The 144,179-nt window shown below is 44.7% G+C and overlaps 1 protein-coding gene across 2 annotated transcripts; it reads right to left on the minus strand.

Moving 5' to 3' along the window:
- Positions 1 to 7,958: 7,958 nt before the first annotated feature.
- Positions 7,959 to 120,323, minus strand: EMCN (endomucin). Of its 2 annotated transcripts, XM_006264504.4 has the most exons (9): positions 120,134 to 120,322; positions 66,180 to 66,224; positions 59,108 to 59,551; positions 46,619 to 46,675; positions 43,675 to 43,770; positions 41,180 to 41,204; positions 40,693 to 40,751; positions 15,390 to 15,461; positions 7,959 to 9,965 (listed from the first exon to the last, which is right to left on the minus strand). In XM_006264504.4, the coding sequence occupies exons 1-8, from the start codon at positions 120,216 to 120,218 to the stop codon at positions 15,436 to 15,438; spliced, it is 837 nt and encodes a 278-aa protein (XP_006264566.1). In that variant the 5' UTR covers positions 120,219 to 120,322; the 3' UTR covers positions 7,959 to 9,965; positions 15,390 to 15,435. The 2 variants fall into 2 exon arrangements, with proteins under 2 accessions (XP_006264566.1, XP_019343601.1); XM_019488056.2 differs by lacking the exons at positions 7,959 to 9,965; positions 15,390 to 15,461 and adding an exon at positions 29,086 to 36,398 and having other exon boundaries at positions 120,134 to 120,323.
- Positions 120,324 to 144,179: the final 23,856 nt, after the last annotated feature.

Below are 144,179 nucleotides of genomic sequence, written 5' to 3' on the forward strand. Positions count from 1 at the left end.
GGAGGTGGAGCCTCAAGGAATATGCCCATAAAGGACATTTGTCTGAAAGGTGGGAGAACACATAATTTTGGAGCCTCTTTTGTTTTTATTCTCTTTATGGTAATCAAGTCATAGCAGGTGAGTGAAGAAGGGACCACACTCTCCCCTCCCCCAAAGGGCTACAGTGGTGTATTGGCTAGGAATCTGCCAATAAAACCCAAGGCTGAGATCAAAAGATATTATGCAACCAACTATGGCAACCCACCCAGAGCTACTAGGTCAGATGCTGCAGGCCATAAACCAGGTCTTAGAAATTCAACAACAACAAGTATGTTGGCAGCAAGAGTGGATGCAGCACAACTTGTCTTATTTTAAGATGCCTAAAATGACCCAAGATGATGCCACTGAAGCTTATATTGAGGCTTTTGAAAGAACAGCAATGCAGGTAAGACTGAATTGCACCTATTGGGCCACTCAGCTGGGAGCCCTGCTGATTGGCAAAGCTCAAGCAGCTTATAGAGCATTATCGAAGGAAGACACCCAGGGTTATGGGAAAGTGAAGTCAGCCATTTTGTATCATTTAGAAATTACCCCAGAGCATTATTACCATTAATTTTGAGGCAGAAAGAATAAGGAAGATCGCCAGCCTCATATATTAATGCAGCTATTGAGGGATTTAATGAACAAATGGCTCCAGCCTTCATTATTTGATAAGAGGGTCTAGCTGATCAAACTCTCTTGGAACAATTCCTGAGTGATTTAGAAGAGGACCTGCAGTGTTGGGTCAGGTTACATCTACTGCAAAACTATGAGGAGGACCCAAGAATTGTAGAAGCCTTAGCGGTTTCAGAAGACAAGTATAACTGAGAGAACGCCTTCCAGCCCTAAGGGTAATAATATGTGAGAAGAAGATAAAAGACAGGGACTGAACAAAAGTGGACCTAGTGACATACCCTGTTACAGGTATGGGAAAGGAGGACATGTATTGAGAGACTGTCCCAATATTGGAGGAGATAGGTGGAGACATAAATGACTGGTGCCTCCCACAACTTGGGGGGGCACCATGGCAGCAAGCGGCAAGCAGGGACCACCTGCAGCCACTGTCCACACTCTCAGTGACAGCAAGTGATGAGCGGGGACCACCCGCAGCCATTGTTCACACTGTCGGCAGTGGCAAGCAGGGACTGCCCACAGCTGTCAGTGGCCATATCAGCAGCAAAGAGGTGTGGGGGCAGTAACCGCCTGCAGAAGCTGGTGGCAGCTGCAGCAGCGGCCAATTTTTTGGGGGGTCACATGCTTCCCTGTACCCCCTCTATGCATCACCTATGGGTGGAGAGCTAACAACATACTTTACATGCCTCATGAGAACCAAAGGGCCACAGAAAAATTTGGGGCATGGACTGTAGTTATGGACATGGGGGAGAGAATATGGGATGGAGCTACCCAGTCATAACAATATGGGTAGGAGGCTGACCACTAAAGGCATTGCTGGACTCAGGATGCTCACAATCGCTGATCCAAGTAGACCTGATGCCACAACAAGAACTCTGTACAGCCACACCAGTAAAAATGATGTGTATTCATTGACAGGCAATACAATACAAGAGAAGTTTCATCCCCATAAAAATCATGGAATTCCAAGGAAAACTCAGGGTAGGGGTAGCACAAAAGCTGGCCTGCAAAATGATAATAGGAAGGGATTGGCCACACCTATATAAAGTCCTGGACAGGGTTAAAGAAGCTGAAGTGGGATACAGGCAGATACAAAATGAAGAGGGCTGGCTGGGAGTCAGAGGAGGAGGCAAGCTACACAGAGGATGAGCAGATTGAATTAGAAGACATCGTTACTGCAGCCAAATTTAGAGAGGCCCAAGAAGGAGATGAAGAATTACAGGCAATTCAGGATAAAGTATCGCCACAAGCGGAGACATCCAGAGCAGTCAGGGAGCAAGACTGCTGCTATGAGGTAAGGAAGGATTTGTTCTACCAGGTAAAGGGAGAAACAGGGTCTCGGTTTAAAATGTCCCGATAAGTGGTACCTAAAATGTTTAGGCATATCAAATGGCACTTAGCTCATACTATGCCTACAGGGGGACATTTAGGTTGTGATAAAACCATTGCTAGAATTACCCGCTGGGTTTTTTAGGCCTAAGGTACATGAAGATATAGCCCACATGGGGGTGGTGTGCTCAGAGTGCCAAAAGGCCCAGTTACAACCTATGCCAATTATTGATGTACCTTTCAGGTGGTACTCGATGTAATAGGGCAGGAGCAGGTAATTATTTTGGGTGGAGGGCCACTTAACAAGTTTTGGTGAGCTGTCAGGGGCCACATAGGTAGCCCCACCCCTTGACAGTTGCCCTGCCCCCAGTAGCCACATTGGGACTGGAAGTCCTGCCCCCTAACCCTTGACCTTTGCCACCAGAAGTCCCTCCCCTTGCCGCCCCCCCCAATACTCCTTTTGGGAGGGGGGGGTTGCCATCTTAGAACCAGAAAAAAACCAAATCATACACTAGAAGTCAAGCACCTACCATAATATATTTTAATTTTATTACAAAAAAAAATTGTCATGACTTGTGATTGTGTACTGTATATAGAAGGGATTGCATAAGAATGCAAAAATAAAGTGTCACACTTCTATATTGTTTGTGTGTATGTGTGTGGTGGGGTGTGGAAGAGTGTGGGGGTTTGCGAGAGGGTGTGGCTGTATAGGAGGGCATAGGGTATGTTGGAGTGTATGTATATATCGATGGGGCTTGTAAGGAGGTCAGGGCACTCATGCCCAGCGCAGGCGAAGCTCTGGCCAGTGCTGCATGCGGGGAGGGAGCAGAGCCTGCCCTATTGCCGGGGCCCCACACTATGCACCTGCAGCTCCAGCACTCACAGTGGGAGAAGCCCTGCACTGGAGCCTGCTGCCTCCCCTGCTCCCTGCTGTGCAGGTTCCCACACCCTGCCAGAGTGAAGGGAACTCTGCCCCCTGCTTCCCCACAGAGTCCAGTGCAGGGCTTCCCCACTGTGAGTGCAGAGCTGCAGGCACATGGGGTGGAGTCCCCGTGATAGAGGTGGTCAGCGCTGCTCTGGGGGTGAGGAGTGCACCCATGCTCAGCCTGCCTGGCCACTTCTATTGCAGGGACTCCACACTGCACACCTGCAGCTCTGCACTAGCAGCAGGGAAGCCCTGTGGACTCCACGGGGAAGCAGGGGGTGGGGTTCCCTCCACTCCAACAGAGTGCAAGGACCTGCACAGCAGGGAGCAGGGGAGGCAGCAGGCTCCAATGTGGGGCTTCCTCCACTGCAAGTGCTGGAGCTGGAGGCATGCGGCACAGAGCCCCAGTGATAGGGCTTCACTCCCTCCCCCTGTGCAGCGCTACCTGGAGCCACACACCACTGGGTGCCTGTGCTGGGTATGAGCACCCTGACCTCCCCGCCTTCTCCTGCTGCTGGCAGCTGAGGATGCACGCCATGGGGGGAATGTGTGTAGCGGCCCTACACCCCCCACCTTCACCCACACCCTTCCCATCTGAGTTCCGCGCTCCCACTGCCCTTCTGGCCACAGGCTCCATGCTGCACTCATGCTGCTGCCCAGCTGCAAATACACCGCCCCCCCCCGCCCCTCCACCACCCCTGCGGCTTCCCTACCTGCTGCCCCAAATGAGCAAGTTTCGACTGCAGGAGGAGCCCCACCTGGCTACAAACTGCATCCAGTTCCACTCCACCCACGTTTTCAGTTTGTCCAGATCTGGTTGGGTCCACATCCTGTCCCCTAGCATGACTGCTTTTCCCCATAAGTTAGTATCATCCAGAAACTTGGCCAATGTGCTCTCCGCATACTCATCTAAATCACTGATAAAAATGTTGAACAGCATGGGGCCAAGAACTGAACCCTGTGGTACACCACCAGCCACCTCCCTCCAAGACAATACAGACCCATCCACTAACACACTCTGGGTTCAACCCCTTAGCCAGTTTCCAGCTTACGTAACTCTGGACTCTGGCAGGTCACCATCCCCCAGTTTTTTTTATAAGAGTGTCACGGGAGACCATATCAAAGGACTTTTTAAAATCCAAGTATATGACATCAACCATGTTTCCCACATCAAGGCAGTTCATTACTTGATCATAGAGGAGACAAGGTTGGTCAGGCATGACCTGCTTACAAGAAAACCATGTTGACTATCCCTCAGGATCATGCCTTCTGCCAGTCTCTCACAAATGGACTTCTTGATAATTTTTTCCAAAATTGATAATTTTTACCTAGTATCTGTCACAACCCAAAGCTGTGATTTTTTGTTTGTGTGTGCTTCGGCACTGCTAAATTATGTTCCCGCTAAATTGCAGCTTCCTTGCACGGTGGAGTTCTCTGCTGCAGAAGAGAGCCCCGGTGCAATGGAGAATTTCCCGCCAATTTGTAGCTTTCTTTGCAGGGTGCATTTCTCTGCTGCAGAGGAGAAATGCTCGTTGCAAAGAGTTCCTGCCATTCGTATTATAATTCGAGCCCCATTATTGGCTAGTTTTAAAATATGCACGTGGCGGCTAGTGATTGGCTTGCTAGCCGTATAAAGAGCTTGAGTGGTTTCCGCCCAAGTTGGAGGACTCCACGAACACCAGGAGGAGGAGACTTCGCGCTGTGTAAAGATCTCTAAGCGCTGTGGATCCTTATGGACCCAATGCATTTCAAGCAGGCAACAGAGGTCTGATCAGCCTCTAGCCTCTCCCTGTCACCGAGCGCAATCCTGACGTATCCTTCTTCCCTGCACGCAAAAAGGATCCACGGAGCCTAGCAAACTTCGTGTGAGTGTATTCAGAGCTCTTTGTTTTGAGTACTTTCTTCGGTTGGCACGACGGGCTCGCGGTTTAGAGCCTCCAACCGGATGGGCTAGAAGAGTGTTCACAGGAAGGAACTGTAGTCCGCCTCTCTTCTTTTCTATCTGCAACTGTAACTCAAGCAAGTTTTCCTGCCTGCACCACGACCATCTTCAGTGTAAGTAAATAATCTTTAAATCAACCATTACGCCTCTGTGACTAATTCTAGCCCGTGCGTGCCTTGCCGCCGCACAGTCCTTTCCAGCCCCGCGTACCCGGGCTGCTGGCCACAGCCCGCGTACGCAAAGACAGGCCCAGCTCACCCCCGGCCCGCACAGTATCGAGGTCAAACTGACAAGTCCTATAGTTTCCCAGATCTTCTTCTTCCACCTTCTTAAAGAGTGGCACCACATTGGCCCTTTTCCCAGCTTCTGGGACCTTTCCTGAGCAGCATGAGTCTTCATATATCTTCACCAATGGTCCCACAATGACTCCAGCCAACTCCCTCAGCACTCTCAGGTGTAGTCCATCTGGTCCTGCTGACTCGAAGACATTCAGCCACTCTAAGTGCTCCCTCACCAGTTCAACTGTGACCTTTGGTTGGCAGTGGTTCCCGCCCCCTCATCCCCTCCCCCCACATACATCCTGTATCCAACCAGGCAGGCAATCACCATTTGTATGCCAGGAACACTGATATATTCATTCACGTGTTCAGCTTTCTCCTGACTGTCTGTTATCAGCTGTCTGGTCCCATTCTGCAAGGGCCCCACATTTCCCTTGGTCTTCCTCCTGCTCCCTATATACCTAAAGAAAGACTTCCTATTGTCCTTGATTTCAGTCACCAACCTGATCTCAGTCGCCTTTCTTGCCTTCTTTATCCTTTCCTTACACATACAGGCTATACTTGTGTATTCCTTCTTGGTGGCTACCTCTTGTTTCCACTGTCCACAAGCCTCCTTTTTCTTTTATAATCACTCCTTGACTCCTCTGGTAAGCAAAGAGGGCTTCCTGGCCCCTTTACCGCCTTTCCTGCAGACAGGAATGGACCTTTTCTGCACTCTGAGGATTGTTCCTTTGAGGGACCACCATCCTTCCTGAACTCCCTTCCCCTCCAGTCCCTCTTCCCAAGGGTCTCTCCCACTATTTTCCTATGCTCATTGAAGTCAGCTTTCCTGAAATTAAGCACCTCTGCCCTACTGGCTGACTTCCCTGCCCTATGACAGATAGTGAAGTCTAACAACTCAAGATCACTGTCTCCCAGATTACCCTCAATCCTCAGATTTCCCACCAGGTCATCCCCTTCGGCTAGAACCAAATCCAACAAAGCCTTCCCCCGGTCAACCCATTCACCTCCTGTTCTACATAAAGTTCTTCCACACAGGTCAAAAACCTATATGATTGGTCAGATCTGGTTAAGTGCTTGTCCCAGCAGATGTCAGGGTAATTGAAGTCACCCATGACAACCATGTACCTTGAATGTGCAGCCATCAGTTCTCTGGAAAATTCCAGATCCAGCTCCTCCTCCTGGCGTGGTGGTCTGTAATAGATGCCTACCATCAAGTCCCCTTCTCTTCAAACTTAGATCTTCAACACAGTTTAAAAAACATCCAAGATCCTCAACACCTCCCCACCCTCCATCATATTTGAAGCATAGGCCTCATGCTAGTAGAAAGAAACTAAAAATATGATTTAATGCTAGGCATTATACTTAGCATATTAATAGTATTAAGTCCAAGCAGGCCTGATATGAAACAGATTTCTCCAGAAGCCCAAGTTGGCTCAGAGTGAACTGAGTGCTGCCTAATACAGAAATAGAGAATTCTTTTCACCTGACAAATCTGACTTCTTAGCACTTTTGTAATATGAACTCACAATACAACTCAGAATTTGCTAATCAGGAATTATTCATCAGCCAACAACTTCTTGAACAAGTGCACATTCATTAGCTTGGTTGTGCTCAGATTGATGAAAAAGTGGGCTTCTGTTCATGTTGTCGTACAGAAAGAATGCAGACTGAAATACAGAAAGAATGCAGGCTGAAATTATACTGTTGGTCTAGAGGCTTGCTTACACTGGACATCTTAGGAAAATTAATCATCTTAACTTTTAAAATTGATTAATTCAATTTATTAAACCCCATTGTGGGAACTGTAACAAAACAACTTTCATTCAGTTTAGCTTACTTCTCTTTTAAAGTAAATTAAACTAACCAGAATTAAGGGTACTTTAATTCTTAATTACGGTGCTCAGGTGGCAGTTTAACACAGTTTAACTAACCCACTTTAAATTTACACCTTCAGTTAATTTGGATTCATTTCCCTGAGTGACCTTATGTAGATAAATCATAGATCTTAGAGGACCAGATTGTTTTGTTTTGTTTCATTTCTCTTAGCCATGCTTGTAACTGAAAGCCTTTTGCAGACCTGTATCAAACTAGGCCCACTGAATCTGATAAGTGCGACACATATCAATTGATTTTGCATTTCTTCCGCATTCAGCTATCACCTGAACGGTTTGTATATTTAACCGCAGTTCAATTTTCAGCCAAGCCAAGCACCTCTGTCCCTCCCTGGTGGGTACTTTGTTTTCTAGTTAAACCAAAAAAAAATCCTTTTCTGGCTTAACAAAAATCTAAAACCTTCTAATCTCTTCACTTGGGTCACTCTTCTCAACACTAGTAGCCTCTGCTAGTCTTTAGGTTTGGCAGATAAATTCATACCCTAGCTCTTCTATAAAATGTGTAGTCCTTGAAAATTAAGCAGTTGTCAGATCCAATCACTTTTCTTCTCTCACCAAAAATGTTTTCTTGGCACCACAAACACTTACTCTGTGGAGAAACTAACCCAGCCTCCTTCAGATAGGTTGCTTATCTTCTATCAGGACTAAGAGTTAGAGCAATTTTTGCTCCTCTCCCATTGTCTCCTCTGGTGAAAAGGAGAACTTTATATAATCCTGGTTTTGCCTTTCTGCAAGGCCCCAAACTCCCTGGTGTCCTCAGAAGTTGCAAAACCCAGAATGCCTTGCTATAGAAATAGAATAATGTTTGGAAACAGGCTTGACTGTAACAGAGCATGCTGACCTCTTTAGTGTGCAAGATGAACGCAGGATCAGGGCCAATGTATATATTTGGTGCAGATTACACACTGTATTTACAGAAAGTGAGAAACAGGAAAGGATTTTATACAAGATCAAAATTTTATTAGAAGATTAACATTATCTTGATACTTCGTGACATTTTCTGAATATACCTTTCATAAACACAGATATTCATTTACTATGCTCATGTTTCTTTTAAACTGGCCTGTCAAGAGGGTGCAGTGTGCTACAAAAAACTTATTATATATGACAAGCATAGATTCCTTTGTCAGCAGGATTCATCAATCAAGCTGAAGTGGGTATACTTTATTGTATAAACTCTTAAGCTGTGCATATTAAATGGCCTCACCTTTTGAAAGCCCAGGCCTCCTCTGTTCAACCAATCTGGCCAGAGCCAATCATGATCCAACACAAAGAATGCTTTATCTAAGTATAAAAGTTCAGCTACAGCCTGCAGCATACTCACTAGGCCCCACTTTTCACATTGCTTCATCAGAAAGTTTTCCTAAAATAGGGCATTGACCCATCAAAATGAAAATGAGCCATGATAATACCTAGCACTCAAAGAGCACTTTTCATCTCCAAAATACTGAACAAACACAAACTAATGAATCTTTCAGCACCCTTGTGAGACTGGTAGATAAGTGTTACCACCTCCTCTTTAGAGAGAGGCGAAGCGGAAAGAGAAGTTAAGTCCCTTTGCCAAAGACACCGAGGTAGTAGATCGGAAACAGGATTAGAATTCAATAATTTCTGTGTTTAGACAATTAACTGTCTCGTATTCCTATTTCAACAACAATGGGATGTCTATGTATACTACGAATCAGTAGTTAAAATGGCACAGATTGATCAAAAGACTGCAATTCCTAAATGTTTTAATTTTTAGAAAAGCTGCACATATACAGATAGCAGCACTTTTCAAATGTTTAATGTGTACTTTAAGACTCGCACAATAATGAATCATTACATTTTTAGTACTGATAAATAATGAACAGGACTCTCATGAAATACGCAAGATTTGGGAAACAAGGCCCAGCCACACTGTTGTTATCCCTTTGATAAATGCAGTGGGTAGTATCATAAGCAGCTTTTGGATCTTCACTATGTACTGCAGATTAATATAAGGAGACATGTTAAGAATACTTATAATGAAGTGACTACCTAAGGAGCACCTAAACATAAACTATTATATTGTTTGTGGTCATTTTGCATTTTAAACACCATATGCAGCAATATACAGTAGAGATTTCCAATGTAGAACATAATTAGAAATTTTCTCCCTTCATAGAAAAAAACCCAAAATGACTGTCACTTAGGGATTATCTCAAAAAGTCTCATCCTGCAAACATCTGCAACCAAGTGAAGTGCTTGTTGTTATGAGAAGTCCCAAAAAATTCAATGGAATTATTTGCAGTTAAAATTTTGTTTTGGTAGTGTCTAAAGCAGGGGTAGGCAACCCCCAGCATGGCTGCAAAAGCTTGGCATGCAAAAGCAATTTGCTTGGCATGCATGCCTTGGGATAGATGTCAGGGAAGGGACTGGGGCTGTGCTGCCACAACAAGGATGGGGCCCCTCATGGCTCCCCCGCTGTCCGCTCCTCGCACGCCAACATCTTGCAAATCAAGGTTGTGGGTTTTTTTGGCACTCTGCCCAAAAATGTTGCCAACCCTGGTCTAAAGGACCAGGCTCCAAGTTTGCAATCTGTTACATATGATTTAAGAAAATTATTTACTGAAAGTTCAAAAAAATACAGTAACATTTTTCTTCCTGTCCCAAAAGAAAACATTTCTATGTACAAGGCATCATTATTAGTCACTTCTCATTTATACATGATTCTTTTCATTATCACTTTTTTCCTGTTTAATATAAGTAGAAATAATAAATATATATGGTACACCAGTTATGAGACCATTAAAAAAAACACAAGTCTTTCCAAAAGAAAACAAGAAACATTTTAAAGCACAGAAATTAAGAGCTAGCCAAAAAAACAAAGAACATAATTGTCCTTCCTGTCTTAGAAGCTGCAGTTGGTCCATTTGCTTCCAGTGGGAACTGCAACTTATGCAGTAAACCAGATAGCTTCAGACCTGAAATGACAGCAAAACCTCAAGATTATCATCCCAATTAAGTCCGTTTTGTGTCAACTACTTGGAAGAGAAACAAAATTGATTCTATTGTGTCAAAATGAAATGCACAATATTCAAATTATAGGGCAAGTATTTATTTTCAGTTGCTGTTAGCTTTAGGGGTTCTGAATGTTTTCTCTCCAAGAGTGGTATCGATAAATGCCACAATTTATAAGCAAGGTGTAGATAACCCATCAAGTTCTTCACATCTCTGAACAGGTATATTCACGAAACAAAACTTGACTTATTTCTGTAATTAGGGGCAAATTGGTAGAATTTAGCTAAGTAATAGGCTGCATCCCAGGCTCTGCAGAAGAGTTAAATCTTCCCATCTCCTCTTACAAAGACTGAACTTATGAGTTTACTTTTTGCTTTTTAAAGAAATGTTAGAATGAAGAACTGGGACTAATTTTACTCTAGTTTGTCCAATGTGTGGAAAAGTTACAATGCTGTGGGGGCCAAACTTTTTGGTAGGTGTGCTACAAGATAAACCTTGCACCCCACTCTCCAAGTGCCACTCTGATCCCCATCTTCTTCTCCTTCCCAAACCATTGCTCTGCTTTCTGCCCCCTGCCTTACCTACCATTCTGCTTCTTGTCCCCTTCTTCATCTGCTAGGAATCACACACAGGGGCTGTTGATGCCACTTGTGGCATGTGTGCCACAGGTTGACCACCCCTGTCATAATGCATGGTAAAAATGTGAAGTGACTCCATTACGAGGGACTTCTTCACTCATAAAATACAGTGGGAGCTTTGTCCCTTTAATACAAGCAGGTTTAGGCCTTATGTACATTCTTCACCATGTAATTCAGAAATATACAGTACTTAAGTCTCAAGTACACTCAACTCCCTTTGGCTTCAAGAGGAATGGAGTGCCCACTCCTTGTCTTTCCACCCCAGAGGAACATTCATAAATGTGTTCCTAGAAATAGTGTGCTATCCTTCACATATATGTGTGTGTGTGGACTATATATATGTGTATTTATATATAAATAATGGCTATTTCTTAGGTAAGAAAACCTTTGCAATTAGTTTGATCTGAGTAGATTTCATGTAAATCTACCCAGTCTTCCTATTTTTACTTTAAAGGGCATTTACTGTAGTTTTTTTCTGCTTGCTATCCAGATCTCCGTGCTGGCTTTGGTATCCTTCCTTAGTAGTCTCTGAATGCTGTATTCTCTAGAATTTTATATCGCATATGAGAAAAGTATTTATAAAATGTGTTTGTGCATCTATACTGATCATTCCCATTTGCCCTTATGTTCTTCAGCATTCTGCCTATTAGTCAGCTGCTGACCTGAACCCCAGAAATGACAGCATTTCACTGCTGCTGTAGGTCTCTGAATCCTAATCCTGCAATCAGTTTGAGAGATGTATGATTTGGAGCTCTAATGGACCATTCACATGGGCACAGTGGGACAATTAGGCTCAGGATTTCTCAAGCACCTTGTGGTGAAAGGTGCAGTGCCAATGTAAAATATGTTTGTTCTACATATACATTAATTATAGAAAGAAAAGGTTACCATTTTTTTCTATGTGGAACTACTAATCAAGTACCATGTTTAGTACAAATGCTTTATAAATCCTCTGAAAAATATTAACGTTCCTTTTACCAAATAATTAATATATCACTCCTGTGAAAATCAATTCACAGAAACCATGCTTCTTTCCAGCGATATAGACTTGCCGGCCATTGTTGCCTCCAGTAAAAGCATTAGCACTTCTATTTAAGGCAGTCTAACATTAAATGGCATGGTGCATTTCGGGAGTGCCTAACTTGTGGCAAGACTGCCAAAAGTAGCACAGGAGGCCTCTGTGTGTGGCATATGACAGACCTGGGGGGGACAGGCAGTTCAGCAGCAGGAAGCAGAAGACAGAAGAGGATGAGTGTGGCAGTTGGGGAGTTTGTAGAGCTAATCTGTGGCATGCCTGCCAAAAAGATCAGCTCCCACTGGTGCATTTACTAAGAAAATGACTTGAACCATCAATATTTCCCTCCAGAACAACCAACAGCTTTCTGTTGCATGTCTTTGCTACTTCCCTCCATCCCCAAATCCCTAAAATTGACATGTCTCCTTCCCACTTAAAAGTGCTAGTTTGAATTCCTCAAGTATCTTTATGACTAACAACACAACCATGCTGTTCTGCTCTTGGCTGGCACCTGACTTTTACACAGGCATGCCCCCTCCCACATGGAATTTCAAATCCACTGACGGACAGTTAGCAACACTAAGAGCAGCACTAATTTTCATGGATATGGTATTGTAAGTTATGCCACACAGGGTGAAACATGTTGGGCAGAGCAGCTAAGCAATGACAATTCTCATTTTCCAGCTGACTGTGCATGCAGAGCATAGTGCATACATTGTGCTAGTGGGAGGGGAGGGGCTACATAATGGTGAGCACTAGACAGCTGCCTTTCCCACTGTGTGACCCCATTAGAAACCACTAACACTGGACCTGCATGGTTTTCTTCCTTCAAGGCCCCTGTTATCAAAGGATTTCCCAGAAGGCAAAAATAAGTCTAATTTGTATTCTAATCTTTTTTTCCCCCTTTGAGACAGCTGTTTACATGGGTCTGTGCCTTAATAAGCAAGTAGGGATACACACAGTTACAAAGAAACAGATACCCTAAATGCCTCCTTTTTCAAAAATTAAGGTTAATAAATTGAGCTGTAATGACTAAATTGGCACCTTCTTGTAACAGGGAGCCAGACGTCCCCTGTTACTTTAAAAGGAGTGCTGCAGGCAGCTGAGCTGGACCCCAGCAGGGAAAGGAAACTGGTCCATCAGATCCAGGGTGGATACCCCTATGGGTGATTGGAAAGTCACCTGACAGGAAGGGGCAGGATTTAGGAGACACATAAAGCCAGTGCCTGAGATCAAGCAGTCAGTCTGGCCCTGTAGGCAGCAGGAAGAGGAGCTCCTGAGCAGAATGTCTGCAGGAGAGTGACTGGCTGATACCTGAGCTGCCCTGGGGACTGCAAATAAGAAGCTTATAGCTTGCAGGGGAATATGACCTAGTGTGGGGGTGGTTTGTTGTAGTCACTGGGCCTGTATTTTGGTGTAAGGTTTAAAACAGTGGACTGAGAGTGGCTATAAGGGGTGAATGAGGAGGCCACAGTGGGGTGCCAGAAGCACAGTGGTGCTTTAAGCCCTGCTAGGGGCTGGGGCTCAGGATGCAGAGCAGGCCTAAACCAAAGGGTGTTAAAATCTAGAGAAAGGCTGAAGTCTTACCTGGGCAGAAGGCAACTGGGGCCAGAGGCCCAGTGCCCAAGACCCAATGCAGTGGGCCTAGACTAAAAGGAGTCCAGCTAGAGGAACGAGGCAGAAGCTAGGACAGCCAAGGCCCTGACAAGGGTGTGGGGGCCTGAGGAGGTCTGACATTGTATTGGGACAAGGTGCCAACTGGAGCAATTCACTGTTAACATGTGCAAGGCATGCCTATGACTGTAGGAGTGGAGAAGGGCACAAATAGCCCTTAAGGCAACAGGTGCCCTGGGGCACAGATGGGCCAGGAGGGCCACTTAGCACTTAAGGGTCAAGGTTGGGATCAGCGGGGTCAGAGACGGACCTGCTGGTCAAAAGGCAGGTGAGGGCTCTCTCTGGGACCCAAAGGCAACCTCCTGTTTTGCAAATCAACAAATTTACATCAAGGCATTGCAGGCAAATGAAAAGACAAGATACCCAGGGAACTGGATGGGGCAAGAGTTGTGTGGCCAGTAGAGGGCACCACAGCTGCCCCTAGGGGGCACGATCCTGTTGGACTTCTGAAGAGGGATTCTTAGTAGGATAAACATGTCCCTTACAGGTCCCCTCTGCAGTTTGAATGTGCATGCTGAGAAAGGAGACTCTATGGGAAATAATTTCATACTTGAAATCACATACTTGGAAAGCTGATGCACAGGTTATCCAGCTGGACATAAAAATAAACCAAAACATCCCCAATGCCAAAAGCTTACTGTGAAAAGAGGAGCTGAGGTGCAGGGACAGATTCAAGGGGACTGTGGCAACATGGTTGCCACCTCTTTACCCCCGCCCTCCCCTTCAGCTGTGTGGCCATGCACAGTGAGCTCTCTGAGCTCGCCAGCTGACCATTGCAAGGTTTGGGCTGAAGCTCCTGTTTTCACAGAGCTCCAGAGCCCAGACAGTGGTTGCCCTTCTCCCTTCCTCCCCACTAAATTCAGCAGCAGGAAAAAAGAAGGGATGAGCAGTAGAAGCAGCATTCGGACCCTGGGCTCCAGAGCCAAGGGAAAACAGAAGCTAAGCACCACTGCTACTCACCTCCTCTTTCACTCTGCTGCTGAATTCAGCAGCAGAGTAGGGGAGGATGAGGAAGGGAGCAGGGAAATGGTGGCTCCCCTGTAATTCAAACCCTGGAAACAGATTTTTAAAACATTACTGCTTGAAACGCCTTCAGACTCCAAAGAAAACGCAGAACTTATTTTTCAAATGATGACTTTGACTTTGATAGGTTTTCTAAGGATTCCTGCTCTCTGATATTTAAAATTTGGGGCAACATTTCCAAATGTTTCACATCTGTAATCAAGCACTTTATGTAAGTCACATTCTGGACACCTAAGGAAAGTGGCCTGACTAACAGAGATCTGGAGCATAAATAAGTTCCTGTGAAGCCAGTGGGAATTAAAGGTGCTTAGTACCACTATATCCATCCAGTCCTCTTGTTTATGAATTGTAAAATTATTTAGTTTTGGCCAGAGCCAACCTTAGGGAAAATGGTGCTTTGGGCAAACTTGTATTTTAGCACCCCTCTCCCTATGTCCACCCCAAATCAGTGGTGCTTCTACAAGCAGAGGCAGGTAGGCAGGGCCAGCAAGGAGGCAGAACTGTATGCTGTGCCAGCAGGCAGGTGGTCTGCAACTGAAGGTGGGGCCACCATGGGGGGCAGGCTGGGCTGGGCACTTCTTCTACCTGGGGCAGAGATTGGCTGGAGTGGGGCATGTCGAGAGTCCTGCTGTGAGCACAGGCTGCTCAATTGTATGTGCATGTGGTGCCCCACTGATCATGGTGCCCTAGGCAGTCACCCATGTTGTCCACCCCACTAAGTCTGGCTCTGGTTTTAGCTCACTAAACTAAAGCCCTACTGAACAGGAAATATTTAGCCGAAGCTAGAAAATGCACACTTTAGTTCTGATCATGTCAGATAGCAATTACTTCTTCCATGCTCACTGACTTCAGTAGCCTTAGCTCCTTTGTGGTTCTAGCAGCTGAGTTTCTTTAAGCAAGATGGCCTCAAGGTTCTTACCAGCTTAGATCCTTTTTTCTGTTTATGGTCCTTCTCTTCATTTTTTTCTTTTTCTTTTTTTGTTATAGCTAAATAGAACCATACTAATTACACATATTAATTAAAACAGCAAACATACATATTTATTGCCCAGGTGTGAAGAAGATTCATCATGTTGTTGGGTGTTATTCTTCCCGAGAGGACTGCTGTCCTAAGAAACAGAAGATACATTTTGATCAATTAGGCATAGAAACAGAATGAGAAATGAGTTCAGGAAGAATACATCAGAGCCTGCCCTGCAAAACTAGCCTAGTCTCCTTATCAGAGCTACATTACAGGCAAAATTTTCCATTAAACTCTACACAGTGAACCTTTGCTGCCCTCTCTATATTCTATGGGATGTAAGTATGTGCATAAGTGCTTTATTAAATAGGGATGAATTTAAGTAGTACTGACAGGTTTTTCACAACAGGAGCCTCTATGCTGAAAAATCCCTTACATGTCTGTTTCCGGGGTACACTGTTCCCAGTGCTACTTACCATTAAAATCACTAGGAGTTCTTTACATGTAGGCAAAACAGAATATTTAGGTCATGAGTTTTCCTGTGGAGTTGTAAAGGGAATCATCCTCTTAGATTGGATTGGCCCGTGTAACCAGAAACTGGTTTTGTGAAACCTACATGCCTCCAGAGAACAGCAGATTACATCTCTGTTCACTTCTCTGAAAGAAGTTTTTCACCAATACACACAAGAGGATAATTTAGAAGGTATACTACAGCCTGCTAAAAAAGGAATATTGTCTATCAGGAATCACTGTTGTATAATTATAAGAGCACAAGCCCAATGCAAATTAGTTAATTCACTTATTTGCTGTTCATTTTGAAAATTCTGTAGTAATCTGATTTTTTTTAATGAATAACCAATGCTTTTGAGGTGAGTTACATGGGCAGCAGTATTTGGCCTCTAATGAAGTGCAAACTTCAGAGGCTAGCATAAAACTTGGTATCATCTGGGATTCTAGTGCAACTGCTAGAAAAATCCAAAAGTAACTTAAAAAACAGGGCCGTCGGGGGGGGGGGGGGGGAGGGCCGAATCAGGGCGACCGCCCTGGGCCCTGTGCTTTGGGGAGCCTCGTGGAGCTGGGCGGAGTGGCCATGGTGACTCTGTGCTACCGCTGCTGGCTTCGTGTCCCGCTGCTTACTTCCCTGCCCCCCCAATGGCAGCAGTGACTTCTTTGCATCCAGGGCGCATGGGATCAGGGCAGGGGCGGGGCCCCACATGAGCTGATTTGCTCCAGACCCCGCACACTGCTCAGGTCAGCTCTGTTAAAAAATGTTGAATTTATTTTCACTTCAAAATATTCAAAATTTATGGAGAACAATACTATCAAATACATTATTGAAAAATATACTGAAGTAGCTGCTAGCAAATTTTCATTTACTGAAGCCATCAATTTTCAGTGCACAACAAAAATGTCAGCAATCATTTTAATAATTCATTATACACATTTTGATAGAAAAATATTGGGAAAGAAGGCATAGAAAGAAAGCTGTGTTCTGTGCACAGAAAAATTAGTTTAAACAGTATTTCCGTGGAGGAGGGGGTTAGTTTTGAAATAAGGAGCAAATATTTCAAATATAACTCCAGTTGTTATACAGTTTTGTCTCAACCAACTCCATAGACTTGCAAAGACTCAGTGCCAGATTAACACGTAGGCAAACTAGGCACATGCCTAGGGTCCTGAATTGCAGGGAGGCTCAATCCTTCCCCTCTGTGGCAGCAGTGCAAATGGCCCTTTCCACCCCCCTTCCCTTCCCTTCCCCTCTGCCAGCCTTGCTGCCACAATACCTGCTTCCTAGCAGCGGCTCCAAGCCCCGCTCCCCACTGGCAGCAGTGCTGGGGTGGGGAGGGGGGACTCAACTGGCCCTAAGCTCATGAGTTTGTTTGTCTGGGACCCACTAAAGGGTTAATCTGACCCTCCAAAGACTTTCTGGTTTCGTTATTGGGTTTCTTTGTTTTCTTTTTGGCCTACATATTTTAACCTTTCTTCAATTTCAGATACCTGTTCTATATTAAAAATATTGAGGGGAGGGAAGGGGCTGCTGCACTAATGATGGTGCAGGGAAATAACAGAATTGCTTTGGGGAAGAAAAGGTGAAAAATCTGTAAAAAACATTACCAGGTATTTTGGTTGTAAATGTTCAATATGTTCTGACCAGCTTTAGTGTCAAAGGAATCCTGTGTTCCTGCCACCTACTAGGTAGATATTAGTAAAAGAATCTCACTGCTCCCCATTGAAATATGACAGTTGTAAGGGTCTGCATCAAAGCCACTGAAGTTAGTCGATTGATTCCTTTTAAATGCACTGGCCTTTATACCAGGACCTAAAATGATACATATGTTTCTGGATGCATGAAATATTGCTTGCTACAGAAAGCTGGCTATGCTGTCCTGTATCTACCAACAGCTGTAGTGTGATAGTAGCAAGGAACTTTGTCTAGTTGCTTTATTACAGATACAGTGACTGCCAGCCTGCATTCTTTCCTCCCTTGATGGCACAGAGATTAAGGTAGGTGCTACACCTCTCACTGGTATATACACTCTCTCACTATAGAGAGAAAGTTCTGTGTGATGTGTGTGAAGCCCATGAAAGTGTTCATTGGCTTTCATATATTGCTGGATATCCTCCTTGTAAGTGTAGCCCAGGTAACTCGGGTATATACTCCCCTTCTCCAATTGAGGGGAACTGTTAGCTGGCAGGTGTGCTGTGGGGAACTGCAGACCGCTCAGTTCCCCTCCGTCCCTATAGAACCAGGCCAGGACAGTCAGGGGACTTAACTATATACACATTTATTTACATTAACTTATCACAAGGAAAAGAAACATGAATATAAACATATGTACTATATATAAGATAACTAAACAAATAACATAAACAATAACCTCTGGGTAAATGCCATAAAACCTTATACCAGTGCTCTAGATACAGGTAAGTCACAGGTAAGTATCTGACCTGAAACAGATAAACCCCAAAATAAACATAGATAGCTAACAGATAAACTATAGATAAGTATGGGTGAACAGTAAATAAGCCACAAATACATACAAATAAACAACAGGTGAAATAATAGCAACAGGGGGTCCCAGCAGAGCCCTAGGACTCGACTCATCTACTCATTTACAAACATGAGTTCACAAAATATAAGGCATGACATCACACCACTTATGGCGCAAAAACCCCAAAGATAAATGTAATCCCGAGGGGAAACCCCAATGCCCTTGGGCTTTTCCCAAGCCCTACAAGGAAGCTGGTAACTTTAGGGGGGCCCTCCCAGTGGGACCTCCACTTTCAGGAGCCCTTATTTAACCGGGGGGACTCCCCCTCCCCTGAAGGAATCCTTTTCCCGTGCAACTCACAGCTCCCAGGCCTGGAGGGTGGCCCTCATTCTCTGTGCCAAGCTGCTCTCTCACCTGCGGTGGGCTTCGCAGGGGTTGCTGTCTCCTGGAACAGGGCTCCGCTATGCAGGGCTTCTGGATCTCTGGACTCAGCCTTTTGCTATGGGTCAGAGGCCTGGGCTGCCTCATGCAGCACCAGGCTCGGTCTGCTCCCAGACCTTCTGTGCAGCACCTCCTGCACCAATCTCCCAGTCTCATTCTGGGGGTTGTGGACCTGAGCCACTCAAGTGCTCCAAAGGTCCTACTCCATGCACTGGTCTGTGCACCGTGTCTCTGACTGCACGCCAGAGGTTGCAGACCTGCGTCACCTCACGCAGCTCCCAGGGACTGGATGCCATGCTGTACACTGAGAGCCTAGCTGCTGGAGCGGTCCACCATTCCCCACTGATGGAAGTCTTCAGGGGCTCTTCCTGGGCTACTGCTTTGCCCTGCTGAGCAGCTCTTCTCAGCTCTTCTAAGCCCCACTGTTATCTCTTCTCTGTCCTGGATGTGTTCCCTCGTGCTGGGCACACAGGTCCTTTTATACGCTGCAGGGCTCCGCCCCTGAAGTCTTCTGGACCTGAGTGTTGCAGTCTTCAATCAGGTCCGAGGGGGGAACTCCTCTCCCCCTTCCCTCAGGAAAGGGGCATGACAACTCCTCTTGCTGCCTCCTGATTGGTGGATGGACTCCACCAATCAAAACAGCAAGATTTCAAGCCTGGGACTCAACCCAAGCTCCAAAAGACAGGCCTGCTACATAAGGGTAGTGCTTCCATGGGTAATTGAAGAAGACACAACACAATCTCATACAAAGATATCTGCACTAACTGTGGAATCAAATGCAGTCAGTCTGGCTGCATTTGGATGGCACTCCAGCTTGCTAATGAAGTTGAATAAGTCTCAGCATTTCACCATACAGACATCCCCAGTTATTTTTTATTGGTTGACTATGCACCAGGGGGGACAAGGCTGAACTCCTCAATGAGTTCTTTGCCTCAGTGTTCCTAAGAGAGGGGCAGGACAAGGCTCTCACTGGGATTGTAGAGAGGCAGCAGCAAGACACCAGACTGCCATGCGTAGACCCTGAGATGGTGCAGAGTCACTTGGAGGAGCTGGATGCCTTTAAGTCGGCAGGCCCAGATGAGCTCCATCCGAGGGTACTGAAGGCACAGGCTGATGTCATTGCACAGCCACTGGCAATGAGTTGGCAGTGTGACGAAGCCATCAGAAAAGCTAATGGCACTTTATCGTGCATCAGCAGATGCATGACGAACAGAACCAAGGAGGTGATACTTCCCCTCTATCGGGCGCTGGTCAGACCACAGTTGGAATACTGCGTGCAGTTTTGGGTGCCGCACTTCAAGAGGGATGTGGATAACCTGGAGAGGGTCCAGAGAAGGGCCACTCGTATGGTTAAGGGCTTGCAGGCCAAGCCCTATGAGGAGAGACTGGGGCACCTGGACCTTTTCAGCCTCCGCAAGAGAAGGTTGAGAGGCGACCTTGTGGCTACCTATAAATTTATCACGCAGGCACAGAAGGGAATTGGTGAGGTTTTATTCACCAAGGCACCCCGGGGGTTACAAGAAATAATGGCCACAAGCTAGCAGAGAGCAGATTTAGACTAGACATTAGGAAGAACTTCTTCACAGTTCGAGTGGCCAAAGTCTGGAATGGGCTCCCAAGGGAGGTGGTGCTGTCCCCTACCCTGGGGGTCTTCAAGAGGAGGTTGGATATGCATCTAGCTGGAGTCATCTAGACCCAGCACTCTTTCCTGCTTATGCAGGGGGTCGGACTCGATGATCTATTGAGGTTCCTTCCAACCCTAGCATCTATGAATCTATGAATCTATGGTAATATTATAGTGCTTGGAGGGAAGATGCGTGAGTACAACTCCAGAATAACCATATTTACTCCTGTTCCACCTTTGTTCATGTATTCAGATTAAATATTTTAACACACACAATATTAGAAAGCCTATAATTATAACTACAAATCAACAATTTAGTGATGAGGATAAAACAGCTGCATTTTAGGAAGAGGAACACAATAAGAAACAAAAGTAAATATATTCTTTCAGAAATAAGACCGGGTTATGCCCTGAAAAATCTATAGAGAGTTTTTGCAAATGTCTAGAGCATTTCTAGATTTAAATGGGATACTGAAAAGCAAAAGAAGAATGGTATTACACTTAGTCACTGGATCAAAGGTATTTTTTCCGTTGACACCTAATACTTTATGACACCAGAAAAAAAGATGAAAGTAATTTGAACATTCTTATTTAAAGTCTTAAAATATTTTTATTAAATTAAAAATGTCTTAGCTTCAAGCTATAGTTTCCAAGACAATAAAAAAACACCTGGGTCAAAACCTGTTAGGTTTTATAGCAAGTCTAATGGCTTGGCTTCTGTATGCATGCTGAGTATTTTGTTAGAACAGCTGAGATTTCAATTGAGTTGTGGGGTTATTTAGCACTGAGCTGTGTAGCACATTACTTAGTCCAATCCACTGGGGATAGTTGTCTTGGCCAAAAGCTCTGGATATTGTGAATCATTTTGAAAGTGCTGCATACAAAATGCAAAAATATGACTGTTTGCAACTAGTCTAGATAGACTATATGAGTACCTTGAGGACTGTGCTTGAAATAAAAGATATATTTATATACAAACTATCAGAAACAAAATAGGCAGCCAGCAAAATCAGTGAAACATTGGCTTTTGCTTCTTTTTCCTGATTTGGGACTGTTCAGAGAGCATACTTTAAAGAAATTCCAGTGTCAGCACACTAGCATATGAAACAAATTAAAGTAGCATCTAGGAACACAGAGTCATCTGACTCTCTCAGTATATAGCTCCTAGCACAATGGGACCCCAGTCTCAGTTGGAACATATAGATACTACTGTAATAATAACAAAAAACTCAGTTTTAAGCTGTGGAAAATTCATTTCATACATGTCAACTTTGTAAAAATCATTGACTGAAGTATGAAAAGGGAAGCAAGCATTGCCAAATTGTAGTTGATGTAGCTAAGCAAGTTTTGTCAACTGTGCAGGTACACATGTGATGAGACCCCACTTTACCTGTGTTCATGACTAGGGACACCTCTGAAGTTGGAGGGGGAATTGTGATCTCATATAGATTGGCAGAGGGCAGTGAGAAGCCAACTGCACTTAAAACACACTGTTACAAAAACTGAAAGAAGCAATGCAAAGTTTGAGAAAGAGGCTTTTGGCATTTGGGTATAAAATTACACAGAACTGACATTAGAAATGTTTCTTGATAACTTACTGTGAACCCCTACTTCATCTTAAGAGCTTTTACTGTTACCCTTATCTTCCCTGCCTCGCTCCCTTGTATTGTTTGACAGAATCACTTGTAGAAGTTTTTCTCGACATCAAAACAAGTGCTACATCAACTTACATAAAGGGGACTGGAGCATGACTGGGGTTTTTACTGTAATACAAATACATTGCTGTAATACAAATAAAACAACAACAATAATACAATTAGGATAAGATGCAACAGTACCTACTATAGCTGCAACACTGATCTTTGCTATGGTTAATGTGCTGTTATAGCACTGATTAAAAATTATTTCCCCAGCAGTTCAGATACTCTATTAAAGTATTATAAGGAAACTAGATCATAATCTGATTACTTTCCTTCAACAGAGTGGGAATAGAGGAAAGGGCCACACCTACGTGAGACATTTACTGAGGAGTTACTAGTTCCGCAGTAAATGTCTCAGCATCTACACGTGCAGGGCCATTAGGCTGGAGTAAACTAATTAACTCCACATCAAAGTTTTTTACTTTGCACCTAGAGGGTCGCACCTAGAGGGTCGCACCCAGAGAGTCATGGTGGATGGGTCGGTCTCGACCTGGAAGGGTGTGGGCAGTGGGGTCCCGCAGGGCTCGGTCCTTGGACCGATACTCTTTAATGTCTTCATCAGTGACTTGGACGAGGGAGTCAAATGTACTCTGTCCAAGTTTGCAGATGACACAAAGCTATGGGGAGATGTGGACACGCCGGAGGGCAGGGAACAGCTGCAAGCAGATCTGGACAGGTTGGACAAGTGGGCAGAAAACAACAGAATGCAGTTCAACAAGGAGAAATGCAAAGTGCTGCACCTAGGGAGGAAGAATGTCCAGCACACCTACAGCCTAGGGAATGACCTGCTGGGTGGCATGGAAGTGGAAATGGATCTTGGAGTCCTAGTGGACTCCAAGATGAACATGAGTCGGCAGTATGACGAAGCCATCAGAAAAGCCAATGGCACTTTATCATGCATCAGCAGATGCATGACGAATAGGTCCAGGGAGGTGATACTTCCCCTCTATCGGGCGCTGGTCAGACCGCAGTTGGAGTACTGCATGCAATTTTGGGTGCCGCAATTCAAGAGGGATGTGGATAACCTGGAGAGAGTCCAGAGAAGGGCCACTCGTATGGTTAAGGGCTTGCAGACCAAGCCCCACGAGGAGAGACTAGAGAAACTGGACCTTTTCAGCCTCTGCAAGAGAAGGTTGAGAGGCGACCTTGTGGCTGCCTATAAGTTCATCACGGGGGCACAGAAGGGAATTGGTGAGTATTTATTCACCAAGGCGCCCCCGGGGGTTACAAGAAACAATGGCCACAAGCTAGCAGAGAGCAGATTTAGATTGGACATTAGGAAGAACTTCTTTACAGTTCGAGTGACCAGGGTCTGGAACGGGCTCCCAAGGGAGGTGGTGCTCTCCCCTACCCTGGGGGTCTTCAAGAGGAGGTTAGATGAGCATCTAGCTGGGGTCATCTAGACCCAGCACTCTTTCCTGCTTATGCAGGGGGTCGGACTTGATGATCTATTGAGGTCCCTTCCGACCCTAACATCTATGAATCTAACATCTATGAATCTATGTGTAGACACTGATGCAGCTGGTAGGGCACAAGGGTACCCTTGTGCCCCAGCCAGCCCCTTCACAGCACATTGAGCTGTGGTGGGGGGGAGCAGTCCTGGGCCCCATTCCCCTCACCCCCCAGGGCCCTGCTAGCAGGGGCTGCTCAGACCTGACTCAACGTGTTGCAGTCCTGGGCGCACCTTCAAATGGTACACCTGAGAGCAATAAATTTTGGACCACACTAATTGTACATGTAGATGCACCCAGGGAAGAGGAAAATGTTATGCTATTGTGATAGTAAACTGTTCTTGCTCTATTCCTATTATTGGTTAGAAGTACCTGGAAAATGGGGATCAGATACCAGGCAAGAACATATTCCAAGGACCCTGTTGGATCCAGGTAAAGACATAGTTAGGGAATTTGTAATCTTTCCAGTAATAGCAACACAGATAAAATTATGGGTATTGTTACTGAAATACTAGCTTGTACAAAAACAAGGGGCTCCTGCTATTATATCTGTATTCCATTTTCTATTTCTAAGGGCGTATGAGGTCATCTAGTTATTATTCCACTGCAGAGTCTATTGCTAGCAAACCAGATACACATCACTATTATTTCAGTATAAAAAATATCATATTTACTCACATACCACACACAACTTTCTCTCCAAAATCAGACACCCTTCCCCCCACCCCATGCCCCAAAATCAGGATGTGTGTCTAGAAGGCTGATTTTTTTCTTACTGGAATAGAAGAATGGAAACAGTCAGACACTGTTGCAAGATAACTTGGCTGTTGTGCTTCTCCCTCTGCCAGCTTCAGGAAGGGAGGGAGCAGAGTTCACCATTCAGTGTCAGAGCTAATGTTAACCCTGCCACAGCCACAGCCACAGCCGACAGTATTTGTCCATGCCTGGGAAAATCTTTTGTATCCATTCTGCTTTCCCAAAACAAGGTGTGTGTCTTGTTTCAGGACATGTGGTATGTGAAAAGATACAGTATATTTCTTATTCGGAAAGAAATACAAAAGGTTATTTTCTTAAATGCAAAGCTGCCCTGCTACCAGCCTCTGAATGGTTGTCTCCATAATTATAAAATAAATAAGGAAGTAGTTTTAAAAATACCTGAGAATAGATTTATGCTAAACTGAAAATGTAGCCACAGCAAAATATGTGAGGGAAAACATTGGTCAGCAATCTAGGCATAGCTGATGGTGTCCCATTTAGCTGATAACATTTTCAGTAAGCCCCAGGCAATATAAGACAGGCTATAGTAGAGGTCTCACTGCACAGCAACAGAATCATGGCAGAAGTGGTTTCTCAGTTGCCTTGAACCTGGTGCTAAACTCCTGTACCTACTGGGCCTAACCAAGGAATAATTCTCTCTCAGTATCAGCAGGATGAAGTTACATAGTCCATAGTGTCATAAAGGGCTCAATGAAATGGGAAGATAAGGATTGTCCCCTGTTCAACAAACAACAAAGGAAGGATGATAAATTGGGTGATTCCCCTGGCAGGAGGATATCTTGGGCTGCAGTTCAGAGCATCAAGGTAAATTAAGATATAAACATCAACCCACAGTGCTGTAGCTCTTAGCAGGCTCAAGAGCTGAACCCCTTGGCTGTGGTAGCCTCTGTTTTAAAAACTCTTGGAAAGACACATAGGGTAAAAAAAACCCACTTTAATTAAAAATGGAACCACCAAGACAGATGGGGAAAAGTATATTCTTTATTTCATGGTTGTGCCCATAGACCTCAGTCAAAATTGTATGTTGGAAATTGCACAAATATCAAATAAAAAGCAGTCAATATTTGAAAGAGCTGGCAGGGTATTTATTTTACAATTTCTATGAAGAATGAAACAACAACAGGGGTAATGCAAGAGAAAATGAGAGAAAAGAAAAAAGAAAGGGTACAGAGAAAGGAAAAGAAAAATAAGGGTGCTGGCTTCTTCTCCTTTGCAGATAAACATCTTTTTCTGAAGCCATCTGGAAGGTAAATAAGGTACTAAGATATAAGCTCACAATAACAGAAGCAAAGGTATTTTACATAGTCAAAGTCACTCCATAAAGTAACTAGGAGTGCCAGTCCTTACCACTTCCTGGCATACAGAATACCAGTGAACTATTCCTTGCTGTCCTCCACTGGATACTGCTCAAGAGAAAGAAGGAAGAGAAGGAATTTTTTCTTAGTGAGGGGACTCACAAGGAAGAACTAAGAGGCAAAGGGCCTCATTAGGGAGAACTAACTTCTTTACCTGTCCCTGGATCCCTCCCTCTTAATCCTAAAAGTAGCAAAAGAAAAGAAAGAGGATGAAACTGTTAGTGTATAAGAACAATGGAACCATGCCCCACATCCAAATTCCCTTTGGCTGCAGCAAAGGCTCCAACGGCTGAGCCCTCAGTGGGTGAACAGCCATTTAGAAATTAAAAATGACAACACAAAGGTTCTTTACCTCCTTAGGCACCATTATCCAGGTGGGCTTACTGCAGCAGAAGCCAGGGCTCCCACCCCTTGATTATCTAGGAGGGACAATTATGGCCATCATCTGCCAGTTCCAGCAGCAGAATGAGAGTGTAGCATCTCAAGACACGTGTGGTTAAATATGCTGGAGAGAACAAAATTCTTAAACAAAATATTGGCTCTTGTTTTCAGGAGACTCAAGAAGTCAAGATCAAGGCATAAACTAATAACCTGAAAACAGAAAATGATAGGATATTATCCTATCAGGCCCAAAACACACCTGTACAAATACCCATTCTGGAGATCTGGGACAGGTACTCTGGCAAAGTTGCTGCAAAGCCCCCATATTTCACTGTCTGAGAGAAATTGTATTGAACAAAAACAAAGGAGTCTTCAACCTTCACTGATGAATTGAGTGGTTGGATACAATGTGCAGTATTGTTCATTACAGAGAGCAAAGTTGTGCGTTGTGAATCTCAGAGGTTATGACAGAAAAGGAATGACAAATTCACACACACAGCATTGGAAACAGATGGATGGCAGTAACTCCCAGGCACAAGCTCAGGTCTATTTGAAAGTCACTCAGCTCATGGTGCCAGAATGATCTACTTTATCATGTATAATAGAACTCCAGAATGGGTATGTCATCTTACCTATGCATGAGGAATGTCATGAGAACCTGTTAGAAAGGAAACAATAGGAACCACAGCTGAAATCTGACCTGTTAACAAAGAGCAGCACATGAAGTTTCTCAAGTATACATAGCCCTGGAGCATTCTGAATGATGGCTATGTCCCCTTGATTTGGAACTCGTTCATATTTTGCATTGTGATCTGTATGTTGAAAGGAGAAATGGCCCCTTTCTTCAACAGTGTTACCTCCTAGAAAATTATTGGACATCTTCCAGGAATGTGAAGCAAGGGCTAGCTGAATAAAATCACCATTCATAAACATCCAATCTGCTCCATTTCCACTGCTGTTGTGTTTACCTTCTTAAGGAAAAGCACAGCAGACAAAGAGCAGAGGAACAAAGCACATGGTGACCAGAGTATCCCAGAAAGGTCAGTGAATCTAGTGGTCTCTCTAGAATCTAGTAGTCATCTCTAGACCACAATCAGGTTGGGCATCATAACAAATAGTCAGCCACCTGCTTGGTACAATTTCCTGATTATGTTCAATAAAATACTAAAACTTTCATTTGTGACATTAGTGCAAGTGTTTGGAATTTCCCCTGTTAGCATCTACAGGACTCTCAGCATTCCACATAACTGGCTAACAACAGATCCACATCAGTTTTGGCACAATTTTTTATTCCTTTCCAGCAAATTTACTGAGGGCCAGTGACTATCTTTACTTTCCCCATAACCAAGATCCTATGTCTTCCTACTCTATTCTCTCTAAAAAACAAATTGTTTTGCAAGAAACTATACAGTGGGTACATCTACATGAGATGTTTACTGCGGAGCTGCCTAATTAGCTCCACAGGAAAGTCACAGCATTTACATTTATGGCCTTATTAGGCCATAGTAAACTAATAACTCCACTGCTGAGCCATGCTGGAGCAGCCCCAGGCTGGCAGGTTGACCCCTGCCCCCACAGGTCTCCTGTCAGCTGGGGCTGCTCCGACCTGGTTCAATGTGCTGTAGTCCCAGGCACACATGTAAACACAGCACCTGGGAGCAATAAATTCTGGCATGATGTGCACTAGAGTTATTGCATCACATTAATTTCATGTGTAGGCGTGCCCTGTATGTGTCAAATTACATTCAGATGTTTGAATTATTCTTGGCAACTTTACAAAATCATATTTGTTGCCTCACTTAAATAGCATAGTGGTATGGTATCGATATCAAGTACCTTTGCTAAAGTCTGCTTGATGCAGAGCAGCTTCTCCAATCCTGTTTCCAAAGTAAGGAATTATCTGTCATTATCTAGGCATCTATACATTTATAGCACAAGCATTCATATTAATGGGATATATTCCATCTGTTGTCCATCTGTGATTCTTTCTTTCAGTTCATTTTCACAGAGGTTGATACCAACATAGGCTTGAGACCATGACGTATGCCAAGTTTCAAGGAGATAGGTGCAGGGGTTTCTGGGAAACTGCACCTCAAAGTCTTGAAAGCAAAACTCATGTCATGTGTGTGTTAAGCCACAGTGGGATGAAAAACTGCAGGGGTGGTAGCTCTGGCTGAGGCCACCTATGTCCTTGAAACTTGGTAGGCTTTGTGGCCTCAGCCAGAGCTATCACCCCTGCAGTTTTCACCCCACTGTGGCTTAACATACACACATGACATGAGTTTTGCTTTCAAGACTTTGAGGTGCAGTTTCCCAGAAATCCCTATGCCTATCACCTTGAAACATGGCATGTGTCATGCTCTCAGCAGAGGCTACCATCCCTGTAAGTTTCATCTGAATCAACCAAAAGACAACAACATTATAGATATGTCATTGATTCCCCATTATACTCTATGGCCGAATCTCCAAATCAGCTCCGAATCTTCTGAAGCAATTCAGCTGAATCAAATTGGAAAAACCATTCGGATCTCCGAATTGAATCTCTGGTATCTGAATCAGCCAAATCTGAATTGAATAGTTCCCTATTCGCACAGGCCTAGGACTGACCTCTTAGTTAGCATGCAAAATTCTGCTTTATCATCCATTTTCTGGAAATTTGCAACTGTGGTGAATGTCCAATCACAAAGCAAGAAAACATCAAAAGAGCTAATATGCTTATGGCTGGCTCTTCTGATGCCGTATAGAGTATGAAATGATTTCTTATTCCTAGAAAGCATAACCCTGAATATGCCAATGTAGCCAGGATGAAGGGGCTGAATTAATCTGTGTACATTTGTATGCCACAGGCAAGGCTTTCCAAATTATTCACTATATCCAGGGTTAGTGTCCAAGACAAATATTCTCATAGACTGCACTCAGGAACATGATTTTTTTCACATCAGCTGCTCTAACACACTACTAAAAACTCACATGTGAAAGCCAAACCTTTTAGATTTTTTACAAATACAACCCAAGCTAGAAGGCAGGAGAAACTCAAGATTACAGCCAACTCAGTCAAAAAAAAAGAGAACATTTTATTTAGTTTTCCTGGTGTCACAAGCTCTATTAGCACAGCAAACATTTTTGGTACATCTTGAATTAAACATAAGTCTTTCTTCCAATTCTTCAGTATTACTTGCAGATATTCTTGTAACAAAATTAGTTCAATTTTATCAAAGTATAATTTTGTTGCATTGATGGAAGAAGCCAGTCTTTTTTTGTTCTGTTCTCAATTATCAGAGTTTAGGAACAAATTTGGGCTTGACAGACAATTTACACAACCTCATGGAATACAATGAGACTTCCAGGGTTGCATGCCAGAGCAGAGTCTTTCTTTGCATGCTTATTTTGCTTTTCTAAAATATCATAATTTGTTCATCATCAAGCTGCTGCATTTGGAATAATATTAAGAAGTCGAAAAATGCCAACAGTGTTATGAAGAAGGCTTAATTCAAATGCATTATCAAGGTTGAGAGGTTCTTTTGTTTGTTTTTTTTAGTGTATAATGATACAATGATCACAAAGCAAGGAATATTCACAATTTTATGTCTAAATTTTGCAGCCAGCTGATTTGCCTCAAGTGTAGGATTGTGCAAATCCAATAGAGTTCCATTAAATGCACAGAGAGGACATTCAGAGTTGATGTGATTCAAAGCTCAGAGGTGATGTGATTCACAGTCTCAGTTCAGTGAGATAGTTCAGCCCCATAAATGTACCAGAAATCCACATCTGCCATGTCCTGTCTTCATTCAGTTTAGAGAAGACCAAAAATGTCTAGGGAGATCAAAGTTAGCTGGTCTAATGGTGGGATTTGTAATACTAATTTCTGTATTAAGGGGTGAATTGAGCCATTGCTGCATCCAGGTATCTTGGAGATTAATGAGTCTTGCTCAAGTTGAATTGGTGTTCTTCAAGCAGGATGTCTAGATTTTAAGCTCAGATGCGGTAGAAGTTTAAGAGATCTTCATGTATAGGCAGCTGCGGGTTATTTTTTTTTCTCCATAATTTAGATAAGGCATTTTTTCTTTTTAATGGGAGAGGATATGTGTGTGAGAGGGAAGAAGAGAGTGAGCAAAGTGACTGGCGTCCCCTGCTTACCTCTGCAGGAGTGGCTCCTGGAAGTGGCAAGTGGAGATCACTGCAGCATTTCTAGAGCAACCTGACCCTCCATCTTGGCAGGGAACACGTCAGCAAAAGTGCTTCCAGCCCTGGTGAGGGACCTGGAGAGGAGGCCTGTAGCATGCTATGGAGGCAGATGCTGAAGCAGTCCCCTGACAGGGAGCAGCAGGCCACCAGAGCAGAGCCAGGAGACCAGGCAGAGCAGCACAATGTTCGGAGGAACACTGGTTCCCTAAAACAACCTCCAGCAGATGTCAGAGCAGATGTGGGCAACTCCAGTGAGACAGGTGGCGGAGAGACAACCATAAGGTAAGAGGAAACCAAGGAGGAGGCAGATTGGGTGAGAGGCCTGAGTGTGGGATGCATTTCACCTAGAAGCCCTGTCCATCTCAGGGGTGAGAGACCGACTTAGGGGAAGCATACCCCAGGAATGAAGCCTGCAGACCAAGAGAGTCTGAAGGCAAAAGAGGGGCTGTGGCCAGTTTGTCAGGTCCCATGATGATGGGACATTAGATTTAAGGCCAGTAAACCTGTAGAATGCTTTGGGCAACAGGGTTTGGCCAAATAAGCTGGACTGCCTTTAAAGGTCTCTGTTAGGAGGGGTTTACCTCTAAAGAGGTGGGGCAGAACAGCAGCGGATGCTGCCACTTTTTTGGTTTTGATTTCTGGGTTTGTTGAACTGAGTTACACACACTATTAGTACTAAGGAGGTTGGCAGAGCAGCTACGAACCTTCTAGAGCTGTATAGAGAAGACAAGGGCTGGAGTGAAGGTCAGTTGGGTTGCAGGCTGCTACCAGGGGCCACTACGAAGACCCACACCAGCAGATAACATCATTGAGTCTGGGCATTGCCCATCTTCATCAAAGACTGGAGGTGTTTAGGGTAAGGTAAAGGAGAAATCTGGAGCCCCACAAAGAGGCCAGGGTGCTGGACCAGGAAGGTTGCCTGCAGGGAACTGCCTCTCAAAAACTATAACACCAAAGTCGTGGCAGAAAAAGAAACTAAAACCAGGCAGCCCAGGTGATATAGCCCAAGTGCCACCCTGCCACCCCACAAGTAGGCCAACAGCCCCCTGGGAAGGGCCTTAAGCCATACAATACATACAGGTGACACAGTATGTTACTAAGAATAGGAAGCCATTGAAGAGGGGTGGATCGGATTGTATCTGTAATGATTTGCAAGGCTCCCTGCACCCCCATCACCCTGCCACATCACTGCAAACCCTCCCCCCAGGTGCTGTCATGATTTCATGTGCCTCCATGTCCCAGCCTTCCCACATCCTGCTGTGGCATCCCGGCACCCATGCCCAAGCAGGGAGACCCAGGAGGTGTGGTGTGTCTTGCTGGTTGCCCTGCTCGACTCACCAGATACTGCAGGATATAATGCATGCCCATTTAAACCTGATGTGGCAGTGGCTCACCATGGTGTGTGCCCTAATGTCCACAAGCCACCAGCCAACTGTTCCACTCATGCCCACCCACCAGAACCTGTGCCTACCAAGCATCCAGGACTGGGCCACTGACATTCACACAGCTGACAAGGATGAGGCTATCGGGGATACCATGGATGCCAGGGTGTTCTGGCATCACCTCCAATAGTTACCATGTGTGTCCTCCACAAGATCTGTAAGATCCCAGGGGGAGGTCTTCCACAAAGCCTGGACCAAGGACCCATGCAATACAAGCACATGCATCACCTGGATGGAGGAGAGGTTGAGTCTCCCTGCTGATGACGGGGCAGAAGGCTGTCCAGATCTACAAAGCCCTGGTTGACTACCTCCTCACCCATGTAGACCGGGAGTCCTCCCCAGATTAGTAGGGCCAGAGGACTTCGGGCCTTTGTACACACAACAAAATTGGCCTTTAAAGTGGCTTAATTGCCCTTTTGCACCACTTTAATGGCATTGCTATTTACAACCTCAGCGGTGTATTTTGCTTTAAATTACTTTGTTATGTAGCAAGGTAAAATTCATCCAGGGTATTTTAGTTTGCTACATAACAAAGTACAATGGTGTACAGGGCACTGGAGTCAATGTGCTCAGGGAAGCTCAGGCTTGGTGGGCTTCCAGCACCCCATGCACCATCCCTGCTGCCTTCTCCCACCACCAGCACACCCAGCCACCCTCCTGCCACCTTGCCACTCTGCCTCAGGGCAAGCCAGCTGTTCCTGCATGGTCCCAGGCAGTGGGAATGGTGCACAGGGTGCTGGAGATTACCTGCCTCTCCTGCAGCGGGGAGGGGGGCGAGTTACCATCTGGCCAAGTGGTCTCTAAGCTGCGGGGGGCCCTGATACTTCCCTCCCAGGTGGCAGCACCCCCAGGCAGCACCTGCCTGCTGGCACCCAGCCCAGGCAGTCCCAGGGGGCACCGCCACCGTGGAGGGAAGCACTGGGCCCTGCGCAACTCAGGGGCTATAAAAACAGGCAGAAGCTCCTGCAGGCAGACTTGACTGAAGGAAAATAAAAAGTGGCAATGAACCTGATCTTTTTTTTTCTTCCTGCCGGAGCCTGCCTGCCTACCTGAGCTGCGCAGGGACCCAGTGCTTCCCTCTGCAGCTGCAGTGATCCCTAGGCAGCTCCTGGGTGGGCTGCTAGTAGGTGGGAGCTTCCCAGGGGGCAATACAGTTGCGTAGGAAAGCACCAGGCCCCCGCGTAGCTCAGGCAGGCTCTGGGAGGAAAAAAAAAGATCAAGCTCCTTGCCAGTTTTTTTTGCTTCCGTCAAGCCTGCCTGCACAAGCTGCCACTGGGTCACACAGTTCCTGAGCTGCAGAGGGCCCAGTGCTTTCCTCCATGATAGCGGTGCCCCAAGACTGCCTGGGCCAGGTGCCAGCAGGTGGGTGCCACCTGGGGGGGTACTGCCACCACGGGGGGAAGCACCAGGGTCTCCTGAAGTTCAGGAACCTCTCAGCCCGCTGGCAGCTCACCTTGCCCAGCCCACCACAGGAGAGGCAGGTAGGCTCTAAGGATCAGACCCCCCTAACCCTTGTGTACACGCGATGGGGGTTTAGTTTAGTTTAGTGCTCCCTACATTGACATGGTAGAAACAGTGGGTTTTAAAAAACCCACCATTTCAATTTAGGGAGAACTAAACTGAACTAAAGCCCCATCATGTGTACAAGCACCTTTTGAGTGCCCATGCCCTAATACCAGGCCATGAGTCTCCTGCCCTGGGTTCCTCTGGTCCTGCATCCTGGGCAGCACTGCCCACAATCCAGGCTGCCTGGACACCATTTTCCTTCTTCTCCCCCACTTCTCCCCCACTCCACCTAGGGGCAGACACTAGGGTGCAGAAGAATGCAGTGCAAGTAAGAGATTTGCCTCAGTTTAAAAAAATGATGTGGCTGCCAACTTTTTTTTAATAAAGAAAACTTGTTGAGAATTGTCTGTCTCAGCTTGGACCCAACTAACACAAACCAACAAACATTTGGAGGGGGTGGGGAGGGCATTGAGAAAGGAGAGAAAGAATCTTGAAGGTGCAGTTAGGATGGGGAGTGGGGAAAGGGATGGCGTCATGGGGAATGCTGCAGGGGCTGAACTCAACAAACACAAAACTTTGGAGGGCAGGCATGGGGTAGGGGGATTTGACCAGGCACCCTACTTTCCGTGGTCAGGAATAAAAACCAGGGACCTCTGTAGGAGCTGGACAGGTTTGTGATCCCAGACTCACTGTCTGTCTGAGAGAATTGCAGGGTGGAAGACAGCTGCTGGGCCTGGAGGGGAAGGGATGGGCAGGGAGGCATTGCCACAGCAGGCACCATGGACTCCTAGCTGTCCAATAGGGGACCCCCAACCCCTTGGCCTGTGTCCCTGGGGCCCAATCTCCCCCTTCAAGGACCCTAGACCTGCAACCCTTGCCTATGTCTGGGGCTCCTGAGTCCCAGGGCTGCCTATCCCTGCCACAGCTGTGCTGCTCCCTTGCAGTAGGACCCAGGCCAGGAGTGGAACCACAGGGAGTGAAAGAGCTCCCTGCTGGGCCCCTGGCTGGTGGGTGGACAAGCTGGGGCTGGTGGGCTCTGTTGCACCTGGCCCATCAGGCTGGTGGGCCATGCCCCCTGCCCCATTCCAAGTGCCCATGTAGCCTTTCAGGACTGGCCTAGAATCACTGGGGGGGGGGGAGGGGGGAGCTGCGCATATGAGATGATCACCAGCAGAGGGGAGTACTGAGTTGGGCCCAGAAGGCAGGCATTGTCCCTGACAGCTTTGGCATTGGGTCTTTGACAGCCCAGTTCCGCTCCCCTCATCCATTGCTGCTCCCTGATGTGGACCCCACCAGACACTTTCCTGCCTCCTCAGACCATGGGTCAGTGACTCCCACATGCCACATCCCTTTGCCCCCCAGAATCTCCTAGTCAGGGCATGGTGGGGAGCATTTCCCCTCACCCACCACTGAGGGGTCCCTCCCATGGGACCCCTGTTTCTGTTGCCCCAGGGAAGAGTCCCTGGAGTAGGGCTCACCATGCAATGAGGGGTTGGGCAGCAGCCTCTCTTACCACTCCTGCCTGGGATGGTTATTGGCTCTCCACAGGAGGTGGTGCTAGTGCAATTCAGGGATGTCATAGGTGGACCCCAAATGATCTATGACCCTGTGCATAAACTCCTTATCCTGGTGCTGTGACTCTCTCAGCTCTGCAGTGACATGGGTTGTTTCATCCAAATAGCGGGTGGCTATCTGGAGCCCCTGTGCATGTGCCTCAGCAGCCTGGTCCTGTGCCTCAACAGCACATCCCTGCTCCTCTGCTGCCCAGGTATAAGCATCCCCCACTGCCTGCCCATTTCCCCCATCCATATCTTGAGTCATTCCTCATGCTGGTCCTGCAGCTCATGGCTCCAGGAGTACATGGCGTGTACCCTGGGCTCAAGAGGCTATGAACAAGAGGTAGGGGTTGAGAGTTGTCCTGAGTGGTGTCTGCACTGTAAGAATCAAAACCAGCTGGCACCCAATTGACTTTACCCACAGATCAGATCAAAGGGGAGGGGGAAAGTGCTGGAGTGCCACTTTCCAGCCTCTCCAAGTACACAACTTGGGAGTCACCCTGGCAGCAAGAGCAGAGTGTAAGGTGGCCACTGACATAGGCAACGCATGGGGGAGGGCATGGGGAGGCACGTGGCCCCCCTGAGATTGGCCGCCACCATCCCCGGCTACTGCGGGCGGTTGTTGCTCGCCACCTGCACCCCCCCACCCTTGCCACCAACACTGCCACCAGCGCCTGTGGGTGGTCCCCGCTTGCCACTCACCACTCGCCACCCCCCTCCCCCACCAGCTGACACAGCCACTGGCATCTGTGGGTGGTCCCCGTTTGCCTCTCACCACCCCCACCCCTCACTGCCAACACTGCTGCTGGCATCTGCGAGCAGTCCCTGCTCGCCACTCACTGCTGACACTGCTGCCTACAAATGGTGCCCCCCATGTCAGGAGGCACCAGTTGTTCATGGCCATTGATGCACCCCCAAAATACAGGGCAGCCTCTTGATGATGTTGGACCACACAGCCAACTAGGAATGAGGGGTGGGGCCAGTGGGCCCCTTGGTGAATCAGCAGCAATGGGCAGGGCCACCACCTTCCTCCCTCCCTGGATGGCTCTGAACCCCTCTCCTCCTGGCTGCACACCACCCTACCTCTAGGTACAGCCAATAGAATCACATGGACAAATGACTAACATGTATTTCCACCAATGAACTGAAAAACAGGACTTTTTGCTGTCTGTTCCTCATCTATAAATGGACAGGGGACAAAGGGTTTAAACACAGGATAGTTCAGTGTAAAATAGGACCAATGGCCACCCTAGCAGAGCAGCTGAGATAATGGTTCACATGCAGGACTCCTGTAGTCACATCTGTCCCTGTCTTGGACTGCGAAGGAGGACTGGAGGTTTTTTTGCTAGAGGGACTTATTCTCATTCCTGCTGTACTACATCTGCAGTGGTTTTCATACATAGCTGCATGTTATCTCCTGTCCCTGACCTCAGGGTGCCCTCTGCCAACCAGGCCTGTGGAGATGCCAATGGGGGTAGGGCAGCATACACCTGCAGTTGTAGCTACAGTTTACTTTGCTTGCAGAGCTCAATTAACATTTTCAGCGCCTTTAAAAATCTGCTTGAAGGGACAAAAAGGGGAAGGGGGAAAGGGAGGGGGAGGGGAGGGTGGTTCCGCATGACTGTTTGTGGCAGCTGCAGTGAGGCTCACTTCTCTCTGGAGGTCAGCTTGGCCCTGAAAGATAGGGCAGGGATGTGTTAGTGAGGCAGATTTATGTTTCCATAGAATGAGACATGGGCTGATAAGTGCCCCAGGCCAGGGGGAGGAAGGGAAATTGGTGCCTTAGCTGATCTTCAGGACCGTAGGGAGAAAGTTGGGGGTGGGGAAGTGAGGGGATGAAGTCACTGCTCCACTCATTTTTGAAGGACAGAAACCTTGGCAGTGTTCGCTCAAAGTCTGAGAGGTCAAGTTCCAGGGTGATGGGGGCTCCTAAGAGATAGAGGTCACATGCCCAGACTCTAGGTCCTGGGTCCCATTGTCCATGGCATTGGAGCTTTTCTCTCTATCCTGCATCTCACACTCCATGCTTTTGGCCATGGGTGAGAAGATATCCTGGGAGCATGCTTCCAGCAGCAGGTACACCTCAGCTCCTACATCCTGCGATCAGCATTCCCTCTAAGCTGTGTGGCATGCGTGGCCATACAGGCACACCTAGCAGCGCTGCATGAGCATGCCTGCACAGCCATGCAGACCATACAGCTTAGAGGCAATGCTGCCTGTGATGATGCAGGGACCAGCACAATGTACCAGACTCCTTTGGGGCCAGCTTCAGAAGCTCTTGCTCTTTCCCTGCTCTTGCCTGGCAACCTGCTCCTGATCACCCAGTTGCCCCAGTGCTGGGGCTTCCCTGTGCCTCCTCCTCCACTGGAGGGGTCTTGTTGGCAACTCCTCCGGGCCCCTGGTGATGCTATAGGTTGGCAGGGTGTTGACAGCTCTGTCCTTGGCAAGCAAAGAGGAAAGCTCCTTGTAAAAGGGCATTGTTCACCCCTGGACCTCTTGTTGGCATCAAGCATATGGTGATACTGACTCATCACCTTGGTCTTGGTGCAGCACTCTGCCTAGTCCCTGTTGTAGCCCTGTGCCTACATCTACTGGATGATGCAATTGAAGACATCTCTGTTGCAATGCCCTTCTGTATCTAGTGCTGAATTTCTTCCTTGCCCCAGATGGTGATAAAATCTCTCATCTCCCTGTACTCCCAGTCATGTGCCCCAGTTTCACTGGTGGCACAGGATGGGGTGGGGTTATCCATGGTACTGCCCATGGGGATTTGGGATCCATGGGTGGGTGAGGGTCTGGGTGCAAAGGGGTGGAAGGAAGGCTGGAAGGGTGGCAGGAAGCCTGGAACAATGGATGGCTAGAAGATGATTCTGACAAAGCCCTTCACCCCTTTAAGCTGCAGACCTAAAAAGCCTTCCAAAAGGCCAGGTGGTCATGAGCTGGGTTGCCTCTGTGCAGTCCCAGTCCTGAACTTCTGGCCCCTGACACCTCAATGCACTAGAAGTGAGCCACCCTCACCAGGTCCTCCCCAGCCAGGTCCTACTCAGCAGGGGGATGGGGGAGGCATGCCAGGCTCCACTTGGCAGGGTGCCTGGCCCTGGAGCTGCCTGGGAGGGAGTGCCAGTGCAAAGGCCAGGCTTCTGTGGGGCTGTGCCCATGCATGGAGGGGGTTTCCTGGGCTCCTAGTCATGTCCATGGGGTGACTCATGATGGGATACGGGGGCAGGGCCTGGGGACATGGGTACCCTGATGCCAGGGCTGGTGCATGGACACACACCCCTCCCCCTCCCCAGCCTGGCTCCACCTCACAACTGGCTGGAGGGAGGCCTTGAGGCTGGGAACTTAGGCTTCACTGACTCTTGTCAGTGACAGCTCAGGGGCAGGGACAGCAGACAAGAAGAGCAGACAAGTTCTGGCTGAGGTTAGAGCACCGCCCTGTCGGGAGGAGGGGTGAGTGGGGTGCCACAAAGCCCCATGGGATGCTGGCGGAATGCAACCTACTGTGACTTGCGATGGGATCTGGCACAGACTGCTCAATAAGCACTCTAACCTAAAGCACTTTCATCTGATACCACATCCATCCAGTGCTAATCCACCATTTTTAACATTCTCTACATGCTGTGACCATCTGTTCAGTTACAGTTGTAAACTGCTTTCTGTGTGCTTATCATGTGACAAGTGTAACATCTGTACCTAGCCAAAAAAGCATTATCATTGGCTAAACATACATCTGAAGATAGCCACTTAAACAGGCTAATCTTTAAACAGTTGAGCCAACACATAAGACCAGTCAGGGGCATGAAGTATGCTAGTAAGTCTTTTCCCCTATTGAGACCTAACCCTTTTTATAGTTTTTGTGCACACCACAATAATAGTAACATCTAATCAACAGAAGTAAAAAGAACCCATTTCAAAGCTGTTTTTGAAAACAACACAGGTTATATTATAGTTTCCTTCTTAATTGAATTGCTTTTTCTTGTAAATAGCAAAAAATAGAAACACATGTAATAGTTTATACTGCTCCAGGAAAATTCTAAGTTTAAAGAAAAAAAGTGACAACATTTCAATTTGTCTTAGATTTACTAAAGGTTTTTTGTACTACATCTAAAAGTTGTGACTTTAAATTGTCACTAACACAACAGAAGTGTTGGGGTTCCTAGGAACTCCAAGTTTCTCAAAAAATGTTACTTCCCTAAATAGAATTAGACATTATTTTTTTCAGGTTGCCAAATACAAATACTTGAATAAGACACCTTTTCTTTAACCACCACCATTGGTTACTTGGAATTGAGGAACTTTGTTCCACATTTGGCCGCCTATAAGTTCATCACGGGGGCACAGAAGGGAATTGGTGAGTATTTATTCACCAAGGCGCCCCCGGGGGTTACAAGAAATAACGGCCACAAGCTAGCAGAGAGCAGATTTAGATTGGACATTAGGAATAACTTCTTTACAGTTCGAGTGGCCAGGGTCTGGAACGGGCTCCCAAGGGAGGTGGTGCTCTCCCCTACCCTGGGGGTCTTCAAGAGGAGGTTAGATAACCATCTAGCTGGGGTCATCTAGACCCAGCACTCTTTCCTGCTTATGCAGGGGGTCAGACTCGATGATCTATTGAGGTCCCTTCCGACCCTAACATCTATGAATCTATGAATCTATGAATTTGACATCTTACTAGTTAAAGGGGTGGGCAATTATTTGGGCCCGCAGGTCACAAGGAATTTTGTTGAGGTGTTGTGGGCCGGGTCAGCAACCCAGCTCCACCCTCCCCAACAGCTCACCGAATTCCCTATATAGCATGGGGCTGTGGGCAGGCTGGGGATGGTGTTCAGAAGGAGCAGGTGAGGCCAGGATCACAGCGTGGGATCACAGGGTGGTGAGAGTGCAGGGCCAGGGCCAGGGCCCAGAGCAGAGCTGCAACCTGCTGCCCACACACCCCTGTGATGGGCGCAGGCTCTCTGGGCAGGGCCAAGCAGGGAGTAGATTGTGGTTCACATCCACCTAGCTAAGCGTCCTGTCCATGCAGGTCCCAGCCAATGTCCAAGGAAACAGTGGGACAGTGACACTGTCCTGATCTCACTGACAGTGACACTGTCCCAATCTCCTTAGGGCAGTGACAGTAAGGGCCCAGACCAGGGCAGAGTCCCATTTCTGCAGGCAGAGACATTCACTGAGCGCATCATGGCTCTGCCTCAGTTTTGCGCTGTCACTGCCCCAAGATCCCAGGGTTTCCTGCTCCCGCCCACCCATCCTGCTCCCCACCAGCCTGCGGCCCCATGCTACCTGCTCAACCAAGCAGCCTGCCTGAGTGGGTCCCAACCTCAGCAATGGGTGCAGGGCAAACAGGCCAGGGTGCCCAGGCAGCAGGGCTGGGTAAGGCAGCAGTGGCAGCCAGGAGGAGTTGCCCCCACTGCTGGCCTGCCAGGAAAATGGAGTCTGGCAGCCATACCGCCCCAGCCCCACTGTGCGCCTGGGCATGCGTCATGGCCCAGGCTGTCCTGGGCTGGACATGACTGGGGGACCTGCTGTGGGCTGAGCAAAATTGCTTCATGAGCCAGATCCAGCCTGCAGGCCATATTTTGCCCACAACTGTTCTAGCAGGAGGGATATATTGCATCCATACTGATGTATCTATTGAGATTGGAAAGTGGCTATTATAATAAGCAAATAAAAAGTGTTCTGAATGTGCTCCTAGCACACAAGGAAATGAACAGTGGTGATTTTTTTTTAGTTTTTTATAGATTTGTGCTACAAAGGCAGGTTTTATTTTCTTAGACAAATGCAATTTCTGCTTCTAGTTTTCATTAAAGACAGAGTTTACATTTACTTGGGGTCACTGACTGCTTCTAAGGCTGCTTTATTCAATGCAATGAATCTGAATTGGCCTAGCACTTTATTAAATTTGATGTAAAATATCTTCCTCTGTGGCCTCTATCATTGATAAAGAAAGTGAAAGCAGGGAATCACTTACCAGTCTCAGAAGCTGTCTTCACAGAAAGAAGTTTGACACCCTCTTTATCTGATGGGGCTCTGTTTTAGTTGGAAGAAGATAAGCAAACAATTACTTTTGGATACAGGGGAGAAAAGACAACAGACAGAAAAAAGTGGAGCTGTACAACTACCCCTTGAGACTTAGCTCATAGGGGATAACAAATGGAGTAGGAGTTTAATCTCCAGTCTAGTGGAAAGGGAGCCAACACAGAGAAAACTGGGAACTGGTGTACTTCAGGCCATTCTGCAGCAGCAAGTGAGGGTTAGCACTGCCGGTCTCCGTATGTATGAGAAATGCGAGCTGCCTTGTTCTCAATCACATATTTTCCTTTTGGGTATTTTTAAATATGTTAATGGGCTTTTTATATTTAAGTAGAGAAAAGCAGAGAGAAGCACATTCAAAAATTGCTGCATTCCTGTGTCCTGTGACTAGGCTGACAGGAATGCAATGACATGGTCTAACTTACTGTTCGGTTCCATTCTCTTGCCTCTCTGGAGAAGAAAAAAAAAAGACCAAGTTTATGTTTTTGTGACTGTATAGAGTTTGACTAAATAAAAAGTTCAAGCTCAGCCAATACTAGCATAAGCCTAATTGGCAATTTCATAGTACTGCAGCAAATACACTAATAATATTTTTATTAACAGGAATGTTAATTTTTACTCATATAACTCCTTTCACTGACAGAACGATCTCACCACAGTTTTCTGGTGTCTGGTTACTCTCTGTCCTTCATGTTAAAGTTGGTCCTCTTTGCCTGGAATAATTAACTACTTTTGGGCTAGGCAAAGAGCATGAAATCAATAGCCTGTGAGAGGAAGGGAGATGTGGGTTCCAGGTCCTTCTCTAATAGCTGTTTAAGTATTTTACTTTAGGTTGGCAGTGAAACAGGGCATTGAAAAAGTTATAGGTCTCTCCTTCTCCCAAGTGAGTGCAATAAGTAGTGAGCTCTAGATTCACACAAATGCACTCTTTCAACAAATATTTAATTTTGCCAAGCAAAGAGGAAAAGCATCAATAGGAGTGACTGCAAACAGCCTGTCCCAAATTCCCTATCACTTAAGTCACTCGATGAATGAGTTTTAGTTAAAGCGCCCCTGCTGCCATTTTAAAGTGTGGGGGTGCTGATACATGAGACGCAGAAGCTGGCTGGAGTGTGGTAATTACCATGCTCCAGCAGTCTCGATTAATTATGTTTGCTATGACCCACTGTAACTACAATGCATCGAAGCAGCCTCATGCCTCATGTATAGGCACCCGATTTAGGGGTGAATTCTGGGAGAATGTAGGTTTAATCTTCTCAGGCAAGGGAGGGAATTGAATCTAGGTCTCCTCATTTTTGAGAAATGTTCTAGCCAATTAAATTACTGGATAAAGAGCTAGTAACATCTCCACTTGTATAGATGTATTTGGTGTGGAGTCTGTTCTGCCAAGTAGCCTTTACGTGCAAGTCCCTGGTCTCTCCTGAATACACTTTACCCACCCACTCCTCCATTCATGCTCCAGACCTGGAAATAAGCTGGTGAAAAAGCTCTGGAGCATCCCTCTGCAGCCACTTTTAGACCTTGGCCTTCAGCATGCTTGGGAATGCACACTGTTGATGACCCCAAAGTATTTTCACTGGAATATTTATTTCTATGCTTGGAGCATGCATACGAGAGCATATGTAGAGTGTGGGATGTGCTCAAGAACAGTTCAGCTAGGATGCGAGCAGTGTTCATGAGCCCTGAGAATGCCTACCAGATCCAGCCCTGATGCTGAGACAGGCAGTGGAAAGAAAGCCTAGTGAATAAGACATGAGCTGGATGCTGAGCTGCTCTTGCATACTTGTCAGAGGTACTTTAATTTGGAAACTTTTGCCTGTGTTAAAAACTATCAGCTGGCCAAAACTATATTTTGGCCAGCTGAAGCTAAACAAATACTTCAGGAGAACTCATAGATATTCACTGATTTTTTTTAATGAATTTGATTTGACTCAGTTCACATTCATAGAGGGAAAAAGCAAGGAAATTTTCTCTATCTAAATTTTGACTCTTAAGCTTGGAGCATTTAGTAATTTCCCAGGCAAGTATCAGAATTTCCTTTCTATATTTTTTTCAGTTTGCATTGCCATTTGCTAAATTTAATACAATTTCATTTTACCTAGGCTATTTACCTTGGCCTGAACCTTGAAGACCTTTTTGTAAGCTCCAAGCCCCAGGAATCACATAACTAAATCCCTGTACAGAACTCTCAGTTCATGCCCATTTACAAGAAGATAGAGACTATATTTGGCTTCAAATTCAAGTACCCATCTCAATGGTACCTTGCTTTTGCCTCTAACTCACTAAGTTGGCCCTTTGCTGTATTTGGCAAAATTAATGCAGTAGAGTTGCTTCCCCATTCAACATGTTCCTCTTCAACATCTTATATAGAATGATTTATCAAAACCACTGCTTATTTATATAAATATTCTTTGTCCAGAGATTTTTTTTATCCATTTATATACTTTATGTGTACAGAGAAAGATATAATTATTTGTTCTATTTCTCCTAAAAGAAAACATTGATTTTCTCCCCTGTATTTTGAACAGAGCTGATTTTGTTTAGCAGCAAATTCAACTTATTTTGCATCCTGCTGAGCCAAGCAGTTCCTCTCAGTACACAAGATTCATTGATAGAGTCAGCACAGCTGTTCATCAGGTAACCACAGCATAAGGGGGAGCATTAAACTCCGTATGTTGTTGTGCTCTACAAGCATAATCAATATAACTGTTTCCTTCCTTACCCATATCATACACTAGTCTTGATAAAGAAGTGTTTTGTTTTGTTTTGGGTTTTTTTGTTACTAAAAATTAGAAGGATTAGCTATCAGATTGCAATTAAATGTGTATGGCAGGTCAAATTAAAAAAAACAGCAATATTTCTCCAATATGTTATAATGTATTGAAGACAGTTTGCATAAAGAAAACTGTTGAACAAATACCTGGGGTTGTCTTCCGGCACATTTTGCACAAGGCCACCAGAATGAATACAGACAATGTTATTACTATTAAGGCAATCACAACTGGCAAAATAACATCTGCAAAAGATGGATAAAATTATTTTACTGACTACATTCCACTTGTAGAACTTTAAAATATATTAATATAAAGTAAATTAATGATGTACCCCAGCCCCTCCCACAGCAGCAGCAAGAGCTGTTCATTTCTCTTCTGTATATGTTGTTCCTCATATATCCACTAGGTGGCAGGCTTGCAGCTTTTTGAAAACAAGGCTGTAGGCCGCAAGGCCTTCCCTCCCCCATCCCTAGTCATTCTGGAGCCTCTGTCTTCAATGTCAGTTGCAACTATGCGGAGAGTGTATTTCTGCACACTCTTCCTTAGGACATTGTTATAATTTTTCCCTGCATTGGAATATTCAGCTTGTAACCTGTAATCACGATTAGGTCACCCCAAATGGTAATAGCCCCATATAATTTGTCATCACCAATGTTCCAGGAGCTTGTTTGGGTTTTTTTAAGTCACATACAATAAAACAAGATGAATTTGGAATGTAGTGGCTAAAGTGATTATTTCTCCTTTATCATGACAAACACCGAAAGACATGTAGAAATTGCTATCTGGTAACATTTTTTCTCTGTACGTACAACCAGGGATGTAGAACACAAGCTTTCTTTAAAAATGAGGGCATTTCTCTCCTTTTATTATTTCCCACCATCTGCCATTTCCTGACAGGTGTTTCCCAGCCAAGAAGAAAGGACGTGTAAAAAGAAGTTATGTAATAGTGATGCTTTTTTGGAAAATGTACATGACAGCCCCTGTTTTTCTCAGGTATAATTGTTCATAGCTTCATTCTGTCAGGCTCATATTTAACAGGCTGTAACCCAATGACCTAGAGAAGAATGCTCCCAAGTCTTCCTGCAATATGGGAGACTTAGGTTTGATTCCAAACCAGGCTCCAGCACTCCTTGAGCTGGCAGGAGCTGGCAGAGCTGAAGAGGCAGAGTACTGCAGCATTCAACAGCCACCTTTTCACTCTGATTAAATGGCGGTATTGCCAAGATACTGGGAGAGTGGGCTTGTTCCTTGCTTACTGTGCTGAAGGAGTAATAGATTCAGACTCTAGGGCAGAACAGTGGGAGATCATTTGCGTCACTCACCAGCAGTCTTTCTGCTTTCAGCTAGAAGCACTAATATTAGTGTCTGTTATATTACCTGGATCCAATGGAAGGGCTGACCTGGATTGAAAGACAGGAGCTGCTAAGAATAGCCTAGGAAGGAGGATGATATGGGCAAGTGACATCTTCATGGCTCCCCCAAGGATGCAGCTCTTTCCAAAAAGTTTGTTGAAGCACTTAAAAAATGTATGTATTGGTACTGAAGTATTGGTATTCAAATTTAGAGCAGTGGTTCCTAAACTAGAGGTTGCAATGCCAAGTGGGATCTGAGGCACCATAGAAATTCAATGGTAAATAGTCAGGTTTGCACTGGGAGTGGGGTAGCAACCCTGGAAGACTGGGAGTTTCTGTCTTAGAGAGACACTTAGGTTGTGTGTAGCTACACAAATACTCTGGTCTTAGAAATCAGAGCTGCAGTAATACTGCCCCACTAGATGCATGTGTTATACTATATAGTAAGTAAGGGCCTATAAATAGCATTCAGTTGCCAACTGTTTGGAGATACCCTGACCCCTTTGCCTGGAATGATTCTTTTAGGGTTAACTTAAAGGTTTGTGAAAACAGAATGATTGAAGGTCCCTCTACATGTGCAGGTAAAGGCACAATGGCACCTAATATGTGATGCACGCATGTATGGCAAGAGTGCAATTGTGGGATCACGCAATAGATCCCATTGCACCTTATTGCCAGTGCCGGGGGAGCCTGGGATTGTGATCCTGGGCTTCTCCTGCACCAGTTCCCTCAGCTGAGCCCCACAGCCAGTGGGACTTGCAGCAGGGCAACATTCCCTGTGCTGTCCCTGCTGTGAGACCTACAGCTGGCATCAGCCGCAGGACTTGCAACAGGGGCAGCGCTGCGAATGCCGCTACCACTGTGAGCCTCTTCGGCCGTAGGGCTTCCAGTGGGCAGAAGGCTGCTGCTGCTGCTGCTGCTGTGAGCCCTGCAGGTGATGAGGCTCACAGTGGTGGCATTGTTCTTCCCACTGTTGGTGCTGTGAGCCCTACAGCTAAAGAGACTGCCCACTCTGTGAGCCCCACAGCCAGTGAGGCTCAGTGGCACAGCAGTGTTCTCTGGGCTGCAAGCCCTGTGGCTGGCAAGGCTCCCAGCAGGGCCAGTGCAGGGAATTCTGCCACCACTGCCAGCCTATCAGCTGTGGCGCTGGTAGTGCGTGGTGCACCCCTGTGACTAGGAGCCTCTCTGTTGATGAGCTCCCAGCCAGAGGGGAGCAGTGGGACACATGTTCAATTAATTGCATGATTAGAACAACCTACAAAGTTACTACACATTTTTTGTGGAATAACTGTGTAGCTTACTGCTTGTTTTATCACACCGGTAACTGGTTGAACATATAGCTGGGTCACAACTGAAGGCAAGATAAACTGGTTAATCATGCCTTAAGTGTAACATGTACAGGGGGCCTGAGTCATACAGTTCCCCCTTGTCTTCACTCCATGGGGTAGCCAAGTTCAGGCTTTTCACTTGCATTACTTCACCCTCAGTCCTTGGGAATAATTGTACAGCTCCAAGGTAAGAGCAGTGTCGGCTTGATGTTCATTAAGCCCTGTTTCTCTTTGAGAAAAGCCTTATAACAAAGACAGTTAAATTAGTTTTGTAATAGGGTCCATGGTCCCGTAAGGATTGAGATAAGGCTGCCAATTTCATTTTTGACAGAACCCCAATCACTCGTGCAGTACCACGCGGCTCTGCTGCAAATTCTAAAGATGCAGCATGAAGGAACATATTTACTCACTAGAAAAAGGGGAGCTGTCCACTATCTTGTCCTTGCCTCCAGAGTGGCCAGAACTTTCTGGAAAAGAAAAGAGTAGTGTTTTATGGTCAATGTTTTGTTATCATTTTCTCTTCACCTACCCTTGTTGGATTTTTATACAACCAGTCCTGAAGAGAAGCACAATTCTCTCTATCTTCCTCAACATGGGTGCTCAGAAGAACAGAGAAAATACCTTTCGAGTTGACAGATTGCTTCAGTGACTTTGAGCCTGGAGGAGAAGTCTTCCATGACGGTGGGTTTTAGCTGAAGGGATTCTGCAGTGGGCTAGGAGAAAATACTCATCAGGGACAAGGTATGTGCACCCTCACAGTGATTATGTGGCACCGTACCTTGGCACAATCTGCTCACAAACACACTAAAAGTGCATACAATACACAGTCTCATTCAGGAAGTTCAATGTTACATATATTTCCAACAAGGCCAAAAAAAAAAAAGAAATCAAAAAAAGGTGGGTGAAACTTAAACACACATTTGAAAGAAGTCTGACTAAGGGATCTACAAGCAGAAGCTAATAATAAATGAAAGAACACAATGAGCTAAAATGTTAGTAGTCTAACTGCTTTCTTGAGTCAGGTGTTTCAGTGGGAGTTGGATGCTTTCTCTGCTGCAGTTATAGAGAAGAGAAATGGTTGGTTAGTATAATCAACAGTAGGTGTTCTCTGGGGATTTTCCAGAGTCTGTAGTATAAGGCACTGTTTTCTACCTTCAGGCACTAATCTGAATTCGAGTCAGGTATCAACTACCAAACAAGTTTATTACTGCACTGCAGAAAGGTTATAGAAAAGCAAAATCACTGAACTTAAGAGAAGGCAAATGTCTATGCTTCTCTGCTTGCCATTCTCATCATACACAAATTAACAAAAAAAGGTTTGAGCCCTACATGCAATAGCACATGAGCTATCGTGCACCTAGAGTTGCACATACAATTACTGTAGCTGGGTGTGCAAACTAGGCAACTGCCCAAGTACTATGGGGTACTAGTTACTAGTTACCCCATAGAAAATCCCCATGGGGTACTAGTTACCCCACAGAAAATCTAGAGTAAATGAGTGGGTTACATAGGCTCATACAATTGTGTTCATAGCTCTAGTCAGTTTTTCTCATGTAGCACATGCTTACTGCAGAAACTGTTACCAAATCCATCACCACTTAATGGTTATCTGTGTGCTCTGAACACTGGTGTACCTTACATTGCATGTACATTACAGAGTTAACCTGCTGCATGTCTCCACCCTGAGGTGCCTAACAATAATATGGTCATAATAGAAAAGTGTAAGCATTTATATAATTCATCTATGACATGAAAAATAGCTCCCACACAGCAAAATACAGGGAGGAGAGCATGTTAAAGATACATAGTGGGATATAACAGGGGTCACATATATATTTTTCACTTATGTTACAGATAGCAACCCTGTTGGTGCATACGTGCTGTCCCCAAGTACTTGCAATCTAACCAGGCTAGGATTAGTTGGAGAGGCAAGGAAATTAAGTATTATTAGCCGTATGTTACATATGGGAACTAAGGCACAGAAAGAGCTTAAGTTGTTTTTATAAGGTGGCTTCAGAGCTAGGAACAGAATAAAAAGCTCCTGAATCCTTAGTCTAATGCCGTAGCCTCAAGGCTGTCATCTATGAATGGCATAGATTTCTTGTAACAAATTGAAAATCTGGTCTATCTAGGTTTTAGAGCTTGGGCTCATCTGATGAGAGCTTCAGGTTTTCATAACAAACTATTCTGTTCAACTATAAAATAATACCTTGCCTACAACTGCAAAAGGAGTGAGAGGGGCAGGATCCCATCTGAGTGGTCACTGACCCTCAGAATACAGGTCATCTGCTTGGTGAGGGTTAGGGCCATTGGGCCCCTTGGCCAATCAGCAGCAAGTGGCAGGACCACCACAAAAAGGCCACCCTCTCTCCCTCCCTCCCTCCAGGGCTGGTGTGGAACCCTGCTTCTCCTGGCTGTGTACCACCTTATCTCTAGGCACAGCCAATAGAATTGTGAGGACAAATGGTTGACATGTATTTCCACCAATGAACTGAAAAACAGAACTTTTTTCAATCTGTTCCTCATTCAGTAATGAACAAGGGACAAAGGGTTTAAACACAGGATGGTCCAGTATAAAACAGGACCATGGTCACCTTAATCCTGTGGCTTGTTTTTCCAAAGGCTTTCTGGATATCATAGGTTTGCTGCAGTTTCCATACAAATAGATTCTCAGAACTGTTTAACATCCAGTGTGAACAGGGTGTCAGTGCACTAGACTAAGAGTCATAAGACTTGGGTTTTAGGCCTGGCTATTACTGATTAACCCTGTGACCTTAGCAAGCTCTTTTAGCTCTCTGTTTCTTTTCCTGACCTGCCTTTGGCTTGCCTTAGCCCATAACATGTTTGGATGGGGATTGTTTTTTAATGTATAGTGCCCAGCATAGTGGGGCCCTGTTCTCAAAAAGGGCATCAACTAATATAATACAGGCGATGGCAGTAGTCCAAGGCCATTATGTCTGCAAAATCAGAAGGTTTCTTCAAAGTACAAATTAGCTTTTCCATGGTGTCTATCTGTGATGTGATTATAATGTATGGCTAGAGTCTGCTATCTTAGACACTTTATGATGGTTAATTCTAATAATTTTCATAATTCAATGCTATTGCTTCAGATTCTCCAAAGGAATACTAGCAAACCATTCATTACCTACCTCTACTACTATAGTACGAATTAAGCAAGCAAACAAAATGTACAAGATCAACTGAAACTGGGTACTGATCTACTATAGCAACAGAAACAAAAAAGAAAGGCTTGCAGCATTAAATACCAGTCCGCCTCATCCCAAGTGTGAATTTGGAAGATGCACAAGTTACAGAGAATAATCTATGCAGTATCACTGTTCATATTGAACTCTACTTGGACAGATTAAAAAAAAAGGCTGCAATATTTTACAGAAGCCTATCAGAAAAAGAAAGCAAATCTAAGGTGCAATCTATACTGGTATTGTTATTCAGAAAGAAAGAAGAAAATCCAGAATCCAAAAAAAAAAAAAACTCTGAGAAGAATGGAGCCAGTACCTATCAGTGTACAGCTGGCATTTAGTAAGTGTCTTACAAACATAAATGCCTAATTGAGAGAGGTAAAGGACACATCTTCAAGTGTCACAAAGCCTTTTAGAGATGAATCTTCATTAATTACTTTAGTGCTCTTAGCTAGCAGTTTGCAAAGCAGCAGGAGTCATAGGCATTGTTAATGAGGAAGAAATGGACCTCATATCACATAATGCATAATGTTTATTGGCCCACTACTGTCAGCTGCAGTGTCCACTTCAGCAATTTTCAGTGCCATACAGTAATTCTTGCTATTGTCAGCAAGCTGCTACCCTAATGTCTTGATTAGAATTTGTTTGGAAATTAAGAAGTTTGTAGTAGTGCTGAAGTGATGATGTTGCCATGATGATCCAAGAGATATGCAAGAGGCAAGAATTTTTCTGGGTGATAGCTTTTATTGAACAACCATATGGTTGGTATAGACATAGGCAAGCTTTCAGTTATCACAGTACCCTTATTCAGGCCTCACAAAGTTTGTGAATGTTTCAGATGGGGAATCTAGCCACAAACAACAGTTTTTATGATGTTATATTAAGCCTGACTTACACAAGTAATATACAAGTTACAAAGAGTTGGGCATATAAGTTTGTGAGTAGGTGCATTGAGATGGGGGCTATGCAACTTCAGCTATTTTCATCTGCTGTGGACCTCACTGCCAGCACCCTTGCTTTTGTGGCCTACATACCTGATCACAGAAAATAGGGCTAGATTTATAGCTAGTGCAGGGCATGATTTCTGCTAAATGGGTGCCAACCAGGATCATGTAGCTTGTCTCCAAAGCTTGCATAGAGTTTTCCACTTCTTTCCTGTGTGCAATTCAATGTGTTACATTTGATCTATGGAAGTCCTTCACAGTTTAGGACCTGGCTTTCTGAGCATCTGTTTTTCCATGTATGCGCTGCCATAGCAATGGAATGCAGCTAGCATGTTATGAATGAAGTAAGATGTTTTGGGGCTCAAAAGCAATGGCCAACTCATTTTAACATGCATAGTAGGGCTGCATGAAGCTTTGGTAACCGATTCAATTTGGAGAAGATTTGGCCCGATTCGGCGACAGAATCTCCAAATCTGCATCAAATCGGGAAACCAACTAATAGGTCCGAATCGAATTGGAAGCCTCCAAATTGATTTAGAAAAGACTGTTGTGGTGGGCAGAGCGGGAAGGGAAGGGGCATGGGGGGGAGGGATTGGTTCTGGGACTGGGACAAGCTGCCCAGCCAGGGCAGGGGGACATGGGACTGGGGTAGTGGGGTGGGGAGACGCAGGATGCGGGTGCAGCAGCACTTGGAGTGGGCGCGATGCTCTGCTGCTGCTTGCCCAGCTGGCACGGGTGGCGATGCAGACGTGGCTCATTCTGGGCAGAAGGGGGCAAGCAGCAGCAGGGCATAGCCCACCGCTTGCTCAGCCGGGGTGGGCTGGGGGGCAGGATGTGGGCACAGCAGCGATGGGAGCAGGGGCTATGCCCTGCTGCTGCTTGCCCCCTTCTATCCAGAGTGAGCCTTGCCTTCTTTGTGCCCCCATTCCCACCCTGGCTGGACAAGCGGCAGCAGGGCATAGCTCCTGCTCTGAGAGCTGCTGAGCCCACATCCCGCCCCCTCCCACCCCGCTCCCTGAGTCCGGGCTAGACAGCTTGTCCCAACCCCAATACTTCTCTCCCCCACCCCCTTTCCCTCCCCCCTCTGCCCACCACAACAGATTTACCAGCTGGAGGCAGCTGTGTCCAGCACAGTAAGGACTGCTGCCTGTTTAGTCTATGGCCAAATCTCCGAAATGGTGCCGAATCTTCAGATCCGCTTCAGCCAAATCGAATCAGGACAGTAATTTGAATCTCCTAATTGAATCACTGTCCTTCTGAATCAACTAAATCCGAATCCAAAGTGAATACTTGCTGCTTTGCACAAGCCTAATGCAGAGCACTTTTCCTCCAGCTGTTACTTAGTAAATACCATTATCTGGGCGCTGCTATGCCCTTATGGTTCCGTATTATATTTGTTGGGTAAGATGTAAAAATCACTAAAGCAACCATACTCGTTTTAGGAATCTCATCCTATGTGGTAGTAATAATATGCAGAACCAATAGTACCTGTAGGAGGGAATATTATCAGCATTATACAGTCTGCAACATATTCAATATATGATCTGGCCAGAATAATTATATATTAACCTGATGCAAAGGGTCAGCACATGACAGCAGCAAAAATGCAGCAAGAGTGCCAAAATGACTTTATGTGCCTTTAGGAGTCCAGTCTGCTCAGGTGCTTTTATAGCCCCTGATGTAAATTAGAGCTTTCTAGAGCTGCTGTAAGTTATAGAAACTTTTCCTCAGCAGTCCTTGGTTTGCCTCACAGCCCAGACTGTATGCCATGTGCTCATATTCTAATTCCCCCTCTTAATAATTCCCCCAAATAAAAGAAGAAAATATTCACCACTTCCACCTTGGCAGGAAAGATAGTAGGTGGACCTTTTACTGTATCCAATATTTTCTGTTTCTGTCAGACAGCTGGAGAAAGAGCTCTATACATGTTAAAATGAGTTGGCTATTGCCTTTGAACCTAAAAACATTTCCACCCATTCCCAATTCTCCCTCCACCTCTCAACTCCTTGTCAGATCCTTTCCTTCTTCCTGTCCCAGATCTCCTTTCTGGTCTCTACTACCAGTCTCCTTGAGTGGGAGTACTCTACTCCCAGTCTTTTTGGTGCATGCCCAATTAGGATAGAATCCTTTCAATTTTAGTTGCAAAGCTCTAGTAAACTTACTGAGCGTGCATGAAGTGTTTTTTCAAGGTCTTATAATTTGCCCTATTTTAGTAAATTTCCACAGAGATGACACAACTTCTTCTACTATGTTTCTACCAAACTTCAACTGTGTCTAGATAGAAAACGTACCAAGTCTGGGAGCAGCACTTTCAAACACATCATGGTGCTCCCTGTGTACTAGCTGCCTAACTGGAAGCCATGTAGCCAAATTTGTGCTGTGCAAGGGATAAACTAATTAGCACATGACCTTCAGGCCCCACTTCCAAAACATGGGGACACTAGTGCTTTCTGAAGAAAAGATATCCCCTAACAGCAAAAAGCTGTATTTTACCCAAGCTTTTTTCATAGAAACTAAGGAACCATTTGAAGTAAGCAGTAACCAATATGTAAAATGTCAGTCCAATCATGTAAAGTTTGGTAGAGTTGATGGCCCTGAAGTGGAAAATTTTGGGCACTATTAATAATAGGCCCACCTATAACATGCAGTTCCGCTCTGGTCACTTCAGATGTAGAGAAAACAGTGAAGTCCATTTCAGAGCTCATAAACTATTTAACATGATACTACCTAATTCCTAAAGACTATAGTAACCTACCTTATCCAGAAACTGCAAAAAACCTTCTAAGCCATCACCATTAATAAAGCTGAACAGAGCTGAAAATATCTTTTCCATACATAGTTTCACCTGGATTCTGTCAAGACTTGAAAGAACGAGAGATTAAAAAAATGTTTCTCTTTCTGTCTGTCCTTTCTTCTAGTCAAGCAGCTTTTATGTAAGCATGTTCTGGATAAGGATCATCACTGGCACATAAATGCAATTGTGCTTATCTGAGCAATGCAGTCTCTGTTTTCAGTTATTTTCTAAATTATGAGGCATCATCCTCTGTTTGATGGTATAGTTCTACGCTTCGAGAAAGAAAAAGACAAGAAGGAGGCAGCAGCTCACTGCTAACAAAGTACTGTAATTGTTCTATCTATTCCTGGGTCAGCACACCCTCTAGGGCTATAAATCAAAAAGGCAGATGTTCTGTATAAAGTATCTGGAAAGATTATCTGATTCACCATTGAAAGGTGAGGTGTACAAAATTTGCTAAACTAAATCTTTGTTGGAAGTTGTGACAGGGGGCCATCCCAAGGCTGGTCACAAAACGTCAGCCCGCCCACCTGACTCATCTGCCATGCCTTTGTTAATATAAAATAGTTGTTTCTAGGCAGGAGGCTGCCCATTTAATGCCCTGATGCTAAGGGCTTAATAGACGGCTCTGAACCACTCCTACACTGTGTCCCATGCCTCACAGATGGCATCCAAAATCCACTATTACCCGTCTGGTCCCTTAAGTGGGCTGCTCTCAGCTTCTGACCCAAACTTGGCCTTAGGCATCCTCAGATATACCTTGATCACAACTGACACTATTACTCCCCCAGCCTCTTAGTTGGGCCACACTATCTACCCCCTCTCTGGGGTCTCAGCTCCAACCAGCCTATTTACGGTCCTTCAGGCACCACAGACCCTACTCTATGCGACTTCCGGCTCTCACTCTACTGCCTTACTAGAGCTTCTAGGCCTGATGCCCCTTGAACCTCAGGTGTCTGTCAACATGCCTGGACCCCTAACTCAGCCTACAGCCCACTCAGGCCTCAGGTGTCTGTCAACGTGCCTGGACCCTGCCTTAGGCCCCACACAGTGGACCTGGGCCTTGTGCTTTTCTGCTGGGGTATGCTCCCCTAGCCTTTCCCCTCCATGGGGTACCCACAAGGCAGTGGGGGATGAGGCTTTCTGGCACCCCACACTTGCCTTTCTCTAGGGAGGCATGGGTATGGCATTTCCTGGGGACTACCCCTCTGTAGGTAGCCCACCACACCAGCCAACCCCAACAGGGGTGAAAACTGGCAGATGGTGAAAGACACCAATAACCTATCTTGTTTAATTTTATCCTCAAAAACCCAATACAAAGTAGCCTCAATATCCTGTAGTTTCCTTTTTTTTTTTTTTGGAAGGCAGCCACATGAAACTGTTTTTACAAGTAAAACAAGTGCATAAATAACTCAGACAGAATACTGTAATCTAAATCAAAGTAACATTAAGAGCCTTAAACATTATCCATTGGTCTGACTGTACTTTTTGGTTAGGCCTATGATTACATGAGCCAAAGGTTTGCCACTTTTATCATGTTCTAATTCTTTCAAACTATCTTTTCATGGCTCCTGTTGCTCAGAAGCAGTAACCACTATAGCAGTTGTGAGATAAGACTGCTGATCTGAGTTTCTGGATAATTATTTGTGTACATAAAGGGTCAAACCCTCCTTGTCTTACTCATATTAGGTGTCCTGTTAGTTCTGGAGAGAGAACTTCTCTGAGTTAAGAAGCACTTAATGGTCCAGACAGAGCAATGAAAATATCCATGGCTGTAGTAGGAAGTCGATTCAGTTGACTATAGCTTAATTCAGCCTTCAGTAAGAAACCTCTTCATAGTAACATTGTATTTGGTGGATTTAGATTCTTATTGCCTTAACATCCAAAGTCCATGGTGAGTCCTTTACGAATCACCTCTTGCAGTGTAATAACAAAACATCATAATTTCTGCTATTGCTTACCTGAGGGGTCAATGTTATCAACCTTTAAGAATAGGGGGCCACGTCTTGCACTGGAGCAGTCACCACAGGTTTTCACTTCCCTCGGCAGCACCCCCCTCCACAACGCTCCCTGCTCCAGCCCCTTCCACTGACTGCTGCTAAACTCCAGTGCCAAGGGAATACTTAGCCACAGGTTTAATGGCATGAGGCAGCAGTGGGGGATGGGGAACCCCTTGGGGTAGAGCAGGGACACTGGATGCTGCAGACAAGACTGGCAGCACATGGCAGAGAAATGTATGGCTCAGGGTGGAGAAGGGGCTCCTGCTATCACATGCCACTGATCTTCAGAACTGTTGGCCAGATCCAATTTCTTCACAGGCTATGCTCCGCCACTCTCTTCAGTTGCTTTTCAACTCTCTCTGATGCCTTTCTCACATCCCAAACAGCTGAAAGAGCGGTTAAATTTTTCCATTAAAATGTCTTTTCAAAGGATTTTTTTTGCAGAAATAGAATTTCTATTTTCTGTTTGGAAAATCAAAATCAATATATTGCTTTATGGTGGGTTGTTCCAACAGAAAGACTACAATGGAACTTGGACTGAGCCCTTTAAAAGTGAAAAGCCATACTTGTTCTGAGGTTGATTATTACAGATTTTCTTTTTGTAACTTAATACATATTTCATTATAAAACATCCACTGGGAACAATTATGCACTGTGTTACTCCAGTTTTTTTAAATGTATGTAACCCAGTGGCAATAGTAAAGACACACTGAAGTAAAGAGAAATAATGTAATGGTAAATGCTAGTGATCCACATATTTAATGTAATCACAGTGAAGAGCTGTGAAGGGCTGATAAACTGATGAATCTCTCTTAATTAATGCATTTTTACAGGACTCCAACCAAAGAAGAAGGCACTGATAGGAGACCTGAGAGGTGCTACTAACTGTTGCTATGTTTCATGGCAAATAATGCCATGTTTCCAACCTAACTAAAGTGGCCTAAACTAAACTTCCAACCTAACTAAAGAATCATAGTTAAGCAACTTAGGGTATTTATAGGGGTATGTACAACTCAAGCTGTCCAATTTCTATGTGGACAGGGACCACACAACCCAAGGGTCTTACTAAAAAGGGATTGAGAGCCCCTGGGGCTGCAGGCCGCACTGCCTCTCACTGTAGCATGTGCTCCCTGATGCCAGCCCCTAATGCACCCTATGCCTGCATCCTCCCCAGCTGTACTGCATGCCCCCTGCTGCCCCCCTGCTGCCCTGCAGTTCCACCAGTTTAAATGCCCTAGGTGCAAGTGTTCATAGGACTTTAAATGGTTAAAATGGCTAATGCAGTGGAAATCTCCCCTACATGGGACTAGGTTGAAGTCTAAATGAATTGGGGTTCAAATGTTTGAATGAGCACTTGTACACTTCCCCAGATATGTTTACAGAATTCATGCATGTGATCATTCAAGATCACTGAGATCTGAAACCTATGCACATATAGTAAACTGAAATCCCTGTTAGCTGTTACATTTCTGTCAGCCAATGGGCCGGAAGTTCTTTCTTACTCTGGTCTTGGATACTCTAGAATAACTTAGAACCATCTTTCACTGGAAGCATGTGCCCCTAGGTAGTAGCATCTGCTTGTCTTGAGCTGAGCTTGAACCATGTTGACAGCTACCACAGACAGCAGTCTGGATTGATCATGAACTGTTGTACAATTTCACTTATTCCTTCATGAATATTTGTTGTTAAGAAAAATAGTAGTCTAAATGAAACCATTGCCTTTAAGGAGATTGCATTTTGATGGCACAATTTAGTCCAATATGCATTAAGAAATCCAAACAGGTGATCTGTCAGTCTTCCATAGACAAAAGAGGTAAACCAGGTCGATCAAAGCAATTTGTTATATTTTTATCTTGGTATCAGCTTTCAGCTATGCTCCCTAATGCTTAAACGTAAAAAAACCCATTCTAAATTACACCCAATGTATTTATTATCCCATGTGGATATTATGTAAGATTAATGGCTTCTAACCTTATAGTCATTTTATGCCCTAAACCCAAGCTGTCCAATTTCTATGTGGACAGGGACTGTACAACACATGGGTCATACTAGCAGGGACTGAGAGCCCCTGAGGCTGCATGCCCCTCCCTCGCAGCATATACCAGCCCCCCTGGTGCTACCTTTAGCCTGCATCCTTCCCTCCTGTACTGCATGGCTCCTGCTGCACTGTACAGCCCACAACACTGCACCATGCACCCTGCCTCACCCTCACTTTCCAGACTGCAAGCTCATTCCACTGTACCACACTGCTCAGGCACTGGATGACACTGCTGAGGCTCAGGCATCACACCTCGGGCTCCTCCAGCCCTGTGGGCTGCATCATGTACTGCGCTGCCCTACCCCTGGGGAAGGGGCAAGAAAGGGAAGCCAGATGGTAGGAGGGGGGAGCCTAGAGACAGAGACTCCAGTTACTGCTGCAGCCAGAGTGATGGAGGGGACCAGTGGCTGGGTGCAAGCCTGGGGGCTGCAATTTAATGCCTTGTGGGCCGCAGTGAAAAATATTATTTGACTATTCTTACAGCATTAGTTTGGTTTTCTGAATTGTTGATGATACTAAAATTTACAACTGCCACAAGAGTTATTATAAGTGGCAGTAATAAGCAGGGGCTATAGCCACCCCAAAATTTGCAATAGCCCCCCCATAGCCAACCCCTACCAGCACCACCACCCCTGTCCAAGGCCTCCACTACCCCCAGGCCACTGTGGCTCACCCCACATAGCTGAGCCTGCCCTGCTTTTGCCCACAGAGGTGTGGTGCCTTAAGTGGGTGTTGTTAAAAAAATGAATAAGTATGTTTGGCCAGATGATGTATAGTGCAGCCCCTCTGCCCCCGCCCCAGTATTCTGTCTAGCCCATTTCAGCCCCCTCCCCCCCCCCACTGGGAAGAGGCTGGTGCTGCCGCAGTAGTAAGTCTTTCTATTTTATCTAATAACTAGCAATTTGCCCATGAAGAATGATGGGGGAGGAGAGGGGGGATGGAGTGCTACCATCCACTACCCTATGCTGCCACCGCCTCCCAAGAGCAGGGGGCAGGGGGGGGAAGACGCTGGCCCCTCCATCCCCCTCCACCAGCACCCTGCACCGCTGCCACCTCCAGCACCACTGGCCTCAACCCCTCCCCCTGCAACCCTGCTCCTCAGAGGCAGCAGAGCACCACAATGATAGCAGGGATGGAGCAGGGGGCAAAGGCAGCAGCACTCTGTCCCCTCTGTCCCTGCCATCATGGCAGTGCTCTGCCACCTCTGAGGAGCAGGGCTGGGGCGGGGAAGAGGAGAAGGCCAGCAGTGCTGGAGGTGGCGGTGGCATGGGGTGCTAGCAGAGGGGGACAGAGGAGACAGCGGGGCAAGCTTCCCTCCCCCCCTGCTCCTGGGAGGTGGTGGTGGTGCAGGGTGGTGGGTGGCAGTGCTCTATCCTCACCTGCCCCACCCCCTGCCTCAGCTGCTGGACTCATCCCACCCCTGTCCCTGCTCCTTGGAGGCGGTGGAGTGCTGCCATGATGGAGCGGGGGGGAGGGCGTGGGGAGGGATGGAGCGGGGGGGAGGGCGTGGTGGGTGAAACCAGCACCACTGGCCTCACCCCGCACTCCGTCCCCTTCGTCCCATCCTTATGGCAGCGCTCCACTGCCTCCAAGGAGCAGGGCCGGGGGGGAGGGGGGAGGTTAGTTTCACTAACCAATCAGAGTGCTTCAAGAGCATTATAGACAGACACTCAGACAGACTAAGCCTTTTATTAGATAAGAATGTATTGTCCCTTTAATTAGAGTATCCAAACTCTGAATCTTGTGAAGTACAGCCATCACTAATTACAACACAAAAGCTAAATAACACTGACATTTCACACTGAACATGGACACTTCAGAGAAACAACTCTTGTTTCAGGACAATATGTGACAGATGATGCAAAGATTCAGTTATTCATATCTTTTTACCCCTTTGGCTATGAAATTGTTTCCATCACTTACGTGTGGTTCCATTAGTAGCATTTGTTCCTGTTCTTTCTGGAATTGTAGCTGACCCAGATGTGTTGCCTGCTGTATTAGCTCCCATTGGTGATGGAGACAACCCAGGAGAGCTGGCTCTTGTATTGTCTTCCACTGGTGTTGGAGGTGACACAAGAGTGTCATTTGTGCCATTAGTTCCTGCTTGAATTGGAGATGACACAAGAGTGTCATTTGTGCCATTAGTTCCTGCTGGAGTTGGAGGTGACACAAGAGTGTCATTTGTGCCATTAGTTTCTGCTGGAGCTGGAGGTGACACACGAGTGTCATTTGTGCCATTAGTTCCTGCTAGAGTTGAGAACGACTTATCTGGGATCTTTGTTGAATTAGCTTCTGTCATGTTTACAGCTAAAGCCGACCCAGCAGTGGTAATGTTTTCATTACTCTTTGCATGTTCTGCAATGGTAGCTGGAAGTGCAAAGAGGACAGTCACATGAGAACATACCTGGTAGAAAATTATGCCAGATTCTAATCCATGCAGCCATGTATACACACAACATGCTCTCAGCCCACACCTGTGCTAGGATCAGGTAGAGTAGCTGGAGCTCCTCACCTTTTTGAAATCCCTTGCCTGCCAAATAGGCTCTCATAGATTGTTACTCCTGGAATAAGTAACAGAAGCCTTGGGCCTTCACTGAAAAACAAGTCTTAAGAGAATGGGAAGATAACTTAGAGTCATCCTGCTCTGTCAACCCAGAGCAGGAATAACTTAGAGTGCAAGTTGGTCAGAAGAGAGGAGCTGGCTTGCTATATTCAATAGTTATCACTATTGATGATGATGATGATGATCCTGTTTTACAGCTATTCATCTGACAGTCACATTATTTGGTATTATACAAGTTTTGCAGATGACAGTTAATAATAGGGTCAACATCCATTCTCTGCTTTTGAGCACATTTAGCCTATTGCTTAGAAACTGCAATATATCTGAAAACTTTATATAAGTAAAATGTATCTCTTCTTGCCTTTATTTTGGATCTCCCATGGTTGATACTGCTGTAATAGTAGAACTTGCAATCTAGTTCACATCTAAATTTCCTATGTTACACACTGTGCAAGGCTGAGGAGTTGAAGGTCATTGACTAGCAATGCAGTAGAATTTAATATCTATATCTATATCTATATCTATATATATATTTATACAGTTCTCTGACCGAATAGTGGGTGCAATATTCCCTTTCCAATTTAAGCAAAAGTAAGAAAGAATTGGCAAGAAACAAATTTAAACATGTCCAGAGAGGGATTAGACCCAGTTCAACTAAAAAAAACTGCAAAAATATTTTAGTATGAGTAAAGTTACATGTTACGCTTAGACCATATAAAGGGCACTTAAATGCAAGCATGTTAAAGTTCATTAACTCATCCTAAGCACCTTCTGACTATCTCAAAGTTACGCCACTTCAAGTGAGGGTTAACTCTCGGCTATGTTACCTAGCTTGTGTTACGATCACTTAGTCTGCTCCACACAGATAAAATGAGCATTTTTCAGACCTTCAGCATCTCAGGATACACTGCTCCCAGGCTCCCGCACCCCCACCCCTCTCTCAAAGCAGGAATAGAGCTCATGTGTCCTGGCTCCTAGCTATGCCCCTGCTTGCCAGCCCTCTAGTAGCAAGTCAGAGCTGTGCAGGCCAGAAACAGCATTAATCCTTAATGTGCAACTGTACACAGCACATTCTAACTTTAACATTGCTTAACACACCACAGGTTTACTATGGTCTAAGTGTAATGTGTAAATTTACCCTTAAAGTACTACAATTTCTACAAATAGGCAGTACCTGAACCTTGAGAAATGTTTCAGATTCTCAATTCCAACTGTTTTTATCAAAGTAACTCATTCTTCAAAATACTGTTTAAACATCAATGGTCCTGAACATGTCCCACCCATCCATTTTTGCATGCATGCTACAAACCTAGAAGTATGCACTGACTGCTCTAAAGCATGCCAGAGACTGGGGTTTTAAGAGTACACTACAGGAGGATACTCCAGAGTGTCTTCACTCATGTATTTCTATACTGGCAACGTGTTGGGTAGATGGGGCATGTTTAGGAATGTCCCAGCTGGAGCATGCTGCTGCTGTGGTGTAGGTAAGTTGTTCTGGGCTGATTCTCAGTGGTGTTGAACACAAGCATGAACCAATGCCTTCAGAGACAGCAGCAGATGTTATGGAAATCTGGCTCTTATTTCACCTAAATATGATTTAAGTTGTCTGCTTTCAAAAATCCAAGTTCACAAGACTGCTCAGACTTGATTTTACTTTCAGTCTGTACAGAAAACTCAGTGAGTTCTAGGAGTTTTATATTTAGCAGGATAGTTCAATTGCACCTTGAAGCCACATTAGTTAAAAGAGCTATAAATGCAATACTGCACATGATCCACTTGACCACTTAATTTTTTATTTAATTTTGTAGGGGTAATAATTTATGAACCCAGTTGATATTATTGATTCAACATATATAATCAATCACAAACTAGAAACTAGATTTTGACTGCAGGGCTCCTCTGGAATGTCAGAGCCAGGATTGTTAAACAAGGCAAGTCTACTTGTTCTGGCTGTTCTGTGTTCTGGGACTTTATTGTCTCAATCTGCTGCTACTATCACTGGTCTGAGAACCTCTTGGGCAAAATTGCACTTAGTACCACACCTTTCCTTTGAAAAGTACATTCCTTTCGTTTGGAATTTGAAGATGATGCCACTTAGTCCCATGCAGTATGTATCCTCTTGGGTTGCAGTCTTACTTGGCCGTGGGACAATCTCTTATTTGTGACTATTGTTCCCATTAGAGACATAATGTCATTTTAATGAAGTAATGATTGTTTTCCTTTTGTCTTATCTGCCCTTTTGTGCTTATGCAAGGCCCCAGTGGCTCTGACATCAGCTTCTGACAGTACAAGCATTCTTAGTTTTAGTTTTATGTTGTAAAACATATCAGCAGGTGATAAACCATGATTTGCTGTTGCTATTCTGTAATTTAACAATGCTAATTGTGGATGAGAATCTGACTCTGCAACCTTTTCATAGTGAATTCATGCTATCTTCTGCCAATCACATTGAACTGTGGATAATAAGGATTAATACTTAGATACCTAAACTCAAGCTTCACTGAAATCTGGTAAACTGTTACCCAATTAATGATGACCATTGTCAGACATTTCTATGTCAGGTATGCTATATCAAACAAAATACATTTGAGATTCATAATCACCTCTTTAACTTTAGTATGCTATATCTCAGGTAGTACAGAGTGGGTGTGTCTACACGAGACACTAACTGCACAGTAGCCTGATACTACTCTGCAGTAGTGTATTCACACAGTTTTTGCCTGGCATGCTACTGCTCAGTGTTATTAGGCTACTGTGCAGTTAACATCTGAAAAAATCTCAAGCACTGATGCTACTGTTCAGTAGCACGAGTCATTGCATGTTGATTTAATACTTGGTTATCCAAGTACTAAATGTAATGTGCAGTAACTATGGTGCATTAATGAATGTCTAGACGCACCTGCTGGGAACATCTATATGAAACGCCATAGTGCACAGTAGCCTATTCTACTGCACATTAGTGCATCACAGCAAAAATTGTGCTAATGCACAGTAGAATTAGTCTACTGCACATTAAGCTTCACAAAAAAGTTCACCTTTGCTACTGCCCATATGTAGTACTTCATATTAGAGGTACTAAACTTAATGCTCAGTAGCAAAGGCACATTGGTGCACATGTAGATGAGCCCAGTTTCTCTTAGCCAGCATAAACAAATGTAAACTGGACAATGCCTGCTCTGTTTAAGGAGTTAATATTTTCTGTACCGCTGGCGCGGGCTTTTTAAATTCATCTGCCAGTATTATTTATTTATGTTCAACAGAGGCCAATATAAAACATAGTTGGTTTTCTTAATAGATTTTTCAACCCTCTAAGGGCATTAATATACCTTTTGTAATATATTTTTGTAAGAGAGCAGGAGTCAGGAGTCATCATCAAAGTGGCTTTAAACAAAAACCCATCTAGGGCTGAGATCTTCCCCTGAAACTGAACACAGAGGCTGTTCCAATCACCTGCAGTAATAGCCTAAAATACTTTCTGCAGTCTCATCCTGAGCAATGGCTCTGGGAATCACAATCCACATTGTTTTACAGGTTTCTTTCTCTGAAGTCAAATTTAGATGGAAAAATCTAGGTTTGGACTTTGTTAACTTGAGTTTTAATGAACTTTTCCCTTTCTCAAACTTTGTATTAGAATTTAAATATCATTTTCATGGGACATCTTTACACACTAACACTCAGATTTCTGGTTTGAGTAGCTAAATTAGACACAAATTCCCCTACATAAGAATCTTTATATCATCTCTGTTGTGGCAGCTAAGTTGGTGAAAGCCTCAATTTTACTATGATCTACCTGTACATTTTGCTATGTTAACTTCTCTCCCGAGTATATTATGTCCTTTACATGAAATGTACATTTTTGTTTGCTGAAAGTTAGCCTAGCAGCTCTTGTTCATTGCAAAGCTGATTCGACTTTGCTATAGACTACCAGAGTACTGTGTCCAGTATTGGGATGTGGAAAAATTGGAAAAAGTTCAGTGAAGGGCAATTGAAAATGGTTAGGGTCTGGGGCTCATGGCTTCTGAGAAGCTGAGGGAATTGGACTTATTTAGTCTGGACAAGAGAAGATGGGGGGGAGGGCGTTATTTAATAGCAGCCTTCAACTCCCTGAAGGGCGGTTCCAAAGAGGATGGAGCTCGACTGTTCTCATGGGTGGCAGGTGACAGAAGAAGGAGCAATGGTCTCAAGTTGCAGCAAGAGAAGTTTAGGTTAGATATTAGGAAAAACTCTCTCATTAGTAGGGTAGTAAAACATTGGAACAGGTTACCTAGAGAGGTGGTGGAATCTCCATCCTTGGAGGTTTTTAAGACCCCGCTAGACAAAGCTTTGGCTGGGATGATCTAGTTAGGGAGGGTCCTGCTCTAAACAGAGGGTTGGACTAGATGATCTCCTGGGGTCCCTTCCAACCCTAGTTTTCTATGATTCTAATATCTAATCCATTTTTCCCCACATGAAAACCTTATTGCCCACTAAACAATCAAAATATGTTGCATTTTCCTGAGAAAAACCTCCTCTTACTAACAATATGCCACAACAAGCAACGCTCTGCCAAAACAATGTTTTCTTAAGGGGGCACTGAACACATACAACCATGTTCTGTTTTTCTAAAGGCACTGTGCCAGAACCCTGGCAACACAACCACCACAGATCATGGTAAATGCTTTTCTACTGTCCTCAACAAATTTTCCCCTTATAAGTAGTTAAAAATGCTCCGTTTTTACATACTTATTTTAGGTCCATCTAAAATTACTTATGAACATACCTATTGATTCTGTGATTCTGTGAGCCATAAATTTACAGTCTGTAATTTAGCGAGGCTGGATGAGTTTGACACCCCTGATCCACTCAATCCAGAAAGCCTAAAAGTTAAGGCCGAACTTGCTGAATAGGCAAGTCTAGCCTATGCCTAAAATGGAAGGATATGACAATTTCCATTAAGGGAAAAAAGCCTTTTTAGATTTTGGTGTAAAAGTCACACTATGTGTCTGAAATTTTACCACTTTTTAATTTCTGTCACTTTTAAAAAACAATCAGAATTTTTTTAAATAAGTCTTTTTTGTATTTTTTTTAAATTATTTTTACTGCACCAAGCTGAAGTCTTGTACGCTGAATTTTCATCTGAGGCCAATATTTTTACTCTTCTAATATGTCTGGCTTATAATGGGGAAACTATGAAAATCATAGTAGCTATTGCTCCCACTAATGGTCTGCTATCATGGTAGCTATAATATAGAGTCACTAAAACAAGATTAATGAAAGCTTCTGATAAGAGAATGAAAGGAGAGCCAGGTTTGCGATAATCCTTCATGTGCAGAGACATTTGAACAAACATGCTCAGTATGCTGTGCAGAATAATCAGGTGTGTGGGAGAAATGAAGGAGGAGGCTGCCAGACACAGGTATCACATATTCCAAGAGTCCCATCAGTCCTGGCAACCATCCAGCTGTATGTATTCCTTGTATTCAAGAGCTGTGAGAACAGAATGTTGTAAGGACCACATGCTGTATACTATATATTCTACAGTAAGAGATCAGTGTGGGGAATAATTACTTTCATTTAGCTTTTTTGATTCAACTGTGTCAGTTTGGGTGACACTCCCCCTTTATAAGACACTACCTGTATCTGAGTTAGGACCTGATCTAAATTCGCCAGTTGCATCCAATGAAGAATTCCCTGGATTTTAACAGGTTTTGGATCAGTCCTTTAAGTGCATGTGGAGGGCTTGAGAGGGCCTGTTGTGATAGACAGGTCATCTATAAAGAGATTAATTTCACTACTAATGAGCCAAAAATAGCATGGTAATGGAGAGGTTTTCTTAAATTTCATTTATAGTTCCCTTCTCATAGCAACACAGTTCAGTCCCAGCAACACAATTCTTTCCTGATCTAGAGCATTACATGTCACTTAAATAATACCTAAGCCTTATGTCTAATATATAGCACATTCTCCTACGTGTCTGTCTAATAGTTCAAGTTGTTCCGGTACCAAGCCCTAGAGAGGCCAAATCATTCATATATAGCCAGTAGTTGTAAATGGAATAGCTGCACCAAGTGCTGCATGCCTTCCAGAGATTTATGGTTTGATAAAACCCATAACTCAGATCTATATGAGTCTTAATTTGATCTAGAAAGTAGGAGACAGTGTAAATCTGAAGTTCTCCACTTATTACAATGCCAGTGTTTGGTGATAGAATCCCTCACTTATTCCTCTTGGGCACTTGATTCAGCTCTGCCCTCCCCACTGACATATCACTGCAGTAATTCATCATGTTACTATTCCGCCAGCTGCAAAAATGGTTTCCACCTGCTTGACAAGCCTGAATTCACAGCAAAGCATCACACCAGAAAAAAGGAAACCCCTGCTGTAAAACAGAGTCATTTAAAGTGTCTGTTGCCAAGATTTGATTATGAATAAAATTGTAAAGTTAAATCTTACCTTTAGTTGGCTGTGTGTTGGTACTTGTTGTAGTCGAAGAAATACCTGATGATAGGATAAATGATGGTGCATTAACCACTGGTCTAAACACATATTTGTCAAAGCAATATTCAGCAAATAAGCAAGGGGGGACTTGGAGCCATTCTGTAAAGCTGTTCCCTGAGCATCAGGTTTTGCCTATCATTTGAATCCAATGGCCATTCATATTCTTTTACCAAATATTTAATACATATCCTGTCCTAATCTCAGTGATCTGCTACCTAACATATATAATCCACATATATTTTGGCATATTCCCATGGAAGGCTTAACTTTTCTCACAGCAGACTCCTCCCTAACTAAGACTATAGCAAAACATTGTGAAAATTATTTTGGTGCAATAAAGTTGTCTGGCTAGTTGACAGTAGAATTATTATTAAATCACTACATTGCAATAATAAATACACAAGATCAACTGCACACCCTATCTAATTAGTTTAAATTCATATGTACTATTCCTTGTTCTTCTTTGGCTGCGTATGTTCAAAGTAAAAACTAAACTTTTAATTTAGATGAGTTTTGAAAGAAAAGGAGAAAACGTTTATCCTATTTTTCCCTTCACTTTTTAATAATACAATGAACAACAAAATGCACCATCCAAAAGGCTGGCTTGGGATGCAATTATCTTTTTTTTTCATAAGAGGCCAGAAATCTAACTCTATATACAGACATTAAAATGGCTGGTTGTGGCTCCCCTTATGTCCTTTTCTGACAAGTCTGGGTGTCATGGTACATGTAGCCCTACTTCCAAACAAACCTTTACCAAGAAGACCAGTGGTTTGATATTGCTGCGGCTTGGGGGTGAGGACTGTTCAACCCTAATTTTCTATGATTCTATGATTTGCTGCCATACTTTTGAAAGAGTAAGGGCTACAGGATTTGTCCCCTACTCCTAATGAGTAAGAGAGAGATATATCCAATGTTTGGCCTTATATATTAATGAGCAGAGGGAGAAAGAGTTCATGCAGAGGGAAAGACATTTGTAGACTGAGAAAAGAGGCTTTTTCATGCTTTCCCAGAGCCCACAGCCTTGTGAGGGCTTATTCTAAATCTATAATGAAAGGTGACAGCAGCCACAGAAATAGTAGCAGAGCTGGGAAGAGCTGTCAAATCTCTGCTGCGTGGATGGGATCATTTTCTGAAGATTTTACCAGGGCTTGAGGTAGGGAAGGTAATTTCCTCTGTTATAAAGCAATATATACTTTGTTTGGAAGAAAATCCAGTTTTATCCTTAGTATTAGTCATCCATAACAAAGGCAAAGTTTAACATTTCATAAGGACATCTTAACTTGTTGCTCTTAATCCTCTAAGATACACCAGGGAAAAGGAGGGGAAAATGTGGAAGGAGAGGGGTAGCAGCCAATATTAAAATAGACCATTCCTCATTTTAAGGGCAAAATTCTGGCCTATCTAGTGTACCTGCCCTACAAAAGAGGTTGCAGGGACTATTTGCCCCTCTCACCCCTTCAGTGCATCTAAAAACAAACATACAGACCTGTTTCCAAACACATCCTTACCAAGAAGACCAGCTATAGGTAAGGACTGTTTTGGACTGAGTCCTGAGACCTGGAACAAGTAATGAATCCAGTAAAATGTCATAGTCCCAAGGTGTGTGATAAACACCTTGAGAAAACAACTAGACTGCTGGAGCCCTTCTACCTGCGTATACCACTCATGGATGTAGATATGCTCCTAGGCCAGCTGATGCCCTCACAAGCCTGTGGACTATGGTCTGATTATAAAAGGATCTAAAATGAAATAAATTTAAGACCCAAACACCCACAAACTTGGAAGCCAATATTTTTTGGCATTTTTCAATTCAAATTTACACTGATATAATAATGAATGTTTTGCAGCAGGAACATGCCACCTCCACCAGCCTTTCTCAAATTGTTACAGGGGTTTCCAGCCTGGCCTGGCTTACTCCAGAGTTCTTGTTTTTAGGATACCAGTTCAAACCACCACCTGGAACTAAGTTAGTTAGACAGGCATGCCTTTCTTCATTAGTTTTTCCTCACAAGCCAGGAGCCCTACCTGTCAGTGAGGTTTAGTTCTAGGTGGGTGTGCTGGATTGATACCCTCAAGTCAAGAATCCTTGTCAAACCTAAAGAACTAGAAGACACATTAGGGACTTTGACTTACAGCTTTTGGTACACATACAACCTCCTTTATGGTTAGCTAGCTTTTGTATTGGTTATGTTTTACCCTCTTGTTCACTAATGCTTTCTACAATAATGGCACCTGAATGGCAGGCCATTCAGCAAAGATGACTTTCTACAGTACAGAAGAAGGGCCAAACGCATTACACTGGTCATTATATAGGCAATGCCTGAGCATTGGTGCCTACATAATTCAAAAGGTATATGTTAGGGTGACTGTGTCACCAACTAAAAGGGAAATCATTTTCAGATAGCAAAAAGGTTCAGGACTGCAAGTAATAAACTGAAAGGGAGCAAAGAAAAATTTAGGTTAAAAATAGTAGAGTCTAGATTAGAGGACCAAGGAAGGAATTGGACACCCTGATGACTTGTACCATTTAAATCTAAACTAGGTTACATTTTAAAGGATGTCCTGGGAGGTGGCCATATATCATTAAGGTGAAAGACTAGGACAGTGATTCTCAACCAGGGTCCTATGTAAGGGTACTGCAGAGTGCTGTGCAATATTAGCACTATTAAGTGAGTCACAAGATAAACTTGGAAATATCAAATAGGAATCCATAGTGCTAAAAATATTCTGACCTGTAGTGGTTTTTCTGAATCCTTTGCAACAAAAACTTATTTTATTATTTTACTGTGGTTAAACAATGAATGAAAGCTAAGAGCTGTCACTTTTCAAGGAATGCCTCGAATCAAAAAAGGTTGAGAACCACTAGATTAAAGGTCCAAACACTGGAAATATTTTCATATCTAATGGCTGTGATTCTATGATATCTTTAAAAAGGAATACTTTAAAGACCTTAAGTAGGCAAAGCACTTAAGCTCTTCTAATGAGTTAGTTGCTTAATCCCATCCAAATTTGCTGAAGTACTTCAGAAGTTAAGCTCAAGGGTAAACAAAGAGAAGAAAACCTTTAAGAGAGGATTCAGAAAAAAATTAAGGCACAATCTAGAACAAGATCTGACTTTTTGCTCTGGATAGTTGAACAGTTACCAAATGGCAACCTTAACTTAAACAAGTATTATAGTATTCTATATTAATGGCCACAGAGAAGTATCCCCACAGAGTGAAATTTGCCATGTGGACTAGGGTCAGCATGGTTTTCTTGAAGGGTCTAGTGGGTGTACCTCAGCCCTCCCCACACACTATTATATGTAGCCAGGCGCATTGTAGCACCCAAGCCTCTAGAGAGCGCCCCCAGCTCTCTTCTCCCTGCAGTGGCCTAGAAGTTGTGGCATGAGTACATGAGGGGGCTTGTGGTGGGCATGGGTGGCACATCCCGTGCTCTTCCTCTGCTATGAGGACCTCAAAGAGGTGAGTGGCTGTGAGCTTCCCCTCAATGGTGCCCTGAGGCTGCGAGCTTCCCCCAACAGTACCCTGAGGCTGTGAGCTTCCCCCCAACAGTGCCCTGAAACTGTGAGCTTCCCCCAACAGTGCCCTAAGATAGGATTGCAAGAGGTGTGGGCAGGCTAGGGAAACATGGGCCACAGGGGTGATACCGGTTTGTGGGCCAGCCAGGGTCAGATGCACCCATAGGGGTGCCTAGCTTCTCCTACCATGACTTGGAGACTGGGTGTGTGGCCCGGGGAGCCCCAAGTTTGGACACGGAAAGAATGTTGGCTGCTGGGCAAAGCAAGTTTTTCACCCTTGGGCGAATGAGCAGAGCAAAACTGTGCAGAATTTTTCTCAAAGAAGTTTTGGCATATTGGTATAAGGAGAGGGAAGGGAAGGGAAAGAAATTCATTGGAAATGGGAACCACAAGCGTATAAGTTTCCATTCACAATGTAAATGCTACAATAAATTATCATTCGTTAACTATACATACAATCAATTCAAAGACTGGCAAATGCCTTTTGGCTGGCAGGTGTGAGGGTTGCATGTGTGGTTTACAAAGCTTTAATTGGAGATGCAGCTGTCAAAGTGTTCTGGTGAGAGGACAATTTATAAATATTTCCAATGATGGCATGCCTAAGAAGCATGGGGTGGGGAGGGGGGGACCTAGACATATCTAGAAATAGATATGTGGCTGAGGAGATGAGATCAAGAAGACCTATGGCACCAGATAAAGGGCTCCATAAAATGGAGAACACCGTGGACAATAAGAAACTAGGGGGAAGTGGGGGGAGGAGGAAGGGGGCAGTCTTGTGATAAAGTTGGTTCCTGGCATACTTCGTTATGCCAGCTATTCATGCCACCAGCACAGATTACTGTAGGTGTGAGTACAGTACACGGACTAACAGAAAATGGTTTCAGTCCAAAAATTTAATTGTAATTAACCTGATTCATGCATTCAGGAGATGACCTGCCTGATCCGTAGTCAGAACAATTTTGATCCTTTCCACCTGCTGTGTAAAGGCACGTATTACAACAGAATGCTACCAACCAAACTGAAAATTACATGGATTTCACAGGAATCAGAACTCATGGTAGAGGTGATATCTTTTTTTAGACCAACTAGATTTTTGCAAAAAAAATTCTCTAATTGCAAGCTTTTGGGCACAACACCCTTCTTCAGGCATAGGAGAAAAGATGGTACAAGTTCTCCTGGGTAGAAATGAAAATTCATATTTCACAGGAGAGTTGAAGTTGTGATAAAATCTCCTGCTTGGAACAGTTCATTTTATATGCAGATTAGGCTCAGAGAAAAATTGGAATAATCTGTTGACCTTGAAGTTTGGTGGTAAGCAGGATGTAGTCATATTTCCTTCTGGTTATTGTGTTTCATATTTCACAGAAGAGTAAAGAGATGGATTCCATCTCCTCTAGGAAATCGACTCCTGGGGGAAGGGGCATGGCCTGCCCTGATCCAGATGCAGGGTTGGGGGCAAGGACCAGTGGCAGCCAGCAGTGCAGGGCTTGGGAATTTGGTGGGGTGGGAAGGTGACCATATTAATGGCCATTGTTCCTCTGCAGCCAAATTTCCCACCCCATAGGAAGCTCTGTGGACCAAATGGAATGGCTTCATGGGCTGCATATGGCCTGCAGGCTGGAGGTTGAGCACCCCTGCTCTATACTGATAATGTGAGAAGTGCTAAAAGAACTCCCCTTTCCCCACAGAAAAATATCACCATCCCCATAATCCCATGCTCAAATTCTTTCACCCAGAAAAAGTCTGTTTAAATATATGGATTTCAGCAGGAATCTCTCCCACAGATTTTTCAGTGTACCTCAAAGGTCAACAATAAACCTACTTCTAGAAATGATGGTATTTTCCAAATGACAATGGACTTCTGCTTCAAGGATGAGCTAAATCAGTATTTCTCAACCTGTGGGTTGCAACCTAAAAGTGGGTCACAAGAATATATGAAAGGGTCATGGACAAAATTTAAAAATGGATCAAACTTTAAAAATTGATTCTCCCTTAAAGGAGAAAAATGTGGGAAAGTCTGGCTTTTCCCTTGCAGACTTCCAGAGTTCCAGTTTGCCAGGGGCTGCTTGGGGTCCCCCATGCCACATACATACCCCACCTGCCCCACACACTGGGGGGAGGGGGGGCTGGGGATAGAAGGCAGCGGATCAGGAGTGAGGGGCACTGGGTCAGGACTGGCCATCAATATTTACAGATGAGTCCTGGTACAAAAAAGGTTGAGAACCACTGAGTAAATGACACATGTCAGTCTTAAGGGCAGAGCTCACTTACCATCAATTTAATAATCCATCTGTGCGACAGTAAAGTAGAATCTAGTGAGCTATTTATAATGAAAGAGAATCAAAGATCTGAGTAGCTAATGTACTACGTGCAACAGGCAAGTTTGAGTTATGGTTTATTGATGAAATTCATCTCATGTTAATACCAGCACAAAGGCCACATGAAGCTTAAGTCCCTAACACTGGATGAATTTCAAAATCAGAGCAGAATGGCTTTTGTCATCAAAAGATTGGGATGTCACAGAGTCATATATTTTAATCACAGCTCTAACTCTGGCACTCTTTGCAGTCTTGGGTTTGGTTAGTCTTATGAGGCAGACTTGGGAGACCTGAGTTAAAACCCCTACTACTCCAACACAGACTTCCTTTTTGACTTTGGCAAGTTCCACAGGGCACATCTACACATCAACTTATAGCGACATAGTAATGTGCTACATCACCATATGGCATACACCATAGTGACATAACAATCATATGGGTCTACGCATGATCAGCAGCTATGTCGCTGTAGTGGTGCACTCCCCCATTGTAACGCACTGCTATAGCGACATAGTGGCAAAATCTAACCATGCACTCTGAGCATGGTGCAGTAGGGGCAGTTACTGCACCATGCTTTAGTACTTCCAAAGGAAGCACTAAAACATGGTGCCACAACATCGCCGTATGGCGACATGTAGATGCACCCACAGAGTATGTGAAGAAGTGCTGAGGAACATAGTACCTCAGATTCACTATGCTATAGACCAGTAGCACTGCAGTGCAGCAGAGCTTACTGACATGTGTGAATTGCCACCCTAACAAGACAAGGTTACTTTAAGATCAGGAGCTAGATGCCAAGGTTTCCCAATGCAGAATTGACCTCACCCTTACTCCTTCTGTGACACACTTGATTATCTGTAAAATGGAGACACTTGTCCTATTTCATAGTGCTGTTACAAGAATAAATACCCTAAGACTGAGAGGCACTGAAACTATGATGAATGAGTGTTAGAGAAATACCTTAGCTTGATGGGATACGAATTTCAGTCTGTATGCTTCCTAACACAAAGAGGGGAATAGCTTTCTACTAGCCTTAATCTTAGACGACTTCTTTTACCTGGGCACATGGGGATTAGAAAGAATTCAATATGGATTAGATCCAGATTGGGTCTATATTGGATTTCCTGTGCCCTATTGCTCTAGTCAGGCACCTGTTTAAACTGGCACCATCCCCAGTTGTAAACATATGTTAAAGAATTGCCTGACATCCTGTGGGGATAGAGCAGGGGGTAGCTGGGTTCATGACCCAGAGCAGCCTCCAGCCCAGTCCCACCAATTGGGAAGGAAGCAGCTTTGTCCGGGACCCCAAGGCTGCATGGTGCTAGACTCAACACTCAGCTAAGCATCAGGATTCAGCACTGGGCAGCCCTGTTGGGACCCAGGGCTGGCCCCTGTCCAATCCTGTGTTCCAGACCCCAGAGCTGCCTCCTGCTCTGAGCCTTGCCAGGCCTCGGCACCTTAAAGAGCCTTAAAGTACAGGGTCTGCAGAGCAAGGATCTGCAAAGTATTTGGTCCCAACAAGTCCACATCCTGATGCTGATACTCAATGATTGTCAGCATTGGGACCAGGGCAGCCTCCTGCCTGGTTCCAGCCCAGGTCTCAATGCTGACAATCAGCTGATTGTTGGCATTGAAATGATATTGGGGCATGCCACATAGTCAGTTTATGGCACCATACAAACCAGCCAAAAATATGTTACATATTTTTTTAGTAACAACTTTGTGGCTGGTTTGCCATTTTATGGCACCATAAATTCAATAAATGTGTAGCATGTTGTTATTTTTGTTGCAATTAACATGTTAGGGTCATTCAGTTGTTCTATGCAGATTGTTACTTTGCCTGAAATATAACTCCACTGTGTGAAACTTTGTTCTGGAATAAAGGGAAACAGTGACTGGAGCAAGTCCTATAGGGTACCTGAATACAGGCAAGGTGATACAATACCAAGGCATTGAAACTGAGTGTCTAAATGGGGGCTGTAAACTGAGGTAACTCTCTTCTGTTACTGTTATGCTGGCAAATTTCTGCATGTAGGGCAACCCTTAGGCAGTTGGTTAAATATATCTAGTATAGCAGAGGCAGGTATTTTTTTTTAAGAATGTAAAAAGTTTATAAAAGAATATACTATTTATTTATATATTAACCTAGTTTTATATATATATATATATATATATATATATATATATATATATATATATATACTAATAATATTAGATAGATTATCAGTAGAGTAACACAGTATATATTTTTGATTATACCCAGTTCTTTTACCCTCTTTCTTTGTAGTCTTTAGAACCATGCACATGTATCAGAGCTCCAGTCCTTACTACTACTGTAGTACAAATAAATACTACTGCTCTCTCCTTTGGGTCATAATCATCTCTGCTCTCCATAGCAGCTGTAAATTTAGCTGAAAGTTTGTTTTAGGGAGATATACAACACTGCAGCCTATTTCTTATTTTTGCTGGTTTTATACAAACGTTAACTCCACAAAACTGTGACTGTTCATGATGTATAGTAGGTGCCAGTATAAATCTGAACAGAATTGAGCCCCTGATCATTAGTAACATGCAAGACCTACAGCTGGCTAGGGCAAGGCATATTGCAGGCTATAAATTTTGCTAATGCAACTCAACTCCTACCAATTAGATTAACAATTCTTGTTTCAATCTCAGGTCTTTTGGGGGGGCATAGTCTCCCAGTTGTAATGTTTTTTTATAATGTGGGCAATTTTCTTTATCATGCATCTAATTTGAAATGTTCACCCAGACAAGATGACAATGAGGGTTCATTTCAATGGAAGTTTGACCCAAACACTTTAGGAATAGACCTCGTATCTAAAGAGGCTCCATAGAGAAAGGAAACATATTAAGATGTAATATAACGAAAAGTGGCATGTTGTTTGAGGTATGTTTACAAGTGCAGTCACTGCAGTTTGCATAGAAATACTTGAGATAACTTTACACTTCCTGGAATGTGTACTCCTAATATTGTAGACCTCATAACATGGAGCTCAGCACAAACTAGACAACTGAATATTTGCCCAGCTTCTTTGGCAGTTGGTTCTCTAGTCCATGCTAAGCTCTGTGCCATGGCAGACATACTTTGAGCAGTTCCCAATATAGCTTGTTTAAAGCAAACTTGGATGATATGTAGTTACTGAACCCCACTACCACCTCCAGTGTGTCAGGCACACAGAGCATGGTGTGCCCCAGCACATCCTGGAGGGTGCCACACACCTCCAGGATGGCTTCTCTGGTGGTCACCTTGCCTATGATGAAGAGGTGGCTGACATAGCATAGGTTGGTGGGTGTGGCCAACTTGAGGAGGGTGATGGCCAGCCGGGTGGCTGCAGGGAAGGGCTGCCACATGATGGTGGCCTGCTGTTCCAGGTGTAGGTAGAACTGTTTGAAGAGGTTTTGGAAAGTGGCCCAGGTCATGCAAAAGGACTCCAGCAACTGCTTATCATCTCAGGTGTGCTGGCTGGTCAGGCAGGCCCACAAGCAATGGGGCTAGAGCCCCAGGAGTGTGGGGCTAGCACTGGTGGTGGTGTCTAGGTGCACATCATCAGTGTCCCTGCTGGGGTCTGGGCAGCAGCATGGTGACAAGAGACCGGAAATGCTGTGGTGAGCCTGGCCATGTGAGTATACCACACAGGGGGGCAGGCAGGGCTGAGATTGACCTGGGCCAGGTGGCAGTTGCCACAGTGGCACAGCATGGCAACTAGTGTGTCCAGCAGGAGCCCAAGACACTGGACATTGCTCCAGAGGTGGAGCAACCATTGCACGGTGGGCAGAGACTCCAGCAACAGTCACAGAGCTCTATGCCAGCACACTGCAGGCAGGCTGTAAACCAGGAACGCAGGTGGCCGGGGAGCAGTGCATGGGGCTGGCTTTTAAAGATGGCCCCTGGCTGCAGGCAGCTGTGGCCAAAGCCTGCAGTTCTCCCTGGCTGTTTCAGGGAGCTGGTGCAGAGCCAGAGGGGCTGGAAGCAGACTACTTCCCAGAGCAGCAAATCTGTTCCCAAACACTTGCCTGGGGTGGGATTACTCTGCAGTAAATTACTGTGGAGTAAACCCATCTAGCAGCATTTGCATGTGTAGATGCACCCAGTATGCTGGGGGGGAAAAAAAGCTTGAAGGTATCCCAACATTATTAGAAACGTTGTCTTACTCTCTGTGGTTTAGGTTCCCTTCTGTGAAAATGAGGATAGGAGCATTCCTTCATCTCATAGATGTGTTGCAGAGATGAATTAACAGCTTTGTAGCTATCTAAAAGCTAAGATACTACTGTGATGAGCACAACAGAAAACCTGATGAGGAAATTAATAATTCTGTCTTCAGAGCAGGGTTTGAATAATGTGCAGTATATAAAGCCTGTGGCTATACAAGGAATATTGAAATACTGCTCATTAGCTGAGCACCATCCATTCTAGGCATTGAAAGAAGTAGGGGTCCTATAGGAAAAGAAAAACTAGCATGTAACCAAGCAATTAATGATTGTGCGTATCATAATGCAAACATACAAAATTAAATGACATTTCTCTAGACAACCTTAATTCTGGTATATCTTAGCATATGAGTGCTGTACTCTGCAACTTCAGTGTTTTTAAATGTAGACTTTTGTGTGTTATATTATATTGCTAATTGAATCTGCAATGTCTTGCTTGCCTTAAATTTCTAAGAACTTTAGTAAAATGCATACACTGTGCTTTCTCACTGATGTGCCACTATTGTTCTTTCTTGCTGATATGCTTCCAAATATGAAATGAATCATTTTTGACTGAAAACATATGTCTCAGGGGCAGAACAAAAAATTCTCATCTCTTTAAGAGAGAAAAAGAAAACCTCCTATATCTAGAACACAACAGATAATGTCAGATAGGATTACAGGTTTTGAAATATTAGATGAAGGGATTATTTTATCTACTACTGAAAAAGTAAAACTGGGTTTACTGCATGTAGTTTTAATTGTGTTCTTGAGCATTTTCAATATCATTCTCAAGGTAAAAACCTAGTAGCCTGCTTATGGAAGGGGTGAATGCCCCCTGTCAGAAGCTCTAAAGCCAGGGAAAAATCCCCTTCCCAAATCCATAGGCAGGTGAAAAATTTAGGGTTATTTGAAAATTTTCAGGGCGTGAGAAGTGTTCCCTTTTACATTTCGAAATTCTTTAAAATACAATGGAATGGAAAAATAAAGTTAGCGGTAAGTTGCCAAATTAGTCTGAAGTCAGTCAGAAGACAGGGTAGATAAGTAGTTTTACAAACTAACTAACTAAGACTTACGTAGAGAATACAAGCTTTTGTGAACTCAAGTTCACTTCAACAGATGGTTCACAAAAGCTTGTGCTCTCTATATATTTCTCAGTCTGTAACAATTAAAAGTTTCATTGCCCCCTTTTTGTTTGCTTTGTCTAGTAACAAAATGGAAAATCTTGGGAAAGGAGGCAGGAAGAGAGAAAGGGAAGAGAAAAAGTGGAAAAAAAGACACTACAAATCATAACCCAGAAATTCAATTTTTTTTTAAATATTTTAAAGAAAGAGGGGGTATATAATTATGGCACTGGACTCTGTTACCTTCCTGTGGTGATGAATTTCAAACTTCTCACAAGATATGAAAACTGAATTCAGAGCCACTGTATCTACTTTCTTACAGTCCTGCATGATTCAGGGAAAGACACTGAAGTTCAACAGTATAGGACTAATATGGATCATAACTAGGTCCACTATAACAAAAAATGAATGGACTTTTAATTATTTGTGATTTCTGAGGTTACCTGGCCTTCAAAAAAATGCTACAAAATTTTCTTTGCCGCAACTATAAATCATGACCCGTTTACAGCTCCTATATCAAGATGTTTGATGTGAAGTGTATAACAGCACTGATAGCGGTTGAAAGGTGACGTAATTGCTGCTGGTTACCAGAGATCACTCTGGATAAACTCATCTATTTCAATCGCATAATCACAACTGAAGAGGTTAATGGTGCATTAGGGGTGCTGATACCAACTTTGCTGTCACCTCCACAGAAGCAGTGTTAAGACTGTTAACTCTGCATGTCCTTCAGAGAGGAACTCTCTAGCTGTCTGTCCTATTGCATACTATTTTTGCAGCCATACCTTTCTATTTTACTTCACTCTTCTCCTAGCTTTAGGCCTTTTTCATCTTAAAAGTTCTTGTCACCTTAAGACTATAACCTACCACTTACTTTTAAGTGTAGATGAGGCTCTAGAGCATGAACAAATTGTTGCTCTATATATCTGTATATTCCAGTAGATGTATACCCACAAGCTTCTCCCTGCATGTAGGGGAGACACATTTTATAGTAGCAAAAGGAGTTATTTTGGCCAAAAGAATTCTCTGAACAAAACAAGCTCAACTGCTATATGACTTTGGACCAATGTAACCCAGGTAATACACAGTTGGTACCCCCTCTTCAATTAAAAGGATGTTTGGGGTGTGCGTGTGTATGACATGAAAGTGTAGCTGCTTGGCTTAGGCCAATCTGCCATCCTCCCCTGCAGAGCAGAGCAGAGACGAGAAAGACTGTGGTCACTCAGTAAAATTAAACTATTTACAGAACTTTATTTACAGGACCTGTAGAACTTATTAAGCATATACACACATATATCGCAGAACTATATACAAATTTATACCATCTAAGGCAGGTAAGTCTTGTTACTCACACACATAGGCAGGAGTAAGTGGATATAACAAACAGAGGGGCTTTATTGATGTAAGCCTTGGCTCCCAGGGGTCTCCTTATTGGGGTATAGCCCCTCAATCCCAGGCCTTGCAGGCCGCAGGTGAGGAAACAAATAACCAGTGGCACCAGAACTCAACAATAAATAAATAATGGTTAGAATGTGCATGAATAATGTTACAGCAATGCAAACCCACACCCAAGCATAGTAACCACTTGAATCCAAAGTGATAATCTCAAGACTCCAAAGCATTTAGCAGTTCAACAATTAATAGACAGAACAAGGCAATACATAAACATCATACAATACAATATCAAATTAAATAACTTTACAATAAAGGATACAGCTTAGGCCCACCCCATATATACATAAGGACCTGGGCAGCCTTAACCATTTCCATAAACCTTAACAGTTACAATCCACAATCAACAATGGGTTAATAATCACCCTGCATGGAGAAGTAATAGCAAGGGGAAAACAGGTGACTCCAAAGGGACTATGCTGATCACCCCATATCCTCTGGACTGGCCGGACTCTGGGGACACAAAACATCCCCTGTGGAGACCTTTGCCTCTTTCCCCATGGCAACTCTGATCCCCTATCTGGCACTCACAGGTCTTTGGCCCTCCGGCAGAATTTGGCTCGTCTCTCTCTGGGTGGACTGGTCAAAAATCCCACCTTGCCGGGGATCTGTGGCTTTACCTAGCTGTTGCTCACAGTGGAAAGATCCCAGCTGCCTCATGGAGCTACTAGGGTCTACTGGTCTCTGCCTCCTGCAGGATACAGGCCCCTGCTGCCTCATGCAGCCATGGAGACCTTTCAGCTCTGCCTTGGCTTGGTACACTAATCTATGCACCATGGTACCCCTGCCACTTGCAGGGTCAGAAACCCAGGCTGCCTCGTGCAATCCCAGAGTCCTGTTAGCTCTTCAGCCCTGTGCATGAGTCTGTGCACCAAGGGCTCTGTAGCTGCAGTGGTCCCGTCACCTTAGCTCTCCCAGACCCTTTCCAGACCTGTGCACCAACCCATGCACCGAGGGCTTCTGCCTCATGCAGGGGTGGGGACCTGTGCTTCCTTGTGCTGCTGCTGTGGTCCCGTCTGCTCTTTGGACCCTCACCAGCCCTGTGTACTGACCCATGCACTGAAGGCTCCACCTTGCACAAGGTTGGGTACCTGTGCTACCTTGTGCAGCTGCTGCAGCCCCTTCAGCTCCACCAGACCTGTGCACCAACCTGCACACTGAGGGCTCCTGCATCATGCAGAGTTAAGGACCCATGGTGTCTCATGCAGTCGCAGTGCCCTTTCAACTCACCAAACCCTGTGCACCACTCTGTGCACCAAAGGGGCTAGGCTTCTGCCTTGTGCAGGGTTGGGGACCTGTGCTGCCTCATGCAGCTGCTGAGGTCTCATGCATCCTTCAGACCCTCCATGCACTGTCCCATGCACCATCACTGAGCTCTTTCCACAGCAGCTGGGATGCAGTCACCCACTGCTTCCTCCTCCCCAGAGGCATCTTCAGGGCACTTTTGGGGCAATGGCTCTACCCTGCTGGTAAGCTCTACCAGCTCTTCTACAGCCTTCGTGTTCGTCATCCCTCATTGAAGCCACCCATGTGCTCAGCACGTGGACTTCCTCTCAAGGCTCTACCCCAGGTTGGGAATGGATCAATGAGGAAGCCCGATGGGTTAGTTCCCTCTCAGGTCCTCTCTTTCACCTCACCCCTGGGCCAGGGCAAGGCTGCCTTCCTTTTGCCTTTCCCTCATTGGTGAGGAAGGAAAAAATGGCTCCACCAATGAAGCCCAAGCCATTCAGGCTCAATCTAACACTCCAGGCTGCTGGTGAGCCCACCAGCCACCAGCCAGCCTGCCACACCAATATAAATTCATCCACCCATCCTACACTTCTCTAGGTATACTTGAATTAATTTGAGGGTGATGGTATTTCACTGCCTTAAACCCATGGCTTTTCAGGCAAAATTTTAATGTAAATTAAGTACTACTATTACAACAAACACAGTCTGGAGTACTGTGTTTATATGGGCAGTGAAATATTAGACAGACAGCAACTCAAAGATGCATGGTATTCAGTTCATGCTTAAAGGTAGGAAGAAGTAGACTAGATTATTCCATCTCAAGTACTGGATTATATGACCAGCTGAGAAGCATTTAGACTAAAGACAAAAGTTATACATAAACTGGTGAGACGGGGGCCATCTGAGGGCCGAGATCTCACATTGGTCTGCCCACCTGTCTATATGGGGCAGTCTGCCCAGTCTCGCCTGCCCCAACTTTGCTGGTATAATAAATTGGTGGCAAGATGCTGTCCATTACATGCCCTGATGCCAGAGGGCGCTATCCACGGCTCCATACCTCCCCTACACTGTGGCCCATGCCTCACAGATAGCATCTGAACAAGTTCTTATACTTTGACCCTAACTCATCCTCTCAGCATCTGAGGGCTTACTGGAGTCTCCCTTTGACCCAATCACATGGTCTTAACATGCCTGAGGACTTACTGGGGTTGTGACTCACCTTAGCTCCTTGGCTGAGTCACAAACTCAGCCTCCAGTCTAATTATGGTCTATGGTGTCCATGGACTTACCTGGGCCTATCTACCCCTTACCTGGGGCTTCAACTCATGCCCTACACCTGGGCATTCCAACTATGAAGTCTCACTAGGGCATTCACTGTACCACTGTTATTACTCGGGGGTTGGGTCATGTGCTGCCCTTCAGGCCACCCCTTCAGCCCTACTCAACACCTGGATTACACACAGTCCTTCAGGTTGTAAAGACACCCCTTACTTTCTGTGGGCTGCCTCTGCTCTCATGCCCTCTCCCTAGGGCTACACTACTGCCCTCCCTCTGGAACCACACCACTGTCCCATCACACTGGGGCCTCCGGGGTCTTGCACCCCTGTGGGGCTCAAGTGGCCACAGCTGTGCCTGGCCCCCCACTCCTCCACCAGGGTTTTACACCCCCTGGGGCTCAGGTGGCCACAGCCGTGCCTGGTCCTCTTACCCACAACGTTGTGGGGGCTTGGGTTATTACGGCATCCCTACGTGCCTTTCACTGGGGAGGTTTGCAGTCCTGGCATTTAAATGACACTGGCCCACCATAGGCAGCCCCTCCAGGCCTCACTACCCCAGCAGGATGCAGTTTCAGGTCATGCCCAGGACCAGGAGCCTCCTGCTATCCCCAGGAACTCCAGTAACAGGCAGTACTGCAGGCAGCCAACTGCTGCTTCTGCCTGACTTGCCTAAGTTTGAAAATGGCCACCTTAATCAGGCACCTGCTTGCTGCCTGCTCCAGCCCTTAAAATGGCAGATACCAGAACTGCTATAAGTGATCAGAAACTGGTTCAAATCTGTAACACAACAGAAGTTTAGTGCACATAAACTGCTTTTAAAATGGCTGAAACTAATTTAAAATAAACCTGGATGGATGTAGTATCAAAATTAACTGATTTAGATTAAATTAGTTTATTGAACTTCTGGCCCAGATCCCCTCTAGATTCAAGTTAACTCACAGTACCACAGCATTCCACCATGCTTTGCACCTCCCCTACAGTTCCATCCCCCACCCCTTACAGGGTGGGTTGACTAGCTTTGGCTCAAGCTGTCTGCTCCATCTGAGCAGAGAGGCATGCTCTAGTTCCCCTTGGATTCTGGCCTGAGCCACTGCAGACATGTGGCTGCATTTCTGGAATCAAGAGTGAATGTCTGTTCACTTGTTTATTGGTTCAATCTATGCAGCTTAGACTAACCTGTAAAATTGAACTGATTCAGTATCAGATTTTTTGACTGTCTGTGCTTGGACTTAGTGATGTGGTTCTCAACTCTTCTACACTTGAGATGCCCACCCTTAGACTTGAGGCACGCCTTAGAAAATACCAACTCTTAACTTTGGCAGACAAAGTTCTTTGGGTAAATCTGATATCTTTTATTAGATTGAGTCAAATAGCTGTAAAATTATTCTTTGCAAACTTTTGGGTACAAATACCCTTTCTCAAGCAAAGGAAGCATCTGCAGTTGGTCTGTCTTCCTGGATGGAGTAGTAAAACAGCCAGGGGCTGTTAGAATGTTTCCAACTATTTAAGCTGGTCTAATAAAAGATATCAGATTTACCCAAAGAACCTTGTCTGCTTATGCTCTTAGACCAACTCAGCTACAACATACACCCCTGAACTCTTGACTTCCACTCATTTTTTGATGAGAGAAAAATACTAGAGCAAATCTTCTGTTTGGACGCAGAAAGATCACAACAGGTCAGAATGGTTTAAATACTATGAATTCCTATTTGAAATCTCCAGGTTTATCTTGTGAATTATGATTGCATGCCTAATAGTGCAGCACCGCTGTGATCTTTTTGAGTCCAAACAGGGTGTCCTAGCACCCTGGTTGAGAATCACTGATTTAGTGCAACGATAACAAATTTCCCATTGCCTTGCACTTTTCCCCATTATTTATGTTGATACAAAGCAGTGTTGCAGGTTCCTAGAACTTTCTAGCATTACTTTTTTTTTTTTATTCCCACACTGGAATAAGGTAAATAATAATTTACACGTGTAAATCACAGCTTCATTAAAAAAAAAAAGTTTCTAACAAGTCATGTGGAGAAAAGTTCTAAACATGACCAATAGCTCAGATACCAGAAGATTACAAGGAACTCCCAAATGTATTATTCCTTTAAATCCATATATATATATATATATATATATATATATATATATATATATATATATATATAGGCAGAACTTTTGAATTTTTGGACTGAGTCACAATTTTTGAACACTTGGGATTGGTAATACCAGCAAAATGAATGCAGTTCAGTGAACAGTGCTATTAAGTCAGAAACAGCAGTGCTTTACATTCACTTTAGGTTGTCTTATACAGTCACTCACAGCACTCAGGTCTGTGATAGAGTGGATCTCTTCCTCACTCTTCCTCCTTGGGCTTGACAGCTTGCAAATGGCATAGCAGAGAGGTACAAAATAATCACACAGTGTGACATCCAGAACTTTTGTAGCTTTGCATCATGACATGTTGTCATGATGTATTAATATACCATGATGTAGACATAGCAAAATTGTGTCAGGACAGCATGCTACTATTATTATATGATTCCATTCACAGTGATATCTCCTGTCATTCTACCTTCTTCACTTTGAGCAGAAGAGTGAGCTTTGCTTAATACATTGCTCTCTGCTAGCATTTCACCAGCAGTTGCTCATACCAACCAGATTTGCTGAAATCTTATTTGTGGATTTAAGGAACATTAAATTTTTAAGAGTCACAAGAGCCCTACAGTCAGAGCTTGAGTAACACTAGATTAGAACTTGCAGTAACTATATGTGTGGAAATGACAGTTTAACAAGGCCAGGTTAAAATAGTATGTCCTCCCTTCCTTGGCTACATTTCAGACCATTCTTCTCTTGGTATAAGAGAATAAGGTATACTGATAGTTTAGAACAGTCTGAAGGAAGGAACCCATAGTTACCAGATCATACTTCTGGATGATAGTAGTTTCCATTTATCTTTTCTATGAACAACACTTCCAAGCAAAGATCCCCTCTTTTATAGAAGGATTCCTATTCCTTATGTTTCCTATAGGCAGAAGTCCATCTTTCCTTTTTAGGTAGTGCAATTGCCATTCCTGGAATTTTAAGAAAAAATTAGACTGACACTTGGATGAGATAGTTTAGGCAGAGATGATCCTGTTTTGAGCAGAAGGGTTGGAGTACTTGACCTCCTGACGTCCCTTCCTACCATATATTTCTACCAAGCATTCCTGAGGTAGCATGGGGACAGTTTATAAGATCTTGGTGGAAAAGCATCAGAACTGGGGATTAAAGAAAGAAAATACAGAGAGCTTGATTCTTCACTAATTTATGCCCTGGTGTGGTCATGATTTACTCCTGGGTCAAGTGCATGTCAAATGAAAGCATTCTAATTTAGTAATGCCTACTTGTTATTGGTGTAAATGCAAACTTTAAATATAAAGTCAGCATATTTTTCAGAGCTACCACTTCCCCCATATTATCTATGAGCTGGAGAAATAGAAGCAAAAGGTTTCCTATTCCTATAACAAACTCTGAGCCTTTTAGGATTAAGCTGAAGCATGCAGCACTAGCTCAGTTATGCTATCTAGGCTGCATCTACATGAGACACTGACTGCACAGTAGCAACTAGCTACTGAGAGGTCAGCATTACCAAAAAGCCACTCAGGGATGCTACTGTACAGTAATGCCAGTTACTGCCTAGTCATTTAGTATTTGTGTATGCAAGTACTAAATGATTGTGCCGTAACAATTGTGCAGTCAGCATCTCATGTAGACGTGGCCCCAGAGTAGCTTACTATGTACAAATGCTTTATTGCTAGTCAAAAAACCAAACCAAACAAAAAACCACACACTTTTCAATGTTGAGCACAGGGTCAATGACTCCAGAATTTAATAAACGGGGCCAAATGGCATCTATACACCTCAAGGTAAAACATTCCATTTTAGATGCAGTTACTTTATCAACATTTTCTGATATCTCCTAGCATTTTCCTCAATGATACAGAGCTCTAGCCTTCCCAGTGATGCATTACTGCCATCATTCATCAAGTTCTTGCTCACTCATCCACTCAACTGATTATGGAATTCTTCTGCAGAAAAAAAGATTCACTCTGCTTGACAAAACTGAATTCACAGAAAAGCATCACAGCAAAGAAAAAGGCTGCTCTACAGAAAAGAAACCTGATCTTTTTTTAATGAGATTATGCATTTGGTTGGTGTAACATGTCTTTAGTAATTGTCAATGGGGAATCACCACTAAATGGGAGTATTTCTTGTAGGTTAGGGACAGACATTCAAAAAGCCTGAGCCTGAATTGATTCAAGCTTTGCAGGTTAGTCTAACCTGGCTAGGCTGAATCAGCTTGTAACTGTAGAGGCATCCCAGAAATGCAGGCACATGCCTTCAATGGCTCAGGCTAGAGGCAGGGGGGCACTAGAGCAGCCCTCCCTTCCCTTCTATAGTGCTGAGCTGAGAGGGGTGTGGCTCTGATTAAGGAGGGGTTCCCCCCCTTCTGACCAGCCCAGCAGGGAATTGATAACACAGGGTTTATCACCCCTAACACAGTGTTTATCACCCCTAACACAGTGTTTATCACCCCATTAAGAAAACAGCAGAGGGACATTACCAGCTACCTGTTGTCCTGTCTGCTACAGTACAGACCATAGCCAGCATGTGGTCTGCTAGCTAATGCTAAGAGTTGTCTGTGTCAGGCAGAGGGGATGGGGAATCCCTGCTTAGCAGGGAGTGGGGAGAGGAGGTGGGGAGGAGCAGGGAGAAGCCAAGCAGATGCCTTCAGTCTCTGCCAAGCTCCAGCCAGGGGAGGGGCCAGCTCTGCTGTGGAGCAGAAACCCCGCCCAGCCCAGAGAGCATGCTGGGAGAGTCTGGTTTAACTGAAACCAGCAAGGGGTCTGGGACAGACATTGCATAATCCAGTTTAGCCCAAATCAGTTAAGTCTGATACTACCTTCAACCAGGTTTATCTCAAAGCTGTGTCAGCCATTCTCAAACTGATTTATGTGCACTGAACATCTGTTCTGTTACAGGTTTAAACCAGTTTTTGATCACTTAAATCAGTTTATGTGTAACATCTGTCCCCAGCTGTAGTGTTCCAGCTGGAACAACATTACACCAGATGTTATTCAACATTTTCATCAATAATGTGGAAACAAATAAAAACAAAAATTAGGAGGACAGAGCAGTTGCCCAGACTTATGCGGTTGCTTGGTAAGGTAGGCCCAAACAAACTATGTTTTAGTACAGCCAAAAGCATTTTACATCTAGAAACAAGGAATGCAGGTGAGGCACCAGAAAGCATTTAGGACTAATAGTAGACAGCAACTAAGCAAGAGCTCCTATTGTAACACTGACAGAAAGAGCTAATGCACAAATAAGAAAATAGCAGGTAGGGGTAAGGAGGTAATTATTTCTAGATTCACTAATCCTGTGTAAATTATATGAAACTGCAACAGTCCTGGTGTCTATGGGTTAAAAAATTGGTGAGGGTGCAGACAACTAAGGAAAAATCCAATTTCATTTTATACACCTAAATGGCATGTATGCAACTGTTTAACTGCAGTTTTCGGTACTCAGTCACAACTTTGGAATTTATTTTGTCTTGTGGTGAAATGCAACTGCTCTACACATACACCTGCTGGAAGTCAGGAAGAGGAGGAAGGCCCAGAGGGAGCCTGAACCACCATCTCCTGCTGCCCAAAAAAGTATTTTAACAACCACACCAAGGATTAGAGATTATCTACTTATCTCCAGCTGATCCAGTGCCTTTAGCATTTGATGTTCCTTAGATAAAAATTATAAATAACAGTGGGAAAGTTTCTACCCTTTTGTAATCAAGACCCTAGGTTCACGCATAGGGGCCCCTCCTACCCAGGGTAGCATCCATCTCACTGAGCCATGCAAACTCTGGTTTGGTTTTATTCCTCCTGGCCTCATATTTCCCTTTCTGTTGCTCAGGGGGACAACTTCAAGAAAAGGAATGGAGAAAATCCTGGATAATGTCTAATCTCTGGCCTGGTGGTTACAATCCTTAACTGGAAAGCAGGTTCAATCCTTTTCTGGCTCATGGGAGCCCTAAAACGGATGTTTCCCACTCTCTAGGCAGGTGCCCTAGCTACTAAGCAATTGGTCTTAAAGAGAAGGACCTCCACTTCCTCATGCCTGCTAGTCATGTTGTTTCTTCAGCTAAAACTTCAGGACTTACCCACCTTTATATGTGTACCTAAGTGACACCAGTTTGCCACACATATGACCAGCCAGAACAAAGCTCCATTCACCATGCCCAGTTAGGTACATGTATGCTTATGCACCTGAAGTCATGAACTGTGTAGTAAGGGCCAAAAATTCCAGTTGTCCACTTACATGTATACCATTTAGGTACGTATGATGCAGGGTTCTACCCCTGGTAATCGACTGTTCTACTTCCATAAGGAATACAGGTAACCCCCGCTTAATGCTCTTAACTGGTTCCAGAAAAAACAAGTGTTAAATGGAACCATGCTAAGTGAAACCCATTTCTCCATAGGAATAAATGCAAATAGAGATAACTGGTAACCACTGCTTCTTGCTGCAGCTTCTTGCCGCTGCTGCCACCTCTCTCCACCCCCTCTCCTGCCTGCCAGCTGCTCTGGCCCCATGTGCCAGCCTGTGCCCCACGTTCCTGCCACCCTGCCCTGGGTCCCCACTCACGCCTACCCCCCCCAACTCACTGCTTCTCCCTACCCCCCTGCCTGCTGGCTGCTCCGGCACCATGTGCCATCCTGGGCCCTGCACTCCTGCTGCCCCACCCTGGGCCCCTGCTGGCCCTGGCCCCACGGCATCAGTGCAGGCCCTGTGCTCGTGCCCACCCGCCCACTTGTTGCCACTCACCACTTCTCACCACTGCTGCTGCCACCACTTCGTTGGGCACTGTAATAAAACTGGCTCAGCGCTAAGTGGAATCAGGTATGAATTTTAAATGAGTGCTATGACGAAATAGTGCGAAGTAAAACTGTTAAGCAAGGGTTGCCTGTAGGTCGCAAAGTAACAAGCTTAAATTGCAACAAAGGAGATTTAGGTCAGACAACCAAGAACTTTTGAACCAAAAGGGTAGCTATATCTGCCTAATGTTAGTACCGCCACAGAAATAAAATACTTGCTAATGGTGGAATCTGTACTCTTGCAGAGAAAGGCCTAACCATGCTCTGTGGTTAGAAACTGAAGCCAGCCATATTTCAAGGAATAATTAGCTAATTAGCATGCTCCAGCAGACTCAATTAATTGAATCTGCTCCAATGCACTGTAATTACAGCGTGTTGGAGCAGTGTCCCTGCATGTCTACAGGCACCTTAGGGTACCACCCTGCCCTGTCTTCTGCCTAAGCATCAATCAGGTTCTGGACCTGTAGTTCTCACCATATTTTGTTCTGCCCCAAAATATGTTATTACCTGGTTTCACTTAAGGGAGCATACTAGCTACTTTTATTAGAATCAGGCAGCTATTTGCATGAGAAGCCACAGGAAAAATCAAATGGAATCAGTGCTAGTAATCAAGAAAGAAACTGTGAGACACTTCTTGCTAAATTCAGATCACAGTGAATTGCACAAGCATAGTATGCTGCTGGATATACTTAATTTCAGTGGAAATACAACTGTAGTCATGGGGGGAAAAAATCTCTTATAATTCATCAGGAGGACACAGATTTTCAGCTAACTTCAGCATCTTCTCCAAATCCCAGTTTGGGTATAATTTGTCTACCTGAAAGTGCCTGTTTCAATTGGATGTCACATTCCGTACCTCCTGTCCTAAAATTAGACTGTAGTGTAGTTGTCAGTTGTATGTGTAAAACAGTTGATGTTTCACCAGAAAAACAGAGTTTCACTAATGTCTCTGTACAACCAATAAATAATATCAAATTTAGACAGAGACATAAAAAGGGGTACAGTAAGATGCAACAATGGGCAGAGTTAGTACTTTAAATTATGGTTCCAATATAATTTATAAGGTGCTAGGGGATCCATCCAGACAGAAGTCCATATAAAGGCTTGAGATAATCACCACTGAAAGACAGAAAGATAGAAAATGCAACCGCATCCAAAAATGCAATAAAATATGTGGACTATAGAAATTAAGTGAAAATTTTAAACCCAAGTCCTTTCTGTTACAGTCAACCCAAAAAAGTTGTAAGATGTTCTTTGGAGAGAATGGCAATTCCAAAAAGATAGAGGCTATATCTCAGCACAGTGTTTTGACAGCAGCACACTTGCATGTGTTGCAAAATATTATAGGAAAAAACAAAAAGCATACTTCCATTATAAAAGCCAAAATAAGTGCCTTTATGAACCAGTTAGTTTCTAAGATGTCACCCTGACCTACCTTCTGTCTGACTTGAGGCTTAACATAGCTAAACCACCTATCTCTTTTCCTCTTGAATTTATGGGTGGGAACTATGCGTGTCACTACATTCCTTAGTACAGTTTCTTAAAACATAGAATAATGGCTCTTAGTTTTAACTCAGTTTTTGACTACAGAAAAAATAATAGAGCAATTGTTCTGTTGCAGAGAACTCAGAAAGACTATAGCGGGTTGGAATGTTCTTAACATTGTGGACTCCTATTTGAAATCTCTGGGTTTTTTTGTGACTCATATTTGCACAGTGCCAACATTATGTAGCACCCTGCTGCACCCTTGAAAGGATCTCAAGGCAACCTGGTTAAGACACCCTGGGTGCATCTACAGAAGACTGACTGTGAAGTAGCCAAATAATACCATGCAGTAGTACATGACAGCACCGGTAGTGCTAGTAAGCTACCCCACGGTATTATTAGGTTACTGTGCAGTAGCATCACTTAAAAGATGTTTGCCAGTGCTAGTGTGCAGTAACTCCAGTTACTACTCATTCATATAGTACTTGATCATACAAGTACTAAATAAATGTGCAGTAACCACTGTGCAGTAGTGTCTCATGTAGATGTGTCCACTGATACAGACCAACCAATAACAAGCATCTCTTATGGGATCTAAGCTGTATCACTGGATTTTCAGTGCAATATATTCTAGAGAGGGGATGACTGACTTACTTTAAATCACCATTCCAACGGGGCAAAATATCTCTCTTTTGGTACCATTATGTTAAAGAATTCCAATCGGACCACAACATCCAGACATTCAAATGGGAAATATATTGCAATGTATAACAAATTTATTTAAAGTAATCCCTACATTTGTCAAAAACTGTGAATAAGCAAGGCTTTAGAGAAGTTCAGTTTCACTTAACGCATACCGCAGGAAAGAACAAACACTGGGAAAAAATCTATAACTGTTGAATATATTCAACAAGTATTACCTACTCGTAAGAATAAATAAGGCATAGGAAACAGCTAGCCATATTAATATGGATTTCCAATCCTGTGTCTGGATGTATGAGTTAGATGTATGCTGACCACTCCGGCCATCATTCAGAAAAACAACAGTAAGGCACACTGCCTAATGTACCAGACCTTCAGCACCATAAGTACTGTAATCCTCAGGAAAAGCCATAAGGAATAAAGCCACTGAGAAATCTTGACAGGGGATCTAAGGAATTTAATTTTTCATGTAAGAGTAGACAGCTAGATGTATATATATACAGGCAGTCTACACTTTCTCTCTCCGTGTCTCTGTTTCTGGAGCCCCACATCCTTAGTATAATCCAAATGTGTTTGTATTGCTCCCTGTCAGAATATAGTGTAAACTAGGTGGCTATTGCTCCTGTTTTATACCAAACCATCCTGTTTTTAAACCCTTTGTCTCTTGTCTATTCCTGAATTAGGACTGGACTGCAAACAGTCTTATTTTTCAGTTCATTAATGGAAATGTAGGTCAATCATTTGTCCTCACAATTTTATTGGCTGTGCCTAGAGGTAGGGTGGTGCACAGCCAGGAGAAGCAGAGTTCCAAGCCAGAAAGGTGGGGAGGCAGGGAAGAAGGTGGAGGATCCCAGAGGCGGAGGATCCTTCTGTGCCTGTGCAGGGAGCCATGGCTGTAGTGAGCTGAGGAACTGCTGCATGTCTGAGCTCCCTGATCTTGGGCTGGGCATGTGTGGGTGGGCCCAGGCCCTGAGGGCTGCTGAGTTGCCAGGGCCAAGTAGTTGGTCTGCACCCCCCCCACTCCTGCCCCACCCCAAGAACTGCCTTGGCACAAGGAAATGGCTTTGAGAGCAGGTGGGGGGGGAGGGGCACTGCATTTGTATCTGCTGGAACACCAGTGGGACTGGGAGGAGGCTCTTGTCACCATTTTGGTACCCACAGAGCACCCCAGTGAGACCCTGGGGTGTCCTGCTACATAGGGAGGGGAAGCTATGGGCAGAGGGGCCTCCAGGTTCCTGGGTGGCTGGGCCAGCTCATTTAGTCATTATTTCTCCTTCAGGACAGGCAAACCTAGTTGTGTCCTAGGGAAGGAAGGGATGGTCCCGCTGGGCAGCTGGCTGCACTGTCACAGGCATCCAACACCCACCAACCCCACTCAGGCCAGTTCTGACCAGAACGTGGCCAGGGCAGATTCCCAGGTGCCCAGTGCTGAATGCTGATAGTGGGAGAGACGAGGTCCTGATGTGGTGTGCGCCCCTGGCTCTGAGTCCCAAGCATGGAGCTGGGCTGGAGTGAGACCAGATCCCCGTGGGAGGAGGGAGTTAGGGGGAGCATGAGGTTCAAGGGGGAGGAGGGGGGCTCAAGCTTCACACCTGCTATGCCACATTCTCTCAAGGTAGGACTGCCTGGAGAGAATGGCAAAGCTATGAGATATGTGAAAGCATGATGCAGGGGGAGCGAGAACTTATTGCTGATCCTAGCACATGCTCTCCCTCATTTCACAGGGTGCCATGCATTCATGGACCGAACAGTGGTCTCTTTTTGTTGTGGCCGCACCTCCTGCTGCTAATTGACCAAGAGGCCCGGTGGCTGATTGGCTGAGGAGGCCAGTGGTTCTGCCCTTCACCAAAAGGATGTTCTGTATTCTGTGGGTGCGTCAGTGGCCACCCTAGTGTAAACACTGCCCTACGAAAACACAACCAAGTACTTATCTAGCACAGGATCCTATGTCTGATCAAGCCCAATTTCAGATGCTTCAGAGGAAAATGTCCAGTTGTACCATTTAGTGTAATATGCCATAAGAAAAATGCCCTGATGCTCAGCAGGGTAAGTAAGGGTAGATGGCTAAGACAGAGGGGTAGACTGATTTCCAGAGGGATGGAAAAATTACTACTGCAAAACAGCAACTACAGGTGTTGTTCCTAGAAAATTTAGGTCCAATACAGAAAGAATAGTCATTCTGGGTGCCTGATTTGAAACATCTTAAAGGCACCTGATTTCAAGCCGGTGGATGTTGTACACATTTCTTAAAATGTATTAGATTACAGGATTCCTATTCATACCAATATTACATAGGTCTACTTTCACAGGTTTAATTCACTTATGGAAAAATAAGCTTTCTAGAAATCTGCAGTTGAAAGGCTAGTCTCTCAGCAAGACTGTACATGGGGATTCCCACAATGTAGGTGACGTGCTTATTCAGTGAGAACTGCCATAGTGTATGCCACATCCCTAAAGCGGAGTACTTATCTGACATACAGAACTTAGGAAAGCCTTCTGCACAGGAAAGTTTTGTCCCAGAGTGTCTGAGGCTGCTACATGATGGTTTGTCAGTACAGCTTTTGTCTATGTAATGCTCAAAATGGGCATGTAAGCAAAAAAAATAATAAAAAATCTAAAATATAGATTCCCTCCTTCCCCCCTAGGAGCACTGAAGTACAGTAGTAAATGGACCATAAATAGCTCTTTGCATACTTTTTTACCGATATTAGTTCAGGAACTTAGCTGTAAAAATGTGAAGTACCGCTTACTGTGATGCTAAACACATTTCCAATGCCAAACAGCTCTTAAGATGCTCTCTTAGGTTTGTCTGCACTCTACAGATAAAAATCCCCTCTGACCTTGTACTGAACTCCGTGCATATGTGAGTCTGCATGAAGTGAGCTATGAGATACAAGGTTGTTCCATCAGTGTACTGTACAGTGTACAGCCCTTCTTCAAGGTCTTGGTATAAAGTTACAGAATAGTATCAACTCAAATGCCCAGCAAGAAGCCTAGGAAAAGCTAGCATCTCCCTGTGTACACATGACAATCAATACTTCCCCACTCATGAACAGTAAGTATGTGCATAAGACAGAAAAAAAAGAATTAATTCAGGGAAGAAGGAAAACAGAATTACATTTGGAAAACAGGCGGCAAAGAATCAAATGAATCAGCTGTATGCAAGTAGTAAGAAAGCTATTAGTTACAACACTATTTGACAGAAGTCCTTTGGCTCAGTTTCCTCACCTGGCAGTGGGGCCATTCAGTGGAACTTCATGTTTTTCCCTCCCCTTCTTATCTCATGCATTTCACTCAGTGGTGTCATCAATATGAAACACCAAAACCCAGAGATGCACTTGTAGATCCCTAGTCCCTCGGGGGGAATGCTTCCATGAATGCTGCTTTTGCATTAGAGCTGTCTCTGTTCTGCCTTTTCCAGGTATTATATTACTTCCATGCAATTATCTCCTGTCATACTGGCATTACTAGCCTCAATGCTGCCCCAAAGGCACCTCCATCTAATTTAATCTCAGTGTGAGCAGATAAAGAAAGACCTCACTGAAGCTGGTTTAGTGCTTGCTGTCTTCTGCAGCTTCAATGGAAGCCTCACGGTGCTTCTCAACAAAAAGTCCAGTCCAGACCTTAGTGTTGCAGTCATAAAATAGGTTGCTTGCTATTATATAAACTTCCCAAAATTAATCGGGTTTGTTATGACGTCTCTTGAGTAACACCAGTGAGCCTATGCATCTGGATGTTACTTGTGTTAAATGCCCGTTGAACCATTTTACTTTGCTCACTTCAAAAAAAGAAAAAGAAAAAAACCAATTCCTCTCCTCCAATCTGTTTTCCATACTGATGATCCTAGGCTCCCCTACTGATATTTGAACACTAGTGCTAAAAAAACTAAACAGTATTTAAAAATAAAGTGTTACAGCATCAGAACATGGGCAGTCTGACTCAACAGAAAAAGCTGAGCTGGAGCGTTGGAACTGGAATCACACAGCCAGAAGAGAAACTGGACCCTGGCGCCTGATACAGAACATACAGGAACAAAGCAGCTAGCACTCTGAGGCAAGACTGTTGAACTATCTTCAAACAATTCCCCCAGGTCTCTTCAAAGAATCAGCAGCTCTTGCCACCTCTCTGAGCTAATCAAAAGGCATATAGGCCTGTCCAGCCTGAGGCAGCCCAGCTGGCCAATTGGCATAGGTGGGCTGTCTGTTTTTTCACTTTGTTTTTTTAATAGTGTATTAGTATTTTGGGTCCAGTGAATGGGACCCACAAATACCATGTGTTCTTCTCAGAAACAGCTGTCATATTCCATTGCATTCACACACTATGATGTTTGTTACTCCAATATTACATTCAGCACTTTTATATTCCATTAACAGCATCAAAGCAAGGTGAAAACTAATACCAGCTACCCTTTTCAACACCTCCTGCCATTCTAGTATAGTTCTGTGGATCACAATCTGGTGATTTAATAACTGTTTTGATGCAAATGAAGATACACTGGATGAACAGTGTGGTTTAAAATGGAGTTTTAGTATTTGGCTGTGAGCCAAAGAAAGCCTAGTGAAAGCAAAGTATGTTTTGAAAACAAGTGCAGATCTATGTAAAAATATTCTTAAAAAGTTATTTTTTTCTGCCTGAAATAAAGAATAGCTCTTTGGCCTGTACTGTGCACTGTATTTCAGAGAAACATCTAGACATTGTGAAAAAGATAGAGAAAGTTCAGTTTCTGTTCATGTCAAGATGACTGCAGACCTGGGCAAAGAAAATGTAATTATATTATAAATGCAGTGCTCCAATGAATCCAGACATTGCAAAACTCCACTGACAGTGAGAGAGTCCTAAATTGTTCCAATGCACTGAAATACATAATCTTCATAATAATAAGTTTTTCCCAAACAGGAATAAATGTCAAAATATCCATCCAACTCATTGAGCTGGAATGGCACAATGGTTGTTATAGCACAGGGCAGGAGTTTTCAACATTTTTTTAACAGGTTTACCCCTTCAGTCTCAAAGTTTAAGTTCATGTACCTCTTCATATTTTTTTTCTGTTTTTAAGAGGGAGGGGGTGGTACAGATTGAGGTCCCCATGGTGAGGGATGGAGTGGGGCTAGGGCAGGCACTGCATAGGCAGAAGGAGAAAAATTATTGGGAGGGCACCAAGCATGCGCATGCACACCCCCCCAGTAGGTAAGTCTGTGGGAGAAGGGGAGGGGAAGGGGCCGTAGGGACGCAGATCAAGGCCCCCATGGTAAGGGAGGGAGAAGGGCAGGAGCAGGGCTGGGGTGAGCGGGGCCCCAGCCAGGCCAGGTGGTGGGGCACAGCAGGCCTCCGTTTGTCCCACAACTCAGCCTGACTGGGGCCCCACTCACCCTAGTCCCTGCTCCTGCCCCCTCCCTCCCTCATCTTCATCTCCCCCCGCCCGGTGGTGAGGGAGGGAGAGGGGCTAGGGATTGAGCTCCCCACTGTGCAGGAAGGAATGGGGCAGGGGCATTCACTGTGAATGGGGCCCTGGCTGGGCCAGCTCATTGAATAATCCTCACAGTGCAGGAGGAAGCAGGCCAGGGGCAGGGGTGAATCATTCACCCCTGCCCCTGCCTCACTTCCTCCTCCACTGTGGGGGACCCTTCCCAGCGGGGGGAGAGAGGGGCTGTGCTATGGGGGGGGGCTGCAGCCACCCCAAAGTTTGCTGTAGCTCCCCCAACCCCCTCCCACTGCCATCCGGCCCAATACCCCCACCAGGAAAAGCCCTGGCCCCAGCCTGAAGCATCACACAGCATGCCCTGCCCCACATGCTGACCTGGGGGCATGCACCCCCTGTGCCCTCCTGGGGGTGCATGTAGCAATGGTGCTGGGAGTGGGGAAGCTGAACAGAGGTGGGGCTCACACGCGACAGCTGCTGCCCTGCTTGGCTATGCGTTGTGCTGCTTTCCTATAGCCTGTCATGGCTCCTTGGGCTGCTGACAGGCCTTGTGCCCAGCCAATTGCGTGCCACTGGGGGTGGGCACAGCCCCGCCCTGCCATGGCCATTCAGACAGGTGGGGGTGGGGAGGTGCTACGGCGTGCTGCGTGGGGCTGGAAGCACCCAGCCTGTCCCTACCCCGGGCGCATTCCATCCCTGCCCACCTATGCATACCCCCTATGACCTGTCTAAGTGCCCCTGGGGTACAGCTTTGAGTAGATGTGATATTTTTTATTAGACCAACTGAGTAATTAGAAGCTTGCAAGGATTAAGTCAAGGATTGAAAGGAGGCACCACTAGCAGTGGGAGGCAAAACAAGGGAAAGAACCAAAAGTATTAAAAATAAAAAAGTAAGGAAAGGAAAAATAGCTGTTGGAAAGGAGGGAAAAAAAAGACCAAAGGAGGAAAAAAGAACAGGAGGGGCATGTCTACATGAGATGCTTAATGCGCAGTAGACGAATTATACTACACATTAGTGCATCATGGCAAAAGCTGTGCTAATGCTCAGTAGAATTTAGTCTACAACACATCAAGCATCACACAATGAATATGACTATGCTGCACAGTAGTGCTGACTACTATGCATATTAGAAGTACTAAAATTAATGTACAGTAGCAATGGTGATTGTGCCCGAAAGCTTGCTAAGAACTTTTTTCCAATTACTCATTTGGTCTAATAAAAGATATCACATCTACTCAAAAAACCTTGCCTGCCTATGTCCTTAGACCAACATGGCTACAAACATTAATACACGTGTAGACATAAATAAAGTGTAGTGTAATTCCGTAGATCTAGCTTTGAAGTCTTATTACACAAAGCTATGATGTAGGGCAGTGCAAATCATAGAATCTTACAGTACGTTTCTGGCTTAATTGAATAAACATATATATAATCCTAATAATTGTGGACAGCTTTTTGTAGAAAGTAAATGTGCATATAGGAAGTGATTTAGATCAGAGGAACAGTGATAGAAATTTGCTATTTCAATTCCTTTTTTTGTCTGGATTTGCTCTCTATAGAGTATAGTTATTGCAAACATTGAATGTTAAGTGAATTTGATTAGGAAGTGGAGAAACTGATCACACTTTACAAGAGCTTTCAATATCACTTAAATAGTAAGATATTAAGGATAACTAAGATAATGACAAAAAGTGGAAATCATTACAAGGATTTTTTTCTGTAGTGTGCAATACACTATACATAACTAGTCTTTTTCTATCACATGTAACTTTTGTTTCTCATTGCAATTAAGAGTCATCGGGTCCCAAGAGGAGTTCAGGTCTAGTAATCAGCAAGGTCAAGAAATGACTCCTTTCTTAAAGGCGAAGTGTTTTTGCTCATAGAATCATAGGGCTGGAAGGGACCCCGAAGGATCCTCGGGTCCAGCCCCTGCATGAGCAGGAAAGACATCTGGGGTCAGACGACCCCGGCCAAGTGATCATCTAGTCTTCTCTTGAAGACATCTAGGGTAGACAATTGCACCACCTCTGGGGGGGAGCTTGTTCCATAGTCTAGACACCCTAGTTGTAAAGAAGTTTTTCCTAATGTTCAGCCTGAAACTATCTTCCAGGAGTTTGTGGCCGTTGTTTCTAGTGTTTCCCCAGGGCACCCTAGTGAACAGTTGTTCACCAAGCCCCTGATATATGCCTCTGATATAGCGGTAAGCCGCAACCAGGTCCCCTCTCAGCCTTCTTTGCTTTAGGCTGAAAAGTCCGAGATCCCTTAGCCTCTCCTCATATGGCTTGCCATGCAAGTCCCTGATCATATGGGTGGCCCTTCTCTGGACCCTCTCAAGCTTTAGCATGTCCTTATTGAAGTGCAGTGCCCAGAACTGGACACAATACTTCAGCTGCAGCCACACCAATGTTAAGTAAAGTGGGAGAATCACTTCTTTGGATTTACTGGAGATGTATCGATTGAGTTTTATTGGCACTAGCGCTACTTCGTCGCATTGCCGGCTCATATTCATGCTGGGTTCTACTGTTACCCCCCAGATCCCTTTCATTGGTAGTGCTGGTCAGGTTAGCAATGCCCAGCCTGTAGGTGTGCTGGAGGTTCTTCCTTCCCAGATGCAGCACTTTACATTTCTCTATGTTGAACCTCATCTGGTTCTGTACTGCCCAACATGCCAGCCTGTCTAGGTCTGCTTGTATCTGCAGCCTATCTGCAGGTGTGTCCGCACAACCCCATATCTTGGTGTCATCTGCGAACTTGGCCAGTGGGCTTTTTACCCTCTCATCCAGGTCGTTGATGAAGATATTGAACAGCAATGGGCCAAGTACCAACCCCTGGGGTATGCCACTGTCCACATCTCACCAGAACAACACCAATCCATTCATTTGGACTCTCTATGTCCTACCCTGCAACCAGTTTCGCACCCACTTGACGGTCCTGAAGTTGAGCCCGATATCTTCCAGTTTTTTGATCAGTACCTTGTGGGATACCAGGTTAAAGGCTTTCTGGAAGTTGAGGTATATGATGTCAACCACTTTTCTCTTGTCCAGGTGACAAGTCACCTGATCATAGAAAGAAATTAGGTTGGTCAGACAAGACCTGCCCTGACGAAGCCATGCTGGCTGTCATTCAGTATCATGTCTTCTGCAAGTTTGTCTCATATAGCTGCTTTGATGAATGTTTCTAGGATTTTCCCTGGAATAGAAGTTAAGTTAATTGGCCTCTAGTTTTCTGGGTCTTAATGCTTCCCCTTCTTGAAGATGGGCACAACATTGGCCCTCTCCTAGTCCTCTGGGATTTCTCCAGAGGCCCATGATTTTTGAAAGACCTTTGCCAGGGGCTCTGTAATTACTTCGGCCAACTTTTGCAGCACTCTTGGGTAAAGTTCATTCAGTCCTGCTGATTTATATACATCTAATTTCTTTAATTGATCATACACCAGTTCTATGGCAATGGTGTAAACGGTGTCAATCCCGCTCTGCTCATTCTGTGCCCTACCTGGCATGTTGTACCCTTTGGTCTTGTGAAAGACCAAGGCAAAGTAGTCATTTAGGAGTTCTGTTTTTTCCTGAGTGGTAGTGACCAGGTATCCTGAGGCACTGAGCAGTGGCCCCACACTCCCATTAGTTTTCCTTTTACTCCCTATGTAGCTAAAGAAGGACTTCTTGTTGTCCTTGATTCTTGTAGCCAGTTTTAGTTTGGTTTCTGTCTTAGCTTGCCTAAGCTGTTTTCTACAAGTGCGGGCCATTGTCAAGTAGTCTTCCTTAGACGCTGTCCCAAGCTTCTATTGTTTGTATGCCTCTTTTTCTGTAGGAGGGCTGCAACTTCCCTGCTTAGCCAAGAGGGTTTTTTGACACTTCTGCTACTTTTTATCCATATGGGAATGGATTTTCTCTGAGCCTTAGGGATTGTACCCTTAAGGAATGACCATTCTTTTCGTGTTCCCTTTACCTGTGGTCCTTGGTTGTCTCTCAGGGTATTCTCTACTAGTGACCTGAGCTTATTAAAATTTGTGTTTTTGTAGTCTAAGACTTCGAGCTTGGTATCTGTTTTGTCAGCCTTGTGACAAACCGTGAACATAATGATTTCATGGTCACTATTGCCTAGGCTGCCCTCTATGATTAAGTTGGAACATCTCCTACCTAATAGATCAAAAGCATACGGGAACATCTCCTAGCTAAAAGGGAGGTGTACACCCAATGGAAGGGAGGGGCCATCACCAGGGAAGACTATACCTTGGTTGCTCGGGGCTGCAGGGGGGCGGTCAGGAAGGCAAAGGCAGAGATGGAACTGGGACTAGCTACCCGGATTAAGGACAACAAGAAGTCCATTTTTAAATACATAGGGGGCAAAAAGAAGGTACCCGGTAACGTGGGGCCTCTGCAAAACACACTAGGAAATCTGGTTGTCGCACCAGACAATGAGGCTAACCTGTTTAATGATTTCTTTGCCTCCATTTTCCTCAGCAGGGACCAGATCAGCCCTTCCTCTGGGACCCCCTCAGGCCCCAGGGGAGGCGCACACAGGACTAGGGTCAGTGAGGATCTAGTCAGGGAACTTCTGGAAGGACTGGATGTATTTAAATCAGCTGGTCCTGATGACCTCCACCCCAGAGTGCTGAGGGGATTAGCAGAGGTCATTGCAGGACCCCTGGCATGGATTTACGAGCACTCGTGGTGCTCTGGTGTGGTGCCAGAGGACTGGAAAAGGGCCAATGTGGTTCCCATTTTCAAAAAAGGGAGGAAGGAGGACCCAGGGAACTATAGGTCAGTTAGTCTTACCTCAATCCTGGGTAAGCTTTTTGAGAGAATTATCCTGGCACATGTCCATGAGGGGCCAGCAGGGGAGGTTATGCTTAGGGGCAACCAACACAGGTTCATTAGAGGCAGGTCCTGTCAGACCAACCTGGTGCCCTTCTATGACCAGGCCACAAAATCCTTAGATGCAGGGGTAGCAGTGGACGTAGTCTTTCTGGACTTCAGGAAGGTCTTCGACACTGTCTCTCACCCCATTCTCATTAAAAAGCTAGGGGACTGTGGCGTCAACACCTACACAAAGGGGTCGCTAACTGGCTGGAGGGCCACACCCAGAGAGTGGTGGTGGACGGGTCATTTTCGACCTGGAGGGATGTGGGCAGTGGGGTCCCCCAGGGCTCGGTCCTTGGACCCGCACTGTTCAACATCTTCATCAGTGACTTGTACGAGGGGGTAAAAAGCACCCTATTCAAATTTGCTGATGACACTAAGATGTGGGGGGAAGTGGGCACACTAGAAGGGAGGAATAAGCTGCAATCAGACCTAGACAGGTTACAGGGGTGGGCAGATGAGAACAGGATGGGTTTCAACACTGACCAGTGCAAGGTGCTGCACCTGGGGAGGAAGAACCAGCAGCATACCTACAGGCTGGGGAACTCCCTTCTTGTCAGTGCAGAGGCTGAAAAGGATCTTGGAATCATTATTGATGCCAAAATGAACATGGGCTGACAGTGTGGGGATGTGGTCAGGAAGGCCAACCGCACCTTGTCATGCATCCACAGATGCATCACAAGCAGGTCCAAGGAGGTGAACCTCCCGCTTGATGCAGCACTGGTCAGGCCGCAGTTGGAATACTGCATCCAGTTCTGGGCACCGCACTTCAGGAGGGATGTGGACAGCACTGAGAGGGTTCAGAGGAGGGCCACCCGCATGATCAGGGGGCAGCAGGGCAGTCCCTATGAGGAGAGGCTAAGGGACCTGAACCTGTTCAGCCTCCACAAGAGAAGGCTCAGGGGGGATCTAGTGGTCTGTTACAAACTAGTCAGGGGGGACCAGCAGGCATTGGGGGGAGTCCCTGTTCCCCCGAGCACTACCAGGAGCGACTAGAAATAATGGTCAGAAGCTGGCAGAGGGTAGATTCAGACTAGACATCAGGAGGCGCTACTTCACAGTCAAGGCAGCTAGGATCTGGAACCAACTACCAAGAGAAGTGGTGCTGGCTCCTACCCTGGGGGTCTTTAAGAGGAGGCTAGATGAACACCTTGCTGGAGTTGTTTGACCCCAGTGCTCTTTCCTGCCATGGCAGGGGGTCGGACTTCATGATCTGTCAAGGTTCCTTCCGACCCTACAAACTATGAAACTATGAAACCAGGTCATCCCCTTTGGCCAGGACCAGGTCAAGAACTGCATTGCCTCTAGTTGGCCTGTGCACCTCCTGAGTCAAAAAAGGCTCTTCAGTGCTGGTCAGGAAGGATCGTGATTAATCTGAGCTGGCCAAGCACTCCTCCCAGGAAATGTCTAGGTAGTTGAAGTCATCCATGACAACTATGTCCCGTGCATGCATGATCTCCATTAGTTCATGGGCAAACGCTAAATCAAGTTCCTCCCCTTGCTTAGGCAGCCTCTAGTATACACCTACAGTCAGGTCTCTCTCACTGAGCCTCCCCCAGAGCTTGACCCAGAGGGTTTCAGGCTGTTCTTCTTTGGGCCAACATTGGCCCATAGGGAAGTGTACTGCTCTTTCACATAGAGGGCAACACTCCCACCTCTGTTCCCTACCTGATCCCTTCTGTGAAGCTCTTTGCATACACAACTACCAGTTCAGTAAGAATGTTCCCATTGATGTTTTGGAGCATCTTGAGAAGCACTCCATTAAGACTCAAATCATTATGCCCTGTTTCGAAAAACCAAACAGTGCATGGATTTACTCACAGCATGACCACCAAATAAATGGAAGGTTTCTACTAACAGACACTCTACACTAGCTGTCACATTTTAGAGCATGAAAGACTATTGCACATTAGCAATATATTATTATCATTATTAAACATGGATATTACAGTAGTGCATAGAGACCAACTATGTCTTTACCTCATTATATTAGGTCTGTGAAACATACAATTAATTACAACTCATTATCAAAAATATATCTAGAATATTTAAATAAATAATACTGATGCAGCTAATCAGGAGCTATTTGTAAGTTATCTACATTGTGGGAGAATGCTGAAATTAAGTGCTGCTTGGTTAAGTAGCATACTGTACATATTATCAGAATGATTAGTAGGTAGTGCAGAAATGTTTTCAAGGATGCTTTCAAGTTAGCATAAGCAGATGGGTTGCATCCTACAGTACTCAAGGAATTGGTTGAGGTAACTTCAGAGCCACTGGCTATTTTCTTTGAGAACTTGTGGAGGTCAGGTAGATGACTGGAAGTGGGCAAATATAGTGGCCACCTTTAAGAAAGGGAAGATATTGGGAAGTTTTTTTTTAACTATGAGAGTGTTTAAGTATTGAACATTGGAGGAGGCTACATAGACAGGTTGTAGAATCTCCATCCTTGGAAGTTTTGAAGAGCAAGTTAGACAAATAGTTGTTTAGGAAGGTTTAGACAGAGATAACCCTGCCTTGAGCAGCAGGTAGGACTAAATTAAGTCCCTTCCAGCTCTATTTTCCATGATCTTATGAAACTCTGGAGAGAAGGATTTCTGTTACAAATCTGCAAGACCTTAATTTTTTTTTCTTCTGAAAGAATTAAGCTTAACTTTATTGGTGTTTCTTTTAACCATACATGTGGTCAGTGCTGCCAAATGGAATCATTCAAAAATCATGAAATTAGGACACAAATCATGAGTTTAAAAACAATTTGGTGGAGATAATTTCCATTTTGGCATTTTTAAAATTCTAAGTTCATATGTTCAAGTATTTGTCTGTCAAGCAGAAAGATAAGAAACTTTTTTTTTAATGAAAGCAGGGTTTCATCTATATTTGCTTCAAGGCAAGAGCTGGAGTTTTAAGAAAAACAACCAAGGTTGTAAGGTGTGATAAGACTTTGAACACTGGTAACACTGACATAGTGTCTTTTTCACTAAATACAGTCATTCCTAATTTCATAAGCTAAAAACAAAAGCAAAGAACAACCCTCCTCTCCAGTTTTTTTCTTCAGCAAGCTTTGCAAACAAGTATTACACATATAACACACTTCACATATAATATTCTAAAGTTCTTGCAATGATGCAAAAGCATTTCCAGCCTCATCTGCTTAGGCCAAGAAATGTAGTGCCACCAAAAATGCATCTTACATGTGACCAGTCACCACCACTTCATGCTAGCATACACAGGAATTGCTGGCACTGCAGCTGTAAGTTGCCAAGTAGTCTTTTCAGCAGAGTTGCACAATGCCCCTTCAACCCTTACTGTGGTTATTCTGTACAATATACATTGTCACCTGTATTTCTGACTACTTTCTCGGGTTGAGCAGCTAAGATATGTAGGGCCTACATTTCTGAGCTGCAGACCAGCTTCCACCAGCAATAAGGAACAGAGACCCACTTGAACAGTAGAAGGGGCACTCTGTCATCACTGCCTACAAATGGAAACCAGGGAAATGCTTGCAGGTCAGAGGCAGGTGAGGTCTTATTATGATTAGACAGACCTAGGGAGCTCCCTGATGTTAAGGGAGAACAAACATCTGAGGAAAAAAAAAGGAAAAAAAGAGCACTAGCTAGAGGGGAGGAAAAATGCAAGCCTGTGAGGTAGAAAAGGAGAAAGAGGCACTGGTGGTGGTGAGTGGACTGGTGTTGAACCTGCAAGGAAATATGAAACGGTCACATAGGGCTGAGACCATGGACTTTGACAACTAGGGCCAGGTACAGACATTATACTGGTATAAGTGATCAGAAACAGGTCTATAACCATAAGAGAACAGAAGTTTGGTGCACACACCCTGGGGCATGTCTATACATGTATTAACATGCTTTAATTAATGTGCATTAAATCTAATACCTCCACTGTGAGGCACTAGAAAGATGTGCATTAGTCAGTCTTAATGCACATTAACTAAACAGTTTTAAGAGATGCTTAATGAGTTTTAACTTATTTTAATGCTCATTAAATAAATAGCATGAGATGTCTGTACACATGCTCTGGGGTGAAGAGGGGTTGAGGGGGACAGATGCTTTCATAGACATTAGGGATGGAAGGGACCTCGGAAGATCATTGAGTCCAGCCTGCATTATTTTTTTTAATTTTTAAATTTCTGGGTGCCACAGTCTGACCAATAGCCATCTGGCCTTTGGCATGGTACCACTGCCAGTGTAGGGCAACTGTGTGATTTTACTAAGTGTTTACATGGCACAGGCTTGGATAAAAGAAGTGATTCACACATGGCAAGGTTACCCTGCAAATGTGTATACATACCACAGTCATAGTAGAAATCCTGTGTCACACAGCCACCTTGAGTATTGACTGAAATTGCTACTGCACCATTCTTTTTCGTCATGTGGTGCCTAAGTAACTTCTAGTCTTCCTTGAATTTTGGATTGAAGAAAACATACAGGACTGGATTCAGACAAGCAGGTAATGGGAAAAATATTAGAGTAACGGACTTCATTATTTCAGGACTGATAGAGATTGCAGTGATCAATGGTGCAAATGAGACAAATGCAACAGGGCAGAAAAAGATGCAGTTGGTGAAGATTAGTCAATCAACATGCTTAATCATGCTAGATTGTGAATTTTCTGAGAGGTCCTCTTTTTCTAAGTTGCAATACTTTTATTTATTTTTTTTTTTATAGAACATTTTATTAGAAAACCATACTATAACAAAAGACTCAAAACAACCCCAAACAGAGGCCTCACAAAAGGGTAATACAACATTTCAAATAACATAATACAAAACATCGGAATTGATATATTGCACGTCATCTCATTTGTACACAATATATACAACATCCCTGAGTATTAGCTATCTAACACTTATTACACATATCATATTAGACATCCTGTATGTCCCCCCCCCCCCAAAAAAAAAAAAAAAAAGGAAAGCGAGAACACTGAGTGCAATATAGGTCTCTTGTTGTCTCTATCCCATGTGCAACCCTAGCCAGCCTTTTCTATTCACAATGCTGACTCTTAGTTTAGCCTATACCTGTGCTGGGCTGAAACAACCCCCTGAAGTCCATCTCTTGCCAGAATTTTTCCTCCCCTCCTCCTTTCATATTTCTTTCCCTAGCTCTATAGAAGTGCAGCTCGTGCATTACTAACTGCAGACACTCCGTTGTGGAAAAGCACCACCCCTTTAGAGCCAACAAGGAGCGTACTTTCCATAGTGCTACTTTGGTGCACGTGATTAAAACCCTCACCCCCCCATGTCCCATCCGTCCCCTCTGATAAACCATAGAGAACATTTCTGGAAGTGACCCCCGTTCCCCTTCCCGTATCCTTCAAATAGGTAGTCACTTCCCCCACACCCTTTGTGCGTAAAAGCAGTCCCACAGCACATGTGTCACCGACTTGGGCTCATCGCAGAGCTCCCTTGGGCACTTGGGGGACCAAGAGAGTCCCCAGTGATAGAGCACCTGTTGTACTGGCAGAGCATTTCACACAGCTCTCCATGTCAGCTCCTCGTGCTCCCCTTTCCATTCCTTCCCCACCAGACCTTTCCACACCCTACTGACTTGTTCAGGTCTCAATTCCCCAACATCCGACATCCTCTGCTTTCCTCTCAGGAAATTAAAGACCTTTTTGGCATTTCCCAGCCCCTCGATTCCTAACCCCTCCAATCCTTCTTGTGCAACAAAGGCTCCAAGTCGCGCGTAGGGCAGCGACATCTGCCAAGCCCACGATCCCTGCCACGCACTCCCAAACAGGCCCAGCCTTCTCAGGAGCCTTCCCCCGCAGAACCTGCAGAAATTGGTAACCGTGCCCGTTGCTCCCCTCGCTTCCCTCACCACCATCTTCAAAAAGTGCCCGTAAACAAAGGTCTCTATGTTGGGGAAGCCCCATCCCCCCAATCCCTCATCCTTATATATCTCTGTCCTAGCCACTTTCTCAGTCTTCCCCCCCCAAAAGAAAAGGCACAAGGCCCGCTGGACCCGCCGGGACTGTCGCCAGGATGGGGGATACACCATCGCCATGTACAGGATTAGCAGCAGCAAGCACTGTTTGATCGCTTGCACCTTCCCCCTCGATGATAACCCCCGTGTGCTCCACAAACCCACCGTCTGTTTCACTCTCCCCTCCAACACTTCCCAAGCCCGTTTTCCTTTCCCCTAGATATCCATCCAGATGCCCAGCATCTTCAGTTCCTCCCTTTCCACCTGTAGCCCAAAGTTTCTCAATTCCCCCCAATTCCCTACCGCAAGCACTACGCTCTTGTCCACGTTCAGCCTCGCTCCGGATGCTTCCCCAAACTCATTTACGTGCTTCAAGGCTCTTCCCAGGGACATCTCGTTCCTCACTACACATGTCACATCGTCCATGTATAGGCAATACAGTTTAGTGTAGATAATAGCCATTAGCAAAAATGCTAATGAATTTTGAAGCCCTAAAGTTACTGTAAACCCTAACGACGGTGTTTCTCCAGTTGGGAAGGGTAAGCAGAAGGGTGATGCTGAATATTCCCCTTTATGTACTGTTCCACACACCCAAACCAAAAAGGTAACCCTACTAACTTGCTTCAACCTCAGGCTTTTCCACCACACATTCTGGGTTTTTTGATCCTTGACTTACACTAGACTCAGTAGTGCTGGCTCTATACTTATGTAAGCGAATTGCAGGATGCTGAGCACTCCAGAAATAAATATTACTAATTAATAAATAAATAAATAAGTATTATTAATTAATAAATAATTGCTTGCACTCCAAAAATAAAATATTGACATACTGCTGCATTCAGGACTCTACATTCTGTCCAAGAGCTGCACTCACAGCTGACTTCTCTAGAGAGACGCGTAGCATTTAAGTTATACAATGATCTTTCTCCTCCCCTTTCCTCATTCACAGTGTTTAAGGGTAAAGAGAGAGAGTTGTTTCCCTACACAACTGGTGCAAGTTAAACTAAATCAATTTTAAAGCAGTCCTTTAGTTACACAGGTGCAGCCTATACATAGACAAGGATTCAAGGCCCCACTGCAACCATGTGGGGAAATAAGGGAAAAAACAAAATGAAGAAGTCCCTTCCCTCACAACTTCAGTGCAGTAACGGTCACCTCTTAATTCACTCCCTCCAGTAGCTGGGAGACTAGTCCTTTGAACTGTGCTTAATTGCTACTTATGATGAGACTTTAATTGCCAGGTTTTGTTCTGAACCATATTTTAGAGACCTAAAATGGTAACCTTAAGAGATCCTAAAAAGGCATTACAAATAAAATATTCACAGATGCAGCATTTTGGCATTACTATGGCAGATGATAGACCAATACAACATGCACACACGAGCAAAATTTCTTTAACAGAATTTGCTTTTGTGTAATATGCAGTTTACTACTTTGAGAACTTCTATATTGACACATAGACTCTATTGGTACAATGTGTATTAAAGTATAAAGCTGCATCCTACATATATCTGTTGTTTTGGATGCAACTGCTACACAATGTCTTCAAACAGTAACTCTCTCAATGTTTAATATTTAGAGTAATATCTTCAAAAGTGGCATAATCGTTTAGGAAATGTTACTAAGCTATAGGCTGCTAAATCACTGAAGAGCTTTTGAAAATGTTACCCTAAAAAAACATGAAGAGAATGACAAGAAATGAATTAATTACTGTAATGAACTGCTGGTGTATTTTTGTCCCATTGTACTTTACCCAATGGATCAGAACTGATCGCTGTTTGTTCTGGGCTACATATTACCAACATTTTATGGGAATTTTTCAATAATGAGGGGTGGAAAGAGACTGTGCTTTTGGATCAGAAAGCTCTATATTCTATTCCTGCTATTACCTTGAACTACCAAGTGGGCAAGATGCACAGCACAGTGATAATTACATAGTCCAAGGTGGTTTTAAATTTGTTACCATACATTTTTTGTATATGAAGAATTATTACACTTTGTGGAAAAATGAGAAGTAAAGGAAAGTGAGTATGGATGAGCTGTTAGTTATCATCTATCATGCATTGCATTCAACAAAATCCTGAATTTGTTGCTAGGACTTAGTGAAAAAGTTCAACTGACTAACTATATAATGCAGGAAGCATTCATTGAAATGACTCCTGTGATGTATTTTTAGCATATCCTGTGTCTGTTTTACACTCACTCCAGCCGCACCCAGCTTTGCCATTATGCTTTTGACATTTTTGTGGAAATGTGTGTTTGGATTATCAAAATCAGCCAAACACCCTGAAGGAAACTCCTGTGGAAACATAAATTGGTTCCATAATTGATTTAATTCCATACTGAATTGAATCCCTTCTCATTTTTTCCAGTCTCTAGGATAAAACCACAAGGGCTAAATGTGCAGAACATGTCAATATTAAAATGTCTAAATAAGACATTAGCAAATTAATATGTTATCACTTCAGCTATTTTCACATGAAGAATACAGAGAGTACATTTGGAAAATACCTGATATCTGTAATTCAGCTTAGATTCACAGAATCATAGCACTGAAAAAAATCTAAAGGGTCATCTGGTCCAGTGTCCTGAAGGATCCGTTGTTCTTAAAAACCACAGCCAGATGCTTCTTCAGACTCTTCTTGAAAATCTCCTGTGAAAGAGATTCCAGGACTACCCTAATGCAATTGTTCCACTGTTTTACTATCCTCACCATTAGTTTTTCCCTTGAAATTTAAATCTACTTTTGTGTACTTTAAAACCCTTGCCTCATGTGCTGCCCTCTGTGGCATAGGAGAAACATTTTTCTCCATCCGTTTATGACAGCCTTTTAAATATCAGAAAATTGCTTTCATGTTCCACTGTAATATCTTTGTCTGAAAATTAAACTGTATCTAATTTTTTATGTTCCTTTCCTTAAATGGCTCTCATTCCAACTGCTTTATCATCTTTTCCACTTGCCTTAGCTCATCATCACCTGCGGTCAGTTTCTTTCTGTCCCTTTAAAATATAATGCCACAGATCAGACACAGCAATCCAGCTGAGGCCAATCCATCACTGAGCTGAGTAATACTATTACCCACTATTTCTTTCATACGATGCTTCTACTAATGCAAACAAACTTGCATTTTTCTGTTTTGTGTATCACTATAAATCACACTGCTCCTTTTCTGTCTACTGCCAAGTGCGTTATCCAATATCCACCATTCTGTATTTGTGCATGTGTTTTTTTTCTCTGGGTTTGGCACCTTACCTTTGTCTCTGCTGAATTTCATTTTTATGTCTATAGTCCAGTCCAGATAGACACAGGGAACTGTCTATCTCTGTCTCCTTTATTATTTCCTTTCAGGTAATTCAAGACTCTTATCAAATGCCTCCTTAGTCTTCTCTTTTCCAAACTAAACCATCCTAGTTGTTTCATCTTTTTCTTATAGATAAGGTTTTCCATGCCTCTTACCATTTTTGTTGCTCTCCACTGAATTCTTTCTAATATAGCAACATCTTTCTTGAAGTGTGGTGTCCAAAAATCGGCACAGAACTCCAGACGAGTTCTGTCCATTGCTATGTAGAATGGTTGAATCACTTCCCATGATTTTTAAGTGACACTCTTGTTAATCCAGTCCAGTATGCTGTTGCCCTTTTTATACAACAATTTCACACTGTTGGCTCATATTCAGCTTACAGTCCATTCTAACCACCAAACTCTTCAGCAGCCTCACCAATCATTCTCTAGCCTGTACTTATGCATGCATTTATTCTATACCAGCTTTGCACTTGTCCTTACTAAATTTCATCTGATTGATTTCAGACCATTTCTCCAGTTTATCTAGGTCAAGGCTTGGCAACCTACAGGTTACAGGCTAGATCAATTTGATTATTGGGAGTTTGATATAGGCTGAGTGACAAATTTACTCGCTCACCTGGGTGGTTTTCTTTATGGGGCTCCTCCTCCCCTTACATTGCACCCTTACCATACCCCAACAGACAATACTTTCCTGCATCTTGATTTTGCATAGACTGGTTGGCTGCCAGCTGTACCTCACCAGTTCATTGAAATGGAAGAGTGCCTAAGTTGAAATTAATCCCTCCAGGCTCCTAAGAGCCATGATATAAACCAGTTGCTTATGGATTTATAGAACAAGCCCCTTAGATCAGTTCATGCAAGAGTCTATATTATAGTTAGCTAAATTTAATTTATCTCCAAAGTATTTGTTAGTCAATTTGTATGAGACCCTGTAAGACCCAGAGAATAATCAACCTAAATCCATTTCTTCTCTGGTGCATAGACCATCCAGTGGGGCTGGGTGCAAGGCTCCAGAGGAGTGGGGCCCTAAGCCAAGGGAGCTAGATGCAAGGCTCCTCAGGTAAGGAGATAAGCGGATTTGTGAGGAAAAGTCATGGAATCTTTTTCCATATGAGACATTTAAAAGCTATATTGGACAAAGCATTGGAAAAAGCATTGAGAGCAGGGAGTCCTGCTCTGGCAGGCTGGAAAGGGGGCTTAAGCTGGTCAGGCCCCTTTTATATCTAATTCCTATGATATAACACAGCAGGTGCTACTGCGTCAGTAAGCCAGGATGTTTATGAAAAGGGATGGTTAGGGAATTTGCATGTTGTGTTCCTGTTATTATTAGCAGCAGGTCCCCTGTAATAGGTTATTCTGCAAATATTTTTAATACTGCGCTTCCTTACAATACACATTGGAAACAATTGCACTGAGTATTTTCAGAAGGCATCCAGCAGTTTAGCAAATGTATTTTTTTGCCCGTCATACCCTAGCAAATATAGGTAATATACTCTACCAACCTGTAGTTAAAAAGAATACCAGTGACAAAAAGAGAACCTAAAGTTTTATGCCTATAACAGGCTTTTCAGGTACACTGAAGTTACATAGTTTTCAAGGCATATTTTCTGTATGGCAAACTGAAGCTAAATACTGCAGCAAGAAGCCCAGTCTTCTGTCTCGGGGAATTCCTTGGCAACCTACTTTTATTAAGCCCCATATAAAAATGATATGCCTTCCTTCCCTTTTTCAACTTGAATCTAAAGTGACTTAAAATGTTGGTGGTAGGAACCCTTGGCTTTCTAGTGTCTTTCCACTGTGAACCTGCCTAGCAACTAGTTTCCCCAGTGCCTCTCTCAACAATAACTGATGAATATTTGGGCTTCAATGGCCAGCTGTGAATGAGTCAACAATGTTAACATTTACATGGTCTTTATTAGGTATTGGAGTTAAATTACACTAGGTGTGTGTACACATGCATTTGATGCGGGACCAGTTTACTTGTAAATAAACTACTCACAATTAAACACTCTGAGGCAGACATCTACACATGCAAGGATGTGGTAGTAGATTTGCTGCTCTCAGCAGCAAACTGGTCTTATATCCTGGGGCCCTGCAATGGGCTTCTGCCACCACCAAGGGGAGCTGGAGGCTCCACCCACAGCTGCCTGCAGAGGAGACTCTTTAAAGATAGCTCTGCTCCCTGGTCAGTTGTGGTTCTGGCCAGGAACAGCATGCACACTGTTGCAGCTCTTGCACCACAGTCTCTGCCTCCCTATGCCATGGCTGCTCCAGTCCCTGCCCCAGTAGTGGTGCCTAGTGTCCTGGGCTCCTGCTGGCCACCACACCAGCTGATCTACAGCCATCTGGGACCTGCTAGCTCTCTCATGCCTGCCGACGCATTCCAGGATGCCACTGCCAGGGCCATCCTTACCCTCCTGGTCCTCCAGCCCCACCACCTCTGGGCCTACCAGGCCAGGCAGGACTAGTGGCTACACATTGTCTATAACACACCTAGGACAACAAGCAGTGGCTGAAGGATTCAGGATAACCCGGGCCAGCTTCCAGGACCTCTGAAAGCATCTCTGCCCACACCTGAAGCAGCAAGACACCAACATCAGGCTGCCCTCTTTACAGAAACCTTGCTGGCCATTGCCTTACTGAAGCTGGCCATGCCTGCCAGCCTCTGCTACATGGGCCACCTCTTTGGTGTGGGCAATGTGACCACTGGGGAAGCCATCTTGGTAGTGTGCAGTGCCCTCCAGGATATGCTGGGGCACACTGCTCCATATGTATGCCTCCCTTATTGGGGGGGGGGGTTCTGTGCCCGGGGGTTCCACCAGTATATCGGGGCTCTGGATGTGACCTACATTCCCATCATCTGCCCGTCCCACTGTGACCTACCCTACCTTAACTGGTGCCTGGGCTGGACCCACATCCTGCTGGAGCATGCCTTTGGCCACCTCAAGAGATGCTGGTGCACCCTCATTGCCCACATAGAATTCACCAAGGACAGCATGCCCTGGGTCATCATTGCAGCCTGCATTCTGCATACCATCTGCCAGGCACAGCAAGTGGATGATGTCTGACAGCAGGAGCACCAGCTGTGGTGGAAGCAACAGTGATGGTACACCCTCACTGAGGCCCCAGGTGTGCTGAACACCAACCACCAGGGGCTAGGGCACTGGGTTTGAGAGGTGCTGGCTAACCACCTCCTCCTGCACTCTCTGCTGTAGCCTGCCTGGACAGTTGCCCAAGGACCCCTACCCCACTGCCCCTCCCCAGCACCAGAGCCCATCTCCCCTCCCTCCCCAACACCAGAGCCCCTCCACTATGCACCCCATCCAACAACAATAAAACACCCTCTTCCCCATGCAAATTATTTACCATGTGGCATGTTTGTGTGCCTTCCTGGGTGGGCGGCCATGGGGTGGAGTTCAGGGACAGGCAGCTTGTACCTCAATCTCTGGCCATTCCCCCACAGGTGTACTTCCTGCAGTGAGTCCAGTGGGTAGGGGACTCACCCAGGGGTGATGGTGGCCACTTCTCCTCTGATGTGGGTGGCTCCCACTCTGGCAGTTGGTGTCCAGAGCCAGCAGGGCTGGTGTGTGGTCCTGCGCCCACTACAGGCAGCTCCTGCTCTGCACCTACATGGAGCCAGGGCACACGGTGGGCTGGGTCCATGGGGGGGTGGCAGTGGGAGGGGGCGTGGGCTTCTGGCTGGTGGAGGTGGCACTGGAACTCTTCCCAGGCCCATGAGGAGGCCTGCTGCTGGGTAGCAGGCAGCTGCCAGGGAACAGGTGGGGTTAGGGTCAGGAGCAGATCAGCAGGCAGTGCAAAGGTGACTGGCAGGGTCAGGATGGTGTCCAGCACCTCCTTCATGGGCTGCACTGCCTTGATTATGACCATTCCTTGCTCCCTGAGGGCCTCCACATGCTCATGCTCCAGGACCTGCACCCTGAACTCCCAATCTGGTCCTGTCCAATCTTATCTGGTCCCACATGTCCTCACAGGCAACCTTCTCCACCCACCACCTGTCGTGCCAGGCAACATCCTCCACCTGCCATATCCATGCATCCACCTGCCAGTCCTCTGTGGCCATCACCATCTGGCCCAAGAGGAGGGTCTGATCCTGGGTCCTCCTCCTGTAGAGCTGATGCATCCCCAGGACCCCAGATATGGAAGGCAGTGACCCTAAAGTCACCACCTAGCTGCCAACAGTAGCCTCTCCCCTGCTTGCAGCTTCAGGGCCTACAGAGACATGAGAAAGAAGCTGTTTGTGAGAGTTTGCTACATTTCTGAGATAAGATGCTCTGTACCAGGGGCTGTATGGTACCTAGCCTCAGATCAGTGGTCAGGCATGCACTGGTGCCCAGGAACTATGGGAAGTTGGCCAGGCAGCCACCAGCCAAGCCCCCCATTCCCACTCACTCCCCTGAGGCCTCAGGTGCTGGCCACAGACAGCCTGCCTCTCCCACCCTGTTCCCAGGCTGGGACAGGCCTGGCTCTTGGCAGCACCTGCCGCCATGGCCCTAAACCCTGCTGCCCCCCCCCTTTTTCCTCCTGAAGGTCAGCCTGTTTCCTGTGCTGCCACCTAGCCCATGGCACCTGGGCTCAGGGGGCATGGGGCTCCCAAGTGACTGGAACAAGGAGCTGCCCATACCCTCACCCTCCGGACAGGGGCCCTCTCTGGGGAGGCACTGGTGCTGTGCCCTGACTGTGACTCTGCTGTGCATGTCCTGAGTGCTGCATGAGGATCTGTTTCCATGGATTGAGGGGTGCCCAACCCACTATGCCTTGCTGCTGCTAATTGCCATGGTGCTCTGGGCACACTTGCACACCTGGTATGGGACCCTGAGCCTCAACTGTATTGGGGGAAAGCCTGGGCTGCCCTGTAATCTCTGATGCCACGTGGAGGGCTATCTGTGGCTGCTCTACACATCCCTGTCCCATGCAGCCAAGGAGGACATTGCCACTGGCATTGACACATTTCTTGGCATGTGAGAGACGTGTGCCCACCTACCTGTGGGGGCACAGGCTGCTCAATAAAGTTTTGTCTCCCAACTCCCTGTGTGCTGTGGAGCGGGAGCCCAGGAGCCAGGGGAACATGGCTGGGAGGGAGGCAGTGAGGGGCAGCAGGGGCCATGGCTGGGACCAGGGGCAGGGAACTCCCCCCCCCACAGTGTGGGGCTTATCATGTGGGCAGGGCTGGCATGTCCAGTGCCTTCAGTCTGTCCTGACTGGTGGGAACAGCATGTGGCTCCCAGCAGTTTCCTTGGGTGGTGGGATATGGCATGCAAGCAGCCAGCCAGGGGCCCCCCAGGGAGGTGCTGGCACAGCTGGTGGCCAGTGGTGACATGGCTGCCTGCACCTCGCAGCTGGGGCTGAAGCTGCAGAGCTGTGGGGCAGGCACTGGTCCAGACTCCCCAACCTGCTGGTAGAAGCTGGGGGCAGGGATCTCAGTAGGACCCCAAGAGACCCTCCTCCAGTGACACATCACCGCCAGGCTGGAGTGGGAGCTTGGGCAGGCCTCCTATGCTGCTGTACACAGCATGGTTGTGGCCTGGATCCCAGGTTACAAGGAGCTCAATTAGCTGCTGCATAAAGGGCATGGACTTGCAGGTACTCTGCAACTGACAATTGTGGTCGGTAATGGTGACCCATTGTGCCCGCAAGGCTTTGACCTTTATGTGTCACTGCCATGCTGACCGGTTGTACCTGCACTTCCACATCCAGCCTGACAGTCCTCATGGATGTGGGTGTTCAAGTGCCTGCCCTGCGCAAACTGCTGCTGCACCTCTCCCTCACCCCACAGTGCCATGAGTTTGCCAGTCTCTTCCTGCAACCAGTTGGGGCCCCAGGTGGTGGCAAATGGCATCAGTGATGAAGCCATTAGGGCTCTCACACTAGCTCTCAGGGCCTCTGCACAGCTGTTCCTGTGCTGCCAGGCTTGGGCAGCTGCCTGCACCCAGTGCAGGGATATGGTTCAGGACTAGGAGCCATGCAGTGAGGCAATGCCCCACAGCACCTGCAGGCTCCAGGAAGGCTGCTGGGGCCTGGCTGTGGGCAGCTGGTGCTGGCCCTGGCAGCCAGGAGCTAGCTGAAGCTGGGCCTGGGTACTGGCAGTGGCAGTAGCCTACAGCAGCCTGCAGGGCTGGATGGTATGGGCCTGGCAGCCAAGTAGCACTATGGTGCCAGGCAGCAGTGTCAGGGTGCAGGCAGGCTGGCACAGGTAGCCCAAGGCCTGTGCAGGAGCAGCAGAGTCCAAAAGTCCCATTCCCCTTCCCCCCCCCCCCCCGGCTCTCTGCTGTTGTGTCCAAGGGCCCAAAATGCCTGCAGACTTTTAAAGGGTCTATGGCTGGGGCTGCCACAGAGGCAGCCCAGCCCTGAACCAGGAGAGGCTCTCAGCCCTTTGGGCTCTGGGGCTGAGTTCAGACTAGCCCCCTAGTGGCGGGGCTGACCATGAGAAAATCTGCTCCTGTTTGGTGTCTACATGAGTGTTACTGCGCTGCAAGTACTCATGGATAAATGTGCTACTTGCATTGGCTGCCACTTGCATTGGCTGCCTTCATGAGTAGTGAAGTTTACAGTGGAATGTGTGCACATATAGCCTTTCATGCTCACTGTGCAGTAAACTACACTACTTTGCAGTAAAGCGTCTCGTATAGACACACTCACTGAAATGATTTAATGAAATGAAGCTACTCTCTTCTCTACATTGAAATGAATAGGGGTAATTCACTTCTCTGAGACATGATTTCAGGCTGTCCACAGACTCAGACAGATATCACTGTATAGTTTAACATTTAGAAAGTTATTGTCATGGCCTTACAGGCTTCAATTTTCTATTTTTAAAAAAGAAAAGCCTAGAATCCATGTCAGGACAAGGGGTCAGCTTAGAACTTGCAGCGAAGTTCATAATCACACAATAATGGAAATGTTGAGCTCTGATTCTTTCTAGTAATTATGAGGCAAAAAATGTACACCTCAGAACAGGGACAAAATAGGTAAAATCTTTTGGCCATAAGGGTAGAAGATGCTGAACTTACTGCCACTGTTTCTTCCAGATTAACTAAAACCAAAGAGCATTTGTACATGTGCTCCGAGAGTGGAGGTAGGGCACTTTAATTAGAGTGGCTCTAAGAGCCACTCTAATTAAAGTGTGCTGAACATCTCATGTATCAGTGTCCCTGTGCTTCCAAAAGGCAGTGGAGGTGGTTTATCTAAAGTTTGTGATAATTACCACACTCCAGCATACTCAACTAATCAAGTCTCCTCCAACATGCTATAATTACAGCGTGTCAGATCAGCATCCTGGCTTGTATACAGGCACCCAAAGATTTTAGCATGCTGATCAGTCTTGCCTCACTAGCTAAGTCTGTCAAGCCCAACTATGACTGTTTTGGCTTATTCATATTCTGATAAAAATGATAGAAGGAAAAAGATCATGAGAAGCATGGGCTGCTCCTTAATATAATCAAGGTTTTTAATGGACTTTATACTAATGTTTTACCTACACTAACATTTTTTAAATAAACTATCACCCTGTGAAAACTGAAGATGTTAATAGAACCTGAATGTGTTCTTCAAAAAGATTAGATATGTTTAGATAGCAGTGCTCTCCCAATCCTGGCAAAAGGCACAATTCCATTAGAATGATAAGGAAAGGCAGAAAGTCCACAGTGCATATATGTGTGATGCAAAAACAAGCAAGGGGCATGTTTGCTTCTTCCTATCTTTCTCCTGAAAGGCTGTATGTTAGAGATAGCAGCACACCCTGAAGCATCATAGTGCAGTTGGAAAACAGGATGACAAAACATGCTTAAACCAAGTTTTAAATATATAAGGTGTTACCACCAGACATAAGGGAGGGTTTTCAACAGTACCAGAGGAAGGTGGCCATCCAGCTCCCAGTGAAAGTCAATTTGAAAATCCCACCAATATTTATTGTTGGTCCTGCTGGCTACAGCATCGCACTGCAGGTTCATGTTCATACTGTGGTTAATAATTACCCCCAGGTCTTGGTAGCAAGTGATGGGGGATCTTCAGTCCTGCTGCCTGATGAGAGACAGCAGTTGCACAAGCACCCATGTCACGAGTGTTGCCTGTCAGCAGCTAGAGGTGCAGGGCCCCAGAACTCCCCTGCACCTATCTCCTTGACAGCTGGCAGGCTTTGTGTCCTCAGCAGGGGCTAGCATGCCTGCAGTTTTCACCCTGCTATACCTTAACACACACACAGTGTCACCCATGTCACAAGTTTTGCTTGTCTGCAGCTTGAGGTGCAGTTTCCCCCAAGCCCCTGCACCGATCTCCTTGAAACTTGGCAGGCTTTGTGGCTTCAGCAGGGGCTACCACCCCTGCAGTTTTCACCCCACTGTGGCTTAACAAATACACGACACAAATTTTGCTCTCAAGACTTTGGGGTGGAAGATCTTTGAACCCCCTGAACCTATCTTCCTGAAACTTGGCACACTTCATGCCCTCAGAAGTGGCTACTATTCCTGCAAGTTTCATCCATATTTGCCCAGAAGTGACAAAGTTATAGGCTGTTTCAACCTTCCCCATTATAGCCTATGGGCGAAATGTCGAAACAGCGTCAAAATGGTGAAACGTTTCGACTTTTCTCATTTTGTTTCAAGACTGTTTTGACCATAGCTGTTCTGTTTTGATTTTGCTTTTTTGACCTCGAAATGGGTCACAACAGTGGCAAAACAAAACTGGTGGCAAAATTTTGCACAGCCCTACTTGAAAGCAAGTGTCTCTTATTTTGATGCTTACTAATTCAGTGTGATGACTTCTGCCCTGCTCCAGCAATATCCTATCATCTCCATTCAGAAGAGAGAAAACCTGTATGCCAGGGACTTCACAAAACTGACCAACCTCCTATGCATTGCGCTTCACCTTTGCATGTTGTTTTGGAATAACCTGTTGCAAACTGAATGCGCTCCACCAGGTTTTCCCAAAGATAAGTAATTTGCTAAAGATTTAACAGTGATGGAAAGGCTGCTTTTTCTGACACCAGCCAACAGAGAATACAGAGCAGCCTAACATAAATTTTCAGAATACATACTGACATGGCATAGTTCATGAATTAGATAATTTATGACAGAAACATCACTGTTAAGCTACTTCACTGCTTTTTTAACTGTGACGACTGCAAGCAATAGTTCAGCTCACTCCACACAATACATTTTTGGGGTTTTTTGCTTGGATTTGTAAAGCATAACTCAAGTAAAAGTTTTTAGCTCAGGACTTGTAATTACTTAATCCAGTAAAAATAGATTTTCTATTTACTAGTTAGTTGCCAGTCACTGAAAATCTTTTGATCTATTCTAATGACATTTGTAAAAGCTTCAGGTACAGTTTTCCAGAAAATAAGAAATAAAATCTTCAGCTTCAACTTTAACTCTCAATAAAGCTGATGAGACTTTAGTTGCAGTCTCTTTCATCTTCTTATCACAAATTAATTTATTCTGAATTAAAAATATTTCAAGCAGAAGAGCACTAGAAACAGAAGATCAGTGAACATTAGAACACGAACTAACAGTTTTTAATCTTCTAAAACTTGTTGAGCACCGTCACTAGTTCAGCCCTGAGCAGTCTGCATGCATTGTTGGATTATACTAGAGGAATCCCACAGGTTCACATACAGCTGCAGTAAATATACACCAGGTTTTGAAAAGCACACTCAGCCAGTACACCACCAGTGTAATTCTGGTGAATAAGGGGGTTATATCAGGATACATTTGACCTGTTGTATTTACCCAGTGTATTAAACTAAATTTTCAAAACCAACAGACATTTCAAATCTTGTTAGAAGTTTCCTGTACAAAATAGAGTTTTCAAAAGAGGAAAATGAAACAAAACACCCTCCTAAATAAGCAGTTGCTTCCTTAGTCAGTGCTTTTAATTCGTCTCAGATCTATCAGAGAAAAAGTACATTGCCAGAAATATTCTTTTTACTGAGATCATATAACTCAAAACAAAAATAAAACAGAGGTAGTACCTCCTCCAAATGTATATTTCTTCTGCCTACATGTATGGGAATGAAGTAGTGAACTGCAGTATCAGAGTCAAATGAAACCTTCACTATCAAAAGCCCACTGAAGTGATAACTGCGTCTGCTACAGATCTGCTAACAGAGTCAAAAGAGTAACAGAGAACAATGAACTCTTACCATTTGTAACGTAGGTGCTGAATGCAGCTAGGAAGAGAAGGGCAACTTCAAGCAGCTTCATGCTTGTGCTCAGTTTCATTGGCATCCCTTTTCAGAGCCAGGCAGTGAATAGTCTCTTACTCTGAAGCAGGCCCTAATTAGTAAGTGGAAAAGGTGTGCAGAGGCTGTAAAGACACTGCCCATTCCTGCTTATTTAGGGGACTTTGATAAAGAACGAGAGGAAACACAGCACACTCCCTCTGGGAGTTCAGTATAGAGGAGATTAATTGTTTCAGTCCTTACAGGAACTCCTTTTTCTTTGGCAGTCAACCGTGTTTTTGTTAATACTTTATTTTGTTCTTCTTTGACCCAGAAGTCAAGAAAGGTCTTGAGCTGAGGCCTTTCTTTAGATTACAGCGTACATCACCAACTCTTTAAATATATTATGGATATTTTTAAATAGGGTGTTTATTAATAGTGACAAAGTCTAGATAATGGGAATCTTACAACAGGGTATGAAAAGGAAAAAGTAAATAAGACAGTTCACGATTATTAACTATATTACGGAAGCACTTAAATGTTCCAGTTGAGAGCAGGACCATAGTATTCTAGGGGGTTGCACAAGCACATTATCAGAAAAAACCCGACCTAAAAGAGCAGAAAATCTGGATAGGATGGACAAAGAGCTGCACAGCAAATGAGCAGAGAGGGGGAAATGACTTGCCTCAGGTCACATAACAGATAAATGACAACTAGTAACAGGACCAGTGTCAAAAGCCTACCCACCCCTCACCCTGACAAGTAGATTACACGGCCTCTAAACCTTTGATTTCTTAAAACATCATAAGGGGGTCCAATCCCATGTGATTTTAAAAAGAAAGGGAATCAAGGTATATTTTAATTCAACAGAATCCACAACTCACTGAATAAGAACAACATGTTAAGGCAAGAACCTTGAATTATCGTGATCCAAATGCCATGGCAAAAAATGAATCAGAATCCACAGTGATCAGTAGGGGTGTGTAAAATGGACCATATTCAATTTGGATTTGGCCCGAATTGGGAACAGTGATTCGATTAGTTGATTTGGATCACTGTCCCCAATTTGATTTGGTCAAATCCAAATCTGAAGATTCTATGCTTATTCAGAGAATCAGCAATTTGGCCATAGACACCGCTTTAAATGTTTTTTTCTACATACCTCAAGGTACCAGGCATGGATCGTGAATGCTGCAATGGTGGGACAGATGAAGTGTCCCACAGGAGCATGGAAGGCCCTCCACCCATGTGCTTGGCAGCAAACCTAGAAGTGGACTGGAAGTACTTCAGGTCCGCTTCTGGGTCCGCCGCGCTCCCATGGGAAGTTCCAAGCGCCCCAGCATCTCAGCATTCACAAGCTGCCTGGTACCTTGAGGTATGTAGAAAAAACATTTAAAGCTGTGTCTACGTCTAAATCATTGAATCTCTCTGAATCTATTTGGAGGGTTTCGATTCAATTCAGAGAGATTAAAGGGTCTCCTGATTCAATTCGGATTTGGAGATTTGGCTGCCGAATCAGGCTGAATCTCCACCAGATCGAATCAGCAACTGAAGCTTTTCACAGCCCTAGTGAGCAGCAGGTGGCACAGTGCTAGTTTGCTGTCAGCAAAGGACCCAGAGAGGAATGGCTGTATCATGGTCATAGAACACCCTTTTCCCAACCTTATGTCTATGCTTCAGTGTAAGAAGCTCTATGAAATGACATCTGAGTAAATTATAATCTGCATTTGATTTTGAATAGGGCCACTAAAACAGTCAGGCAACTAGATGGAGAGGGATTTAGATGGCTTGTGAGGACTTTTCATCTGGAGAGAATTGCTAACTCCCATTGTGTAGAGGCAGACAATCAATTCCTGGTCAGTTATTACTTTTTGTTTGTGCAGTTTAAGAAATGATTTTTTTTTTGAAGTTCTCTTAAAAGGTCTCTCTTTCACCTAAAACTTTTGAAAGTTCTTAACGAACTCTAACTGTTCAGTTCAGAAGCTAGGCCATATATTCTTCTTCAGCTGAATATGTATTTATAATTCTGACTCAATGTAACTTTTATGAGCACAATATCCCTCAAAGTGTTACTCTCAGCCAGGCCTTCTAATCAGCCAGAATAAAAGTCACTGGCCAGATTAAATTGAGAAATATTAGTGTCCCTCTCACACAAACATTTCTCTTGGGTAACACTGGTAGTGCTCTCAAATGAAACGCTGTGAAAATGGGTTCTTGTAATGTTCCTGCATTAGTCCTGTATTACTTCATTCAGCTTACAATAATTAAATACAACCCTTTAAATACAGTGGGAGAAAGATATAGTACTTTTCACTCCTCTCTCTTTTTCTCTAATGAAACTATGAGGAATAACTGACCTAACACATTGCCTGTTCCATTAAACAATCAGCACTTCATACTATAATAGCTAGGTAACTTTATCATGCACATTCCTCTCTCTAAAGGGAAGTAGCTATTCAAAATAGTTTTATGGTCAGGAACTCCCAGGAGTTAACCACAATTCTTGCAGCAAGATTGCTGATCTATGATTATTATGTGAAAACAGTGACAGATCTAGGAGACGATTTTTTCTTTCCCTCCCACCCATCCATTCTATCAGTAACGAAACATTTCTACTTAAAAATAATTCTAGTCTAATTGCAGCCAAAACCTTCTGAATGTGGACCAGTGACACTTTGTCTGAATCTACAGAGGGAGTGCTCAGTACTCAAATGATGCTGGGTTGGTGGAGTTCTGTGTAAGACTATGAAGACTATGTTGCTTCATCTGTGTCTGACAGCATAAAACGGTAAATGTAAGAAAGGTGTCAATTCCCCAGTTCATCTTAATGGGTTGCTAACCCTGAAGAATGACCCAAGAGGGCAATTTAAAGTTTGTTTTATATCGTAGGGTGTTGAGTGAGGTTCAGAAGTTTCTTCAGAAACCAAGAGACTGAGAACAGGAACACAGCTTTAGGAACTGTAACAATTCAGAGAAACTATTTATTATCCTCATTTAAAAATATGGGATCTTCCGGCTCTGTTAACTCATCTGATTAGTAGTATCCCAGGAGTCAAGAAGAACCACAAGAGGAAAAGACCAGATGACTGCATGCTGTTGGACAAGCATAGTGATTAAGCAGACAGTGATTAAGTGGAAGAAAACAGATCAAACAGGTCACCACCCCCAAAATGGTGGCCAAATCTACATTACAATAATTCACAGGGTCTCCTCAAGGAGCAGAAGATAAAGAACTTCAAATTAAAGATAACAAGCTTCCCCAAATGTTGCAGGCAAAGTTTATTTTTGTATGTCACTGCATTTTTCTGCTTCTTGTTTTAACCCTGCTAGCAAATAAGTTCTCCTTTATTAAATGAACTATTTTCCATTGATCTAAAAACAAGAAATTTAGCTTTGGTGCCAGTATGTGCCTTGTTTTGGAATGGGAAATTTTGTTATCTGCAATGCTGCCAATTCTAGTGATTTTATTGTTAGTCCTGTGATCTCCAGTGTTTCATGTAAAGCCCTGACTCTTGGAGACAAATGCCTATATGACAATGCATGTTTTTATTTAAAAACAAGTTTCTAGCCCTCACTGTTGCAGGGGGGAGATTGAAAATGTGACTCAAGAGCAGCTGAGAAGCAAAACATTACAAGGCAAAGATCAAGAGCCTCACATTTTTAATCTCATGATTTTTGCTCCAAACTGATGATTTTTTGAGAATAAGAGTTTAAATTTGTGTATATTTCTGGTTGACACACTTTTATTAAAAACAGAGCTGTTTATCACCACAAGAGATTTTCACTTACCAAGTTCCAACCAATATTTATCTTATATTGAATTGATATATTTTACTTATCATTTTATTCTTAGGTTTACGTTACTTGAAGCAAAACAAGGACAAGTAAGAAATTCAAATGATTCCCTTCAGCTATTAAAGAGCACAAAAGCTTAACCCCTGATTCAGTGCTTTTTGAGTTGCATGCACTGCCATGTCCAACAATTAATTTGCTTGCAGCGATAGCCAGCAAGCATCACAAAGTGGCACTTCTATTACTGGAATCGAAGTAGGGCAGAATTTGTCAAAATCATTGCAAAAGCAAAATAAAAATGTATGTCTTCAGTGACCCATATTTTTAAGTGAAAAACAGTGACAAAATGTACCATCAGCCCCTGTACAGCAATAGTGTAGATGTTTGCTATCTCTTCCACTTATGTACATTTTACTCACTCTATTATATGACAGATTTGGAACCTGCAATAAATAGAGTCCAGGAATGTTTTATTGTTTTGTTGCCTCTGTATTTCAGCTAATGTAACTACACTCTACTTGCACGGTAAGTCATCTAGTAGAGCTGCCAGAATTTTTTTTTTTTTTTTGATGAAACCATTTTCTGTTAAAAAGGCAGTGAAAACATTATATGGAAAATTGTTGATTTTAACAAAGATTTTTCAATTGGAAAGATTTAAAAATGTTTTGTTACAACAGCATTAAAGTGCTTGCTTTCAATAATATTGTTTCAGAACTTCCTTTGCAATGGAAATTCCACTTCCCAACTAGCTTTGCTTGTCATAGAAACCTACTAAGTATCAGGGATCATATTTTTCAATGTATATAGATGTCTAAATATTAGGCCTGTGTGAAGCAGCTAGTATTCGCTTCAGGTTTGGATTCGGCCGATTCAGGGGACAGTGATTTGATTTGGTGATTCGAATCACTGTCCTGATTCGATTTGGCCGAATCTGATTTGGAGATTCGGCAGCAGCAGAATCTCTGAATCGGCCAGGCCAAGCCCATCTCCCAGCCCAGCAATGGCTGCCCTGCCCACCCCAGCTCCCGGCTCTTGGGGGAAAAAAAGCCCCGGATCAGCAGGTGCTGCCAGGCGGGGGGCAATCCCATCTGCCCCCCACTGCCCCACGCTGTGTGTGTGGGGGCTCTGCAAGAGCCCCTGAACCCCCCCCCACTCCCCCAGCCCCCTCATGGGTGCCCTGCATAGGCAAGCTCTGGCTCTTTAAGGAAAAAAAAACCATGAAGAAACCCCCAGACTCACCGCTCCTGCCGGCGGGGGTGATCTCCACTGCCCCACGCCATGTTTGGGACTCTGCAGGAACCCCCTGAAGCCCCAAGGCTGCACCAGAAGTGGTGAGTCCCGGGGTTTTTCTTGGCTTTTTTTTTTCTTAAAGGGCCAGAGCCCCAGCAGGCAGGGCACCCTGGGGGGGGGGGGGTCAAGGGGACTCATGCAGAGTCCCCCATGCAGTGTTGGGCAGTGTGGGGCAGTGGGGATTGCCCCCACCAGGCAGCACCTGGTGAGCACTGGGGCTTTTCTTTAAAGTACCGGGATCTGGGGCAGGCAGGGGCAGCCATGGTGGGGGCTGGGGGGAGTGGGGGATGTTAGGGGGCCTGGCAGGGGTCCCCCCATCATCCCATCCCCTAGCCCCTTTTCCCCCACCCCTAGTACTTACCAGCTCAGAGTGGCTGCAGCTCTCTGCTGCAGCCACCAGGGACTGCCCAAATCATCAAAGCTCTCTGAATCTTTGCTGAAGATTCAGAAAGCGTTGAATCAATTTGGACCTTTAAATTGGTCCCCTGATTCAATTCAGATTCAGAGATTCAGCCATCGAATCGGGCCGAATCTCTTCTGAATCGAATCAGCACCTGAAGCTTCCCACAGCCCTACTAAATATTTGGATAGGAGTTAGGCACCTAAATGCTTTGGCACAGTTCCATTAAGTGCCTAACCTCATCTTTAGTTCTCAAGTTACTTTAAAATCTGCCCTATGGCCCCTACTGGGCATGTCTACACAAGATGCTTTAATACACAGTAGACTAATCTACTATGCAGTAAAGTGCCACTGGAAACCCAGCCCCTACCCACTGCACGGTGTGGACCTGGCTGCTTTGGGGGTGAGCAGCGGCTGGCCCACACTGGCCCAAGCAGGGCAGCTTCCAGCAAGCCCTGTGCCCCCCTCCCCCTCGCCCTGCAGGAGGTTCACTGGCAGCTGCCCCACACTCAGGACAGCTCCCAGCAATCCCTGTGCTGGGCAGGAAAACCCCAACTAGCAGGGAGCTCACTGGCAGCTGTGTGTCCTGATGAACATGGGGCCAGGAGAACTCCACCTGCTTCAGGCGCAGCTCTCTCCCAGCCGGAAGTACATCAGGTCCCCTTCCTGATGTGTATGGAACCAGGAGACAGCTGCCACTGACAGAGCTCTCCTGGCCTTGTGCAAATTGTGACCAGCCCCATGCCCCTTGCCAGCCCACAGGCTAGCACCCGGGGTGCCTAGAGCACCCCCTGGCTGCTGCAGGAGGGCACAGCAGGGCAGGAGCAGCCCTCTACTGGGTTGCCCCCATTGAAAGCAAATCTGCTCCCAACAGGGAACATGTGTATACTTGCTCCTGGGGAAGACTCACTGGGTAGTATTTTACTGTGCAGTAAGCCTAATGTGAATGAATAGTACCTGTAGGTGTGGCTGGTAATGAAAAATATCTGACTCTACTATTTATTCATTGAGAGATGACCCACTTTTAAAAAACATTTAACTGACCACTTTTCAAACTAGCTAGGAATTAAAAGATTATTGCTTCTCCAAAGCATTAAATATGTCATAAAGATGTAGCTAACTTGCCTATTGAACCCACCTGTGTCCATTTGTCCCTCATTGCAAAATCCTTGTACTGTTGCTGGCCAAACATGAAATATTAAAAAAAGAGCAGTATGCACATACATTTAATGAACAGTTCTATTTTCACTGATCTTCTATAAACTACAAAACTATACTTCAGAGCTCATATTTCATTTTGACTTGCAGTTTCAGATTCTTCTGAGTCCTAGTTAGTATGAATGATCTTGTCATTGTGCTCTCCCCAGTCCCCTCTCTTTCCCACTCATAAGCCAATCAAACATAGATTTTAGTGGAGCAAGGCCTATTTACACCAACAGAGAACTTGGTTCATTGGCTTTAGTAGTTTCTTCAGATTTATATGGTATTATTGAGAGCAGATTTGGCTCTTTTCTTTGTTCCTTGGCAACTAAACTATCCATCTCTTGGCTGACCCTTGCCTTTCTGATCAGAAGTCTGTTGACTTGGAGAAGCAATGTGTTGTTTAAAAAAACAGTATCATCTAAACACAACAGGGACAGAGCAGGAGATGCCTTTGGGCAATATGAGAAGTAGAACTCTTGAAGAACTATTAGTAGTGATGTGTAAATATTGCCAAATCACTGATCTGAAGCAGCCTCAGGCATGCTTTATGGTGTCAGTGAGGAGAGAGCTATGAAAAGAAAGTTGCCATCTGTTTCCAGTCACATTTCATGCTTTTGGGTGGGGAGTCTGGAGAGCTACAAGAGAAGTCATAAACAATCATTCAGAAGGAAATTAAAAATGGAGGTTCACAGAATTGTGAAAGTAATTTTATGTCATATACAGACTCCCAGAATGTGTTTATGAGTTTTGCATCCTGTCCCAAGCTAATGAAATGGGAAACAGTGAGTCAGTCTTAGATTCTCTTGTTATTTGAAACTCATGGAATGATATACTCTTGGCTGTCTCAAAGGAAACAAAATAGAAGTATGTGTTTGGGCCAGGCCTTAATTTTCCAGAAGACTGAATAAATGCAAGTACTATCTAGCCAGACACAAATCTTGTCTTTATTGTGCTAACCTACAATGAGTTCATTCTGTTTGACCTGGTTAAAAGTAAACACCAGTATGGGAAGACAGGTACCTACAGCACACCTCAGTACTGTACAGACATACCTGTTTTCTGTTCCAATGGTAATTTCCAATTTTCATGGACATCATGCTGAAAAAAATTAAGCTGCTGGTAAGCTGAGCTTTTACAGCTTTTTTGTTTCCATTTGGCTTTCCCTGCACATACAGTGGAAAAATATATAAAGTTTCTTGTCAGTCCCATGAGGGTTAATATAATGTATTGGTGTGTGTAAGCTGTGGTATTTAACTGTCTCGACTTTGTGTGTAAACCACTAGTGCCTGAAAACAGTGTTTTTTTTCTTAATTATAGAACATTTGATTGTAAAGAGCTCATTATATGTAAATATAATAAGGCATTATAGTTTTCTCAGTTGCAAAAACTATGGTTATGTTTGGGTCCCAGCTTCTATTATAAACCTGTGTTTTCACTTACTCATAATATATGTCACTGAAAAAGAATTTCCCCAGTATCCACAAATTTAAGATTTGTCATTGTCTGACCATGTCTTAAAATGTTTCGGTCTTGGGGTAGTTCTGGTGGAGGTTTATGGGATGATTCGGAGTGCAGAATAGGAGACTGGATCAATGCAGAAGTTGCAGGTAGTTTGGCAGCTGGAAAGAATTTGGTTTAGGGCAGGGAGAAGCACTGGCAGACACTGGATGGGCCAGGACACTTAATTAAACCCTCTTCTTCCCTCTGTGCTATTAAAGGGTTGAAAGGGAGGCTGGACTTTATAATCTGTGGAATCTCCTGAAACTAATAGTAAGGTTTCCAGAATTCAAAACAGACTGCATCATGACCTAGCTGTCTTCTGCAAGAGCATTTGGGAATCATTTTTTGGTGTGAGGCAATCATAAATTCAGGCATGCCCTCCAGCTCTCTTTCTATCATTGTCCTCCATATTTCAACATTTATAGTGGTTCAGCCTGATTATGTAGAATAGTCATAGCTGCCTCTCCTCAGTGACTGACTTCCCATACTTTCATTCTTTTAGTGTTTTTCAGACTTCCTGTTGCTGGTATTACATAGGACCCTGCCAACTGGCACTTTTTGACACTGCAACAAACACTGAACATCCGAGCCAAAAAATTTGTATGATAATGAGGAGACAAAGGATCCAAGAAAAGTGGGCAAGATCTTTGTGGTGTACCAAAATATACCCCAAATCCGTGAGCTACTCGCTGAATTGTATATCTGCCTCTACAAATATCTTTAAAATTGTCCTGCTCTCAGTGTTTTGACTTTCCAATTCATATCAGAGATATAGAGGGGATGAAATATTTTCCACAGCATGTATTGCTATCAATTTAAGCAGTAAGTATCTATTTGAAAATAAAATCATATTGGGCAACTTCAAATTATCCACAGATAGCTAGAAAGTGCATAAAGTTTTCCAAACACACATTCTTCTAGTAATTTGTTATCACTCTGCGTAGTTCATCATCAGGGACAATCCAGCCCTATCCATCTTGTCTTACAGATCTTCTAAAGTATCATTCCAGGCAACAGAGGTAATAATACAACTTTTTAAAAGTGGCCTACTGAGTAAAAACAGCTTAAAAGTTATTTCCAGCATTTTACACTGAAAAATATTTTACTTAGGATTGTTCTTTAGTAATAGGAATTGAATATATAAACACAAAACTAGATCAATAATTTTTCAACTGTGTGTATTAAGTCGCTTCATTTAAAAAAATAACACTACAACATATTCTGTCTACAGTGTATTGATATTTATGAATGCATAAATAGGTATGCTAGCACTACATGTATTTGCAGTTGCATTTAGTTGCTTGGATTTGTACAGGAGCAGTGGAGATTTGGAGTCAATCCCAACTGAAATATGCTCTTGGATCATGTCCCATGGATGGCTAAGCAAAGGCGGGGACAAAAAAGAGTTCTTTTTTCTATGTATAAACTATACTATATGCTACTGCTATAGAAATAACAGGCTTATGACTGCATATATTGATGCTTTATTGAACTAATAGGAAAATGGCTCCTTTCATATATTACAATCCACACACAATCTGTATCATATGTGAAAATATATGGCATATTATCCCTTGATATAGAAATATGTATATCCCAGCTGTGAGCCAAATCATCCCATTATCCTAAAAGTAAGTTATGGGCTTAATAAACTAACTTCCTCTAAAATTACAGTGAAGTCAAATAAGTTAATCAGGATGACCCACAGTAAGCTCCAGCCCCTCTCCAGGCCCATAGAGAACCAACTTGAAGCCGTGGAGAATGCTGAAAAGTGAGTGATGACAATGATTCCGGGCAGCAGAAGCCACAGACATGACTATGGTGGCTGTAGATTTCTGTACTTCCTGGAGGGATTAAACCAACAAGTTGTGTCAGGAAACTGCACACCTTCCACCATGCTGCTGACTTGTAGAATCCCACAAGTAATCAGATAACATGATACAAGTTCTAGTTTTATGCAGGAGACATAGCTCTACCTGCTCTCTATAACATAGTCATACACATAGATCATATACAACCCTAAAGTGGCCCGATGCTTGGACAAGACCAGGACATGGATGAAGAACAGCTGGATGAGCCTGTATACAAATGACACACAGGGAACAGAAAACATCTTGCATAGTTTATAGCCAAGGAACTGGTTCTTTTGGTTGAAAGTACAACTGCCAAGGACCCTGGGACAAACAGCCAATCAGAGCATGAAGAGGTGTTCTGACTATAGGCAGCCCACCACCGTGATGGTGGGGACAAAGGGATGGAGCAGGGCAAGGGGGGTGAGGCCAGCACAACTGGTCTCGCCCTACCCCACTCTGCTCCCTGGAGGCAGCGACAACAGAGCAGATAGAAGCGGGGGACGAGGCCAGCAGGGCTGGCTTCCGCCCCCCCCCCCCCCCCCGGCCTGCTTCTTGCAGGTAATGCAGGGAGGGGAGTGGGCCCAGGCCCAATGCATGGGGAGAGAAGCAGGCCTGAGCAGGGGAAAAGCTGACTTGCTGCAGCTTTCACACAGGGGGGTGAGAACTGCAGGGGTGGTAGCCCATGGTGAAGCCCAAAGCCTGCTGAGTTTCAAGAAGCTCGGTGCAGGGATTTTGGAGAAACTGCACCTCAAGCTGCTGACAGGCAAAACTCATGACATAGATGACCCTGTGTGTGTTAAGGCACAGCAGGCTGAAAACTGCAGTAGTGGTGGCTCCTGCTGAGGCCACAACGTCTGCCAACTTTCAAGGAGATAATTGCAGGGTTTGGGGAGAACTGCACCTCAAGCTGCGGACAAGCAAAACTCATGACATGGGTGACACCGTGTGTGTTAAGGTGCAGCAGGATGAAAGCTCCAGGGATGGTAGCCCCTGCTGCAGCCATGAAGCCTGCCAGCTGTCAGGAACATAGGTGAAAGGGGAGCCTGGGCTCCTGCACTTCTGGCTGCTGACAGGCAAACCTTGTGACATGGGTGCTTGTGCAACTGTGCCTGTCTTGGGGCGGGGAGGAGAACTACTGCAGTCCTGGCTGCTAAGCTACTGTGTTACCAGTTCCCAATCAATCATGATTCACTCAGGGACCAGCTCAATATGCAGTTGCTAGCTAATGTAACTAGTTAATTAGCAACAATTAACACCTACAAAACCACAGAAAAAGGAGGGGAAAGAATCAATATAGACAATCAACTGCCCCAAGACAGAGACAGTCACAGTTGCACAAGCACCCATGTTGCGAGTTTCATCTGTCAGCAGCTAGATGTGCAGGGCCCAGAACCCAATAGCCCTGCTCCTATCTTCTTGACAGCTGGCAGGCTTTGTGGTTGCAGCAGGGGCTACCATCCTTGCAGCTTTCATCCTGCTGCGCCTTAACACACACAGTATACCCATGTCACCAGTTTTGCTTGTCCACAGCTTGAGGTGCAGTTTTCCCCAAACCCCTGCACTTATCTCCTTGAAACTTGGTGAGCTTTGTGGCCTCAGCAGGGGCTGCAACCCCTGCAGTTTTCAGCCCACTGTGCCTTAACACACACAGGGTCATCTGTGTCACAAGTTTTGCCTGTCAACAGCTTGAGGTGCAGTTCCCCCCAAACCCCTGCACTGATTTTCTTGAAACTTGGCAGACTTTGTGGCCTCACTGGGGGCTACTACCCCTGTAGTTTTCACCCCCTTGTGGTGTAATATGTACATATAACATGAGTTTTGCTTTCAAGAATTTGGGGTACAGTTCCCCCCAAACCCCTGAACCAATCTTCTTGAAACTTGGTAGACTTTATGCTCTCAGCAGTGGCTACCATTTCTGCAAGTTTCATCCAAATCAGACAAAAAACAACAAAGTTATAGATATTCCATTGATTCCCCATTGTACCCTATGGCTGGATCTCCGAGGCGGCTCTGAAGCTTCCGAGCCGCTTTGGCCGGATCAAAGCAGGAAACCATTCCAGAGCTCCAGATCAGATCGCTGGCATCCAAAGTGGCCAGATCCAAAGCCGGATTAAATAGCTGCCTACTCTCATAGGCCTAGTGAATATTTGTCATTTTTACTGAGAAACACAATAAGGTTCCATTCACTTACAAAATAGTACTTTTAAAATGTATTTCCTAGTTTTGCAAACACCATTGGCATTGCACATCAAGAATTATTGGCATCCACATGACAAATTTCCACTTATATCAGGTACTGTGGGGCAAATAAATTGAGAAAATTGAAAGGATTTCAGTTCTCCCCCTTTACTGCAACAAACAAGTTAGCAGAGATTTTCAAAACAAAATAAAGTAAAATCACACATGCAAACACAATGAACAAAAACTTCAGTTACATTCCATACCATTTGGGCTGCTCTGATAAAGCAAAAGGGATTACAACTGGTCTTAACCAGCCAGTAGGGAATTCATTTTTTTCAGGATTCCCCCATCCTGGAGTTTTGCTTTGATAAAGCTCTGTGCCCAGCCATTATAAATACTGCAGGTCTCATAAACTCACTGGGTAAACACAGATATCTGGGTCATAGCTGTATTGGTCTAGAGGAAAAAGCAATCAGGACTCATGGTAGAGGTAATATCTTTTATTATAAAGTGGTTATTATAAAACGATATATTTTATTATAAAATCCACTGTTCCAAACAGGAGATTTTACTGCACCTTCAACTCTCCTATGAAATATGAACTTTCATTTCTACCCAGGAAAACTTTTACAATCTTTTCTCCAATGCCTGAAGAAGGGTGTTTGTATTTGAAAGCTTGCAATTAAAGCCTTTTTAAATTTTTTTTGCAAAAATCTTAGTTGGTCTAATAAAAGATATCATCCATACCACTGGGTAAATCCATGCACTTTTCAAAAATACCTGATGCCTGAGATGGAACGTTATGGAAATTTGACTTTTAGCAATGTAGACATTGCATCTGTTAAGAAGTATAATACTGCTGTGGGACTCCTGTTCAGAAAATTCTTCCCAAACCTGTCCTTTTAGTATCTTGTAATGAGAAATTTAAAAATCTACTTGAAACATGAGTTTCTTGATAGGATGGAGGTTTACCCTCAGCATCAGTACCACATAGTGGCACTACATACCAAGATGATTCTATGCAATTGAGTCTGGAAGGATAATCTCTAGCATTACTCAGAAAGGTAGTTTAATGTCTTTGCTCTTGGCCTCAGCAGAGAGACTATAAACCTGAGCAATATGAACTGAACGCCAAAAGGCTCATTACCAACCCACAGCCATCTGTTCCTTATAGGATTCCCACTTTTAACTGGAAATACATACCACTTCTCAGTGTTCATGTCAGGAACTGCTGTATATGAGTACTGTTGTTGCAATTTGTGGTTAGAAAGTCTTCCATTTTCCTGGAATTATGTCATTTGGATGGGAAGCCCTCTAGTGAGTCACCCAGTCCATCCCCTGAATAACAACAGGAAGGGTAACACATTCCTTTAAGAATAACAGTGATTATATGGTTTGTGGATTCAGACTTGATTGTTGGTTACTGACAACATTTGAAATTGCACTCAATATATGCTTTTCTAGTTCAGGCTGCATTTTATTTTATTCTCTTTTCTAAAAAAGTTTTTTTCTGAATACTCTCAAAAAATGATTCACAGTAAAGCTGACTGACTACTATTTGTCAAGTATGCTGTTTGGTGAATTTTGTCATTATCTATCCTGCTGTACCTTTATGCTCCTTAGATAGGGACCAGTTGTCACTAACAACCTTACTTGGCTTGAATGACATGACTTTTAGGTGCCTGAATGCTGAGCAGCTAGAAAGGCAACCCAGTTTCCTGTTACAGAGAGGCATGTTGAAATAGTTAACACAACCCACAATAATTCAATTCCCTCATCATTGGTACCCTTCTTCCTCCTCTACTACTGCTCAGGGGCTGCTTCTACTCTCCTAAGTTCATATATCAAAACAGATCTGTTGGCCTTGTGCACTATTTATTGTCGTCCGAGATCATCAGTAGCTCAGATCAGGCTTCCCTGGCTCAACTAAACCTTCCCATGGGCTTGAAACCACGTGGCAGGTGACGCACATTGATGGAGTAATATGGCAATGCATCACTTCCTCCTATACAATTATTAAGAGAGTGTCCTAAGGGAAACAGAGAAAAATGAAAATAAGATATTTACATTGATTAGTTTTAAAACCTGTTTTATTTGCCATTGCAGTATCCTCCACAGTCTAGAAAATATAATTATAGGATATAGCTACATTTGAAATAAAAATTGAAGCCAAATTTAAAAAAACTACTCCCTCTTTAAACATAAGCTACGCCAAAACCCTAACCACAAATAACATTCAAATGTATAATTTTATTCCTAGAAAGTCATCCTCTCAAGTAAAATTACACTATCATCTTTTAGTTTCTCAGGCTTTGCCCATACACAAAAGCAGCATCAGTTTAAACTATATCACTTTAAAAAGTAATTTAGTTGATTTTTTTTCCAATCCTTTGGGTAGACACCTAAAAAGTTTCAAGAGTCTTACATAGATTTAGTTTGAGTTTATTCTTTACAGATGATGCAGCTTCTTTTGCATGGACACATTCTCAGTGCAAGACAAACTTGTATCCACATTCATGTCAGAATTCTTGCAATGAGTGCATGTGAGTAACTTTACAAACACAAATAGTCTCTTTCAGTTCAATTGCAGTACTGTAGGTCTAAAGTTACCTGTGTATAAGCTTCTATAGGAACAGTGAAAATTAGGAGTATTATAATGGAAATTATAAATGAATACACCAAGTGTTTACTCACTACTAGGGGTCCTGGTTTTCTTTGTTTAAAAATACCAAATTCTCTGATAAAAATCACAAATTATCTCATTAAAACCTTCAAAATCTGTGTTTTTCCATGATTAAAATGAAATGCTGCTATATTTTAGCTATCGATTGAATACAATGTTTTATTGATATATTTACAATTTTAAAGCAATTTGGAAACCTACCACTGCCTCAATCATTATAATAAAATAAATTCTAAATACCTATACATTTTGGCATTTGATTTAGGGTTTTTATCATGGAAAATCAGAGCTCCCCCTGACCCCTTTGCTCACGAGGATGTGAGTCCAGCTGTGGCTGTCCCTCCTGCCCCTCCTCACACACACTGTTTTGTGGCACTGAGCAGCTCTGATATGCTGGTGCCATGCCCCTACCCATGCCATTTCACCTCACTCCCAAGCCATAGCCCTCCCAGCCCTGCTGGTACACCTCACTCCTGACCCACAGCCCCTCAGCCCTGCTGATGTCCCTCACGCCCAACCCACTTCCCCCTGCCCCCAGCCCGTTAGCAAAGGAGTGGGTGTGTGGGGAATGGGGTCAGTGTGTGGGGAAGGGGGGTGTGTGGGTAGAGGTGACATGTGGAGGGGCAGGAGGGGGGACAGGCAATGTGGCAGGGGGATAGGGGGGCACATGCCCCCTGGGATTTCTGTGCCCACAGCAGAGCATGGGGTTGTAGCGGGGCTGGACCAGCTCCAGGCAGGAGCTGTCTCTGTGGTTCAGTGCATGGAACCCAGCGCAGGAAGGAGCACTGCACCACCATGGCTCTCAAGATGAGACACCCCCTGCCCACCCAGCAGCAGTGGGGGGCACAACTCCATGCCACTGCTGCTGCACCTCCCTTTGGTGGTCATGGCAGTGCAGTGCTCCCTCACACACAGTGTCCCACACACTGGGCCATGGAGGCAGCTCCTTTAGAGCTGGCCCATCTCTCCTGAAGCCCCTACTCTGCTGTGGGTGCAAAAATCTCAGGGGCCCCCTCCACCCCATCGCCTGTGCCCCATCCTGCCCTCCCAACATGTGGCCTGTGCCACCCTTCCCACCCCCACCCCGCCCCATAGACTTACCTGCAGGGAGCTGCGGGAGTTGCTCTCCACTGCTGCTTGGCTACCATGTGCATGTGATACATGCATATGGTGCCTCCTGCCTTGATTGGCCTCTTCCCACCCCAAGCAACCCCTTGCAGGCAGGAACTCTGCCAGCCTCCAAGGGAAAACCCACTGTTTCCCTAATTTTTCTCCTTTCAAGGGGAAAATCTGTGTTTTTCTCTGTTAAAGGAGAGAATCTGCATTTTTTCTGTGCTTTTCTGCAGCAAATGGAAAACCTGGACCCCTCTTCACTACGAATACAGGTGGTAACATTTTATAATCCAAAGTTTGATGAATTGTGAAGAATGTGGAAGACATCCATATTTAGTTTCATTAAAACTGTGTGTTTCATTATTTGTTTGAACATTGTGGTATAGCCAGCTCTGTGGAATAAAAAGACTTAACACCAGCTGAGCTCTCTGTCAGTAGCGTAACAAGGCATGGGCACAAGGGACACCTGCTCTAGAAGTCAAGTTACAAGGGGCAGCAGCATCACCCCCCACTCCTGCAGAGTGCCAAAGGCATTGCCAAACTGGGAACATCAAAACAGTCCCTAATTGCTACTGCTTAAAAAGAAACAGCCAAGGCAGGAAATGCATGTAGAGCAGCAGCAACTCAGCCAGGATTGTGGAGGAGTTCCCAACATCGGTAAGGCTGCTAGCACCTCCCAGCCCCCTCCAACACACACACACACACACACACACACACTCTCTCTCTCTCTCTCTCTCTCTCTCTCTCAGCCCCTGCATCTCCCACATCCTCCTGATCTTGGACCCTGCACCTGCCACTCCTCCTGGCTCTTGAAGCTCTTGCACTCCATCAGCTTACTATAGGAGTCAAACAGAAAGACCAAGACTGTAGGGATGCTGTCTACTACCCCTATTCACTATGCTTCAGGTTTGTAAGGACAGGGGAAGGAGCTCTGTTTAAACTGTCAAGGAAAGACTAAAGTTTAGGAGATATATATCCGAAACTTTATATAAACCTAAACTTATCCTAAAGTTTATATATCCTAAACTTTAGTCATATATATGTGATTAAAAAACAAACAAACAAATCTTTCTTTCCTTTTCTGTTTGTTGTGTTCCTAGGAGAGATAGAAAACAAAGACAAAAAGAAAACAAACATTGACTATTTTGGATGGATCTAATATCAGACTTAACTGATTTAGTTTAAATCAGTTTTTTGAACTTCAGTCCCAGATCCCCTCCAGATTCAAGTTAACTCACAGTCCCCCAGCATCACAGGATGCTTTGCATCTCCCCCACAAACTTCCCCCGTCCTTGCAGGTTGGGTGGGCTAGCTTTGTCCCAAGCTGTCTGCTCCAGCAGAGCAGGAAGGTGTGCTCTAGTGCCCCCCAGCTTCTGGCTTGGGCTACTGCAGGTATGTGGCTGCATTTCTGGAATCAAAAGTGAATGTCTGTTCACTTGCTTATCGGTTCAATCTATGCAGTTTAGACTAACCGGCAAAGACTGAATCAGTTCAGCCTCAGGCCTTTTGACTGTCTGTACTTAGCCTAAATGCTGGAGGGTGCAACTGGGAAAGGAACAGTGGAAAAAAAACATGTTCATACCCTAATCAGTCTCCCTTTTAGCATGCACACTCTGCCAATGTGTGACACAAGATACTTGACAAGATGGACTTATGGTCTGACCCAGTAAATGACAGTTCTTATGTTCTTATACAATAGGAACAAACTGCTTTCTATCACTGTATTTTCATATGTTCCTAAAGGGAATTCTACAAGAGAAGTTAAACTCAAATGGACATGCTGAGAAAACATAGTTGGTAAAAGGTGTGCTGTAACTTGTAGCAGGGGGCTATCTATCTGACTTGGGGATGAATTTCAGGATTCAATCCTAAGAGTAGTCCAAGCTTGGATCTGTCACTTGGAAAGTTGCCCACCAGTAGACGGGGAAAGAGAGTGACAACCAGCTTCCTGTAAACTAATACATGAGTAATGACAAATTTTGATAGTGAGGTCTACTAATTATTGCTTGCCTATAAAATTACTTAATAATGATTAGATTTAATCTATTTTTATTTACACTGAAATATATTTTTCCTCCTTCTCCACTTAGCAGTTCTTAACTAGAGTAAGCCTCCCTACCTTCCTCCCCTCTTCTCTGCCGCCTCCCCCTCCCTGCCAGCTACTATTTTTTTGGTGGGGCGGGGGGCGGGGGACAGCGTGGTGGCTCCCTCACTGTCTATAATGCTCCGGGCCCTCACAGCCAACCGGTGCATGCCCTCTTGGTAGAACATGCACAGTTGGCCTGGAGCATTATGGACAGATAGAGACAGACTAAAGCTTTTATTATATTAGAATTTTGAAACAACTAGTAAGCTCTCCCAAAGAATCTACCAAACTGCCAGAGATACAAGTGAGATTCACTAGTCTGCAGGTCCAAGGATCACCTCTGGAGCCCTATTTGAAGATGGGTGTTACGTTGGCAAATCTCCAATCCTCTGTCACAGTACTTTTGAAATGACAGATGACATACCATTGTCAACAGTTCTGCAATGTCACTTTCGAATTCCTTTAGAACTCTCAGGTGAATGCCATCCAGTTAGTCTTTAATTTATTAATTAGTTTTAAAACTTCTGCTGCTATCACTGTAGCTCTTCAGACCTATCTGTTAGGAAAGATTGCTCTGGTGTGGGAATTCCCCCAATATCTTCTGCAGCAAAAACTGATGCAAATAATTCATTTAGCTTCTGTGCTATGGTTCTGTCATCTCTGAGTGCACCTTTTACACCTTGGACAGCTAATGGAGTGAACATAGGCAGCAAACAGGGCAGTTTGTAAGCAGGTCACTGGGAGCAAGAGAGAAAGGGGAAGAGGAAGAAGAGCCAGGCACCATATCCTGCTCCAGGAAGGTAAGTGAGCCAGAGCTGTCTGTGTGTTTGTCTTGCTGAATATTTGGTTGGATGGCTGTGTGTTTGGGCATGTGCTCTGAGCAGCTGGGAGTGCTAGCTGAGTGATTGCTGCCTGTGTCTGAGAAAAACCCTAACAAGGGGGCTGAACCAGTCCAGGCCCAGGGGGTTATAAAAAGAGCAACTGAGGAGTGCCCCAAAAGAGGCAGCAAACAGGAAAATTTACAAGTTCACAAGTAAGTTTGTTGCCCCACACTTTAAAGAGGAGCCTTTAAATTAAGTTCTTTAATTAAGAGTTATTAACTAATATATTTAGCATAGGTAGCTAAATCACAGCACTCTGATCAATATTAAAGTCCTTGCTTAACTAGAGACAAGAGTGAGAGGGAAGCTCTCTCTCATCTTCCTTCACTGTAAGCTTAGTGAGAGGAAGCACTTTAACAGGGAAAAGGGAACCTTTCAGGACCAAGGAGTAGCAAACAGACCAGATTACAGAGGAGTTTGGTAGGGAAGGCCTGCTTGGAGAGAGGGGGAGGAAGAGGAAGGTGGTGGATTTAAGAGCCCCAGAGAGATCACTGAAGGATATTGCAATGCCAGAACCACTGTTATTGCCAGCTCTTCCTGTTGTAAGGTGTCTGTCCAGGCAGGACCACTCAGTGTCAGGACTTCTACCCAGGTCCTGGTTTGGCACTGTGGGAACTGCAGTTTGCAGGTTCCTTCCAATGACAGCCAAGTGCAGGGGTACCTGCAACATGAGAGGTGTCACCTGATGGTATCCCTCAGACAGCAAGCAAAAGAGGTACAGAAAAAGATGACCTGGCTCTGAAGCATCCTCTGCCATTGAATTGATGCTGGAGGAGACCTCTTGAACTGTGGAGGGAGAATTGCCAGAAGCGGCACTGGAGAAAGAGGAGGAAATGGATTCCCAGGAAGGTGGAAGTTGGAAGCTGGTGACCTCTGGCAGCAAGCAAAAGTCATCATCTTTACCTGCAGCAGTCTGCCTGGAGAAGATATGGAATGCTATCAACAGAGAAGGAGCACATTATATCAATGGAGGAGTCAAGCCAAGCCTCCCCAAGGCTGGGAGAATCAAGAACATTGCCACGAAGAGGAAACAACGGGTGGTGGTGGTTGGTGACTTCTATCCACAGGGGATGGAGGGATCCATCAACTGGCCTGACCTATTGTCTTGAGGTCTGCTGCTTGCCTGGCGCCCAGATGTAAGATGTCATAGAAGGATTACTGAGACACATCCAGCACTTTGATTACTACCCCATGCTGCTCACCTATGTAGGTACCAATTAAGGCTGTGCCTCATTTCAATTTCAGATTTGGTTGTTTCAGAGGACAGTGATTCATTTCAGATCACTGTTCCATTTTGATTCAGTCTAATCTTTTTGCAGAGTTTTGATGCTGTTTTGGAGATTTGGATAGGCCAGGGAGGGGCAGGCACAGCCAGGCAGCTAAAGGGTTTCCCACAGCTTCTTCAGCTGTGCCTGCCTCTCCCCGGGTGTGGGAAGACACAGGAGAAGCCCCGATGGCTGCCCTGTCCAGTCCCATCCCCCACCCAGCTGACCCCAGCTTAATCCCAGAACTTAAAAAAAAAAAAAAAAAGCACCTCGCACTCACCAGCTCTGGCAGCGGCAATTAGGGCCTCTGAGAGCTCATGGCTGAGCCCCCCCATGCAGTGTCGGTTGGTAAGGGCAGTGGGGATCACCCCTCATGGTGTGGCAGGGCACTGCATGCTGTCTGGGAGCTGGAGCTGCTGGGGCTGAGCAGTGCTGGGATCTGGGTGATGGGGAGCTGCTCCAGCTTTGGGACAGTGCATGGCGCCCTGTCAAGCTGCGCTGCACCCATGTGATATGACAGCTGCTGCGCAGGTGCCAAGGGGGGGAGGTGATCCCTGATGCCCCCCGCTGCCCCACGCTGTGCAGGGGGGGCTCTGTCATGAGCCCCTAGAGGTCCTGATCACTGCTGCCAGATATGGAGAGTACAGGGCTTATTTTATTTATTTATTTATTTAAGTGCCTGGATGCTGGGGCCAGGTCATGGGGGTGGGGGCATCATGGGTGGGGCTGGGCAGGGGAGGGGGAGATCAGGGAGCGGGGGCTGTGTGGAGGGGCTCTATCACGTGGCCCCAGAGACCCCACAGCCACTGCTACTGCTGGTGAGTTCGGGGCTTTTTTTTTATTCCCAGACTGCTGGGGCCCGGCAGGTCTGGGCAGGGGGGTGATCAGGGAGTGAGGGCTGTGCAAGGGGGATTTGCCAGGAGGCCCCAGAGCCCCCACAGTCCCTGCTACATGCAGTAAGTGCAAGGATTTTTTTTTTAAAGTGCCGGGAAACTGGGCTGGGTAGGGGATGGGGCCAGGCAGGGCAGCCATGGGGGTTTCTCCAGTGGCTGTCTGGCTGTGCTTGGCACAGGCAGCGCCAAGCAGACTCAGGTGCTGGCACTGGTCCCAGCTGGCAGTGGCAGCCTGCTGTCATCCTGCATGCAGATCCTGGGCCCCGTGCCCCTTGGGAGGGCTGCAGGGCTGTGCCAGACTCCCCCCAGGGGGGCACGGGCCCCTGGATCTGTGCACGGGATGACAGCAGGCTGCTGTCCTTCCTCCAGAGCACTGGGATTGGAAGGGACCTCAGGAACAGATTGCAGACACTAGCCAGCTACAGATGTGAATATCAGAGCAGTCCTTCTGCCCCTCTTCCCCCTCCCTCTTCTTAGTTTCTGTTTCCTTACAAACCCAGCTCTGAAACATCCAAAATATTTCCAAAATGTTTTGGATGGTTTTGTTTACTTTTGGAGATGTTTCAGAGCCTTCTATTTCATTTCAGATTTGGTGTTTTGGGTGCCAACTGGAAGATTATGGGCTCAGCTCCTCGACAGTTCAGTGGGTGGTAAACTGGCTACAGGGTAGGACCCAAAGAGTTCTCATGAATGGATCTGTGTTGTCCTGGTGCAAAGCAGCCAGTGGTGCCCCTCAGGGGTCCATGCTTGGACCAGTGCTTTTCAACATCTTTCTCAATGATTTGGGTGGGGGAGTGAAAAGCTCGCTGGCCAAGTTCGTGGATGACACCAAGTTATGGGGCAGTGTGGCTGTGCCAGAAGATAGGTTGCTGATACAGGTGGACCTGGACAGGCTAGAGAGTTGGAAAGACCGGAACCAGATGAAGTTTAACACTTTGCAGTGTAAGGTGCTCCATCTGTGGGCAAGTAACCCTCAACATACATACAGGCTCAGAGGTGACAGCCTGACTTTCACCACAGCTGAAGGGACCTAGGGGTAATGACTGACCATCGCATGAACATGAGCCATCAGTGCAATGCAGTGGCCAGAAGGGCAAACAACACGCTGGCATGCATCTACTAATGCATCTCGTGTAAAACTAAGGAAGTGATACTCCCATTGTACTTAGCACTGGTGAGACTGCAGTTGGAGTACTGCATCCAGTTCTGGGTGCCACACTTCAATAAGGATGAGGAAAAACTTGAGAGGGTCCAGAAAAGAGCCGCCCGTATGATTAGGGACTTGCAAGGCAAGCCATACGAGGAAAAGCTGAGGGACCTGGGCCTCTTTAGCCTAAAGAAGAGAAGGTTGAGAGGGGACATGATAATGGCCTACCACTATATCAGAGGAGTGCATCAGGATCTTGGTGAACAAATGTTCACTAGGGCACCCCTGGGGAAGACCAGGACCAATGAATATGAACTCCTGGAAGGCCACTTCAGGCTTAATACCAGGAAAAACTCCTTCACAGTCAGGGTGATGAGACTATGGAATAAACTCCCTCCAGAGGTGGTGCAGTCACCTACCCTGGAGGTTTTCGTGCAGTCACCTACCCTGGATGTTTTCAAGAGGAGAATGGACAGTCACCTCGCTTGGGTCACCTGACCACAATTGTATTCCCGCCCAGGGAAAGTGTGGGTCCCTTACTGAATGAGGGAGGCAGCCTAGTGACAGATGATGCAGAAAAGGCTGAAGTACTCAATGCCTTTTTCATCTCAGTCTATAAAGGCAAGGTCAGCTCCCAGACTACTGCATCTGGCAGCACAGTCTGGGGAGGAGATGAGCATCCAAGAGTGGTGAAAGGACAGGTTAGAGATGACTTAGAGAAGTTGGATGTATACAAGTCCATGGGGCTGGATGCTACGCATCCAAGGGTGCTGAGCGAGTTGACCAATATGTTTGCAGAGCCAATGACCATTATCTTTGAAAACTCATGGCAATTGGGAGAGGTCCTGGATGATTGTAAAGGGCCAAATATAGGGCCTATCTTTAAGAAAGAGAAGAAGGGACAACAGACCAGTCAGCCTCACCTCAGTCCCTGGAAAAATCATGAACCAAGTCCTCAAGCAATCTATTTCTAAGCACTTGGAGGAGAAGATGATTAGGAACAGTCAGCATGGATTCACCAAGGGCAAATCATGCCTGATCAACCTGATTGCCTTCTATGCTGAAATGATGGGCTCTGTGGATATGGGGAGGGCAGTGGATAAGATATACTTTGACTTTAGCAAGGCTTTTGGTATGGTCTTCCACAACATTCTCATAAGCAAGCTAAGGAAGTATGGATTAGGTGAATGAACTCTAAGGTGGGTAGAAAACTGACTGGATTATTGAGCTCAAAGGTTAGTAATCAATGGCTCAATGTCTAGTTGGCAGCCAATATGAAATAGAGTGTCCCAGGTTTTGGTGTTGAGGCTAGTTTTGTTCAATATCTGTATCAATAATGTGGGAAATGGGATGGAGTGCAACCTCAGTAGGTCTGCGGACAATACCAAGATGGGTGGAGCAGTAGATGCACAGGAGGATAGGGCTAGGATTCAGTGAGATCTAGACAAATTGGGGGATTGGACCAAAAGAAGTCTCATGAAATTCAATGAGGACAACTGGAAAGTCCTGCACTTAGGACGGAACAATTCCATGCACTAGTATAGGCTGGGGATGGACTGACTAAGCAGGAGGGCTATAGAAAAGGACCTGGAGGTTACATGTAACAGTAAGCTGAATATGAGCTAATGGTGTACCCTTATTGTGAAGAAGGTGCTAACAGCATACTTGACTGAGTTAGTAGGAGTGCTGTCAGCAGATCAGAGGTAGTAATTATTCTCCTCCATTCAGCATTCAGTTGTGG

Source organism: Alligator mississippiensis, chromosome 2, assembly GCF_030867095.1.
Source record: "Alligator mississippiensis isolate rAllMis1 chromosome 2, rAllMis1, whole genome shotgun sequence".
NCBI lineage: Eukaryota > Metazoa > Chordata > Crocodylia > Alligatoridae > Alligator > Alligator mississippiensis.

Coding starts and splice junctions, on each gene's coding strand:
- EMCN (XM_006264504.4), bottom strand. CDS start 120,218: ATGCCAATGAAACTGAGCACAAGCATGAAGCTGCTTGAAGTTGCCCTT. Junction 46,676..59,107: donor TGCTACTAATGGAACCACAC/GTAAGTGATGGA, acceptor TTTCTTTTCCAG/AAAGTTCTGGCCACTCTGGA. Junction 15,462..40,692: donor GAAGACAGCTTCTGAGACTG/GTAAGTGATTCC, acceptor TCTGTTTCTTAG/GACAGCAGTCCTCTCGGGAA.